General features: G+C 36.8%; 7 protein-coding genes across 9 annotated transcripts; 3 read left to right on the top strand and 4 right to left on the bottom strand.

The window, feature by feature from the left end:
* Positions 1–47972: 47972 nt before the first annotated feature.
* Positions 47973–90566, bottom strand: LOC101746787 (delta-1-pyrroline-5-carboxylate synthase). 2 transcript variants are annotated; one of them, XM_004921658.4, is made up of 10 exons: positions 90316–90566; positions 75458–75634; positions 71624–71767; positions 70985–71092; positions 62595–62765; positions 61052–61240; positions 58581–58773; positions 57378–58382; positions 56195–56332; positions 47973–54253 (listed from the first exon to the last, which is right to left on the bottom strand). In XM_004921658.4, exons 1-10 carry the CDS (start codon positions 90424–90426, stop codon positions 54132–54134), a joined length of 2358 nt encoding a protein of 785 aa, XP_004921715.2. In that variant the 5' UTR covers positions 90427–90566; the 3' UTR covers positions 47973–54131. The 2 variants fall into 2 exon arrangements, with proteins under 2 accessions (XP_004921715.2, XP_004921714.2); XM_004921657.5 differs by lacking the exon at positions 90316–90566 and adding an exon at positions 85071–85255.
* A 6709-nt stretch (positions 90567–97275) lies between these two features.
* On the top strand, positions 97276–100802 carry LOC101746648 (uncharacterized). Its single transcript, XM_004921656.2, has 3 exons — positions 97276–97711; positions 98927–99283; positions 100589–100802. The coding sequence occupies exons 1-3, from the start codon at positions 97659–97661 to the stop codon at positions 100707–100709; spliced, it is 531 nt and encodes a 176-aa protein (XP_004921713.1). The 5' UTR covers positions 97276–97658; the 3' UTR covers positions 100710–100802.
* A 457-nt stretch (positions 100803–101259) lies between these two features.
* On the bottom strand, positions 101260–113044 carry LOC101746504 (rho GTPase-activating protein 19). Of its 2 annotated transcripts, XR_009976235.1 has the most exons (11): positions 112119–113044; positions 111861–112048; positions 110872–111081; positions 109939–110147; positions 108363–108550; positions 107228–107400; positions 106305–106450; positions 105002–105568; positions 104378–104586; positions 103091–103178; positions 102769–102983 (listed from the first exon to the last, which is right to left on the bottom strand). XR_009976235.1 is itself a non-coding variant. In XM_004921655.5 (10 exons), exons 1-10 carry the CDS (start codon positions 112229–112231, stop codon positions 102392–102394), a joined length of 2595 nt encoding a protein of 864 aa, XP_004921712.1. In that variant the 5' UTR covers positions 112232–113031; the 3' UTR covers positions 101260–102391. The 2 variants fall into 2 exon arrangements, 1 of the variants encoding a protein (XP_004921712.1); XM_004921655.5 differs by lacking the exon at positions 103091–103178 and having other exon boundaries at positions 101260–102983; positions 112119–113031.
* Positions 113045–115227: 2183 nt separating this feature from the next.
* Positions 115228–116940, bottom strand: LOC100037420 (LSM1-like protein). Its single transcript, NM_001098357.2, is given in 3 exon segments — positions 115228–115472; positions 116547–116731; positions 116810–116940. Coding segments are annotated over 3 exon segments (417 nt in total). The 5' UTR covers positions 116868–116940; the 3' UTR covers positions 115228–115298.
* Positions 116941–118043: 1103 nt separating this feature from the next.
* LOC101746363 (uncharacterized) lies at positions 118044–120982 on the top strand. Its single transcript, XM_004921654.4, has 2 exons — positions 118044–118323; positions 118519–120982. The coding sequence occupies exons 1-2, from the start codon at positions 118240–118242 to the stop codon at positions 120070–120072; spliced, it is 1638 nt and encodes a 545-aa protein (XP_004921711.1). The 5' UTR covers positions 118044–118239; the 3' UTR covers positions 120073–120982.
* A 319-nt stretch (positions 120983–121301) lies between these two features.
* Positions 121302–122263, bottom strand: LOC101746225 (DNL-type zinc finger protein). The gene has a single exon (XM_004921653.5). The coding sequence runs from the start codon at positions 121917–121919 to the stop codon at positions 121392–121394; it is 528 nt and encodes a 175-aa protein (XP_004921710.2). The 5' UTR covers positions 121920–122263; the 3' UTR covers positions 121302–121391.
* A 1061-nt stretch (positions 122264–123324) lies between these two features.
* LOC101746081 (MMS19 nucleotide excision repair protein homolog) lies at positions 123325–132413 on the top strand. Its single transcript, XM_012688470.3, has 7 exons — positions 123325–123617; positions 124009–124392; positions 124752–125101; positions 125734–127185; positions 127951–128217; positions 130308–130475; positions 131816–132413. Exons 1-7 carry the CDS (start codon positions 123530–123532, stop codon positions 132017–132019), a joined length of 2913 nt encoding a protein of 970 aa, XP_012543924.1. The 5' UTR covers positions 123325–123529; the 3' UTR covers positions 132020–132413.
* Positions 132414–144179: the final 11766 nt, after the last annotated feature.

Here is a 144179-nt window from a genome sequence, read left to right as displayed (position 1 = left end):
TCGCCATAGAGTTCAGAAATGCCAGGGGCAGAGCCAAGCCGCTGTCTACCATTAAATACCCTCCACAAGCCTCCTTTGAAGCAGGACATATCATAGCACTCGGGAAACACCGTGGAGGGAAGCCCATTCCAAAGCAGCATGATACGTGGCAAGAAAATCTCTGGAAACGCATTGTGGATGACTGCAGTGGGTCCAGGTAGTATAGATGAACTCTACTCCGGTGGCAGACGGTGCGATGGTAAAAACGAGGTTATCGAATCATCCCAAACAATTCCTCAGAGCACTCACCATGGAACATACGGTACAAAATACAGAGAGAAGCGAAGTCCCTCCGCAGACCCAGAGGCTTCAAACGAACCGTGAGAACGGGATTATCGATAATCCGAACGGCCCTCTTGACCCTCTGTATGGAGTCAAATGAAAGTAGCTTGAAGGTAATCATCTTTTTCATATTAGGTTCTTTTCGATTCGAGATTTCTTTTCATAAATAAACATATTCATAAAATAAACAAATGTTTCCAGATGAAACAGACGCTCTTCATAAATTTTAATCGTAGCGAGATCACGTATAGTATTAAAACCGGTTCCAAATTATCATACAGCCCTGATTGCGGGTATCAAGTTTCGCCAACACAATTACGAATATATCTGTATAACACGGCGCGCTTGTCCTGAGCCAAATTCAAGATTAATTTTCCCATTTCAACCCTAATTCGAGGAACGAAGCCCGAAGTCCTACTACGCACATTAGTGCCTGAGGTAATCATTAGTAAAGGGAACGTTGCGTTGACGAGAAACACCCCTTCTGGATGATTATAGATTTATGTATTCGATTAAGAATGGTATTAATTCTTTCATACACTAATCATTTCGTACACTAGTGAAGGAAACAGCTAACCTGGAGTTAGTGGCTACCTTATTGCGAAACTGATATAAATGATGATGATGAAGTTAAGACATTACCGAAACTTATAGACTCATCCCGAACAAGATCGAAGATTCAATGTTTTTTTTTATGGCTTTTATGGGAGGACGAGCTCACAACCCACCTGATGTTAAGTGGTTACTAGAGCCCATATACATCTACAACGTAAATGCGCCACCCACCTTGAGATATAAGTTCTAAGGTCTCAGTATAGTTACAACGGCTGCCCCACCCTTCAAAAACGAAACGCATTACTGCTTCACAGCAAAAATAGGCAGGGCGGTGGTACCTACCCGTGCGGATTCAGAAGAGGTCCTACCACCAGTAAAAAGAAGTCCTACTACTCCGTTAAGAGCTCCTTTCTAAAGTATTTTAATACTTACCTTGCTTACATACATAATCGTACATATTAATTACATCAGGGATTAAACTAAATATTCATCCAAAAATATAAGACACGTTTCGGTTTATAAATAACCCAGACATTCGAAATTTATCTTAAAATAGTACAAATGTAATGAAGCAGTCGTCACATTTGAACTTCACATTTTTTTGGGTCTTACTTTTGATTTATCTCTTTGATGTACACATTTAGGGACTGAAAGAGCAGATGTTTATTTTAAGATAAAATTAAATTTACCTTTCTTCAAAATTAGATCTAATACTGTTTGTTTTACATTTTTTTATATACATCAATCATTTCATTACATGTTGTTATTGCGTTCCAATTGAAGCAATTTCAGCACATCGACTAACTTCGATCAAAGATCCAAAATACACAATCAAGGCGTAGCCTACTGGATTCTGAATGCAGATGGATATATTTTTTTATTGCTTAGATATGTGGACGAGCTCACAGCCCACCTGGTGTTAAGTGGTTACTGAAGCCCATAGACATCTACAACGTAAATGCACCACACATCTTGAGATATAAGTTCTAAGGCCTCAGTATAGTTACAACGGCTGCCCCACCCTTCAAACCGAAATGCACTACTGCTTCACGGCCGAAATAAGCACAGCGGTGGTACCTATCCGTGCGAACTCACAAGAGGTCCTACCACCAGTAATTACGCAAGTCATAATTTTGCGGGTTTGATATTTATTACACGATTGTATTCTTTCACCGTGGAAGTCAATCGTGAACATTTGTTAAGTACGTATTTCATTAGAAAAATTGGTACCCGCCTGCGGGATTCGAACACCGGTGCATCGCTACATACGAATGCACCGGACGTCTTATCCTTTGGGCCACGACGACTTCAAGTCGGATATGTCGTTTTGATGATAATAATAATTTTAAACTGGCACTGCCAAGGCGGAGCTGTTTTTGTATTCTCGTTAGTCGAATACAGCTCTATAGTGCCAGAGCTTACGGACACAGAAATATGAATTTCGTCAAACATCCTGAACCTTATTTGAAGCCACAATTATATTGCTATGAACCACCTATCTTAATAGAAAAATGCATGTAAGCTTCGCGACAGAAATAGCCAGAACATAACCCTTACATAGGCCCGCTGAGTTTCTCGCCGGATCTTCTCAGCGCGGCCCGATTTCGATCGTAGATTCATTCGCAAAGCAGTTATTAGAAAATCCCTTCCCCTCCTGGCTGAGCCTTCGCTCGCCCACCTTTCCAGATGAGACTGGAAAGGTCTCCGGGTCACCCGTATCCTTCATTAAAAAATATGGCCACAATAATATATGGCCCAAACACTGATAGCCGTATTAGTTAGTATCTTTGAGAAAAATACGCTAATTGATTTCTTAATTCAATTTATTACTCTACTACTCATTCACTCATCGTTTGACATGAATTGCAAAAATAGAATAACTCCAATGCCTTTTTAGCACGTACCTAAATGTCACCACAGAAAAGATATGAAACATTTTTCTCAAAAAAAAAACCGACAACTTTATAGAACGTCAAAGGACTTTATGATATGAAGGAACATCAAACGAGCTCCGCAGGTTTCACGGATTCAATTGTGCAGAACTAGACAGGAAATTGGTATTGGCGAGCGCATTTGTTGGATTTCGTTGTTACGACGACGTGTGAGGCGCAGGAAACTAGATGAAGCGATCGTATGGCACGGAAGGATGGCTCAAAAGAAGGTTCTAGATGATTGTTATGTTTTTAATTGAATTATAATTTCATAATTGCTTTGTAAATTGAAATTGGTCAGAGCATTACGATATTAGTATGGCTCGATTCTTCATCAGAGCATATGAATGTACACTGACCATTACTGCAGCAATCTCCTGACACATATTTTATAGCTATCCAAAATTACCTTTTACTCAATCGAAACAATTGATGACAACGTGATTACCATCATCGATTTAGTTTTTTAATTAAAAAACCAAGCCATTTGTGAATTTTAGTCTGATAGACACGAAAGATATAGAGCATAATTGAAACTTGAACTTAACAACATAATAGAGTGCGATGTACCACAACGTGTCACTCTGGAGACAAATTGAGTCAAAACTGTGAGTAATGCACGCATCACAAAGAATTGTCAATAGCAATAACATTAATTCATCACCTTAGAATTAGAAGTGTTGAAATTCAATAAATATGTTTTGCTTGATCATAATTACGACTGTAGTTCATAATTAAAGGACAAAAAGAGACAAAGAATGTAATTTTAAGAACGGGAAGTAAGCATTCCTGGCAGCCTATGTAGGTACTATACAATTTTGTAAAGCCTATATTATATTAATATATCCAGGGGTGAAAGGCATTTTTGCAACTTTACACCAGAGCCATTTAAAATTTAAAATTTGTAAAAATATAATAAAAAATATTTATCTGTTCTCTTCTGAATGGAGTACACTTAATTGAAGTTCAATTAAAAACATCGAACTGTTCATGTTAATACCAAATAAAACACAGTACTCTCAGTAAACAAAATTCGTAATGCGTATCTATTGAGATCAAAGTACGATACAATTTAGGCGAGCCTGCTTATACGGGAAGAGAAAAAAACATAAAAATTGAAAAAAAACCAAATGAACTCTCAAAGGAACAATAAGCCGAAAATACTATGGTATAAAATATACTTTTTGCGTGTTATAGCGAAATACATTCTGTCTCTAATAGTCGAGTAACTCCAAGAATAAGAGTCCCGAAAATGGGTATTCATCATAATAAAAGTGGTTTTTTTTCATTTGCCGACACGATATCGTTTCCGACATACTCTCCGAAATCGAAATATACATAGCTCTTAAAAATTTCAGAGTAGCGACACGATGCCGTTGTGTCGACACCGATTTATTATTGAATCTTGGTTGGTCGTTGAATCGTCTTATCTTTGTCTGTTGATCAAAATAATGCTTTGAGAATCCCACCGAAAGCCGCTTTTGAAGTTTTTCAGAGGCTAAAAGAAATGAAAAAAATAAAATAAATAAATATATAGTAAATTTTTTTTTACGAAATACGCTTTTATAGAAAATCCAACTAAAAAATAGAAAATAAATTTTAATAAATTTGAATTAAACCGTATTTTGTTAGTTTTTTTAAACTATTATTTATTTTTCATTTTTTAGTTGAATTTAAATTTTTTCAATAATTTTTTTAATTTTTTTTATGTTCTATTATCATCCGTCCTTAATAAGTATATGAAATTTCGAATTAATCCGACGTTTTGAGGGGGGTCAAAATCATGTTCAAAGATTCCGTTACAAACATACATTCGTCTGAAGCTTCGATCAATAATAGTTGATCGAAGGTAATAAAAGCGTATTAAAAAAATCAAAAGATTTCCCTTCGATTTCTGAATGGTTGGTTGCGATCACAAAATGAAAAAAATTACTGACGTCTCGAACCCATCTCCTCCAGCTCCATACTCGTCGATCGCAAACTCATTATATACTGGTACCATTAGATTTTTTCAGCCGAATGATTATGGATATTTGCAATGTCCAGTTGTCAGCGGGATCGTGTACCGTGTATCCAGCTCCATACTCGTCGATCGCAAACTCAGTCTGTACTGGTACCACTAGATTTTTTCAGCCGAACGATTATGGAAATTTGCAATGTCCAGTTACCAGCGGGATCGCATACTCGATTACACTGATGAATAATCTGACATTTATGTTTTTTTAATTACGTTTTTTTCTTTTTATGTTTATGTTTTACCATCGCACCGCCCGCCATCGAAGTAGAGATCATCCATACCACTGGAGCCACTGCGTTCATTCACAGTGCGCTTCCAGAGATATTTTTGCCATGTACCATCCGGCTTTGGAATTAGCTCCCCTTCACGGTGTTTCCCGAGCGCTATGACATATCCTTCTTCAAACGAGGCTTGTGGAGAGTATTTAACGGTAGGCAGCGGCTTGGCTCTGCTCCTGGTATTGCTGAAGTCCATGGGCGACAGTAACCACTAACCATCAGGTAGGCCGTATGCTCGTCTGCTTAAACAAGGGCAATAAAAAAATATATATCTGAAGAGGGTATCTAATGATTTTAAGATAGAAAACGATAATCCGCCCTCATTTTGTTGGAGCCGGTGAACACTTCTACAGCGGAAGAGCTCGGCGTTATTTCACTTTAATTGTTATTCAAGTGTTTCGTTCAGGGACGAACTAAGTTAAATAGCTCAATGATTTTTTTGTGATACCCGCGTTTACTAAAAAATATACAGATTCGCTTCCAGACACGCTTTTTGAAGCTGTCGTCATCAATTAACACGTTGACTACATGTTCATTTATCATAGTCACATGATAAAATATGAGGTTATTAATACCTCTATCTACCTTGAAACATGAAATCTGAGTCTCGAATGTGCTGTTTAACCACGGGTGTTTCAAACTAGAACGGTTTATTGGTTCGCGTCAAAAGTCGGCAAGATACGTCATAGGGTCTGACAAGATTCATCAGCCCATGTCTCAAAGTTTTTATTTCTTTGTCGATCCTTCACTAATGAAAATTGTAGGGACATAGCTTAATGTATGTATTTAAAAAAAGGGGGGCTTATGTAGGGACACAGTATAGTAGCGTATGCAGTTTTGTACATCGCTTGCAGTAGTCAGTCGTACATAGCCCACCCGACACGTCAGACACTTGTGAATATACGGAGTTAAATTGGAACCAACTTGTTTTATTAATAAAGGACAGTTTTACTCTTGCAGAAGCAACCGTACAAGAATTGTGACCATTTATGCTCCATTTATTTCTGTTCCGTCAGTTCAATAGATCGTGGTAGAGTTTCTCCTATTGTCTCCACAATACTTTTACACCAAAATGTTAGAATTCATCCCCCAGAGCGCTACCCTTGCGTCTGTTTCACGATGAACGGGTGGTGGCATTTGTGTTCTGAGGCTTACGGACTCAGATAACAATTTAACAATAGATGGTTTGTGAAAACCACTACATAGTCAAAACGAATAATCAAATTGATTAAATAATAGGTAACATACAATTTTCTTACGGATTCCGCGTGTCGTAGATATAACAACAATATTTAGGACTACAACTATATTTAGGATTTAATATAGACGAATCTCTGACCACTAAAACTGTTAAATATTCGGAACATCGAAAATAATATAAAGACCATTAAACCGTATACATTAACCGATATTAAACCGTAACAGTAGCTTTAATTATGTGTATAAAATACAAATCAATATTTTTTAAATAAGACATTTTTTTTTAAATGCCATATTTTTACTACCATTTTGAGCCATCAATAAAGAGCCTCTCTGAAACTCGCAAATCCTCTCCCTGTACAAAGCAAATAGAAACGGCGTTGTATTACTTATAAACACAGAATCCGAAACAAGATTTATTTTACAATTTAAATAACATTCCTTGAACGAAAAAAACAATCTCTAAAAGCTCTTCGCTTCTAAACGCTTTTCGCCTGTTCATTTAGACGGTAACGATATTAAGTTGTTTTTTTTTCCTACTTATACTGATAGCCTTGAGAGGCTATTTCAGCTTTACCCTAGCGTGTAGGTAAGCTCTTGGGGCCCAAACCGGAAGTGTTGCTAACACTGGCCATATCAAGAACAGTGCTTCACAGAATCTACCACTGGATCAGAAACGCGATCCACTGAGACGATCCGGCAAGAAACTTAGCGGGCTTGTTGTTAACAATTGACCTATTAAAATGGCATGGCTATTAAGTAGGCAGCGGCTTGGCTCTGCTCCTGGCATTGCTGAAGTACATGGGCGACGGTAACCACTTACTATCCGGTGGGCCGTACGGTCGTCTGCCGACAAAGGGAATTAAAAAAAATGGCCGGCGCATATAGTAACTACATAGTAGATGACGGTACTTTTTGTTGAACACACGATTTTATTGTAATTCTATGAACCTACAACTGTCCCAACCTTGGCAAATAGGAAATCAGGATGTACCCAAAAATAAGATAGAAATTGCTGAAAATAGTTCTCCTAGAAAAAATAGATGAAACAGTAGAAAGAGAAGATGTAGCAGATATTTTTTTATCACTTAAACGGATGAATGAACATGCGACCTTTTAAGTGGTAGCAGAGCCATAGACATCAACAACATGAATACTGACACATACCGCGAGAAATGAGCTTGAAGTGCCATTTAGTGTAAAAACTATCCCAATCTTCAAACAGGAAGGTTTCGCTGCAGAAACGGCCAGGGTACTGGAACCCGTCCGTGCGGGTTTACTACAAGTCCCCCAAAGGCAGTAGTTATAAAAGGCTTACCTCAACCCTCAGAAATAGCCCACCGAGTTTCTCGCCGGATCTTCTCAGTGGGTCGCGTATCCGATCCGGTGGTAGATTCTCCGAAGCACTGCTCTAGTTGGGGCTAGTTTCAGCAACTTCATCAGATTAGAGCCCCATAAGCTGACCTACTCGCTCGGTGAAGCTGACACATCTAAAAAATAAGTTGTTTGTTTTAAGGACAGAATCTCAGGTAAGGTCAGACAGAATTAAGGACAGAAATCCCCGACAATCGTTATGGAAATTTACGTCAAACCCCTGAACCGTAGATGTTTCAAAATTAAAGGCTTTCAAAACATTAAATTGTGACAAACGAATATTGATATTGCTTAATTAAAACATTCAGCGAACCGGTTAGAAACGCCGTCGGCAAACATCGCGATACAAAGATTCCATTACCAAAGCAAACAAATTAGAATATTTAGGTGCCTATACGGATGACAGACTACGCGGATTACATGAAACCTTTACAAATAAAGGATATCATGTAAATTTTATGTTTTATAGACGAAGAAGGAAGAGAGAACGTACTTTATTGCAAAGCAAAACCTGATTTACATTGAAAATATAAAACGGTCGATGTTTAATTTGTACAATAAGCGGTATTATAGCCAAAAGCGATTTCTTTCAAAGGAACGTTTTCACGTAGATACTGAATAAGACACGAAGTTCAGATTTATAGTATTTTTGAATTCAAAATTTGTGCTTTAATCTTTAAATTGAGGCAAAGAGCAATTTGTGTTAATAGTCAACGATTTTGAAACAGACGGCAAAGGTCTACAGAATTTTTTTAACAATCAAGCTAAGAGCTAACGATAGCTCTTTTCAACATATCTTGAATTTGGTATCTGCATACTGATGACGCCTTAAAACTTGCATGAAGACAAAAACTATCAAAACTCTTATGGTTCAAATGTTTCCATATCACATATCATTATGTTAAAAAAAAGATTTTCAGTTGAGGTCGTATGGTCACGGACGACCAGACGTATACTAAAAAAATAATATAATGAAAATAAAAAACGCAAGGATCAAACCGTAAAAATATTATTTATTTAGGTCCACGACTCACGAACACCGAACAAAATCCAAAAATTGTAGACATCATAACCGTACCTTATATTATTTGATCAGTACCATAACCTCGTCTAAAGAGAGGATTAAAATATTCATAAAATGGCCATGAAAAAATCCAACGTTTCAGAATCGAAATTGCTGATAATTCTGGGCTTCACTAAATCCATTTACAAAGGCTAATTACATGAAATCATCGACGGGGCAAGCAGAAAGTTTCAAGTCAAATTACTCGCGCTCGCAATTATACAGACTTGTGAATTTGCAATTTAGATGAATTACCTTGAAATTGGCAGGTGGTGTATTTCGGTAATTAACTAGTTAACGCTATACAGCCATTCAACTCTAGCTAGATTCGAAAGTTCACTAACTGCCTTTGGACTGGAGGAGATGTTCATTGGAATTAATACTGCGAACCCAAAGTCCATCCCCACCGTTCCGGACCACTTTAATGCCTAATTTTACTGCGAAATAATTCTGCGTACCAGAAGTTTGAATAATGCAGCATTGAAGCTAGTTAAATGAAGTCAAATTTAAAGTATACGTCCCGTTGATAATTTTTGTAAGGCGACGATGATAATTGGGACGCGTAAATATGTAGTTACACTATGGATGTAGTGAGAGGATGGCAAAATGAAACAAAGCGATGCGAAAGCGTTAGGATTATGTTTTGGGGTGCGATGAAATTATTTTTACCGGAGCCTATAGACATCTACAACGTAAATGCCGCCACCCACCTTGAGATACGAGTCCTTAGGTCTAAGTATAGTTACAAGGACTGCCCCACCCTTCAAACTGAAAGGCGTTACTGCTTCACGACTGAAATAGGGAGGGCGGTGGTACCTACACGTGTGGACTCACAAGAAGTCCTACCACCAGTTTTTACACAAAAAATTATTTCGCGGGTTTGATTTTTATTACACGATGTTATTCCTTCACCGTGGAAGTCCATCGAGAACATTTGTTAAGTACGTATTTTATTAGAAAAAAAAATAGGTACCCGCCTGCGGGATTCGAACACCGACGCATCGCTCGATACGAATGCACCGGACGTATTATCCTTTAGGCCACGACGACTTCAATAATAGGCAAAAAAACGTATAATTCAAACAGACACAAACCTGATACTCTCCAAAATCCCGTTCTCTGTGGCGGTGGGTAATTCAAGCTTTTCTTTAGCAGCGAATGGGAGGCGAGCGCTTTTGCTAATTTTGGTATCATGATGAAAGATAAAGCGAGTATTTGTCATAGAATTTTGATTTCATATTTTTGTATTAGGTTCGCGTGCTGCACGTATAAAAGCAGAAAATAAGAAAAATTTAACATCAAACAAGTAGGAAATTAAATATTACATTTTTAGATATCGATTTTGGAATTTTCGAAATTTTCAAATCGAAATTAATGGATTCCAAAAAAGCAAGCGTCATAAGTGTGTAAATTGTAAATACAAAACACCTTTTATGAAAAGAAAGCGCTCACCCCTACAGCATGAAATAGATAGATTCATACAAGAAAGGAACCAAATTTGTATTACATAAATATTATAATAATATAATCGCAAGGGAGACAGTCTAGTCTATGTATTATTATGACAACAATAACATATCGATCGTAACGCTTTGGTTTCAATATCAAAATACGATTTCGATAATTCTTGTTATTTTCCAAATGACACCGTCTACCAATACTGACGTGTCTTGTGTATTCGACTACGGTAGATTAGAGCTGTCCTTTTCCGATAATGTGTTTGTCGATAACAAAGAACATAACTATGAGAATATTAATAGGATATATTATTACGGCTATTGAACGTTCAAGAAAGTTCGGGAAAGACGATGTGATTATGTACGAAATTATGTTACGGAGTTTGTCGATACAAATATATTTTTTGTTTTTGTTTGTTTTATTTAATTGAAAAGAATAATAAACAAATAGTAAGTCAATATAATGCAAGTTATGTAATAAAAAAAGATGTGTGGTGATCGTGGGACACCGGATAGGAACGAAGTTCCTTATTATAAAAATATTAATTTTAAGTTCTATTCGAGGTATAAAGAAAATAAAACTGGAGGTTTCGCAACAACCCACGGTCGTTCGGTAACTTGCGAACTTATTGTGGTACACTTCATTCACGGTTGTTTGCATAAGATTTAGTGTATTGCGCAAACGAACGCTCTGAGATCGTGATCAATGAATGATAAAAAAATATGTAATTTTTTGTACATTATTACAAAGTTAAGTCGTACATTATGTGCATTACTAATAAAAATCTTATGTTACGGACGTTTTTTCCCGGTTAGGATACCCCTCCGCATCGTCCCATAAGGAACTTCGTTCCAAAAGACAACGTGCAGAATTTGTTCTAATTACAATTTAACTGTTGGAAATATTTTAGAGGTTTTTTTGCCATATTTCTTACAAGTCCTTTGAAGATATCGTGGCTTAGAGGATGTAATTTTATCGATAAATGCAACTATGCGGATATTCAAATTCAAAAGGCAGGTATCAATTTTTGTAAATAAATTCTTAGTGTATAACTAACTAGTGTATAACATCATATAATTAAAATCAAACTAATAAAAAATATGATTTAGGTATTGTGAGGCCGCACTGGTAGATATCTTCACCCCGCTTGTTTTTGCCATGAAGCAGTAATGGATTTCGGTATGAAGATTGAAGAGATTGGGAAGGTTTCGATCGTGAAGGTTTAGGACAACTGTGAAAGTCTACAGTTGAAGCTTGGCCCTTATGTCCCAAGATAGATGATGACGTTGTGATGGATGTCAATGGACAACCATTTCGTTCACTGATGAAGGGATGATGCAGGAAGGAAAACTTATGGGAGTACGGAAAGCTTAATAATTGTAAAGCGAAAGGAATTTGGCTATGGAATGAGCTCCCCTCCACGGTGTTTCCCGAGCGCTATGACATGTCCTTCTTCAAACGAGGCTTGTGGAGAGTATTAAGCGGTAGGCAGCGGCTTGGCTCTGCCCCTGGCATTGCTGAAGTCCATGGGCGACGGTAACCACTCACCATCAGGTGGGCCGTATGCTCGTCTGCCTACAAGGGCAATAAAAAAAAAAAAAAACATTTATGACATGGCGATATAGTACGGCCAAATCACCATCATTAAAATTAACAAATTTCAGAGAGTACGCTATATAAACACAACGTCACTGAAGAAATGTACGTTACATGTTCCCATTTTATCCGAAAAGATAACAGAACTAAATGCGCGGCAATTATAGCAAAACTCACGGTAGCTCTAGATTTTGTGAGGCCATGAAAAAAAAAGACCTTTTAATTTTGGAACGTTAAATGTTCAAAGAGCTTAGAAGGGCGAACGAAATTGACGAAGGTTATATGAGTTCCGTTACGGTCCCTCTCGGTGGGCTCGCCGTGTTGCGGTAAGGGATTTAGTGACCTCGACTAATCCAACGGCGAACCCGGCTTCGTGTTGTCTCATTATGTTTCATTTTTAGATTCATAGATAATTTACTTTGTTTTATTTACCTAGAGGGGGCGTCCCACAAAGACTTGGTTGGGCTCTGTGAAAGATGACGTATGCTATTCCTGAATTGAGAAAGAGGACATACTTCGTCGATCCCACATAGTGAGATAAAGGCAGATATAATCAAAAAAAAATTTACCTTGTCCGTATATTAGAAATGATTTTCCTCAATAATAAAATTATATCTGACTGCTAATCACTACATACGAACGAGTAACTCAGACCATCTTGATTTCCCTAGACTAATAGATAGTATGGCCCGTTGTCTCATATCGCGTGATGTGAATAATGCGTTAATTCAAAACTTTGAGAAAAACTTAAATCATGTTGTTATAATCAAAATAAGATCTTTTTATTTTTATTGCATAGGTGTGTGGACGAGCTCACCGCCCACCTGGTGTTAAGTGGTCACCGGAGCCCATAGACATCTATAATGTAAATGCCGCCACCCACCTTGAGATACGAGGGCGGCACTGAAAATTTCGGGAATTAACGAAGTGACACAACATTACTATTTAAAAATGTATTTATTGCTTTTCGAAGTATTCTCCGCGAAATTTGACACATTTTTCCATACGTTGGAACCAATCATTGAAGCAACCATTCCATTCGGAAGTTGGGGTCTCCAAAATGGCCGTTTTGTAGGCGTCCACAGCTTCTTCAGGTGATGAATCTCTGTCCACGCAATTTATTCTTTATTTTAGGGAAAGTATAGAAATCATTAGAGATTAGGTCGGGGCTGTACGGCGGATGGTCTAATAATTCTATGTTTTCTTGCTCTAAAAACTCTTTTGTTCTGTGTGCGGTGTGAGAACTCGCATTGTCGTGATGGAGGATGGTGCGGCGGTTGCAGTTCTCTTTACGGAGTTCAGAAACGACCTGTGGCAAACAAACGCTAGCATACCATTCTGCATTAACCGTTCTTTGTCCCTCAAGAGGAATAGTCGTAACATGGCCGGTTTTGGAGACAAACGTGGCCACCATTTTTTTTGCAAAACTCCGTGAACGAACAATTTTTGTTGGCTTTAACTCATTTTCGAACACCCAAACTCGTGACTGGTTTTTTGTTTCGGGTTCGTATGCGTATATCCAGGATTCGTCACCTGATACAATGTTGTATACAGCATTTGAGGATCCTGCGTGGAGTCTTTCGAGAGTTCTGACGCACCAAGTAACGCGAGCCGCTTTTTGCTCTTCACAGAGCGAATGCGGTATCCATCGGGAAAACAACTTTTTTACACCTAATTGTTCATGCAAGATTATTTGTATTTGACTCATGCCAATGTCTAAAGTTGCCTGAATATCGCGGTATGTCACATGTCGATCTTCCTCAATCAGCTTACGCACAGCATCAACGTTTTCTTGGGTGACTGCAATTTTTGGACGACCTTGACGGGGATCATCACTGAGCTTGACACGTCCACGTTGAAACTCAGCAAACCAGCGATAAATTGTGGTTTTGGATGGGGCTTCATCACCAAATGCAGAAATAATCCGGTCAACACACTGTTTTTGTGTTAAACCACTTCGAAAGTCATAATAAATCATCGCTCTTGAATTTTCTCGAGTCAATTCCATTTTCTCAACGACTAAACAAGTTTGACAAAACCTCGTGACAAGACCGAGAATCTTTTTTTAAATAAATAAATGGTATTCGATTTTTAAAACCAAGGAGTTTTCAATTAAAAAGATTTTAATATGACAGGAACAGTGGAAATATTCCATTCCCGATATTTTTAGTGCAGCCTAGTATGAGTTCTAAGGTCTCAGTATAGTTACACGGCTGCCCCACCCTTCAAACTGAAACGTATTACTGCTTCACGGCAGAAATAGGCAGGGTGGTGGTACCTACCCGTGCTGACTCATAAGAGGTCCTAGCACCAGTAAAGCATTCAGACTATTGACCCATTCTCTTTGAATTTGCTTACTACTTCTGTATCTATGTTAATGGTTCGGGCATCGTAATCTACACGACTTTACATTCATAACACAGAAGAATATATTAGCTTTAGAAAGAAGAGACGGGTAGTTGAAGAATCATGTCATCAGTTGAAGAATCACTTTTTGAAGTTATACTTCTTTGGGCGCGTTATGAAAAATTGATGAGAGTGAAATTTTACGATGCGCGCGCACCGTGACACAAAATTAACAGAATGAAGTTGCCCACTAAATCGCTCATTACAATACGACCGACGTAACTTGGCGAGTCTGAATATAGCCGCAGGTGAACTTTCGCGCATGTACACTCGTAAAATAGTGTTATTAGCATTAATTTTTTAGTAATATATATGACAAAATTATTATTTAATATAATTCATACTAAATATTATTAAATTATTAACGTTAAATATTTATTATTAATTATTTAATTTAAAAAAAAAATTATAATAAAAATAAAGTATAACTTCTTACGCGCGTACATAAGTACACGCACCCTTTTTTTTTTGTAGTACCTGTTGACTTTTAGTAAAATATTTTTAAAAACATTAATCGAATACGTTTTAAATGACCGAAAATCTAATCCAGGTGAGCTTAGCTCTAATGACCCAGTTGAGTTGTAAGCGAAGTTAGGTCACTAATCGCGTTCTCGGTTGCTTTGGTAAAGCTTAGAAGCTGGTCACCAGACATTTAGACATTTTAGTTCAAGAAACGTTTAGGATTTAATTCCAGGAGTCGACAAAAGATAATTCAGTTTGTCAGGGATTTGAACGCAACATTGGGACGATTTTGTTTCAAACGAAAATTAAATGAGTTTTACTGTTTTGTTTGGTATTAAATTTTGAGACTGCCTTTTCGTTTGCTAATCTTGCAGATAATCCAATTTCATACTCAGGTCCATACAACCTGCGGAACTACCTGTCGGATACGGTTACTTCAGTTCAGAAGATACTAGATACATGTGAGTAAAATACAATTGTTAGATTTTTTACTGGTGGTAGGACCTCTTGTGAGTTCGCGCGGGTGGGTACCATCGCCCTTCTTATTTCTGCCGTGAAGCAGTAATGCGTTTCGGTTTGAAGGGTGGGGCAGCCGCTATAACTATACTGAGATCTTAGAACTTATATCTCAAGGTGGGTGGCGCATTTACGTTGTAGATGTCCATGGGCTGCAGTAACCACTTAACACCAGGTGGGCTGTGAGCTCGTCCACCCATCTAAGCAATAAAAAAAAAAGAATGTCTCATGTTGGAGATGGATATCACGTTGTGGTATTTAAACAATACCGTAACCAGTTAATACGACATTTCTACGGTCAAGCCCGCAAATTTATAATTTGCATAATTACTGGTGGTAGGATCTCTTGTGAGTCCGCACGGGTAGATACCATCGCCCTGCCTATTTCTGCCATGAAGCAGTAATGCGTTTCGATTTGAAGGGTGGGGTAGCCGGTGTAACTATACTGAGACTTAGTACTTATATCTCAAGTCTTATAGTAGATGTCTATGGGCTCCAGTAACCACTTAACATCAGGTGGGCTGTGAGCTTGTCGACCCACTTAAGTAATAAAAAAAAATTCTAAATCCAAAAGAATTTTATTACAAAATTCTATTTCTGAATTCTATTTTCAAATGCAGTCGATCGTTGATTGATTAGTGTCTTGTTTTTAGTACATTACATTACCTTAAAACATGTCACTCGAAAACTAAAGTCGACTACGACTATAGTTTGTTTTTAATCGGACATTCGATCGCATTGTTTATTATACTCACTAAGCCAAACAACAATAAATCTAAATTTAGATCATCATTTAAATTCCTTGTGTTTTAAATCACGTGACCCATTAATCTGTTTGAACTTATGCTCGGTGAAACCGCGAGCCTTTCAACGTAATCTTGGTAATGTTAAGTAAATTACGTCTTGAAATGTTACTTAGTGAGATAAATTACTGTGAAATTACAGCGGTCTCCTTACTCTATTAGTTGGGCTGAAGAACAATCGTTGGAATTTTCTTACATTTAAATACTTTCCTGTTCTTTTGGGAGATGTTGCTGAGGGTTTTTTCAGTGCTAATTAGCTGCTAATTGGGTTCAAAATCTCAGTTATATTTAATACAGCCTTTCAAACCTGACCTTAAGACTGCTTTGCAGCAGAAAAAGGTGGAATGGTCGTACCTACTCATGCGAGCTCACTTGCCCTTGAAACAATAAAAAATGTACTTTTGTTGTATTTCTAAAGAGTTCTGAAAATTTCTAGGTATTGTGAGATGTCAAACTAAATATATTTGAGATTTTTGTGGATATTGTTTGTGGAAGTCTTTTTTCTTTAACACTTATTTATATTAGATGGGAATATTTGCTTAGAATAATTGAAGCCTGCACGAGGATTTGTAGTGGCATCTTAACGGGAACGTTATGTGTCACGCAAGAGCAATTTGTACTATGATGGCCGATTTAATAGTCACTAAAACACGCTTCAACATTTATAACCGAGAAAAAATTAGCAAACGAAATAGAGCTCTCGATTAAGCCAGCCAGATTTATACGAACCAAAAAATAATTTGACTTTCGATTTTACTGCAAACATCCGATAGATCAGGAAGTGTATGAAATAACTAAAACATACCGTTTTCTTATATCTTATAATATCATCCAAATCTCAAAATATTTTCCTTCAACTTGCAGATTTGTTATCTCTAATCTCATAAGTTACATCTAGAATTTCGAAAAAAAAATATACCTTAGTATCGAACAGTTCAACGTACAGACAGTTTTGTGCGTTAATTTTCTATTCACAGTAATTTTCTATTCATAAATAATTCACAGTTTAGTTCAGTTAGTTTATCGATGCGATGCGACTATATTTGAAGGGATATCATAGTTTTTTTTTATTGCTTAGGTGGGTGGACGAGCTCACAGCCCACCTGGTGTTAAGTGGTTACTGGAGCCCATAGACATCTACAACGTAAATGCGCCACCCTCCTTGAGATATCAGTTCTAAGGTCTCAAGTATAGTTACAAGCTCCGAGATATTCCATCCATTAACAAGTCCAGTGTACATAACCTTTGAAATAATCACTCTGGTCACACAAGACCATTATTTTTTTGCGATCTCTCACATTTAAATTAACTAGTTTTCGAAAAACTGTTGACTAATTTTGACTTTAGTTCGTAAAAAGTTAACCAAAAATAATTTACTAACTAGTATTTAAATGACCTTCTGAATTTCTTTTTAATTCTTCATCATAGATTCTGTGTCTTTAGCCTTAGTTGACTTGAAACTTCGAGAAGTTGCTTTGGACTTTTTAGACAAAGTATTTATCATACAACCATTAACGTTAGCTAGACGGCACTTGGATATTTTTCACAAACTTGTCCTTTCTCATCAGAGAGTTGAAATTTTCTCATACTTTTTTTTTTTTTTTTTAAATTTAATATAAATATTTTACTAACAATCACGCCACGTTAACTGGTCCCGTGATAAGTTCGTAAAGAACTTGTGTTACAGGTACCAGATAACGGATATAAATGTAAGATTTTTATTATACACATACGTATATTTAATATACATCCATAACCCTGGAAAAGACATTTATATTAATTTATCATACAAATATCTTCCCTTGGCGGGATTCGAACCCGCGACCCCCTAGTGTAGTGACCATGTCACTTACCACTACACCAGACGGACATTAGAGATAGTCAAAGAACTTCGGGTGTCAGTAGTCCTTAAATAAATACTTTTACTGCTTAGATAAACTCTGTTTTACTGCCGGCTCAGTAAAGAAGACGAACTACTTGTCTATGATTGGTCAAGTTTCGTGGATATTCGGTAAAGGTCGTTAAATGTTATCGCGCTAATATAGTTCTTCAAAAATACAATTCAGTCTGTTTATTTTTAGAATGATGAGATGAGATTATTTTGAGAGTTTTGTTTACTAAATATCTCATGGTAACAAAGCTAGCCGTTTGCTTCGACCCTTCTGTGATGTATTTTATTGCATCTCATTATAGCTTGTTTAATATAGCTCGACAGGTGGGACTCTTAGCAAAGAGAACCTCGGCTATAAATTCCTTTAAATATTGACAGGAAAAAAGGATCTAAGGTTATTATTGTTATAAGGCTGTTTGCTATTTTTTCATCGCACCTCCGAATCAGGGACTCGAGGAATTTAGCCAGAACTCTTGAAAATGTTTCCACGGTCTCAGTTCCGGAAACGGCAAAGAAATCCATGAACATAGTTTTTTTTTTTTGCTTAGATTGTTGGACGAGCTCACAACCCTCCTGGTGTTAAGTGGTTACTGGAGCCCATAAACATCCACAACGTAAATACCCTTTGAGCTATAAGTTCTAAGGTCTCAAGTATAGTTACAACGGCTGCCCCACGCTTCAAACCGAAACGCATTACTGCGTCACGGCAGAAATAAGTAGGGTGGTGGTACCTACCCGCGCAGACTCACAAGAGGTCCTACCACCAGTAATTACGCAAATTATAATTTTGCAACTTTCATTTTTATTACACGACGTTATTCCTTCACCGTGGAAGTCAATCGTGAACATTTGTTAAGTACGTATTTCATTAGATTTTTTTTTATTACTTTAAGTATTATACTTTAATTAATATAAATATTAAAAATTAATTACTTTACGCGTCATAATTAAGATAAAATAACCGAGCGGCGGACGGCTGCCTCCTCGACCTACGCTTACTGTGACCCATTTGCATTCTGACTCATGGGCATTCCGGGGATACATGTGGCTCAGTCTAATTGGGCTTGAAAGCGTCTACTAACCGAGAGCCGCCACTACAACGTCCCATGAGAGAGCGGAAGTATTTGCGCGAACCCATTACCCGCTCCATAAGTCATTTCGTATTTTTGTCTCGGCATGATAAGTAAATCGCCGAATGAAAAGCTAAGTATGGATTAATTCACTTGCAAATTACTAACAGCGCCAACACGCGGCTGACAGGCTATTCACGGAAATAACAGTCGTATATTAATATATTTAAGGGCATTAACTATAAGAGCTTCTGAAAGTTTTTTTTTATTGCTTAGATGGGTGGACGAACTCACAGCCCACCTGTTGTTACGTGGTTACTGGAGCCCATAGACATCTACAACGTAAATGCGTCACCAAGCTTGAGATATAAGTTCTAAGGACTCAGTATAGTTATAACGGCTGCCCCACCCTTCAAACCGAAACGCATTACTACTTCACGGCAGAAATAGGCAGGGCGGTGATACCTTCCCGTGCGGACTTACAAAAGGTCCTACCATCAGTAAAAAGTCTCTCTCTCTCTTCTTCTCTTCTCAATAGGTTGTTCTACATCAAATAGATTACGTTCATCAATACTGACTTTAGGCGTTCTAATCTGACTTAGTAAGTGAAAAACAAAAAAAAACCCTTGAAAGGGTGCAGCATTAACATTTAACACTCGTTCTAGTAGAGTTGTGATGGATCGAGGGTATAGTTCTCGAGGGATGCGGCTCATTACTCTCCCGCAAGAGTAACGCGTATCTCAACTCTTTTTGATGGTACGCACTTAAGATAAAGAACCTTCCAGATCTTAGGTATAATTTACCTATTTCGTTTCACTTCGGTATGGTAAACGCGTTTTTTGATGACCTCAAATGCTTGTAATTTCGTTCATTAATCAAGTATGATAAATACGAGATAGCGTACCCAAGAGGGTAATTCTCAATTGAAGAGCCATATCAGATGGAAAACAGTATGTATATCTCTAAATGTGTCGGTGAATCCTTTTGTGTTTGTATTCAAATAGTAAGCGATTGATTAATAAGTATAAATAACAGATTCACTGTCCACCTGCTTTCGAAAAATTATTTACGAACGACTCAAACAACAAAACAACATAATTTATTATTAGCCCTAGCATTAATAGTACATTGTGCATCTAGGGAGAAAAGTAGGACATTTCCTCTCGCGTGCAAAATTGCAAACGAGCGGGATGAGATGTCCTACTTTTATCCTGCGGTGCACATACTAATTTTTGCTCCTACCAGGGCCAAAATTTCGTGAAGTATCGAGCCAGGGTCGAGGCGAAGCCCCGGTGGGGTCCCGGGGGGCGAAGCCCTGGCGGGGGTTGGGGGAGGGGGCGGAGCCCCCCATAGTCACAAAAATACAATATAACTGTTTTTTAATTTTTAAATAAGCTACTACTAATTGAATAAGAACTGTCTGATGATCTCATCTTTGTTTTATACTTCACTATTAAATTTTGTTGCCTTTTGTTTATTTCACTTTTACACTAAACACAATATTGCAAATTACCGAAGCACAACAAAGGCGGAGAATTTTAGTTGCGTGAGAGCAGACGTAGACTCTAACACGCATGCGCATTTGTTATTCATTACCCAGGGAGGAAAAGTTACACTTTCTTCCCTGTACAGCGGGAGAAAAAGTTAGGTTTTCTTCCCTGTACAGCGGGAGGAAAACCGAACTTTCGGCGTAGGTAGGAGAAAAAATATATATCTACATTTTAGCTCTATATATCTAGTCCAGGATTTCTTATCTCTAAACGCGTGTTGGGTATGGGCTTGTTGGAAATACGGAATGGGACAGAGCAATGAAACAATGAACTGTCAGGCCGTTATTCTTCCAATAAATGAATTATGGCGGTGTTTCTTTGTGTATAATAGTGAAGTTTTTATATGTACAACACCTGCCCATCCTTGAAAGCGAAACGCATTACTGCTTCACGACTGAAATAGGCAGGGTAGCACCATTCAGTACCATGAGGGAGTAAATGCATTAATACTGGTCGTAGGAATTAAGTAATCACAGTGAATACATTTTTCAATGCACTTTCCGCGTGATATCGCTTTGATTAAGCCTTCTTTGGCACGTAATGAACAATCTGTATCTTCTAGGTCGAGATGATATTTTTAAATATTTGAACCACTTTTATCTCACAGAGATTTACGTCCGTGATAATTCTTCAAAAGATAATTTATTTCTCCGAATCCTTAATCGACCTTCACCAATACCCAAAGAGGTGGCGCTATTCTAGACCGACACTAAATAGTCCAATCTTAAAATCTTAAATTCTTTACTTAAATTTCAAGAATAAATTAATCAATGCCCAGCCTCCTCAATAAGTCGCTCCGGAGATTAGTTTTCAATTTGAACTCGCGTAATTAAGTTTTAAACATATTTTTTTATAGCTTAGGTGGTTGGACGAGCTCACAGCCCACCTGGTGTTAAGTGGTTACTGGAGCCCATAGACGGCTACAACGTAAATGCGCCACCCACCTTGATATATAGGTTCTAAGGTCTCAAGTATAGTTACAACAGCTGCCCCGCCCTTCAAACCAAAACGCATTAGTGCTTCACGGCAGAACTAGGCAAGGTGGTGGTACCTACCCGCGCGGACTCAAAAGAGGTCCTACCACCAGTAACAAAAGCGAGATAAAAATATCAGCTGAGTGACGTATCGCCAGTCGCGCGCCTTGAGATAAATTACTTAATCTCGACTCCTTTGGACCTTATCTAAAGGTAAAATTAACACACAAGGCTCCAATTTCGGGTCGCGAAATTACAATTGCCTCATGATACGGGAAGCCATTATATGTATATCTTGAAAACGACTTATTTTATGATTTTATCGCGTAAACTATGTACCCAACAGTAAATATGTAAAAAATATTAATTTGGCATGAAAATAATAAATGAGATTTCTTGTAAGGTTAAGACTAAGAACTAAGAGTTTGCAGAAGATACAAACTAGTAAAAGTCCAACATTTGTTTTCGTCCACAAAATATCTCTCCCTCTCTCTCTTCCTAGCTAATCACGTTAATTAGTTAAATATAATTATATCTACGATTAGCGTAATCCGAATAAAATGTTTCAAAAAATTTATTCATTTGGCTGATCTTCCTCATTCCTTGCCAATTTATTTAGTGAAATGTAATTATTTAAGATACACTAATTAATGTAACGTTTATATTTTTAATTTAATATTATTATTTTTATGATTGACGGATTACTGGTGGCCCGGAGGCCTTTCCAGTTTCACCAGGACAGGTGGGCGAGCAAAGGCTCAGCCAGGAGGGGACACTCAGCCAGGAGGGGATAGTAATTTATTGTCTGCCATCAGTCTCTATGTTAATGCATCATTTAAAGGGATGTTATAAAAAAAATTTAAAATAAGTTTTAAATCTACTTTTACGTTTAAATATCGCATCTTGATTCTCATTATTATTATAAATAATAACACTTTACAGTTTTCATGGTCGCAGACGACTAAGGTGACGTCGAATTTTGAATATTATGCAACCAAGAGAACACTATGAAGTAAGTGACTATTTCCCATAAAATATATTAATACAGCTACAGTTCCGAAACAGGTATGTATTAAGGTGAGTATTTTATTTGATTTAATATTTAAATATCTGAATTCAAACAAAAGGAAGCATGAGACTCGAAGAAAAAGTCAACAACAAACTAAACAATGTTTGTCTTTCAACAAAGATTAAGGCTGAAAACTATCTCGTACTTTGAGAATTTAATCAAGAAGTCTATATATACCTATATATACAGTATAAACAAAATAAAACTGGAGGTTTCGCAACAACCCACGGTCATTCGGTAACGTGCGAACTTATTGTGGTACACTTCATTCACGGTTGTTTGCATAAGAGTTAGTGTATTGCGCAAACGAACGCTCTGAGATCGTGGTCAATGAATGATAAAAAAATGTTATTTATTGTACGTTATTACAAAGTTAAGTCGTACACTGTGTGCATTACTAATAAAAAACTTACGTTACGGACGTTATTTCCCGGTTAGGGTACCTCTCCGCATCGTCCCATAAGGAACTTCGTTCCAATAAATTGTACATCAAAGTCTCAGTATCCTTAGCTGCGTAATAAATAAGACGTTGTTTTCATAAAACTAACTGATTTACAACACAGCAGAGAGCTTCCTTAAAATCTATCCTCGTAAATAATAGGAAAACGTTTCTCATTTTCGCTGTCGGCAAAACACTAAACTAAAAGCTGGCAAAGTTATTCTCTGGCTTCCTGTGGCGAAGGAACTTTCATAAAATTCGCGTGAAATCGTTTTGCTGTTAAGCGTATTTCTATAGAACTTTTAGATAGTGTAGAGAAGGCGGATCTTTAACTATTCGGACTTAAAATGTTCATAGACGAGATTGGTATGTAATTGGGATTGTAGATGTAGAAATTGTATTCAATAAGACTGTCCGAATCAGGTTCGATGCCAGCTCTACCAGCCAGGTCTTGTGATTAGAAAAACATCGCCACAGTTCATCATCACGCGGGTGTCTCAAGAAGCCACCGAGGAATTTCCAGTGCAATAAATAGCATTCTTTGCTGGTAGACTAATATTTAGTATACGACGGCCAACCGCAATTTACTTGTGGTTATACAGAATGTAAACTCATTTAAGTAGTTACCGGAGCCCATAGACATCTACAACGTAAATGCCGCCACCCACCTTGAGACATGATTTGTTAGGTCTCACTTTTAACAGTACAACGGCTGCCCCGCCCTTCAAACCGAAACGCATTACTGCTTCACGGCAGAAATAAGCAGGGTGGTGGTACCTACCCGAGTGGACTCACAAGACGTCCTACCATCAGTAAAAATGTCTCACGTCATTGACCACTTTTCATTCAAAATTTTCCGGTAGTGCAGGATATTATGAGCACACATGGGTAGGTAAAGCCTTCCTATACTTCGCCATTAAGTATCGATTCACTTGCGACATTCACGGTGCAATGTATATGGGATCATATAATCACTTTACATAAGATATGCCGTGATCTAATTCACCCGTCTACGTAATCTATATATATATATATATATATATATAAAAAAAATTGCTGTTCGTTAGTCTCGCTAAAACTAGAGAACGGCTGGACCGATTTGGCTAATTTTGGTCTTGAATTATTCGTGGAAGTCCAGGAAAGGTTTAAAAGGTGAGAAAATATAAAAAAGCTCGGCGTTATATAAAAACAAACAATTTTGTTTTTCCTTTGATGTGTCCACTTGATGTGTCTTTTATTTATCGATTGAGGCACTACGAAGTCTGCCGGGTCAGCTAGTAAGCAAATAAAAAATCAACTATAATAGTTGTTAATCAATTTAAATCGTTCGATATGCAATTTATAACAGAAATGCTGAGCTAATTAACGATCCTACCATTCCATTCGGAATAAGGTGGCTTTAATACCGTACATTTTATATACTATGTCGTAGCAGAGGCATTGCGTATTTAACTAACACTAAATTAGGAATACACGTAATCGTTCTTGAATTGAAATCATTTTTATCATGTGCTCTTTGAATACAATATTTTAAATTGATAATTATTATAGTTACTGTTATATTTTTGATAAAAAAAACCCTTCTTGTCCTATTTGTTAGTATGCGCCTATTTACATAATTTATGATAAGAATTTTTGGCGGGAACGCGAGGAGTGAAGTTGTATGATTTGTTTTATTTTGTCTATTTAGTGTTTCTTCAGGCTTAAATGTGTAATAACGGTACACAAATGTGAGAAAATGAAACAACGCCGCTGAACGTAACTTCTCGGGATCCTCCAAAAAGTCTACTGAAAAAGTGGTGTGTCAGTAAATGACCACAATTTTACTGAGATTATATCCCATATCATCTCATCCCATTTCATTTAATTTCATCCCAGTTGATTAATGTCTCAAATTAATCATCTTCATTTCATTTCACTCCATTTTTCATGAAAATAAGAATTAAAATTAAAATAAGACATGACTTAAAGGTCTTAGTTACCAGGTCATAAAATCCCTTAAATTTTTATTTATTAAATCTCTTTATATCTAAACTGTAACTACTTCTCATATATCTTCATAGATGTTCTTATCTCGCTCGTTTGTCTGGAATTTATCGATCACTCTTAGGAAAAAATAAATATATGTATAAAAAGCCCTTTAATGTCGAACGTTTTTAATGGTACGCAGCAATAAATGAATAAAGTTTTTTTTTATTTAACTTGGTTCAAAATAAAGCATACTCAATCGATCGATTGCATGTATAATTAATGAGCAACTTGCGTGATTAATTCAAAAAGCATTTACAGTTCATTACGATTATAAGACACCTGTGTATTCACAGTCAGAGGATTGTACCGTGGACAATTCTGTTCCTATTTCGCATAGTCCGGTATCATTTGAAATCTTCGAAGCAACCGTGCTTTAGAACAGGCTTTGTAGTAATAAAATATATAATATTATAAAGCTGAAGAGTTTGTTTGTCTGAACGCGCTAATCTCAGGAAGTACTGGTCCGATTTGAAAAATTCTTTCACTGTTAGATAGTCCATTTATTCAGAAAGGTCATAGGCTATATAACATTACGCCAAAAGTAAGATACTAATAAAGAATGTTTCAAAATCGTTTTTTTTTCCCTTTTGAGAGCTTCCGCTACGTGCGCTGCAGAAACGGTTAAAGTTTCACTAAAATAATGTATGACAGAATTGTTCCCCTTTAAAAGATCTAAAAAAAAGTCCGCGACAGCATATGTCTATATGTTAAGGTTGGCTCACTATAACGTTTTTTATGCTAACCAAATTTGTTCTAAAATAAAGCATTATTTGTGAACTATTCCACGCGGGCGAAGTCGCGGGCAAAAGTTAGTAAAATAGATACCTCAATCTGACGTTTCAAGGCCACTCAATGGACCATGGCTGTTCATTTTCAAAAATACAAACTAGTTCTGCGTGTTCCTGGTCTGCGTAGGTTAGAGCTAGTTTCCTCGTAACGTCGGAGAACTCTATGTACTGTTGACAGCGACACACCAACAGTCCTGGCTGTATCGTGCTGACCCCGGCCGGTTTCCAGCCCTGTGAAGATTCTGGTGCATTCCTCAGTTGTAAGCGACATGATTACAGGTTGAATAATAAATATTGAACACTATCAATCTTATACCTTTAAACGAGCAATTCTTGTACATTAATATATATGTATATAATCTGATTCTCGGAAACGGCTCCAACGATTTTCATAAAATTTAGTATACAGGGGATTTCGGGGGCGATAAATCGATCTAGCTACGATTTATTTTCAGAAAATGTTGTTTTATTCGTGTTTTCAATAATCGATAATCAACTTTATGACCCTTCCCGACAACTATTGGCGAATAATAATACTATTTTTCTTAATTGAGGACAACTAACCGCTTTAAAGACACAACAAGATGGAGTTATCAAAAAAAAACCGAGCGAAGCTCGTTCATCATCTAGTATAGTTTATATACCTACTTAAATGACAGATTAGAAACAAAAGCGAAATCAGCAGTAATTTCGGAGTTCCATCTTCGAAAGTCTTCATTTTTCAAAATTGATTTTTTGTATGAGTTACGTCAAAAGTAACTAAGAAGTTTTGCAGTAACTAAGAAGTTTTAATATCTTCATTTAAAGAATATGTAACTGTCGCTAAACACAAGTTAATTATATCAATAAACTATAATTCTTAGTTTCCGAGATTTATAGGTTTTTTTTAAATGACCCTGATTCATTACTCTCGAGTATATCTATACATATAAAAATGAATTGCTGTTCGTTAGTCTCGCTAAAAGTCGAGAACGGCTGGACCAATTTGACTAATTTTGGTCTTGTTATTTGTGGCGGTCCAGAGAAGGTTTAAAAGGTAGATAAATATGAAAGTTCTGGGAATTAAATAAAAATAACAATTTTGTTTTTCCTTTTTGTTTCATCATCATCGTCATCATCAGCCTTTATCTGCCCACTGCTGGACATAGGCCTTCCCCAATGCCTTCCACATAATGCGGACCTCCGCCTTCCGCATCCAACGACTTCCCGCCGTGCGCACTAAGTCGTCAGTCCACCTGGTTGGAGGACGCCCCACGCTCCTTATATTGTTTTAAGGATATTTTATATATATAACTTTATGTCTTTTATTTATCGATTGAGGCACTACGAAGTCTGACGGGTCAGCTAGTTAACCAATAAAATTTTCTCAAGGTGTTTCGTCACATTCACGCTAAGAAACCTAAGACAATTTCACCCTTCTAGGGCACTAAAACTACAGCTATATAAATAGATTATTTTGCATTACAATTCGTGTGTCCATGAACCAGGATTACGCGACCCTCCTTTACACGGATTTATTTAATTACCAACGTACAGGAACTTGCGGTACGGGTCGAACCGTTATTCCGCCGTATATTGTGCATTATTTAAGCCCAGCTTAGTCCTTAAGGCTTGGTCTATTCACAGAATGAACAAAACAGTCTTTTAGAGGGCCAACGTGATGAAATAAGATTTTTTTTTTATTTGCTTACTAATGATTAATACCTATATAACTGAACTTGTTCATGAAAATAAAAATGTATAGAAGTTTTAGAATTTTACTCATTTTTAAATATGGAGTGGACGCTTAAAGAAGACCGTGTTGTAGTTATTGCGTTGCATCGTTGCGGTTACGCGCCAATTCAAATTTTTAACATACTGAAAAATTTTAATATAACCGAAAGATTCATTTATTGTACCATCAAACGATACAATGAAGACTCTAGTGTAGATGACAGGTCAAGAAGTGGTCGCCCTCGGTCTGTTAGGACTCCACCAGTGATAAAAGCTGTGAAGGCGCGAATTCAAAGAAATCCCAAACGTAAGCAGAAACTGTTGGCCCTTCAGATGGGGTTAAGCAGAACCACAGTGAAAAGGGTGTTAAATGAAGACTTAGGGTTTCGGGCATATCGAAGAAAAACAGGACATCGTTTGAATGCTCGTCTAATGGACCTGAGACTGAAGAGATGCCGCGCTTTGTTGAAGCGGTACGCGGGAAAAAAATATCGGGAAATTCTTTTTTAGGATGAAAAATTTTTTACCGTAGAAGAGAGCTACAACAAACAAAATGATGAGGTGTACGCACACAGTAGTGAAGAAGCGAGCAACCGTATTCCGCGTGTCCAACGAGGTCATTTTCCATCCTCGCTCATGGTATGGTTGGGAGTTTCTTATTGGGGCTTAACAGAGGTACATTTTTGTGAGAAAGGTGTAAAAACGAATGCAGTTGTGTATCAAAATACAGTCCTGACGAACCTTGTGGAACCTGTTTCTCATACTATGTTCAATAACAGGCACTGGGTATTCCAACAAGATTCGGCGCCAGCTCATAGAGCGAAGAGCACACAAGACTGGCTGGCGGCGCGTGAAATCGACTTCATCCGGCACGAAGACTGGCCCTCCTCCAGTCCAGATTTGAATCCGTTAGATTACAAGATATGGCAACACTTGGAGGAAAAGGCGTGCTCAAAGCCTCATCCCAATTTGGAGTCACTCAAGACATCCTTGATTAAGGCAGCCGCCGATATTGACATGGACCTCGTTCGTGCTGCGATAGACGACTGGCCGCGCAGATTGAAGGCCTGTATTCAAAATCACGGAGGTCATTTTGAATAAACTTTAGTGTCATAAGAATCTATGTTTTGTTAAGTTCATTTTGGTATATGAATGGTTACATAAGGAATAAACTTGTTTCAATTATTTTACATTAAACATGTGACAGAATTTATGACTTGACTAGGTACACTATGGTCTACCAATGATAATGGCCGAAATATCGGAATCTAATTTAATGTGAACATCATGATAAAATATATCATTCTCGTGCCCTTCTCTCAGTTATCTGGGGTCGGCGCAACATGTTTTCTCCTTCCATACTCCTCTGTCATATACCATTTCTTCGATCACTCCCCTCTTACACATATCGTCTTTCACGCAATCCATCCATTTTTTCTTAGGTCTTACTCTTCTTCTAAAGCCTTCCACATTCACAGTTAAAACTGTCTTGATATCTTGATCTTGATGTGAAAATCATGCTAATAATTAAATAATAGTGTGTGTTATGTACAAGGCCAAATTTTGAAAATCTTAAAAGCATACAAAAAATGTCGTATGGGTACTAAGTCTTCGTGGGCATTAGCCACTATTCACCTATCTACTACCTGTCGCAAAATTTTGAGTTCTGATTTCAAGCGTGTAGTTATAAAATACGTACATTAATTTAATACTTCGAAGTCTTGTTTTAATGTAGGCAGCGGCATTAACTTTAGAATATCTGTGTAGATTACGACGTAGAGTTCGACGAGCGAACTAGCCCATAGACATGTAACTATAATGAGATCTTAGAACTTATATCTCAAGGTAAGTGGCGCATTTACGTTGTAGATGTCCATGGGCTCCAGTAACCACTTTACACCAGGTGGGCTGTGAGCTCGTCCACCGACCTAAGCAATAAAAAAAAAAAAGAAAAAAAAAAGACAGTCCACTGAGTTCATGTCATTCAAAAAAATATTTTGCTCAAAATTTAACTAATTTAACTTAGCCTTACATTTAAATATTCAATTTCATTCCTGAACTGTAATCAGTTTAATTTATGCTTTAATATACGAAAATGCGTTTTAACTTTCATAAAATAATATCGTAACGAATATCAGATAATTGATCCAATTTACGAACTACAAACGAATGAAATGGAATTACATAAATCGAGTGATTGGTAAATTAATGAGAACTTACTTAACGAATATTGACGTTGAACATAATATGATTCACTTATCTTCAATCTAATGAAATATAACATATTAAAGTGCTTATGTTGATAACAATTTTCATAAAGTCGGTTCTTGAGTTGCAACTTCAATTTAGTACAAAGAATTGAAAAATGCAAAAAAAAACTATGGATTAAGATCATTAATACAAAGAAAGGTTATGTTTGAAATATCTCGGTCACTTTCTGTTGGACTTTTTGGTTTTGGCAGGAACGCAAGGAGTGAAGTTGTGTGATTTGTTTTATTTTGTCTATTTAGTGTTTTGTTTCAGGTTTAAATGTGTAATAACGACGGTTTATTAACTGTTTAGTAGTATCTGTGAAAGTGCACAAATGTGGGAAAACGAAAAAAAGCCGCTGAACATAACTTCTCGGGATCCTGCAAAAGCTCCACTGAAAAAGTCTCAGGAAATGACCACCATTTTACTGAGATTATATTTCATACCATATCACCTCATCTCATTTCATTTCATTTCACTTCATTTCATTTCACTTCATATAATCATTTTTTATAAAAATAAGAATTTAAAATAAAATCAGACTTGACTAAAGCTCTTAGTTACCAGGTAATAAAATCCCTTTAAAAAATCACTTTGTTTACACGAAACCACCCAAACTCATAAAATATACTCTTTATCACCGAAAAATTTCATTTATGGTGTGCCATACTAGAAACTATTTTTGTGTTCTACCGTCACTATCAGAAATCAGACCCCCTTCAAGGTGTTTCCTAAATGTCACTTCTTTCTTAAAACGAGGCTCCAAATTAAACCTTAATAATCAACAGCCATGGCTGTAAACCTGCTTTGGTCCATTAATGAAACAGTTAAAATGTAACTATCAGGGGCGATTTAGGCTAGTGTGCTTTCGATCGCAATAACATATGAATTTACATCGCGTCTAATCCTAGCTCTTAATAGTGTATTCACCGGCACAATCACTAGTCCAACCCTATAATTTAGAAATACTTTTACGGTTTTATGACGTATTTTTGATTATTTATTCGTTTATGTGGTCATTGTTAACCAAAAAAAATATAAAAATAATCAAAATACCGGAAATAATTTAGTATAATGACAATAAAAAAAAGCTCAATCCAACCGTAACAGTAGTTTTCAATTATATCTAAGAATTGCGAAGATCTAAGAAAATACCTGTTAAATATATCGTGAGCCTCCCTCCCTGGTAAGGGTTTAGCTATCCACAGCATCCTAAAGAGAGTTAGTTTCTGATAAATCCCCGACGTTCGCCACAGAGTATTCGTAGGGATATTCATTTAAGTCCTTAAATAAAATAAAATAAAAACAATGCTTAACGAAAACATTTTAGTCAAACGCTGTAAGCAGGCCAACTTCTAAAGCACAGAGAAATGAAACAAGCTCGAGCGAAATTAATTTACTCTGTGGTCAAACCAAAAACACGGCTCCAGAAACATTGTTTATGTTTGTTCTCGTGGTTGTAAACTGTATCTCATTCGATTGTACTGGGTAAACTTTGCTTTAGTGCGGAATGACGAAAAAGAAATATCAAAGTAACTACATAAAATAAAATTCATTATTTTTATTAGTAGCCCGGACCTCTTGAGTCCGCACGGGTAGGCACCACCGCCACGCCTATTTCTGCCGTGAAGCAGTAATGCGTTTCGGTTTGAAGTGCGGAGCAGCCGTTGTAACTGTACTGAGACCTTAGAACTTATATCTCAAGGTGGGTGGCGCATTTACGTTGCAGATGTCTATGGGCTCCAGTAACCACTTAACACCAGATGGGCTGTGAGCTCGTCCACACATTTAAGCAAAAAAAAAAATACGACCGCTTTTAAGTGGTATTTAGGCGCCTAAGCAAAACGGTCAAACAGAATAATAATTTGTTCGGTAATAGCAAGTCCCAGAAATAATCAAATTACTTTTATGCTCAATCCTTCCGAAGTTTCAAATAGTTTACAATTTTCATGGCTACGGAGATAAAACAGTTAACATAGTTTTAATTAAATATAAATCTTGCGCTGAACTAAGCATTAGAAGAAATTAATTTCATTATAATAAGAAAAAGAACTTTGATAATCTATATATTAATACGTGAAGCAAAAACTTTGTATCCCTTTTTACGAAAATTGCGCGGACGGAGGAGTATGAAATTTTCCACACTTATAGAGAGTATAGAGAAGAAGTGCACAATGCCAATATTTTTTTAAAATAATGCATAAAAGATACATTAAATCAATAAAGAAAACATTACACACACTACATACCGTGTATTTGACGCACACACGCATGTATACTATTTATTGTCAAACTTTTGTTCTTGACATCTGTTGTCAAATTGAGAATAGAATATGGTTTGTCTTTGTTAATATTTTTTATAGTGTAGTCTTGGCGAAATTTGTGATTATAGAAGTATAAAATACAATCATAATAGTGTACAAACTTACAATTCCAATTAATGATAGTCGAATTTCGACTAATGCGGGACCTCTAGTTCCATTTAACGTGTGATGTCGATAAATATATTTGATTACAAATTTCAAGTTCACTAAATAAGATTCAGTAATATCCGGTGCCACCACATCAGTTTCCATCGAACGTCCTTCATGGTAATTAACCTAAAACAGAACGTTACCTAAACCCTTCAATATTACAACAGTTCATGTAAACTCGTGATAAGGGTTTTACATTACGAACTTGAATGGCAGTTTGAGGCACTAACATCTAAGACTCTTGAGCTAAATTAGTTTATGTAAGATCTAAGGTTGCTTGATTGTTATGAGGTTCAGCAATGCACTTAGCAAAAGTCACTGCCCAAAAACTGAAGAATTAAAGCCTTCAACCTAAGCACGAGTAGTGGCTGGTAATGATCGATAAGCGCTTAAGAGCATTTAAGTTCTGGGTATTTATCTAACAAAATAAAAATAAACATGTATTGCTGTTCGTTACTCTCGCTAAAACTCGAGAACGCCTAGACCGATTTGGCTAATTTTGGTCTTGAATTATTTGTGGAAGTCCAGAAAAGGTTTAAAAGGTAGATAAATATGAAAATGCTCGGAATTAAATAAAAATAACACTTTTGTTTTTACTTTGATGTGTCCCCCGTCGGACAGATTCCTTTTGTTTGTTTTAAGTTTATTTTATAGAAATCTTTAGGTCTTTTATTTATCGATTGAGGCACTACGAAGTCTGCCGGGTCAGCTAGTCTAGCAATAAAAACAATTCAAAATATATCTAGCTCTTCAATGGTTACGTTCGTTCTCTATTTCGTTCTTTCGTATTAAAATTTTTGTCACGTCATTACTATCTGAAAGACCACTTTAAGAACAATTTAAAGCGTTTAAAACTTCAACCAGAAACGCCTCAATTAAGAGGACACACTTACCGAACTTAAAAACTTGCCGTTCAGATAATAAAATGCACTGAGTTAGGACAAGTTTCGCGAGATACTGGAAGTTTCCTGTTAATAAAACCTCGATTTAACTGTCCGACCTCAGGGTAAAATATATTCAGCGATAAAAACGGCCTTTGGGACTATAATATAAAAATGTTTATGCAATTTAAACAATCAGTGAGTATAATTCGTTCGTGTTAACATTCAAGCATAAGTGAACGCTAATTATTTTATTTGTCTTTATTGAACATTTATCATAGCAAGATACGCTATCAACATTTAGCAGTGCTAACTTATTGGTCGCATACTCGTCATCATCATCATCATCAGCCTTTATCTGCCCACTGCTCGACATAGGCCTTCCCCAATGCCTTCCACATAATGCGGTCCTCCGCCTTCCGCATCCAACGACTTCCCGCCTTGCGCACTAAGTCGTCAGTCCACCTGGTTGGAGGATGCCCCACGCTCCTTGTACCCATCCGTGCCCTCCATTCGAATACTTTCCTCCCCCACCTGGCGTACTCGTACCTACTTTTTTTTATGATGGGAGGATTACTTGTGTCCCGGAGGCCTTTCTAGTTTCACCAGGACAGGATTTGCTAACAGCTGCCCGAGTACCTCCGATGGAGACCTAACAGCTCAAGAGCAGTTACTTCGCGAATGAATCTACTACCGGATCTGAATCGCGACTCGCTGAGAAGATCCGGCGAGAAACTCACCGAGCTGATTCATGGAGCGTACCTACGTATGACATCACAAATACTATTTGAGCCGGAACTTAAAAATATAGGAATAATTTAAAGATTTTGAAAAATGCATTGAATGCGTTCATTTTAATTTAAAATTGCATTCGGCGTTATTCCACACTTTTAAAAAGGGCTTACGTTATATATAATACGGCGAGTAGTTATTTTGTATATTTACAATTTTTTATCAAAAAGATTCGAATTAAAATTCCATAAAACAGACGAGTATATATTTTGAAATAGTAAACATATTTACAATTTGTTTACGGCTATTGGTTACTCGACCTATTAGCAAAATTATTTTTATTAAAATGTTCATTAATTATTTGGATTAAAAAACACAATTTACTGAAACTTCAACGAGAATTAAAACAAAACACTAATCATTGAATAGGTGTCAATAATACATTGATAGAACCGAAAAAAAATAATGGCAAAAAATATTATTATACACTCTACACGTCAACCAATAACTTGGCGCACATTGGTATAAATGAATGTTCTTATAAAATAATTTCGCAAGTCGCCGATGTAATGTTGGCTAGATGTGGAATTGGAATTTGAATAAAGTTGATACATTATGTCAGATGAGGATCGACGTACAGACGTCGAAAGCCAAGTATCCATGTCTCTGTAATTTCCTGAATTTACCCTTGGATATTAGTATTCATTCCTTGTACTCGCTCGGATATTAAGGGTTTTCCTCAAGGCGTAGCACTGAGTTACAGACGTAAATTCTTTTCATTTTTTATATCTATAATGCTTCTGAGCCTCCTCACTGAGCCTCCATGGTTAGATCAGGATTTTGTCTTATTAAATCAGTTTCAAACTTAGTAAGCGATATTAATTCAAGTGAGACCTCCATCCCACACGTTTTTTTTTTTTTTTTGTCTATTCTGATAACCTTGAAAGGCTATTTCACCTTCACCCTAACGTTTGTAGGTGAGCTCACGGGGCTCAACCGGAGAGTTGCTAACACTGACCCTAGCAAGAGCAGTGCTTCGCAGAATCTACCACCGGATCGGAAACGCGACCCACTGAGAAGATCCGGCGAGAAACTCAGTGGGCTAACTCACATGTCAAGACGATAACGGCATTTAAGGCGTGATTTTTATGGAATTCAGTAAGCTCTAACATGAGAGAGAGAGAGAATACACTTTATTGCACACCAAAACTCAATTTACATTCAAAAAACTATCAAAAAAGCAGATACATTTGTACAATAGGCGGTCTTATCGCTAAAAGCGATCTCTTCCAGACAACCGTTTAATTTACAGAAATTCTGGAAAATATAAAAATATAGCAGGTATGTTGCAGTGTACTATAGATAATACATTATTAGGAGATCGATCGCAAAGTCGTTCACTCATCTAGTTCAACAAAAAAATGCATAAAGTAAACTTTATCTTTATTCAAAATAGTACATAGTTTTCTGTTTCACTTTATATCCCACTATCACGATGACTATGAATATTAATGTCATCAGAAAATAATTTTAATACATACGAATTAATTTATTATAAAATTCTTTTTTGCGTTTAAATTTTCCAATAAAATTTCCCAATTTGCAAATTTTCATGATGGCAACTTTTTTTTTTACATTTCCGAACATTTTAAAGCTGCAATTTTAAATTGATGGGATTCTTTAAATTAATTAACAGAAACTAGTAAGGTATTATTTTTCGATGAATAGGACTTTATTTAATGTTTTAATTTATTTATTTTTTTGGTTTTCGCGTATCATAGACATAACTAAAATTAAATTTAATAACACGTTTCTTCATATAACTTGCAGTTTTCGTGCCTAATAGCGGAAAAATTACTGGTGCCTAGTTTTATTGAGTCCCGACACGAGGTCGTATTATTCGCAGATGATACATCTTTATTATTTAAAATTAAACGACAATTACAAGTCTATAAGTGAATGATGCGATTTCGTGTGTGGTTCATTGGTTCCGTATCAATAACCTATTATTGAATAGTAAGAAAACTAAATGTATTAAATTTACTTTAAAATGTATTAAATCATCTTTAAATGTGAGACAAGTAGATAGTAATGTAATTGTTTCTGAGGAATCATTGGAGCTTGTTGAGTCAACCGTATTTCTTGGTATAACAGTGGACTCCAAACTGCAGTGGGGACCTCATATTCATAAATTGGCGAGTAAGCTCAGCTCTGCAGCATACGCAGTAAAAAAAATTAGAATGTTAACAAATACGGACACGGCTCGTTTAGTTTACTTTAGTTACTTCCACAGTGTCATGTCCTATGGCATTTTGCTATGGGGCAATGCGGCCAATGTAGAAATGATATTTATTCTGCAGAAAAGAGCTATACGTGCTATTTATAACATGCACTCAAGGAAATCCCTGAGGAAAAAATTTAAAGAAATTAAAGTTCTCACTATACCATCCCAGTATATCTTTGAAAATTTGATGTATGTTCGTAAACATATTGAGGAGTTTCCTAAAATGTCGGACATACATAATAGAAATATTAGGAACAAACACAAGGTTCTTGTGCCGATGAGTAGGTTACATAAGATACGAAATTCATTCGGGTGTTTGTCTGTGCGCCTGTACATCAAAATCCCACAAGATGTTCAGAACCTACATATACATAAGTTTAAGAAAACTATTAAAGAACATCTGTGCAATAAAGCTTACTATAAAGTTAATGCACAAAGTGGGAATGAGTTGCTCGCTCCGGGCATTTCAATATTGTAAAATTGTTATGTTATAATTACTTATTGTAAAAATGAATATTTAAAAAATTCTAATGTTAATTTTTTTTATCTAATATTTAAAAAAAAAAAGACATGCCCGCTGAGTTTCTTGCAAATTCTTCTCAGGACGGAGGCTAATTCTTGTGAATTGGCGGTAGTTCTTTTAACGTTCAACAAGTATGTACTTTCATTTATGTTGAATAAAACTTTTTTGATTTGATTTGATTTGGTAGGACCTCTCGTGTGTCCGCACGGGTAGGTACCACCACTCCGTCTATTTCTGCCGTAAAGCAGTGATGCGTTTCGGTTTGAAGGGTGGGGCAGCCGTTGTAACTATACTGAGACCTTGGAACTTATATCTCAAGGTGTGTGGCGCATTTACGTTGTAGATGTCTATGGGCTCCGGTAACCGCTTAACACCAGGTGGGCTGTGAGCTCGTCCAACCATCTAAGCAATAAAAAAAAAAAAAAATCATGATTTTCACATTAAATTAGATTCCGATATTTCGGCCATGATCATTGGTAGAGTTAAACAATAAGTGTGTATTATTAGTAAGCTTATTAGTAAGCAATTAAAAAAAAAAGTGTTATTTCGTCACGTTGGCCCTCTAAAAGACTGTTTTGTTCATTCTGTGAATAGACTAATTGTTGTGGGTGTCTATGGGTTCCAGTAACCACTTAACACCAGGTGGGCTGTGAGCTCGTCCATGCATCTAGGCAATAAAAAAAATTAAAAAAAATCTGAACGTCAAAATATCAGCGAGCGACGTCCGCCATGACACTCTTTCTCTTTCAAATTCAGCCGCCAAAAGCAGCGCATAAATTTTATATTTATCTTAAATGAAGTCTTTAATTTGACATATAAGGGTAAAATCTCAAAACAATAAATACAGTCCACGCTCAATTACCACAGCGCAACAGATAACGATCTCATAATCCATCTGTTAGTCTGAGTCTATATACATCATCATCAGGTTGTTCCATATTTCAAATCGGAACGCTTATGAACTTACAATACCCTTAAAACCCAGTAAGGATGGCAGTCTGAGAAATAGTCTGCAGATAGAAGTCTCTAATGTCCTTTGGGATCAAGATGTACCTAATAAAAATAAATATTTAATTTTATATTCCGCTGTAAGTAGTTTCATCTTGTCGTGAAATACGTGCATCGGTTTACCGGCTCACGTCCGTGGTTTCCCATTAGGTTCCTTGCTGTTATTGTACGTTTGCGGTTGAAACTAATCTAGAACGTGTTGTATATAGTTTCTTTTTTTGTTTTTTATTACCTAGATGAGTATTTTTATTTTTTTATTGCTTAAATGGGTCGACGAGCTCACAGCCCATCTGCTGTTAAGTGGTTACTGGAGCCCATAGACATCTACATCGTAAATGCGCCACCCACCTTGAGATATAAGTTATAAGGTCTCAGTATAGTTACAGCGGCTGGCCCACCCTTCAAACCGAAACGCATTACTGTTTTACGGCAGAAATAGGAGGGGCGGTGGTATCTATCCTTGCGGACTCACAAGAGGTCCTACCACCAGTAGGATTTGAGGTACAAATGTCAATAAATTGTCGATAATCCTACTCACATGATCCATTTAGATTCTCTGGGTCAGCGGAGGGACTACGGTCCTCTCTGTATTTTATACCGTATGTTCCATGAGGTTTCTGAAGAATTGTTCGAGTGATACCTCCATTTTTACTACCGGACCACCCGCCACTGTTTATCCAAACTATGTGAAACTGTGTTCATAAGTTGCCAGAGATATTTTATGCCACATACCATCTGTTCTGGAATTAACTCGTTTCCACGGTGTTTTCTGAGCGCTATGACATATCCTTTCCCAAATGAGCGTAGTCAGCGGTAGGCAGCGATATGGCTATAACTCGGCATTGCTAACGTTCCTGAGCAACGGTGAGCACTCATCATCAGGTGAGCTCTAAGCTAGTTCACTTTCAAAGGCAATAAAATATACGCCATAAACACCGAAGTCTTCCCTAAAAAATATTGAAAATCTCAATTACAGCAGTGCAACTTCGGTTCGACCAATGAGAAACGCGCGGCTCATTTAAAACCTTAAACTTTTAATTCACTTTGCACTGGTCTTACAATTAATTATACCGAGAGTCAAATTAAACTGTTGCTGTCAAGTTTGCATCTCCACAGAAAACTGCTGCAAACAATGTTACAGTTTACATCTTTGTTTATCCTCGGGATCAAAGTTACAAACTAATTGCATATTTTCCTTAAGAATAAACGGTAAGTTTCTTGTAGCTCGGCGGCTAGTAGTAGCTTATAAGTTTAAGTGATTTACAAAACTTCAACAAAAAACAAAGAAGAGGGGAAAAAAATCATGAAAATTTATTATTTGAGTCAATGTTATGAAGCAACAAGTCTATTAGTTCGCTAGGAGTGAAAATTGTTTTTCCATTACGCAAGCGAATCAGACAACTTGTCATAAATTTACAAATTACTCTCCCAAATTACTCTTACATCTCCCAAATTACTGTTACTTGAAAATTATAAACAACTACACATCACCCTGTTCTTTTCTAGAGCTATAACACAATTTTACTTTAAAAATAAAAAAAGGTAAAACGAACGTAAATTTAAACACAAAACCTATTTTCATCCTTCTAAGTCCCTTTAAACAGGTCCTAGGGACCAAAGAATAAGCCGAAAAAACCTTTTTTGTGTTCTCAAAAAAATAAAGCAGAACAGTGAGGCAGTTTAAGTTGTTTAGTGAGCTACGCTAAGACTTGCCTATTCAAAGAGTTATTCAATTACAGCCGAAGTACAGAGAACTTTCCTTACTGTCAGTTTATTATATTTGGTTTATTATTTGTTGTCTGTTCCGTGTATAGCACTGAGTTTTGTTTACTGTATTTGATTAGTTTATTTATTTAGTTATAAAGTTTGTGTGTATTTTTATAACTTGAATAAGTACTTATGTAATATTGAATCAGAATTTCTCATGTTCTAGATTAATTCATTTTTGTTATAATAATAATAATATAATAATATTTACTAACAATCACGCCACGTTAACTGGTCCCGTGATAAGTTCGTAAAGAACTTGTGTTACAGGTACCAGATAACGGATATAAATGTAAAATTTTTATTATACACATACATATATTTAATAGACATCCATAACCCTGGAAAAGACATTTATATTTACCATACAAATATCTTCCCTTGGCGGGATTCGAACCCGCGACCCCCTTGTGTAGTGACCATGTCACTTACCACTACACCAGACGGCCGTTAAATAATATAAATTATTAAGAAATAACATATAAACTAATCGTAACTCAATAGAATAGAATCTGCAAGCAAAACCAACTTTCATCATAGAATTTGATTTTAATGTAGCATTCCTATTTTTTTCGCGTTTTTAATGAAATCATACTAAACTATGTCCTCTTTGATATAAATTAAACTAAGAGATTTCCTCTGTCTTGATATGCAAAAGCTCTATAATTGAGTAGACACGAAAATAGTGTACAATACCGTAACTATTTATTAATCTGTGACAATACTTTTTAGCACTGAACGCCTAAAACGACTTCAATAAACATCACAAAACAGCACATAAATATAGAAACCGGACAGTAAATATACAGCAAAATGACCGTCTAATCTGGCTAATAAGATTTAGTTTCACTATCACACACTACACCTTCACAATAACCTTTAAAGCCATCGAATAAGGTTTTGTATTCGTTAAATGTTCGTAACGATGGAGCTGCTAGACTAATCGCGGCTAATAAAGAAGCTAAGTTGACTGGTACGAAATTGCTAACTAGAACTAATGTCAAATTATGTTATGTACCACCATATTATAGGTACGCCATAATAACCAATTTATTTTTCTGAAAGTTTGATTGTATATTCTGATTTATAACAGTACTAATCACCCAACCTGGGTTCGCTTCGGGAACATGAAATTTATTATTGATCTTATTGTCCAAATGATGTAATAATATAATAGACAAAGTAAGGCGATAAAGGTATTGATTTTAATATAAGGATGAATTTGTTACTACCAAACGTTCTTTACAAATAATTTATCAGTGGCTAGTGCTACACATAAAAGATAGATATATGCTGTCGCGGACTTTTTTGTAGGACTATTTAAGATAAACATTTCCATTGTATATTTTATACGTGTAACTCCAACGGTTTTTGCGACGCACGCCAGATTAGCTCGCAGATGACAGATTTTTTTTCCTACTTACTTGATACTTATCGTTATATTTGGGTTATACACACTACATCATTATAAAATATAGCCTGTGTTATTCTGATATGTAAGCTATATTATTGTAAAGTTTCATCAAAATGCATTTGGTAGTTTTTACTCGTACGTGAAAGAGTAACAAACATACATCCATACATTCTTACAAACTTTCGCATTTATAGTATTAATAGGATTTAATGAAAAATAAATGAAATAGAAACTAAGCTGTTTCCCAATTTGTCTTCTTAACCAAAATACCAGGTAGATGTTCGAGGTAGAATATGACTTTATTGCAAACGAATGTTGTACTGGTACACAATCCGACCCAGGTTGGTTTTGATACTGCTGCAACAAACGTATAAACGGAAGCTTGACAATTTATTTCTGGATCAATATATACACGCAAAGATTCAAGTGTATAGAACAACAATGACTCCCAACAACTACATGAGTTAAAACAAACGTGATAAGGTTTTGAAAGCTGCATTTAATGCTGATTTTATAATAGCTCAGTGAAAAAAGTCACACTTCATTTCACTCGCAAAATATTGATACTATATAAATCAAATTCTAAAGGTAGGTGTAAAATATAAGCCGGAATGTGGTCCATCGAAACTAAAGACAATACAATAACATAAATAAAATAAATACATAAAGCACGTCCTTACGGATCCATCGGATCCAATAACCTTTGCATTAGACGCCTTCAGCTCTAACACTAGGAACAGGCTTAGAGACCCTGGTAACCGTACTCGTCGAACTCGATAAAGAGTTCGACGTGCGACCTAATCCATACATTAGCCCGCTAAGTTTCTTGCCGGATCTTCTCAGCGCGTCGCGATTCCGATCCGGTAGTAGATTCGTTCGCGAAGCAACTGCTCCTGAGTTGTTAGGTCTCCTTCGGAGGCGCTCGGACAGCTGTTAGCAAATCCCACCCCTCCTGGCTGAGCCTTTGCTCGCCCACCTGTCCTGGTGAAACTGTAAAGGCCTCAGGGTCACCAGTAATTATTAAATCACAAAAAAAAAGAATACGGAAAGACGACATTCCGCACTTGTAACTGAGTAATGTAACTAAAATCAATCAAGGTTTCTAAAAGACTTGTTTTTGTACATAAAAGTTATAGTGTCTATGCTCCCTCCAAACTCCGAAAAGGTTGAACTGATATCGTTGATATTTCCACAAAATAATTTCTTCTTCATTTAAAAGTCATATTTCTTTGTAAAAAAATATATTTCCTCTAACAAAAAATGTTAATCTTACATATTATCAAATTATTCGCATCTTCTTCTTTTCACATCGAACAAAAAATCCCAAAACATCCACATCTGTGTAATTTGTATGTGTTATACAAATTCTATTGAAAGGAAGTATGATAGTATGACATATTAACGTATAGCTAGCTAGCTAACTAAATTGTATTCAACAAAGTTTCGAATGATACAACACGCAACACGTGTACCATTTAGAAGCCACTGAGCGGATAAAACACAGAGTAACAAAACCGGCTCTTCTCTAATATTTTAAAAGGCATTTTTGTAAACCACGGATCTGTTGATCAACAAATAGCGTTACATAATCCGTCAATGATTCGCGCTAGAAATAGGTAGAAAGATGTTACTGACACAGACAGACTCATGACTATTTTCAATTGAGAATTTGAAAGCTTGTCATGGCGTTCAGGAATCAGTTAAAGGTGTGAAGTGGATGTAACGCTAGAAAAATTGAAATTGTTTTTTTGTTTTTAAATTAACGCCCTCTAGCGTATACGTGGCGCAGTGTGGGGAAATGTATAATTATGAAACACTGCGTAGTGCACTTCGTGACTATACTATCTTGTCTGTGGTTCGAGGGTGAGATTGATACAGCACTATAGGCGGAACATTCGAGAACCGTAAGACTATTAGTATAAAAGGACAAGTCACTTTGTCCGAAGCTTTTTCAATCAACATCTCTTGAGATGCAGTGCAAGTTGTATTACGTATTTACCATAGTCAATTTAACAGTTCCTTGGTGTATTTTTATTCAACCAGGGTCCTAATAACTGGTACATTACATGTACATCAGTTAGGGTGCGGAGTGTGAACTTATTATCGCCTTCGAGATCCCGCAGTACTTTTCTGCGCGGACGCTGCCGGAAGCGAGGTGCTCTGTGTTGGCGATTCAAGAAAGTACTTGACTACAGTAGAACGAGAAACACACCTGCATACACAACCTGGCTCGGATCCAGCAACCCAGTTGCGGGGAAGCAATCCAGTAAACGTTTATCGTCATTTTGTGAACCAAACTGGTGATACCGTCTTTATTTATAATATTGTTATTTTAATCTCACTTTCTTAAATACTTACTCGTGTGTTCGGTATACTTACCGACACACATTTAATCAAGGATACCTTACCACTAATTTATTCTGTGTAAACAATTATAATCATCGAATCTGTATTCATGTGTAGTGAATAAACTCTAGTATAATATATATTGTAATTGTTTCATTTATTGGCGTGAGTCTCCCAGAGCGGTAAGTGGTGGCGCCCTGAGATCCTCCTGTTCACCGGTTGTCTACCGGTGGTGACGTGTCTAGAAGTGGTGCGACTCGGCCCCGTGTCTCTCGACCCATAGACCACCTTTTGGGGAGTGACGCGACGGGGCCTCATGTAACATCGGCATACCAGGGACACTCTTAGACACAGACACGTTATATGGAGAGGAGTCCATTCCAGAGCCTATGTAGCAAATTTATTTCTCCAAAAACATGTACGGATCTTCTAGTTGATTCCAAGTAGTAGGAATGTAGACGAACTATACCCTGGTGTTACAGTAAATGGAAACGGAACAACTTTCATGTTCCTCGGAGCAATCCCCTCTGAAAATAAGATACAAACTCTGGGAGAATCAAAGTATACTTAATACGTGTCTATTAATCAAGAGTCTACGTGACGTGAATCTACTAGGGACCAAAGGTTACAAACATTGCCAGTTTTAATTCCAAAACAAAATAATTCCGCTTATGCTTTTAATACCATAAATAACAAGAAAGCGAAAAACAAATGCTATTCTATAAAATTTCATCTCTGTTTTCTGAACTATAAAGCCATTATTGTTCCAAGTATTTGAAGTCTAAACTAGCAATGTAGATAGCAGTTACAGCTTACAACTTCCCCTGATACCATTTGTGTTAAATGAAACATATTTGCGCACGATAATTTGTTCTCGGTCTTTACATTTAAGGTCTAAATTAGCTCGACATTTTTTTATGAGAATTGCTATAATAGTTTTATTTGAATAACTTTATAATCCGTACTTAAAATAAACTTATCTGTGGTACTGTACAAATTGTAATGGAATTCATAATAAAAAAGCAAAAAGGTTAGTCGACATCACAGGTCACCGAAAAGTTGGCAATTACCTTGGACAAAGAATTAGTCTTGCTATTCAAAGGGTGCACGCTGCCAATGTCTTCGGAACCTTGCCTAAAGAGACTGCTTTTAATAATACTAGTGATCCCCGGGTAGTCGAAATTCGACTATAATTAATTGTACTTATAAGTTTGAACACTATTAAGATTCTATTTTCAAAGACTTCTATAATCACAAATTTCGCCAAGACTACACTATAGAAAAATATTAATAAAGCCAAACAATATTTAATCTATTCTCAATTTGACAACAGACGTCAAGAACAAAAGTTTGACAATAAATAAATAGCATGCGTGCGTGTGTGCGTCAAATACATGGTAGTGTCTGTAATGTTTTTTTTATTGATTTAATGTAAATAAAAAATAGTCTAAAAAATAGGCATAATTAAAAAAAAATTAGCAATCTGCACTCCTCTATATTCTCTATAAGTGTGGGAACATGCTCCTCCGTCCGCGCATTTTTCATAAAAAGGGGTACAAAGTTTTTCCTTCGCGTATTAATATATAGATATTTTAGGTATTATAGTAATAGTAATAATCTTTTTTAAATATTTTTGGGTTTATGTACGTTGTTAGAGTTGATTGTCTCATATATAATTATAATATGCGTATTAATACTATATATTATGCAATTCATTGTCATCATTACATCAATAGTGATGATGTAAGCAATAATAGTAATGTTAACATAAATTACTAATTCCGGGATGTTATAATATATGTTATCCTCAGTAGTATTGATAGGCAAACGAACTTATCTGAAGTTAAATTGCCTAATGTTACGGATGCCATAATAATAACGGCACCATCAGACTTATGATTGAAGTTTCAGTTACATTGGAACGTGGTCGCTTTCGCCAGGATATAATAATATGTGAAGGATCCGCAGTATAAGAATTACGAAGAATAAATTAGATATTTTTGAATATTTTTATTGTTACGATGGACGGCAGCATTTACATTGTAGATGTCTATGGGCTCCGGTAACCACTTAACACCAGGCGGGCCCACAGCTCGTCCACCCATAAGCAATAAAAAAAAAAATGTGTGATGTCGTGGGACACCGGATAGGAACGAAGTTCCTTATTATAAAAAAATTTAATTTTAAGTTCTATTCGAGGTATAAACAAAATAAAACTGGAGGTTTCGCAACAACCCACGGTCATTCGGTAACGTGCGAACTTATTGTGGTACACTTCATTCACGGTTGTTTGCATAAGAGTTAGTGTATTGCGCAAACGAACGCTCTGAGGTCGTGGTCAATGAATGATAAGAAAATATGTTATTTTTTGTACGTATGCATTACTAATAAAAATCTTACGTTACGGACGTTTTTTCCCGGTTAGGGTACCCCTCCGCATCGTCCCATAAGGAACTTTGTTCCAAAATTAAGCTTGCAGTGGTGATAAGGGGTCACCGGAGCCCATAGACATCAAAGACACCTTGAGACATGAGTTCTAAGATCTCAGTATTTACAGTACAACGGCTTCTCCAACCGTCGAACCGAAACGCATTACTGTTTCACGGCAGAAATAAGCAACGCGGAGTAACGTTTCCGTGCAGGCTCACAAGACGCCCTACCACCAGTAAAATGATAGATAGATCAATGAGAAATTGAAATAATGATGCAAGGTAATCTGTAACTGGAATTCAGCATTTTTTATCACCATTACCAAATCAGAACCGGTTTTTTTTTAATTGCTTAGATGGGTGGACGAGCTCACAGCCCACCTGGTGTTAAGTGGTTACTGGAGCCCATAGACATCTACAATGTAAATGCGCCACCCACCTTGAGATATAAGTTCTAAGGTCTCAGTATAGCTACAACGGCTGCCCTTCAAACCGAAACGTATAACTACTGCTTCACGGCAGAAATAGGCAGGGTGTTGGTACATACCCGTGCGGACTCACAAGAGGTCCTACCAACAGTGATTACGCAAATGATAACTTTGCGGGTTTGATTTTTATTACACCATGTTATTCCTTCACCGTGGAAGTCAATCGTGAACATTTGTTAAGTACGTATTTCATTAGAAAAATTGGTACCCGCCTGCGGAATTCGAATACCGTTGCATTGATACGGTAGATACGAATGCACCGGACGTCTTATCCTTTAAGCCACGACGACTCTTACGAATAAGCTGATCATTTCATCATTACGTCTCTTAAATATTGAGTGTATTATCTATGATTACGTCTTTGGTAATTATTGATAATAATAATAAACAGCTATAATAATACCTGAAGCCACGGAAAGTATTTAGTTGAACTATTTTATGAATCACAGAACAAAGAAAGAATTTAATGCGTTTCAGAAATAAGATTTCAATCAAGCACCGCCAGTTTGTTTGCGAGAACAAAAAATAAACCTCAATAAATCAGTCCCCCTTTCGTCGAAATCTCATCAAACTTTGCAAAAGTGCTTTCGGAATTTACATAAAACAAAGCGAAGCTATGTCTTATCATGAATACTTAGAACCGTTCACATTGTTTAGAACAATATGCTAAAATTTATACAGTAGCTGTCTGAATTCTTGAATGTTCAAGTTTTTGTCGAATCAAAATATCTCGGATACAAAAAAATAAAGTTGGAATTTTCAGTATAAAAGACGGCTAAAAAATGCACAGTGATACAGCAGTAAAACTAGAGTTTTATATCGGCGCACTGCGATCACCTACTGCATTTTCTGTTACGATATTTTAAACTATTTTATCTATTACTGCCGCATGACCCCCCACAGATACAACCAACAGAGTTTTTCGACGGATTTTCTCAATGCGTGGCCATTCCGATCCGGTGATAGACTCTGCGAAGCACTGCTCTGCTACGACTAGTGTTAGCAAATTCTCTCAGGTTGAGCCCGTGAGCTCACCTACCCCTCCGTGGGAAACTGCAATAGCCTAAGAGGCTACCAGTGAATAGGTAGTAAAAAAGAAAGCCGCATGTTACCTTTAGATTTGAAAAGTGGGACATCTGTAATACAATACAGCTGTGACTTAGACTTTAATTCTTAGGGTTGACTCTTCTAACAAGTGCGCCGCAAACTCGCATCCATTTCTATATCATAAATGAAGCTAGGTTTTTTTTAAATTTGGAAGAAAGCCTATGGAGGTATTATAATTGCCTACATTTAGTATGTATCAATTGTAGCGTATATCTATGTGTTTTGTGCTCATATTTAGTGTCCTGTAATGTGTGTGAGTATCTGCGTTTTTTTTAAATTTATTACTTAGATAGTTGGACGAGCTCATGGCTCACCTGGTGTTAAGTGGATACCGGGGCCCATAGACGTTTACAACGTAAATGCCGCCATCAACCTTGAGACGTGAGTGTAAATTGGCATTAAGTCCGCCAATGTAAATTTTACATGAAGTGTAATAAATAAATAAATAAATAAATAAAGTCCTTCAAACCGAAGCGTATTACTGCTTCACGGCAGAAATAGGCAGGGTAGTGGTACCTACCCGTGCAGACTCACAAGGCGTCCTACCACCAGCACGTCCTGCGTGTGTGTATTTTGATATGTGTTCAATTTATTTTGACTAGCTGTAACTTTTTGCCTATCTTACCTTTAAATTTGACTATCATAGAGAATGCCTAAGGCATTAAGTCTTCTAATGCACTAGAATAATTACATTAAGGACACATATCCGCACGAGGTGATTCCTCATCGAAAAACAAGTAATAAAATTAAATGAAAACACTATACACACTAAAATTAACCGTTTTATTACATTTTTATTTATTTTTCAAAAAATTTAGTTGAAATAATACGTTTCTTTGATACCAATGATTTGGCACAACAATTGCTTTAACACAATGCATACGTAAACACTAAAGTTATCTTGCATATTGTCATAAATCGTAGCAAGGAACATAAGAATTGTACAGTACCAGGCAATAAATATTGCACATCGATATTTGGAAAGAGACAGTCTTCTAATTTGGTTTTTGTTGTAGGGCGTTACCTGTGTGCGACGAAACACTAACAATCCGGTATCTCAGGAGACTAATAAATGTCAATTAGGTAATGTGCGACAGGTATAACGCTCTACGAAGCAACAATTAACCTTCTCTTTCGCACGGCCGATGTGCAATATTTAACGCCGGGTACTGTAATTGATAGTTTAGATATAGGTAACAACTTGGCTGTGTCCCTGATATTGCTGACATCCATGAGCCACTCTAACCACTCACTATTAGATAGGCCTCGTCTGGCAATACCGGTAGTAAAATAACTAGTCAGGTCATAAGTATTGTCACACAGTAAAAACTTTTCTTTTAGAATGCTGGCCACAAAAAAGTTTATTGAATTCGAATTTCGAATTGTTCATGAAAATAAAAATGTATACTTTTAGAATTTTACTCATTTTTAAATATGGAGTGGACGCTTAAAGAAGACCGTGTTGCAGTTATTGCGTTGCATCGTTGCGGTTACGCGCCAATTCAAATTTTTAACATACTGAAAAATTTGAATATAACCAAAAGATTCGTTTATCGTACCATCAAACGATACAATGAAGACTCTAGTGTAGATGACAGGTCAAGAAGTGGTCGGCCTCGGTCTGTTAGGACTCCAGCAGTGATAAAAGCTGTGAAGGCGCGAATTCAAAGAAATCCCAAAGGTAAGCAGAAACTGTTGGCCCTTCAGATGGGGTTAAGCAGAACCACGGTGAAAAGGGTTTTAAATGAAGACTTAGGGCTTCGGGCATATCGAAGAAAAACAGGACATCGTTTGAATGCTCGTCTAATGGACCTGAGACTGAAGAGATGCCGCGCTTTGTTGAAGCGGTACGCGGGAAAAAAATATCGGGAAATTCTTTTTTCGGATGAAAAAATTTTTACCGTAGAAGAGAGCTACAACAAACAAAATGATAAGGTGTACGCACGCAGTAGTGAAGAAGCGAGCAACCGTATTCCGCGTGTCCAACGAGGTCATTTTCCATCCTCGCTCATGATATGGTTGGGAGTTTCTTATTGGGGCTTAACAGAGGTACATTTTTGTGAGAAAGGTGTAAAAACGAATGCAGTTGTGTATCAAAATACAGTCCTGTCGAACCTTGTGGAACCTGTTTCTCATACCATGTTCAATAACAGGCACTGGGTATTCCAACAAGATTCGGTGCCAGCTCATAGAGCGAAGAGCACACAAGACTGGCTGGCAGCGCGTGAAATCGACTTCATCCGGCACGAAGACTGGCCCTCCTCCAGTCCAGATTTGAATCCGTTAGATTACAAGATATGGCAACACTTGGAGGAAAAGGCGTGCTCAAAGCCTCATCCCAATTTGGAGTCACTCAAGACACCTTGATTAAGGCAGCCGCCGATATTGACATGGACCTCGTTCGTGCTGCGATAAGACGACTGGCCGCGCAGATTGAAGGCCTGTATTTAAAATCACGGAGGTCATTTTGAATAAACTTTAGTGTCATAAGAATCTATGTTTTATTAAGTTCATTTTGGTATATGAATGGTTAAATAATGAATAAACTTGTTTCAATTATTTTACATTAAACATGTGACAGAATTTATGACCTGACTAGGTATATAATTTACAAAAACCTTCAACTACTTATTTTGAAAGAAACGCACATATAGGTATATTAAGTTAGTATATTGTCCCTTTCATGCGTAACTGGAACAGCCCCTTAGGCTACCGGCAAATAAGTGGGAAAAAAGTATATTGTGGGGCATTTAAAACCTTCCAGTTTGACAACCATTGTCCAACACGACTGACGCTGTATCATGTTTGTAGAGCTGAGGTACTTTATGTCTCTGGTGTCCAATAACCATATCTTAATTTCCCCTACGAATTTATAATATGTATTATAATATGTATATATAATAATGGTATATAATATATATCAATATGATATATATAATATCTAAAAGACACTATAATATACCTAGTCAGGTCATAAGTATTGTCACACAGTAAAAACTTTTCTTTTAGAATGCTGGCCACAAAAAAGTTTATTGAATTCGAATTTCGAATTGTTCATGAAAATAAAAATGTATACTTTTAGAATTTTACTCATTTTTAAATATGGAGTGGACACTTAAAGAAGACCGTGTTGCAGTTATTGCGTTGCATCGTTGCGGTTACGCGCCAATTCAAATTTTTAACATACTGAAAAATTTTAATATAACCAAAAGATTCATTTATCGTACCATCAAACGATACAATGAAGACTCTAGTGTAGATGACAGGTCAAGAAGTGGTCGCCCTCGGTCTGTTAGGACTCCAGCAGTGATAAAAGATGTGAAGGCGCGAATTCAAAGAAATTCCAAACGTAAGCAGAAACTGTTGGCCCTTCAGATGTGGTTAAGCAGAACCACGGTGAAAAGGGTGTTAAATGAAGACTTAGGGCTTCGGGCATATCGAAGAAAAACAGGACATCGTTTGAATGCTCGTCTAATGGACCTGAGACTGAAGAGATGCCGCGCTTTGTTGAAGCGGTACGCGGGAAAAAAATATCGGGAAATTATTTTTTCGGATGAAAAATTTTTTACCGTAGAAGAGAGTTACAACAAACAAAATGATAAGGTGTACGCACACAGTAGTGAAGAAGCGAGCAACCGTATTCCGCGTATCCAACGAGGTCATTTTCCATCCTCGCTCATGGTATGGTTGGGAGTTTCGTATTGGGGCTTAACAGAGGTACATTTTTGTGAGAAAGGTGTAAAAACGAATGCAGTTGTGTGTCAAAATACAGTCCTGACGAACCTTGTGGAACCTGTTTCTCATACCATGTTCAATAACAGGCACTGGGTATTCCAACAAGATTCGGCGCCAGCTCATAGAGCGAAGAGCACACAAGACTGGCTGGCGGCGCGTGAAATCGACTTCATGCGGCACGAAGACTGGCCCTCCTCCAGTCCAGATTTGAATCCGTTAGATTACAAGATATGGCAACACTTGGAGGAAAAAGCGTGCTCAAAGCCTCATCCCAATTTGGAGTCACTCAAGACATCCTTGATTAAAGCAGCCGCCGATATTGACATGGACCTCGTTCGTGCTGCGATAGACGACTGGCCGCGCAGATTGAAGGCCTGTATTCATAATCACGGAGGTCATTTTTAATAAACTTTAGTGTCATAAGAATCTATGTTTTGTTAAGTTAATTTTGGTATATGAATGGTTACATAGTGAATAAACTTGTTTCAATTGTTTTACATTAAACATGTGACAGAATTTATAACCTGACTAGGTAGTATTTTGGTTAGTTGTCGCGAGTCGTAGATAGCTGAGAATAACTGGAAACAAATCACTCACTGTGATCCGGCCCCAAATTAGGATTCCCTGTGCTATGGGTACCAGAGACTGACATACATACTTTTATAGGTTTACTTTAAATAAATATCTAGATAATAGACACCCAGACAAAGAGAAAACAAAACTGTTCATCACACGAATGTTTTCCCGATGGGGGGAATCGAACCCACGACCCTCGGCGCAAAACTCAACTCAACTAACTACTGCACTTTTTAGAAGTTGTCGTGGCCTAACGGATAAGACGTCCGGTGCATTCGTGTTGAAGCGATGCACCGGTGTTCGAATCCCGCAGGCGGGTACCGATTTTTCTAATGAAATACGTACTCAACAAATGTTCACGATTGACTTCCACGGTGAAGGAATAACATCGTGTAATAAAAATGAAACCCGCAAAATTATATTTGCGTAATTACTGGTGGTAGGACCTCTTGTGAGTCCGCACGGGTAGGTACCACCGCCCCGCCTATTTCTGCCGTGAAGCAGTAATGCGTTTCGGTTTGAAGGGTGGTGCAGCCGTTGTGACTATACTGAGACCTTAGAACTATATCTCAAGGTGTGTGGCGCATTTACGTTGTAGATGTCTATGGGCTCCAGTAACCACTTAACATCAGGTGGGCTGTGAGCTCGTCCACACATCTAAGCAATAAAAAAAATAAAAAAAAACCACCGTGTCAGTCGAGTAGATATAATAGAAAATACTTTTACGGCTTAATTTCGCGCTTATTATACTCATTGTCTCTCACATTTCGTCGTCCATGAGTGAACACGAAACAATATTATTAATTCGCCATAAAAAATGAGAAATTAAATCGTAATAGTACTTTTTAATTATATTACTTTACGAAATGTTCTTTCATTTTTATATACGAAGCGCTAAATATTGTCAGAGCTGGAGTACCATAATATACAAAGCTATAACAGTTTTGGCCCATTGAATCGTAGCTTGAAGGCATCAAGCTGAATCCACTTGAATTCACAAGAAGTGGGTAGTTTAGATCATTGTTGTCGTCACCTGCTCAATCGCTTGGCGGCTCAAGGTCAGATAGACAATTGTTCTTTTTGTTTTGTACCATATAAAGTACTCTAGGAAGTTGAATTCCTTCACAGTTCATTTCTAAAAATCACTGCTCCGCATACAGTCTGGCTCTGAAATGATCTCGTATCCATTGTGTTTCCACACACTGACACGATCTTCTTTACACGAGGTTCAAAACTATACCTCAGTGATGGACCTTAGTCCTGACCTGACCTGACCAGACCTGATGTCCTTAAGCGCCGATGATCACTTAACATTAAACGGGTGGTCAGCTCGTCTTATATTTGGTTACTTTGTAGATGGACGATAGAGATCAAGGCTGAACTTGGGTTTAGTGATCATCGAAGCTCATAAAAAGCACAATGTAAATGTCGCCTAGCTTGAAACAACAGGCTAAGTTTCAATTATGTAGTGTAAATACTCGGGGCACGCATGAATGTTTCCCCATAGAATTAGGCTGGATGGTTTTTTATTTTATTTTTATTGCATAGATGGATGGACGAAGTCACAGCCCGCCTGATGCTAAGTGGTTACTGGAGCACATAGACATCTACAACGTAAATGCGCCACCCACCTTGAGATATGAGTTCTAAGGTTTCAGTATAGTTACAACGGCTGCCTCACACTTCAAACCGAAATGCATTACTGCTTCACGGCAGAAATAGGCAGGGTGGTGGTACCTACCCGCGCGGACTCACTAGAGGTCCTACCACCAGTAAACATACCGTTGTAGTAGTAAGAGCATTGTAGATATACAATACACATAAAAATTTATTGGATTTGATTTTATTTACATGTCGTTCTTCAATATTCATTAAGTTCGTATTGCATTAGAACCATTGGTAGGTACTTCTACCTGCGAGATTGAAACATCGGCATAGTAGCATCTATACAAGTACATCGGGCCTCATATGCGTTAGGCCACGACTATTATTAGAGCTAGATTTCGAAAAGAGCAATAAAAAATCTCTTAAAAAAAAACAGTATTTACACAAAAAAAATTACAATGAAAAATTTGCGCGAATCAAAATCTCAATCAAATCTATAAGAGATCTATATGAAAAATAATATTCCAAAATGCATAATTTAAAAAACGTTTTTTTCTTCTTTTATGCACTAAATACAAAAATAAATAAAATCATCGAAACAAAACAAAAAAATATATAAACATACTAAATCCTCCTCCTTCAGTCGATCGCTCATTGCTGAGCATCGTGATGCGCCCGCCTGTGACCTTTTTTTGTAATTTGTAGCCACTTATGTCGGTCTGTGGCACAGTGAAGTGCGTGGCTCAGTCTCATGTCCAGACACTCAGACACTTGGTCACTCCATCTTTTTCGGCTACGACCTCTGGATCGTCTTCCATCCACTTTACCTTAAACATACTAAATAATACCTACAAAAATGAGTTTCGTTTACAAAATACTCCCTCATTCACTTCCGCACCTAATATCCATCTTTGGTTAGACTTAATCTAAATTATTCTAATCTCCATATTTCTCGACAATATTCTATTGAAGTAATACAGTTTCATCCAAACGTTGCTTCGGAAGGTTCATGCGACTGGCATTTTCTCGTGTATCCAGTTTCGTTTGCCCTCATTGAACTCGGCTGCAGTGTGATCAGTTCCCTCCAATATCCATTTCGTTGTTAACAGACCTTCTACACCGACTGGACCTGATCGGGAGTACGGTTTGCCATTAGTTTTTGCTTACTTATACCTTATGGTTATCGATGTACTTATGACGTGAAGGGGTTTTGTGATATCGCACATTTAGAAATAAAGTGGCTTAATCCAAAATTCTGGTGTTTTTGGTAAACACCAAAAATATATATTTCGTTTTTATGTAATACTTTGAGCTGTTATGAGCCTTAAATAAATACATTACCTTAAATAAATAAGTCAAAAGTATGCGCTTGATTTAAAAGAAACAAAAAGTGTACTTTGACTTTTCTACCTAAAATTTAAATATATACATTTATTTATTTATTTTATGATTGAAGGATTACCGGTGGTCCAGAGATCTTTCCAGCTTCACCAGGACAGGTGGGCGTGCAAAGGCTCAGCCAAGAGGGGTGAGATTTGCTAACAACTGCCCGAGCGCCTCCGGAGGAGACCTAACAACTCAAGAGCAGCTGCTTCGCGAATGAATCTACTGCCGGATCGGAATCGCAACTCACTACCAAAATCCGGCAAAAAACCCAGAGGGTTGATGTTAAGTTAGGTCGTTTTTTTAATTTTATAAACTGATAGAACACATCTTTATAAGTACAAAGCCTTCAAAGTATAAAAGTATTTTATTAGTTAAGCCCCTTCAATTCTAAGCTTTCGATATTACCCGGTAATCATTGGCAGCATATATAGAATAAAATAATATATTTTATAAAGCCGTTCTATACAGCTGTTTTATACAGCAACGACAAAGAAAATTGTATTTGAAAAGTCGGAAACAATATAAAAGCGATAAAAAAAATCGAGATTAAGCCATGAAGGTTGTTTTAATTTCGTCTAACGCTTCATCAAATCTTTTCTCAAATACATATGAGGCAGTCCGCGCAATAGTGGCCTAAGCTTACTGTGGTTATTATGGAGCAATGAGGTTTAAGTTTTCATGAATCTGAATTTGAGTAGTTAAAAAAACAATACGCGCAAAAATAATGCTTACAAAGCCATCTGTTATCTATGGGTGAAATTATGGATAGGTCGGTTTTGCATTAAAATTTATTATATTTTAAATAAATTGCAATATACATAATTATAACCATGATTATGAACAAATATGGGTTAGGCCACTTTTGCGCTGACGGCCTCATAATATATGAAATTAAATCCGTTGTGTTCCTAGTGTCGACTTCAGCTAAGCCTCGTGAATAGTTGGTAGCGTTCAGTTTGTGACGTCTATAAGCTTCGGTTACAACTTAATAGCAGACGGGCCATGAGCTCGACAATCCGAATACAGGAATAACAAAATGATAAACCAGGCTCAAGTGAAACCATTCGATAATCATCTATTGTGCAAAATATATCATTCGATATAAAGTTACATTCCAAAAGCTTAATGAAACGGCAAGTGATTGATTATTGTCTAGATAATCTAGATATTTCTCTTAATTCAAGAAATCGCCTACATAGCGTAAAACGCTAGTTTCTGAAGCCTCAACAAATGACACGTGAAAGGCAAAAGAAATCAGGAGTGTACTATTTTCAACGCGGTGACAATTCTATCGCCAAACAACAATTAAAAAAACAAGAGTATCAATCTTAAGCATCAAGTTAATTTATTCCTGTTAATAGACAGACGAGCTCACGCCCCATCTGATGTTAAGTTGTTATCGGAACGCTTAAAAATAACATTGTAAGCCATCACCAGTCTTGGGACATGAGTTTGAAGCTTCAATCATTTACAACAGCTGTCTCACCCTTCAAACTGGAATGCTAGATTGAAATACATATCCAGTAAATGCAATCGGAGTGCATTAATAGAATACTCAGAAAACGCTGCTATCTATACTCCTGTCCAGAATCCCTCAGTCGGCTTTTACGACACCCGCGGGTAGAGAGGACAGTGTGGTTCTATGCCTATGTAAATATAAAAATGATAATGTGTAATCTCTCACCTCTTGCGTGTATCCTTGCAGTCGATATTCCGACTTCCGCCCCTAAACCAAATCTGAAGCCATCAGCGAATCTAGACGACACGTTGTGGAAAACACAGGCGCTATCCACTGCCGTCAAGAACCGTTTTGCTGCGTTTTCTAAAAATATATATAACAGAAATATAAAAATGTATTTTACTGTAATTTTTTTGAGTAGTATCGCATGCTATATTCTGAATTATGGAAAGATTTTTTTGTATTAAATATATCGAAATTTATCTAATGAACGAGTCGAGATATCATGTCGATTATTCCATAATAAGTCCTATTGGACTGAACATTTTGTGAAATACTAATTTAGTTTGACTGATGTTCCAATTCGTAGTCTGTTATATAAAACCCTTCAGAAAACCATTCATTTTTTTTACTATTGCAAACTAAACGTGTCACACACGCCCTTGACTTAAAATGTACGTTGCTTAATGAATATAATTATCAACCTTTAGTTTTTCATCAACTTTACTAGTGATTAAGGTTAAAAACAATATCTTAACTTAGATTTTTTTCTCGAACAGTACTCAGATCTCTCAAACTAATATAAGTATTTTTTTCTCTGAAAACATTATTTAATCAGTTTCTCCAAGCTAAGATCCACAAGCTATGGGCTATATCACATGAACAACCCGATTAACAATGCAAAAAGAAAAACCTACTTGTTTCCGCCTATTCAAATCACTAACAACGTCACAGACAACAAAAATAAATTATATATCTTGTTCATTTGTTTGTATCCGTATCGTTAGCTTATCTCAACTTCCTTGTTCGAAACATATCGAATTGTTATGAACACAAAATTATTCATAAATTTCTATTTTAATCAGTCATAGTTCAACACAGACGGTCAATATTGAAATAGTTTATTGGAACACAAAAGTATACATATTATTTTAGGTACTTTATTTTTTTTAATTAACTATTGTTCTCTCATTAATAACCATTAACAAATGAAAATTGATGTCATTCCTCAAGGTGATGGCAATCATGTTTTTATGTTATGACTATGGATTCCGGTAACCATCTCCAAGCGCACTAGATTACGTATCTTAATCAAACCAAAAAATTAATCACTCTGCGAATAAAATCTTAAAAACTTCATCAATCCATGAAACTCTATGTTAACGGCAAGCGATTTGGAATTTCTTACCGTTTTCCGTGACAATAACGTCAGTGTGCGAGCTGCCGAATTTGTGGACATGATCAACAGCTTCATCCAGATCCTTGACGACTTCAATACAACACTCCAAGGCTCCGTACTCATGACGCATGGTCCTCGCCGGCGCAGGACCGAAGGTTAACTGTCTCGCTAGTTTTGGACCGGCGTGGATTATCACACCTTCGTTCTTCAACATATTACAAACGTCAGTGAACAATGATCCTGAGATGTGGTCCTCGTGCACAAGTAAGGTTTCCATAGCATTACAAGCGGCCGGATAATCGCATTTCGCATCGCGTACTATCTTCAAAGCTTTAGTTGTGTCGGCGTCTTTATCTAAATACACATGACATATTCCTTCAGCGTGTCCCAATACGGGAATGTGCTGCGACTGTTTCTGTATACTTTGAACAAGTTCCGACGATCCTCTCGGTATTATCAAATCAATGTGTTTGTCCATAGCTAACAAATCACTTATTTCTTCCCGTGTCGAAATCAAAGAAATAGCATCTTCGGCTCCGACCGTTTTAAGAGATTCCTTAACTAGCCCCATTAATGCTTTATTCGAGTACGCTGCTTCCTTTCCGCCTTTGAGTAAAAGACCGTTAGCTGATGCCATAGCTAAGGCCGCGACTTGTGGTAGCGAATCAGGCCTAGATTCAAATATAACTAGCAATACACCTATAGGTACAGTAACTTGTCTTAGAATGAGATTTTCAGCCAATTTGGTCTTCCTAAGCACCCTGCCGACGTTTTCGTAACTTGAATCAGCTATTTGTTTCAATCCTACCGATAAAGTTTTTAATTTACTTTGGCTGAGCGACAGCCTGTTTAGCAATGGTTTCGCTACACCATTTTTGGTAGCTTCCTCCAAATCTTTGTTGTTTGCTTCTAATATCTGATCTTGTCTGCTCAATAGTAAATCTGCTAACGAGTGAATAGCAGACGCTCTGTCTAGAGGAGTCAGTTGCTGAAGAGCTCGACCACCAGTACGAGCTATAAAAAGAAATCATTGTTAATTCAATTTTTAAAAAAATTAAAAATTATGTTCTGTTTAACTATAAGTCTTGGTAGTATCCAAATTATGATCAAAATGATTAAAGCCTAGTCAAAACTAAAAAGAAAAATAAAAGTTATTCATTAATGATTTAATTGAAATAGTTATGCTGAATAATTCTGAAACAACAAACTTACCATTCTCAGCCAATTCATCGACAGAAGTGGTGGAGCTAGTAACATAGTCCGTAAAAAATGTTCCCACTTTTCTACCGCTAATAATGGTTTTTATCGCCTTCTCTTGCATACCGTTACAGATGACCACACTGACTCCACGCGCCATGGCCCAAGTGGCGGCATTGACTTTGGAATCCATACCACCTGTTCCCACCTGTATTCAAGCAATGTTTTTTTGTTGTTTTATTAATTGAGCAGGATAAAAAACTTCGAGAAAAATGCTTAAATAAAGTTATTGATAAAAAAAGTGAGTAAATTTTCTATTAGTTTGGTGTAATTGAGCTATAGAGAAAGAAAATATTACATTATTGGTGGCGTATGGAGATGAAAACCATCGAAAACACTGATTCATAGACTTAATTTGATAAAGTGCATCGGGAAGTTTCATTGTTTCAACAACAATCAAAGAGAAGTGTAGAGTATGCAGCATCGTGACTAATAAAAAAAAATATAAATAAAAAATCAATAAATCAAAATCAGTATATGTATATTGAGGAATGAGGGTTCAATGGCTAGAGTTAGCCGTTGAACCCTCACCGCAGACGCGCTCACGGTAACCGAACAACAAATTTGAATATCAAATTTGATCACGAAAATACTTGAAATTTGAAATTTGAATACAATTGTCTTTTAATAGAAATGTCTTTCATTAAATTGAATATTTTCGTTTCGTCTAAATTACTTTTACATGAAGCTTTTTTATTCGAATAGGGCTGCCATCGCCTATTTGACGTGGAACTAAAAGTTCACGTGGAAACCAATTAAACAAATAACAGTACTCATTTTGCTAATTGGCGACTCACTGAAATTCGAAAAAATATCTAGTAGCTTTTCCGTCATCAAAGGGAACGTTTTGAGCATTGCTTTCTGCACGGAAAACTTTGAACGAGCTTAAAGCCACTTTAAGTTTACTTAAACGTGACTGCCTCCCGTGCTATTTATTAACTATGGTAATAGATTGTGTTAAAGAGCCTATTGTGAGTCCATTGTCATGTCCAATTTTGATACCTATTCTTACAATACAAATACAAAACAATCGTCCATGAGCGACGATAACCACTTACCATCAGTTGGGCCGTATGCTATATGGCATACAAAGGCAATAAAAAAAAATTTAATGGACCTCTGAAAGTCAGCAGTAATCACTTAAGGCGGTGACCACATCTAAACATACACAGTAATAAAAATACAAAGATTGGTAATCTCAAAGCGAGACTTGTTCAACCCTATTTTGAATAAATACAGATTACATTCGAGTCTTGATTTCGTTTCGTCTGATATTTGTATAGTTTTATTAAATTTTATTATCTTGAAGCTATTTCTACAATTGATTTCGATCTGATAACAATGAAAATGTATTTCACAGCTTTTTGATACAATATTACCATCCTACTTGAATTACTTATTCAAATTCAAACTGTTTTTCTTTTTTCTAATTACCATATTAAAATGTTTTACAAAGTTTTTGTATAAAATAAATGCGGTGTAAACAAATTAATGTGCTTTAGAGAATTCAATTTATCAGCACGATTTTACATTTTACATACTTTTTTTTATTGCTTAGTAGGATGGACGAGCTCACAGCCCACCTGGTGTTAAGTGGTAACTGGAGCCCATAGACATCTACAACGTAAATGTGCTACCCACCTTGAGATATAAGTTCTAAGGTCTCAAGTATAGTTACAACGGCTGCCCCACCCTTCAGACCGAAACGCATTACAGCTTCACGGCAGAAATAGGCAGGGTGGTGTTACCTACCCGTGCGGACTCGCAAGAGGTCCTACCATCACAAATTAAATATTAAATTAAATCAAATTAAATTTTCACGGCTACTTACATTACACACACTAATTATAACATATAACAGATTCTTACCACGGCTTTCACATTTCATGAGATTACGATTTTTCGGCGCTTTTACAGGAGGGTAGTGTACCAGTGTAAATCGTGGTAATAACTCGTTACATTATAGTGTTTATATGCTGATGCAGTGTCCATTCGCATAGTAAAACGTTCTACGGTTCAGACATTGGGTCATTTCTTTTTTAATGACCCTTGTAGGCAGACGAACATACGGCCCACCTGATAGTGAGTGGTTACCGTCGCTCGTGGACGTCACCAGTGCCAGGGGGAGAGTCAAACCGCTGCCTACCGTTTAATACACTCCACAAGCCTCGTTTGAAGAAGGACATGTCATAGCGCTCGGGAAACACCGTGGAGGGGAGCTCATTCCAAAGCCGGATTGTACGTGGCAAAAAAGACCTCTGGAAACGCACTGTGGATGACCGCAGTGGCTACAAGTAGTATGGATGAACTCTACTACGATGGCGGGCGGTGCGATGGTAAAAACAAGATGGTGGTATCATCTCAAATAATACTCTAACTGAAATGATTATGTCAATAATCGAAGTTCGATTTCATTAAATGGCTACCTTAGATTTCTTCCCAAACTGAACCTGGTCCATCTCGTTGGAAGTGAATGTGTGCATCATCCGCGCGCCGTCTTCCCAGGGCGGTTTGTTGTAAATACCATCGACATCCGACATCATGATGAGAAGATCTGATTGGATTTCTGCAGCCAGAAGCGCCGAGAGGCTGTCGTTGTCTTTAATACCGATACCCTATTTACAACAGAAATTTATTAAAAACTAGCGACCCGCCCTCGCTTCGCTTCGGAAACTGTAATTCATTATTGATTTCTCCACTATTTAATGGACGTTATTATACACATAAACCTTCTTCTTCAATCACTCTATCTACTAAAAAAAACCGCATCAAAATCCGTTGCGTAGTTTTAAAGATTTAAGCATACATAGGGACAGACAGATATAGGGACAGAGAAAGCGACTTTGTTTTATATTATGTAGTGATGCCAAAGTTCATTTATAAGTTACATCGCGATAATAACAACAGGGCTCAAATTTCATTGCCAGTCAGAGTCAATATCCTTTCAAAATATATTTGGTATTCGAGATTTTATTCTTTACTCATAACAAAAGAGAAAATTCTAAGTGGCACCCGTAAAAAGACCGGCTCTATATTTAAACGTTTTAAATTTACGTATTTTATGTTAACTCAATAGTCCCGACTGTTGGATTACTTGCTTATCGACACACGATTATTTTCATACATGTCGATGTCGGACGAAAATCACAGAAAATACTACCATAATTATCATTTATATGGCATTAATGTTTTCTGATTTAAATGGTGTATAGTTAAGGATTGATATAGGCTTAGATATAGTTGAGCCTTATGAGAAGACCCAAAGGATGAAAAGGTTTAAGCTCCCAGTTTCCTTTCGGAATCTAATCAGGAATGAGAACATTTGCAGAAGAATCCTGATAGCCCATATAACCCAAAAATTACGAAGATTACGTGACGGTGGTTAGGGTATATAGGTTGAAGTACACATGGGCGATGGGGCCAAAAAGCTTTAGAGTAGCAATGCGGATAGCACATGACCAGATGATGATAGTTGAGACCTAGACCTTATGCTTGGAGGTGATGGTGTATTCTTGAATGTCAATAGGCCTCGATAATCAATAAGAGAAGTCTCAGCTCCCGAAGCAAAATTAACAAATAAAGTTAAACATTTAAAATTACATACTGGAATTTAGCACTGTCACTTAATGGCGAAATTATAGAGGGTTATTTCGAAATTACTATTTATTTATTTATTTGGGAAACCAACAGTACAATGCAAACGTGTAATATTTAAAAAAATTGCTTAAACAATAACCAAACATGTTTCCATCATCAAAATCACATATAAGTAGAAAGTGAAGAAAGGAAGAAAAAAAATAATTAGAAAATTAGGTTTACAAAAAAACAAAAGTAACACAATACGCACATATTATTATGTACATCAACTTACACTATAAAACTAATTAATACTCATCAGACTAAATCACCTCATAAATATTCCAAAATAGCATTTCATTCATATAAATAAATAAATCATTCTAGACATACCTTTTTTCCAGTCCCAGGTACAACGGTGTCGTCGTGAATGTACATAGGAGGGCTGACGGCATCATTGGTATTCACGATCGGTACAATGTTAAGAGAGATCAGCTCCGATAGCGTGCAGAAGAGATTTTTCCTAGTCTCCTCATTGTAGAAGTCTGGTTTCGTCACTAATACCTTCAGGGATTTCGACAATTATCATTTTATTATTATTATTAAGAGGCGAGTTTATGTTTCGTTGAAATCCATTAGTTTTAATAAAATTTTCATTATTAATTTAAGTTTTAATTAAATTTTAAGTTTGAATATTTAAAAATAGAACAGATGACGGAATTCGCTGAAAAAATAGGCGGAATAATAGTATCGATCCGTGTGAGCTTTTAAAATTCCCTATTTTCAAAGCTACTTTCGTAAAGTGCCTAATTAATTAATCCAAACTTTGATATCCGTCTCTAGCTACTCGTAAATCAAAGCTAACTTAGGTAAACAAGCATTCATTCGCATAATTAATTACATGGGTCTATCACAAATTACGGAACTACATATACTTAAATATACATATGTAGGTTAATGCAAATCACGAACTTTATTGTAATTTTTAATATTAAAATAATACATAAAATACCCCATTTATTTCGACTGATTTCTGATGAAAGATATTTATCGATAATTGTTATAGAGGAACTGTTGCTGCTAGGATTTCGAAATTCAAGCGAACCGAGAATGCAGGATGAGGCAGCACCTAATCTGCAATTAATCCTTTAGTCACAGCGCCCACCGGAAGAAGACGCGGTGATACTATGCTATTTCAGACCACACAGCTACAATCTTATATTTTTTTAAGAAAAAGATTAAGAATTACTATTGGCCCGGAGGCCTTTCCAGTTTCACCAGGATAGATGAACGAATAGAGGCTCTGCCAAGAGGGAAGGAATTTGCTAACAGCTACCCGAGCGCCTCCGGAAGAGACCTAACAACTCAAGGGCAAATCATATAATATTAACTGCTATTGTAGCGAAATTGAGACTTCTAACCGCATAATATACTCCTGCTGTAATTACAGAGAAAGGTTTTTTTCCTAAATTCAATCTTTATACATAAATCAGTTCAGATTTAGTGAACAGTTTTGGAAGTGAGGGACATTTTCTGCAATACAGACACTTTTGTGTCTTCAAAATAGAATGTAAGCTTCAATTCTATTGTTGTTATGCGATACGATTCACCACCTCTGGCGCCTGCTCCGATAATCTTAAAATGTCTTTGTGGTTTCGGCTACAGTCTAATCCAAGCTCCCCACAACTTTAATTAACGAAAATTTCTTTGAAGACATTGTTCTAAAATTTAAGTTCGAATCACGAAACACCTTATTCAGAAGTTTCAATTAACATTTTTTTTTTTTTAAATAATCCTTGTCGAAATTTATTGTTTTACTTTTTGCAATAATGAAAATGAAATTCATGCTTAACGGGCAAAGTGTTGAAATTTTTTGAAACACTAATTTGAAATTTAAAGTTCAACCAAGTCATCTAATCAGAAAATTTCTCATTAAATGACTTTTAGGTACTGAATTTTTTTTAAATTCAAATTCTTGTTCGACATGTGACTGTGTTTTACAACAAAGGTAACCTGAAGATATATATTTAGTTCAATTAATCTTCCGAAACTAACATTGCTTACAAATGAAAGTTATACGAAAATATAAACTATATTATCTACGATTGGATGGATAAGTGACTATTCGAGTCTGATATGCTATTAGCTAGGGTAGTAAAGAACAGTGAACTGTTCGATACATATGACCCAGTAGTGAATTTAGGTTTTCACTTACTTTATATTCAACTTAGCTAAATTTGATAACAGATTCAGCTACAGATATAATTTGTAGAAAAGAACTAATTTGTTCTTGATTGATCAAGATATTTTGTCAAATTTAAATTTTTGATAAATGATTGCCAGAAATTTAACCGGTACAGTTCACTGCATTTTTTACTATAAAAAATCCTGGTCATCTCGAACTAATTCGTCTCAACCCTATTTGGCAGCAATGGTTATGCCAATTCAAAGCAAAGTTGACACAATATAGATTCTCAATCAACATCATGAATATGTCATATGCTTTAAATTATTATAGGCATTAAGAAAAATCATGCATGTAATTTTTTTCCTCCCAAAAATACTATTACGTAGTTTGTTGTTCATTTTATTTCAAAAATACAGACGGAATCAAATTAAATCTTGCGGAAAATTATGTCCATGGTGTTTCCTGAGCGCTATGACATGTCCTTCTTTAAAAGAGGCTTGTGGAGAGTATTAAGCGGTAGGCAGCGGCTTGGCTCTGCCCCTGGCATTGCTGAAATCCATGGGCGACGATAACCACTCACCATCAGGTGGACCGTATGCTCGTCTGCCTACAAGGGCAATAAAAATAATCTGTTATAGATTAACAAAAAATTTTTGAAATGGTTATACACGTATTTGTATCAAGCCAATTCACTTGTAAAAATACGGGGTCGAACGATCGTATAAAAAAAATAATGATATAAAAATTATAAATACACCGTATACCGTATTACAAATATGTGTATATGTACCCACCCATATGCACAGAGAAATTTATATAGAAATGAGAAAATTTTCACATCAAAATATGGTTAACTCATAAATTAAATTTGAAATGCAAATTTTTCATGGGATTAACATAACAGCGACGTGTTTTTAAATTAAACGTGTAACATTCTACATGTTATGCATATGTTTCGATTATGCAGATTACGATTTCGGAAAAGCCCTGTGATCTGTGTGCTTAGTGCGAGTTTTTTAACGTTCTCGAAATTTTTTTTTTTTTTTTTTTTTTTTATGATTGAATGTTTACTGGTGGCCCGGAGGCCTTTCCAGTTTCACCAGGACAGGTGGGCGAGCAAAGGCTCAGCCAGGAGGGGTGGGATTTGCTAACAGCTGCCCGAGCGCCTCCGAAGGAGACCTAACAGCTCAAGAGCAGCTGCTTCGCGAATGAATCTACTACCGGATCGGAATCACGACCCGCTGAGAAGATCCGGCGAGAAACTCAGCGAGCTGATTCATGGGTTAGGTTGCACGGCGAACTCTTTGTCGAGTTCGACGAGTACGGTTACCGAGGTCCCTAAGCCTGCTCCTAGAGCTGAAGGCGTCTAGTGCAAAGGTTATTGGATCTGATGGATCCGTAAGGACGTGTCTAGGGCGTCGACGGTGACTGGCTCCTGCATGATCAGGATTCGGGGAGTAGTCAGCGGCGGCTACGATAAGGCGATTATCATGACGCATAGCCTTATCGAAGTACCGTTCCGACGCTGACTTCATGTATTTCTGTATAGATTCGAGGCCCAGGTCGTCGTGTAGGTCAACGTTCCTCACGAACCACGGAGCTCTGACGGCTAACCTGCAAAAGCGGGATTGTAGAGATTGAAGGGTGTCTATGTGTGTGCGGGCCGCGTGAGCGAACACCACACTCGCGTAAGTCATGACGGGCCTTATGCAAGTTTTGTAAAGTGTCACCTTGTTCCGAAGGGACATTTTACTCCGCTTACAGATCATGGGGTAGAGTCTACCGAGAATAAACGCGGCACGGTCACGGACTGATTTTATATGCGGGCGGAATGTCATCGATGCATCCAGGGTAACGCCCAGGTACTTGACCTTCCTGGCCCAGGGTATGGATTGACTAAAGAGAGTGATCGGGGGTGTGAGATTCCTCCTCCTAATACGGGAGGAAATCCGTGTGGAGCTTCCCCTCTGAAATAGCACCGCAGTACTTTTCGCTGGGTTGATGTCTATGCGCCATTTTCGGAACCACTGTCCTAGGGCTAGGGCTGCGCTCTGAAGCTTCTTCGCGATTAGGGACTTGTTTCTACTGGAATAGTAAACAGTCGTGTCGTCGGCGAATAAAGCTAAATGGGTCGGCGGCGACCGGGGAATATCGTTAACGAATAAGCTAAATAGGAGGGGTGAAAGGACAGAGCCTTGCGGGACTCCAGCTGTGAGAGGTCGTGGTGAGGAGCGGGTTCCCTCGACTCGATATCGAAAAGAGCGGTTCGACAAGAAGTCCCGTATGATGAGCACGAGACTATCCGGCACACCCATGTTGAATAGTTTGAAAATCAAACCGTTGTGCCAGACTTTGTCGAACGCTTTTGCGACGTCGAAGAAGAGAGCTCCCGTGTATAACGGTTTAGGTCGATTAAGCCCCACAAGAATGTGCTCCGTGAGGCGGTGCACCTGTTGAACGCATGAGTGATTTGTACGGAATCCGAATTGTTCATCGATGAGAATGCCCTTGGATGAGACGAAGTCTCTGAGGCGTTTGTAGAGCAGACGCTCATACAGTTTGCCTAGAGACATGAGGAGGCTAATCGGGCGGTAGCTCGTCGGATGATTTTTTGGTTTACCGGGTTTATGTATGCCGATAACGTCCGCTTCTTTCCACACCGCAGGAAAGATACAGTTCGCCATAGCGGCATTGAAAATAGATGCCAACATCACTATGAGTTGGACGGGTAGAAGTTTAATAACGCGGTTAGATATAACGTCGGAACCGGGAGCCTTGCGAGGACGTAGGTCTTTGATCAAGTCTTTAACTTCCATCGGGGTGACGGGTGGTAACGCATCCGAGGGTGGCAAGGAGACTCTGCGTTCTACCTCACTGTCTACTAATTCTACATGAACAGGGTCCACGGATTGAGTGCTGGGCGTGCACTGGGTTTGCAATGTATCGGCCAGCAACTCTGCTTTTTCGTCATCATCGAACGCCGCGAGTCGGCCTGAGGGGCCTACGAGGGGGGGCATAGTTACTACCGTATCCGATTTGAGAGTACGAGCTAAGCGGTAGTAAGACCTTTGGGAGGGCGCGAGTCCTTCTAAGAAATCAGACCATCTGGCATCTCGGACTTCGGCGATGCGAGACTTTACATCGCGTTGTAGGGCACGCATTCGAATACGATTTCCCGCGGTAGGATACCTGTCGTAGGCGCGTATTGAGGCGTTCTTAGCTCTAAGGAGTTCCCTAATATCATCGGACAATTTGAAGCGGTGAAGGAAGTCCTCCGCTACAACTTGTTTCGATGATCTATCTAATGTTGAGGTGATGTGTGACGTTAAGATGTCTATGGCTTCAGCGGTATCCTGAGGAGACGGGGTAGAGTCCGGGTTAAACGGGAGCGATGGTGGATCAGATTCAGCCAGGCTGATGCCCAGCGTGTGCCAATCCACCACAGTCCTCGTGACGGGAACGGAGTCGGGAGCGCGACCGAGCTTCATAACGACGGGACGGTGGTCTGAATCTAACTCTGAAACTACTTCGATCGAGTGTAAGCTCAGAGTTACGTTTTTTAATAACGCTATGTCGAGTATATCCGGGCGATGCGCGATATTTAGCGGGTAGTGAGTCGGGGTTAGCGGAGCGACGATATCGAAGGCGAGATCATCAACTAACGCGTCAAGTCGCCTGCCATTCGGGGTTGTGGTGTGTGAGTTCCACCTGATGTGTTTACAATTTAGGTCGCCCGCCAGAATGACAGAGCTTCCCATGCCGAGCAGCGTCTCGATATCACTGCTTAGAACGATCTTATCCGGTGGAAGATAAACGGACGCGATAACGATCGGCGCGTGTCCCGTCAGTGAGATTCGGCACACTGATGCTTCGATATTAGCGAGCGCGGGAGGATCGAGCGGGACGCAATGCAGGGCTCTTCTATAGTAAATGACGGTACCACCACCACGAGCAGAGAGCCTGTCGTTCCTGACCATGTTATAGTTCGCGATTTTAGGGTCACGGCGCGCGGGCTTAAGTAGGGTCTCCTGCACTAAAAAGATATCAATTTGATGGTCACGCAAAAAGTCAGAAACCTGATCACGTTGATTTGCGAGACCGTAAGCGTTAAAAAATCCTATCGTTACGGATAGGGGCTTTATTCTACTTATATACGCCATTGATTACCGGCGGAGTGATGGGAGGACGTACGTATTTAATGACGCGTATACGTCGGCGTATTCTTGCACAACGGCGATAAAGTGTTGTGCAGTGGAGGCAGCGCGAATGGCGTCGCCCAAAGCGTTAACGCGCTCAAAGTTGATCGACTGAAAGAAGTCGATCGCTAAAGCGAGATTGTCGGACGCGGTCGGAGGGCAAGTCGCGGGAGAGGGACGAGTTGCGGGGGCGGGACGAATCGCGGAGGAGGGAGTTGTGACCGTGTTCATGTACGGCAGCGGTTTCGCCCAAGCCGAGACACTGGGCACCGGCGCCGGAACGAACGCTGGCTTAGCCTGCGACACAGAGGGTGCCGAGGCTTTGATGTCTGGGCCGGAAGCTCGGAGGCGGTTTTGGCGGGCGACGCGGCGATTTATTTTCGGAGCTCGGGGGCATCCGCGGTAATTTGCGGGGTGACCCTGTGTACGACACAGGACGCAGCTAGGCGGTTCCGTCGCGGTTTTTTGATCGCGAGTGCAGAGGGCCGTGGCGTGATCTCCTAAACACTTGACGCATCGGGGGCGCGCGTGACAGTTACGGGAAGAATGCCCGTATAATTGGCAGTTATGGCACTGGCTAGGTGTGCCTTTTTTGTGTGGGGTTTCGACGGCGATTCCGGAAAGGCTACAGACCGTTCGGATGTTGAATATTTGCTTACCCTCGGGGGTAGGCTGGAGGGCGACGAGAACCATGTTATATGGCTCCCTTCCGCGACCTGTGTGCATGCGGTGTACGGAGTTAACCGGTAGGCCTTGTTCGAGAAGGTCGGCCTTGACTAGCTCGGCATCCAACTCTTTAGGGATGCCACGTATGACGGCACGGAGTTCGCGCTCCTCCTGGAGCGTATACGTGTGGAAACTTATACGCTCCTTACGGAGGTAAGAAGAGAGGGCCCTATGGTCGTCGGGTGTTTGAACCTTAATTTGAATGCCGTTCGCGAGGTTACGGGCATTCGTGAAATTTATATTTTTGGCCTTAAGGGCCAGGCAAACTCGATCCCAAGCTGCCTTCTCCTGAAGGATAACCGGGGGAGGGGTCTGGGTTTTATTTTATTTTGTGCCACCGGACGCGGCGACGGAGTGGCACGGGCTGGAGGCGCAACGGGAGTCTGAGGGCGGGGGCGCGACGCGTTCGCGGCTTTGCTAATTTTAGCGGCCGCGGGAGCTCGAGACTCCGCGGCACGCTTCTTACCCTTTTGTACCAGGGTGAATCCATCCGTCGATGAGGCGGGAGCGAGGTCGACCTCCATATCCGAGTCAGAGTCGGAGGACGAGGAGGCGGGCGCAGGTGACCTACGAGCAGATGTTTTGGAGGGCACGACGGAGGCTGCGGATGATCGCGCTGCTGGAACGGTGGCCACGGCGGACGACGCAGCAGTTTTACTCGCCAGTATAGGCGACGCGGGAACGGCAGGCACGACGGAGGCTGCGGTGCTCGATGCAGAAGCTTTGCACGCAGGTACAGGCGACGCAGGAGCAGCGAGCTCGGCGGAGTCCACGAGAGGGCTCGCGGTGTGATCGGCCTTGAAGGCCAGAAACTCTGAGGCGAGCTGTGGGTGGCGAAGTCGGAGGAATTCCGCGAATACAGCGTCCATGATCGCTGAGTGCCCAGGTGGGGCGGCCCCGGGTCTTGAAAATACTCGCCTTGCGGCGAGGCCCCAACTTCTCGGACCTGAGCGGTTCTATTGAACACAGGTGGCGATGCGGCACGATTACTACAGGACAAAGAAAAAAAACACAACAAAACGGAAATAACAAAAAGAAACAGAACAATTAAACACTTCCAAGAAAACAGTTTGTCGGCAGATGTATCACGAACACAGAAACAACAAAAGGAAACAAAACAAATAAAAACTTCCAGGAAGAGCACTTAGTCGGCAGATGTACTACGAACACAGGCCGCGCGAACAATGGCCGGGCTAACAAAAGCCGGGCGAACAAAGACCGGGCGATCGAGTGGTCGATGAGCACGTCCGCACGTGACGGGTGCCTCTATCGGAATCACGTTCTCGATAGCGTAAACGTTAACTCAAATTTGTATGGAGTTGAAACGGTTACCTACGATTGCCGCAAAAAAAATAATTGCTTAGATGGGTGGACGAGCTCACAGCCCACCTGGTGTTAAGTGGTTACTGGAGCCCATAGACATCTACAACGTAAATGCCGCCACCCACCTTGAGATATGAGTTCTAAGGTCTCAGTATAGTTAAAACGGCTGCCCCACCCTTCAAACCGAAACTAATTACTGCTTGGCGGCAGAAATATGCAGTCGAACTGTTCCAACTGCATACAAATTTGAGTTAACTTTTACGGTATCGAGAACGTTAACTCTCTCGCACAAAGCATACTGAACGTGTTTCTGAATGATATGAAGAGAATATCTATGAAGGTCACATTACCTGTGCAATTTTGACATTGTACTGAGAGAACATGGCATCATACATCGACATGAGCTCCGACTGACCGACCGCCGCAGCGGCCCTCGGATCCAAAATGCTGCCTGCGTCCTACAAAAAAAAAACAAACAAATTCTAACTATTCCAAGATTAAATAAATAATAGCTTAAAAAAACTAACAAAATACGCTTTTATAGAAAATCCAACTAAAAAATAGAAAATAAATTTTAATAAATTTGAATTAAAAATAGTGTAAGAAAAAATGATTGTATTGTAAAAAAGCGTGGGGTGCTTTTCAGGATATTATCAAAATAACCCTTCTACTCATATCTGTTCCTAAAATATTTATAACTATTTATAACTATATTTGTTCCTAAAATATTGATACCATGCACCCCATTTATATTTATTTTTCATTTTTTAGTTGAATTTCAATTTTTTCAACTATTTTTTTTTCAATTTTTTTTTAATATTGAATTGTCATCCATCTTTAATAAGTATACACAAATTTCGAGTTACTCCGACGTTTTGAAGGGAGTAAAAATCATGTTCAAAGATTCCGTTACAAATATACGTCTGAAGCTAATAAAAGCGTATTAAAATATTAGTTGTGAACACTAAAGTTAGATGAGTTAGACGAACCTCTCTAGTGTGATCGCTTGGTGACAAAGTCTCCCGCATGGATAAAGACATGAGCAGCTCCTGCGTCAGTTTCTGCCGCCCGAACGCTACGGCGCCGCTCGTCACCATTATGCATTCGCGTCCTTCGTGATGACATTCGGCGACCTGAAAAATTCTCACTGTGATCACGTAATCGGAAAGCGTATAAATTTTTTATTTCCAACTTTTTCATTTATTATATATATGTATGTTATATATATGTATTTATTAAATATATGTATGTGTATAATAAAAATCTTACATTTATTTCCGTTATCTGGTACCTGTAACACAAGTTCTTTACGAACTTATCACGAGATCAGTTACCGTGGCGTAATTGTTTGTAAATATTTATTTATTTCATAACAATTTTTTTTAAATTTATTGATGCACATAACAAATTACAATCTTTACGGTACATATTACCTAAATCGTAAAAGTAGTACCTAGATCTAATCTGGATTGTAATCTAAATAGTATGTGCACTCAGCAAAACCATATTAATGTGCATAGCTTTGGCTATTGAAAACGCAATTGAAATTACAAATATTGATAACTAGCCATTGTTAAATAGGATATCCTTCACACATCTGACAAATCCTCTGAGTCAAAGATATCAAGATTACCGTGACATTACATAATGCAAAAACCGTGACCTAATCCTATTGATTCTAATCTTATTGACTGACTCGGTGGTGCGGTGGTCAGCGTCTCTGACTATTGCGCGGAGGGTCGTGGGTTCGAATCCCACACCGGGCAAACATTCGTGATGAGCTGGTATGTTTTCTTTTTGTCTGGGTGTATGCTATCTATATACATAAACTTATATAAGTATATGAGTCTCTAGTACCCATAATCCTAAATTAACGTCGAATGACCGTGTGTGAGTTGTTCCCGATTTATTTATTATTATTTTTGAACGCGATTACTTTGTATTGCTTACAAAAAATCAATGTTTTGTAGATAATGGCAAAATCAGTGCTTCTATTAATACGGAATGATGTACAGAGTCGGACGCTTCCCTAGAAAAATATACTTTTTTTTTGTTTTTAGTTTAAATGACTTTAAAGATTCGCTTCTCGGAGGACAGAATCATTATTTATGAACTCAATTTTAAGCCTGCTACCGAAGTTTGTCATTTGAATTACGAATTATAAATTTAATAAGGTCCGATATAAGAATTTGGAATAAAGCCATAATGAAGTTTATTCGCTTACGTAATAAGGTTGTTTTGGTGAGGAAATGAATGCATTTTACGACCTTATGAGTTTAAGTGAACAGAATTATAAAGCCGCTAATCGCCAACCCCTGCGCTGAATTATTCTTAGATTAAAATAAGCAGGCTATCGTATACTTTTCTTCGTTATTTTTTAACAGACGCGAGCTAATAACAATTGAATATGCAATTTCGAAAAGGGCACATCTCTGAAAACATAAAATGTTCAGGAAATGAAAAAAAAAACTGATTATTTTCTAAAGCAGTGTAAAATTTAAAATATTAACTTTTGAGATATATTTTAGTGTTAATTAGCAATTGAAAATTACTAGAATTATTATAAAATGGGTGTAGGTAAGCCTCAAAACTACATGTATATGAAAAAACGTATTTGACAAAATATGATACTAGTGGTAGGACCTCTTGTGAGTCCGCGTGGGTAGGTACCACCGCCCTGCCTATTTTTGCCGTGAAACAGTAATGCGTTTCGGTTTGAAGGGTGGGGCAGCCGTTTTAACTATACTGAGATCTTAGAACTTATATCTCAAGGTGGGTGGCGCATTTACGTTGTAGATGTCCATGGCCTCCAGTAACCACTTAACACCAGGTGGGCTGTGAGTTCGTCCACCCATCTAAGCAATAAAAAAAAAATTGCGACATGTGTTCAATTAGTTTTAAGGTACCCATTTTAAGTAGTTGTTCAATCTTCGTCATAATTGAAGAATTATACAAACGGTTTTCAAACGCCTTTTACAACAATACAGTACAAACGTAAGTTGACATTAAAAATATAGATTGCAAATTAATCGAGCACCTAACACAATAACTATTAAAAAAGTCTCTCTCTTTTAAAGAACAAAGAACAGTTTTCGTCGTCCAGTTCGAACATTAAGCTGCGAACTAAGATAATTACAGACAGATGCGCTTTGAATATAAAACGAAACGCTTAACCCCTTTTCCAGAGTTCATAGCTAACTTAAAAAGAGCATAGAGCTTTAAAAATTCCGGATTAATGGTACCCATTTTTGTACCCATGTTTGTCGAACTTTCTACAAGGTCCCCGCACCTAAAGGGCGCGCGGGGTATGTGGGACTGACCGGCCTACAGATGTTGGGACCAGACTGCAGGCCCAAGGATGGTACTTAGAGACCTACCTACTAAACGACTCCCTTGTACCCTCACCCGATACCCCAGTCAGAACCCGGACGGAGTATGGGTGGTTACCGCAATCAACACCGTAACTAGACGCAGTGTCACTCCAAGGACGTCCATCTGACGGAGCCTCCAGGACGCGACCAATGGTACCTTATGTTCTTTTCGGTACCCCTTTTTTTGTACGCAATATATTACGATGATCAGTTGAGTAATTAAATTAAAGAGTGGACGGTTAGCGTGGTATGGACATGCGACGCGTAGAGAGAAGATGCATGTGACTAGGAGATGTATGGAAATGGTAGTGCAACGTAGAGGGGGAAGAGGTCGACCGAAGACGACATGGATGGAGTGTGTGAATGACGATATGAGAGAGAGAGAGGAGTGAGTGTTGAAATGACGGCTGACAGAAGAGAATGGAAAAGAAAAATTAGCTGTGCCGACCCCACCTAGTGGGATAAAGGTGGAGAAAAAGAAGAAGAGTTAAGTAATTAAAATTTTTGATTGTAACAAACAAACTCATTTTCTTATTTATAATGTCAGTCGGTATTATAAATTAGAAATAGGATAATACGAAACATCGTAAAAGGATACCAATTATTTGAAGGCCGAGACAGCGTTTATCATTTCGTAGCTGTTTTCAAGTTTTAGGGATATAACTTCAACATAAGTTTAATCTATTGTATTTTTTTTTCCACACGAAAAAATCGCCGGATCCCCACCCGCGCGGCAGGTGGGGTATGTGGGAGTTGAACCTCACTAAAAACTCCTGCTGCTCACAGCCGGCGCCTGACCCCGGATCGGGCCGGAGCCCAGTCGGGGCTATTGAGACGGCGGGACAGGGTTGACGCAGAGCACATTACATCCATCTATTAGATAAATTAGCTCATTTACCAATCGTGTATTGGTAAAATTATTATATAACTAGCAGACCCGGCCACACGTTGCCGTGGCTAAGGTTTTTGTTTCTAAATAACACGTGGCCGGCTATGCTAATACCAAATATTGACAAAGTAAGAACAATTGGATTTCACTGTATTGCGTTTACTACGAAATAAATTTCACTGATACTTTAGCCTCAGCAACACGTGGTGTTTATGCCATTAACTTGTAGCTTGTGAAACGTTGGTATTTTTAACACAGCGCCATCTATGAGATATTAATGTCAGACAGCATTACAACTGTCTGTAAAAACTGATTTACGGCGTCATCTGTTTTAGACTTATGAAACTTACAATTAATAACAAAAATCAACATAAGAAATCATTTTATTGTTAATTAATAAATATTATGACCATTAGTCGAAACAAAAACCATCCTATCTTTCAAGTTGGATCAAACTGCACACGGTGTGCAAATTTAATTTAAAATCGGTTAAGTAGTTTAGGAGTCCATCGCGGACAAACAACGTGACACGTGATTTATATACATTAAGATAGTAATTTTACCTGTTCTATAATAGAAGCGAGTCGACCGAGAGCTAGTCCGTTTCCATCTTCTCTCGTAATCACAGCACTACCTAACTTCACAACCAATCTTCTGGCGTACTTTAGCTGCGATCTGTCAGTGAAGGTTCTCTGCTTCCTTTCAGCGCTAGCCAATGCTCTCTTGTCTACGCTCAAGCCCTGCGAACAATGAAACATCGTTAAGGTTTACACGGTTCCAAATAAAGTTCATTGGATCTTTATTTTTTAGTGTTCTGTCTAACCAGATCCGCACAACCCTAGATTCCACCGTCTACAATGCTCTCAGAGTACATACAGAGAGCTGAAAACAGGACGAGTTGGCACAATCGCGATCACAAAAGTCATGGATATTGTTGATCACGACCCTAAAACATGAAATGCACGACTGGATGAGGAGAAAATCCTTCATCACTCGAACCTCAAACACATCTATGTGTTCGAAGTCCATGCACTTATGCAGCGGCCTGTACATATATTTGGATATTAACACCTGTCCTTATGAAACTGGAAAGGCCTCCGGGCCACCAGTAAGACCTCAATCATAAAAAATAAAATAAAAAAACCTTCATAATTCAAAAAAAAAAATTTATTTAATAAAATTTTAAAGTCAACGATGCGCATCTAAAACTTTAACATCCAGGTTATTCCGATAAAGTCACGTACTTACAACGCCGCAGCATAGTTAATCCCAGAGCTTAATTCCTGCAGCGCTTGCAGTATACGAAAACTGCTATGAGATATTTTCTAGTACACAATTTTGGCTTAATTAAAAACACAACTTAGCCAGTTGCAGTCGTGATATAAGCACCGTTATTTAATTATATCTGATGTGAGTTTGAAATATGAGCCGAATGAATAGGTTGGTCATTTTAAGGGATTTTTAACCTTTTCTGCTTAGGTAACAATCACTATCGTGATGCGTATGAGCTCAAGTTAAGCTTGATAAACAGAATATTGACCTCGTCGTCTGCGTGTAATTTCACAATTTGGACTTTGATTACTACCATGTTCGAAAAACCCGAAATTTTCAAAAACAGTGTCAATCAAAAATCAAAATTGCATTCATATTTTGTTAGGAGGACTTTTTTTATTGCTTTGATGGGTGGACGAGCTCACAGTCCACCTGGTGTTAAGTGATTATTGGAGCCTATAGACAACTACAACGTAAATGCGCCACCTTAAGATATGAGTTCTAAGGTCTCAGTATAGTAACAACGGCTGCCCCACCTTTCAAGCTGAAACGCGTTACTGCTTCACGGCAGAAATAGACGGGGTGGTGGTACCTACCCGTGCAGACTCACAAGAGGTCCTACCATCAGTAATTACGCAAATTATAGTATAATTTTTGCGGCTTTGATTTTTATTACACGATGTTATTCCTTCACCGTGGAAGTCAATCGTGAACATTTGTTAAATACGTATTTGATTAGAAAAATTGATACCCGCCTGCGGGATTCGAACAAAGGTGCATCGCTAAATACGAATGCACCGTACGTCTTATCCTTTAGGCCACGACGATTTAAAACCACCTTACTCTTAGTAAAATTAAAATAATAAACACTAAATTAAATAGCAAAAGTATTTTTATGTTTGCGATTTTTAGGTTCTAGTAAATTTCATATTAAAAAAAAAATCTCACCACGTGAGAAAAATATGACACCCGAACAAGCGTAACTCTAATATAAATATTAAAACTAGTTATATAATCTGACAAGAATCAAAATCCATTAAAAACATTACATACTCCGCATTAGACTTTCGGCCCGTCTAAAAATAAAACCTAGATTTGTCATTATAATAATTGACATATCATTGAAGTCAATTTAAAGGGTAGACAATGAAACGTCGTCGCTCTATTATCATTATCATTATGACCTCGTTGCAATAAAACCGAGTTCAAATCAATTGCCTGCCTTTGATTTGTTGGACTTCAGCATCGCATTGTTGCCGAAGCTATCAACTATTTGGACACAAACACGCAGAGCATGTTATAAACATAACAATAACCTTATAAGATAGGACGCAATAGAATGTATAGTTTTTTCGTTGTTGTTACATTGGACATTATCAATGGCTATCTTAACTTATATCTTATAGTAATTCATTACGTAGTTTTCGCAAATAATGACGTTTTTGATAATCCACCAGTTTAAAGTTTTCTTTGGTTTTCTATTTCGGCTAATTAAAACTATATTTACGGTTTAATCGCGTATTTTCATTGTCATTGTATTATTTCTAACGTAAGCTGTAAGCTATTCGAAAAGTCGAAAATATCATGTCTAATGATAATTAAAAAAAAACGGGAGATTGTTTCGAAGCTCAGATACTATGTACATTAAAATTTGTAGTGTAATTCTTTCACGAAATACGTTTCCAAGTCCCCAATTCCTATTTTCATCATTCGACTATAGAGACCCTAAACTTTAAAAAATTTAATTAGTTTCAGTTGTTTACTGATACTAGGGATTTGGAGAATAATAAATTTGACTACTATATTGCCTATTTCTGTCGTGCGTTCCATTCAACTTAGACTTCACATCGCCGTGAACCCCAACAAACTCTCATAACAGTGTAATAAAACTTCAGTAAGTACATTACTAATAATGAAGTGCAATGTAAAAGATAAAAGAGCTATCGAACATAATCAAACATTTACATAATTAAATATCGAACAGCAACCGCGGGACACAGGACACCTGACGTTATCCTTAACTTGATAAAACTAATGCTTGCTACTAATATGTTACTATTTATTAGCAACATGTATTTCATTTAACAAATATGTCCAGTAATTATAATCGAAGTGAATTTCTAAATCACATTTATTCAATTAAAGCTGTAACACAGGCTACGAGTATACTACTCTGGAGGTGATAATCAAAGGTTTTTAAATTTCAATTTGGAAAATCGAATTTGATTATGTTCGATTCGCGAGATTTTGGCGGGAAACATAGATAGTTTTCTTCAATTTCGATTTGTTTGAAAACGACTTGTATTTTAGTTGTAAATAAATTTTGATTATTAATATTTTACAGCAGATTCCAAAAAGTCATAGAAATAGCTACAAGCGATGCCTTCGCAATATTTGAGAGCGCAATTCTATTATAGGCCTACGTCTCAGACTAGAATAAGGATTGACAGAATAGAACAATTAACGAATTAAAAAAAAAACAGTTTGTTGTAAAGAAAATTATCCACCAACATAAACAGATAACCTTAACAATTGTAACAAATAAAAAAAAAGCGCAAAGAATGAAAATATATGTAAAATTACGCAAATTTTCACCCACAATGCCCGAGAATTCAAAAATGGCATTTTAGATTTTGTAATTTTTTGCCTCTTTTTGTCTCTTTTCTCCAAAGGTTACATAAAAACGAAATAAACTAATACATGACAACACATTGTAAAGTGAAATTATCCAGTGGACGAGAAATTGTTCAGAAAGAACTAACATTGTAGAACTTTTAATTGAATGGTTCGCAAGTGCATTGCTTTTACTGAAGTGAAAAGAAAATACAAGGAACTTCCTTTGCTTTTAATGTTAAAGTTAAACTGATTCTGTTTATTATGAAATCGCAACGAATGTAAACTTTGTGTTTCTAAAATAATATCCAGAGCTACATAAATGGTATTTATGTTTTAGTTTAGTTTACAAACTTGGAAATATACATTTTTTTTAGAAATATCGTAATCAAATGAGGACATCCCTGTAAATAAAGAAAAATATGTCGCTAGTGATTGCTCGGGGTCATTAACCTATACGTAGATCGGGAAGTTGCTAACGGCCCGATCAAATCTGTTGAACGCCTCTGTATAAAACGTCTGATATCAAAACGCATTGTAACCTCAAATTCTGGCTATTTCTGGCGTAAAATGTCGATTTGTTCTACATTAAAAGGCAAGGCAACAATTAAATTTAAGCTAGGTGGACTATTATCTCACTACCTACCAGTTGAATCGTGGACTATACCCATGCAAAAAGAAATGGTACGTGAAATCATCCCTTTTTTGGGCCGAGGACCATGCCTCGAGGAGTTGCGCGTGCCGAGAGCGCTTACAGAATATGAGACCCACCTTCCACCTGCCACCCACCTCGAGATATAAGTTCTAAAGTCTCAAGTATAATTACAACGGCTGCCCCACCTTTCAAACCGAAACGCATTACTGCTTCACGGCAGAAATAGGCAGGGTGATCCGGACGTCTTGTCCTTTAGGCCACAACGACTAGAATCATTACATAGATATAAAATTCACAGTTTGTACTGTAAAAAAACAAACAAAACCGAAACACTAAAAACTGTATTGGAATTTATCAGTTTATGGACCCTTCCGAATAGGAATAGACCGCTGTTGAAATTCAACTAATATATTATTAGCATCCATCACATGATGCATAATCTACAATCGTGTTTCAAGGATGGAGAGCTATGCAATTGTGTGTCAATTAAACATTTCATTATCATAATTAAAAGTACTTGTACGGTTTATTTTCAGGGTTTATAGTACTGTCATTATATCATTTCCGACGATTCATATACTTCACAGTTTTCGTGGACGACTAAGGTGTCATACATCGATATTTTAATATTTTATTTATTTATTTCTTTATTTATTTATTTGGGAAACAAACAGTACAATACAAACATATAATATTTTAAAAAAATATAGCTAAAACAATAACCAAATATGTTTCCACAATCAAAATCACATATAAATAGAAAGTGAACAAGAAGAGAAATTTACAAAATTTAAATTACAAAAAAAACAAAAGCAACACAATACGTACATATTATTTTATACATCAACTTACACTATAAAACTATAATACTTATCGGGCTAAATCACCTTATAAATATTTTAAAATAGCTTTTCTATTAGGTCTCTACGTACAAAATCGCCATTGTACGGAATACGGTAATTTTCCGTACATAGTGTACGGAAAATTAAAGAAATTTATTTATAAATGTTTCTTATTACCATCAATCACAATATGCACCAATGGTATAAATGAATCTCTATCGGTTCATGGTAATTTTTCAAAGGCCTTCTTGAAGAAGCCAGTTGTGTGTGAGCCAACAAACTTTTAAAGGCATTTTGTACTGCCTCCCGAGTATTAAATTTTCAAAGAAGTCATCCAAACTTTGGTATAAGTAGAAGTATGTCGACGCAAGATCTGATGAGTACGGTGGATGACGCAAAACTTCGTTTGTACGGCATTGATGGAAAACAGACACCGATATAATGAAAACAAAAAACTAATAAATAAATAAATGAAAATCAAAATAGAAATTCATATTTTAAAATCCATCCCATCTTTTTCTTTTCTACAGTTTGTTTCCAATATTATAGATAACTAACTTTTGGCTGACTTTCATGTATATTTCATATATTTCAAATACCTTTTGATGTGCTAAAATTTTTCGTAGGTCACTCAGGTATATAAGTTATCTAAAAATAGTTATAAATTGGCATCTACGCATATAATTTAAAGAAGATTCGACAACTTTCTCCAAATATTGTAGATGTCTTATTAAATATGAATTTTATTAACTTATTTGTTTGTTAATTATAGTATTATATTTTGATTTGCAATTTTTTTCTATCAATGTAACTTGTAATCTTATGTTTTTCGAGTAATTAAAGTGTAAATTTTAATATAAAAATTTGTATATAATAATTAAAAAAATATATTCGAATTCGAGTTTTTTTTCGATTTTTTGCATTTTCTGAGAAGATTTACTATAGTAACATATATATTTTTTTTCACCATCGGAAAAAAGAGATTTCAACGAACAGAAACCATACCAAATACCAAAAAAGCTGATATTTTGACGGGTGAATTTTCGATTGAAAATTAGGGTCCTTTTTCGATATTAATTCAAAATAAGGTGAAAAAATAAATATTTCTAATCAAATAAATTACAGCGTATTTGGGACATAAAAAGGTAAGTTTTCAGCAAATCTCGTGAAAAAAGATTTTTTTTTTGAAAAAGATAAAAATAAAAAACCAAAAACTTGGTTTTTTTAATTTTTCACTTAAATTTTGAGGTTATGTGAAAAAAGTGTAAATACAAAAGTTTTAGATCTTTTTATTACCTACAACTTTGCCAATTGACTTTTTTCCATAGGACTTTTAGTTTTGCCGGAAATCGAGAAAAACCGTTTTTTACCCAAAACCTACCCCCCCCCAACCCCTTCCCGACTTCAGATCGCCCGTAAATTATTTTTCCTTTCATTTTTATAATATTCCCCTCCTTTTGTAATGGGTTTCATCCTACTATTATTTTTTTTGGTTTTAAAAATTATCGACACTGGTCTATTTAATCGGCTTCGCTTATGTGTAGAAAATTAAATCATATCCTTTCTTCAGAACGTGAATATGAAAATTACATGCAGATCGGATGAAAATTAAAATGTGAAAGCGTACCAACCAAACAAGCTCACATTCGCATTACCAATATTAGCAACTATTTAGTTACCATAGCAACCGTACACGGGAAAATAACAAATAATTACATTCAATTGACATTGTTGGGTACGCATACGACCATACGACGTATTGGAAGTATTTTCCTCATTGGTTAATATATTGTGATTCGTTCAATTGACACTCAAGGTGTTCATTTAAAATTCGTTTTAGTAAAAGCGATTTTGGTCGATTTTACGAGGATTCGAGTGAGGGGAATAATTACGATATTCAAACCAACGCGTTTCGTATAAGAATAATATTCATTCAAAACGAATGCAATAGAGCTATTTTTCTAAATGATTTTTTTTTTATTGCTTAAATGGGTGGACGAGCTCACAGCTCACCTGGTGTTAAGTGGTTACTGGAGCCCATAGACACCCACAACGTAAATGCGCCACCCACCTTGAGATATAAGTTCTAAGGTCTCTAGTATAGTTACAACGGCTGCCCCACCCTTCAAACCGAAACGCATTACTGCTTAACGGCAGAAATAGGCAGGGTGGTGGTACCCACCCGCACGGACTCACAAGAGGTCCTACCACCAGTAATTACGCAAATTATAATTTTGCGGGTTTGATTTCAATAAAATGAAATTGTTGTTATTTTTTTAAATTATTACATTGTATATGCGTGATACTTTGTTAAATCAAATTATATAGTACTAGCCGTACTCACCCGCTTCGCTGAGCATTTAAAATTAACATTATTATTTATTCTCATTATTATTAGGGAGTCCAACACTCATATAAAAAATATTGGCCTATCCATTAAGTACATGTATTTTCTACATGGATACCAAGTTTTAAGTCAATCGGATGCATGGTTCAGTAGTTATAACGGAATACCCATAAAAAGCACTGTAGATTTATATACCTATATTAGTATAGATGACTGTTTTGCGGCATAAATACGCATGTGTGATTTATATAAAACGCGAACACCGAGAATCGAGAAACTGTATACAACTGTATATCACTGATGGTAGGACCTCTTGGGAGTCCGCACGGGTAGGTACCACCACCCCGCCTATTTCCGCCGTGAAGCAGTAATGCGTTTCGGTTCGAAGGGTGGGGTAGCCGTTGTAACTATAGTGAGACCTTAGAACTTATATCTCGAGGTGGGTGGCGCATTTACGTTGTAGATGTCTATGGGCTCCAGTGACCACTTAACATCAGGTGGGCTGTGAGCTCGTCCATCCATCTAAGCAATAAAAAAAAAATAAAAAAAAATTGTTTCAGTTCTTTAATTCCTTACAGGAAGTACCGTGCGAGGAAAATTATATCTGCAACGTTTACGTGTTGATAACGAAAGACTGCGGGCGACGCCGCGGGGTGGAAAGCTATTTAGAAATAAATTGAATTTTTTTTTCCTTCTATACACTCTGCTATTTAACAATCTTTGCGGCGAACGCGTAAAGACTTGTGATGCTGTGAGATGTTCATACATATATATCTGCGGATCGTGTTATGTAAACGAAAGTTCGACGGATTTTGTAGAAAATAAAACGATTCACGTCTATTTTGAATGTCGAGAGATTCTTAGAATAACATGTGCGGATAACAAAAAAAAATCATAATCGCCAGCCTACTTTTTACTAGTGCGAAGAAAGATGCCGTCTGCTTCAGAAGCTAGTGCTGCAGATTTCGATTTTTTTTATTGCTTAGATGAGTGGACGATCTCACAGCCCACCTGGTGTTAAGTGGTACTGGAGCCCATAGACATCTACAACGTAAATGCGTCACCCACCTTGAGATATAAGTTCTAAGGTCTCAATTATAGTTACAACGGCTAAAGATATCGATTCAAACATCAAAACAAACGCATTTATGTCACAGTATCGATTCCGATATCTGAAAAAGGTAGGACATAACCTCGTCTCATTAACGTTAAGCTCCATATCAATAGGCACATAATACTATAACATGATCGTAACAAAATACCAAAGCAGTAAACACATAGTTCTGTGATATCTCTCCTACACCTGCGTCATCACTTCGCATCGTGAGAAGCGACTTAAAATTACTGTTTACAAACAAACCAAAAATACTTATTATCGCAAAAAACGTAATAACAATATTTTTTTTATTGCTTAGATGGTTGGACGAGCTCACAGCCCACCTGGTGTTAAGTGGTTACTGGAGCCCATGGACATCTACAACGTAAATGCGCCACCCACCTTGAGATATAAGTTGTAAGGTCTCAGTATAGTTACAACGGCTGCCCCACCCTTCAAACCGAAACGCATTACTGCTTCACGGCAGAAATAGGCAGGGCAATTATACGAAATCAAATTTAATAAGGTCTAAACGTGAAATAAATACTGTCTTTCTTTCGAAATTTCAAAACAACAATTCACACTTTTTCACCCAAATCAAGTTACACATATTCGATATTCGCGTGTGAAAATGTGTTCCGAATTGGAATTTATTTGGTGAATAAATCTATGCTGTTAGGCGACGATTGCGAAGGGGAAGATCTTCCACCGAGCTGGCATCCAATATTGTCCAAAGTTCAAATCATCAAATGTGTTAGGCGATTCGGTTCTGATGCATTAGCAAGCTTATCATGTAAGCATCGTTAGTGCATTTTGGGTTTTTGACAAATACGTATCTTCTATTACTAGAGGTCCCGCAGTAGTCGAAATTCGACTAAAATCAATAGGAATTGTAAGTTTGTATACTATTATGATTGTATTTTCTACTTCTATAATCACAAATTTCGCCAAGTCTACACTATAAAAAATATTAACAAAGACAAACAATATTTAATCTCAATTTGACAGCAGACGTCAAGAACAAAAGTTTGACAATAAATAGTATGCATGCGTGTGTGCGTCAAATACACGGTATGTAGTGTGTGTAATGTTTTTCTTTATTGATTTAATGTATTTTTTATGCATTATATAAAAAAAAATTATTAGCATTGTGCACTTCTTCTCTATATTCTCTATAAGTGTGGAAAATTTCATACTCCTCCGTCCGCGCAATTTTCGTAAAAAGGGATACAAAGTTTTTGCTACACGTATTAATATATAGATATTACAGCTACCGCTAAAATACGTTTTTTTAATGTACACAAAAGAAACAAACCCTATTTGTTTGAACATAATTAACATTGTTACTCACTTCGCCGGGCGCATATCTTCCGGTCGTCGGCAGTTTATCCGATCCAATAACGCTGTAAAAACGCTTTCTGATAGCATTTCTAGAGAAACGTAGCATTGTTTTGACACTATTCAAATACATACAACACTTTTTTTTTCTTCTCGTGTACACGACTCGCGCGCCCCGTAACTTGACGATTAATACACATGTAATGAGGACATTGTAAAAAGTATATAAATAAATTATTATCGCTATGCTTGACATCGCGCGGTTTTGTTTTGTTTTGAACTCTATTACTATTATTATTTATGATCGAACAAATACCTATATTGGCGTTTACTGCCTTTTTTAAAGATAGGCAACATTCGTGTCATCAATTTATTCAAATAGGCTAACATTTTAATTTAATTTCAATATTTTCACGACATAGTTAAAATATAAATTGTTTTAAATTAGAAAGAGCACAAATTAATAATACTACTCACTACTTGACACCTGATAATGATAATTAATTATTTATTTCTTTCGTATTTTAGTCATATTCAAAAACAAAAAACACAAACTTCCCAAAGATTAGTTTTGCCGCTTCAGAGAACGGTAATATCAAAATTCCAAAATTAAAATTTTAAATAATTCTCCTGTTTTATTTTTAACGTAGTTTTTGAACGAATCACCTACGTGTAAAAAATGCAATTTAATATTCAATGTTCAAAATATCAATTGAATAATATTTTTAAAAGTATCAAATATGTGTTTTACGGTAGCTGATAAACTATGTTCATTGTTAGTCGTTTATCAGTCGCTGTTGCCAGACATATGTTCATTGCCCCTTGACCTTTGCCACATTCTTTTATGCAGAAGTCGATAAGGACTTTTTTTCTGTATCAAAATACAAAAAAAACGTTTTTGATATTTCAATGATTCGTATACCTGAAGCGATAAATGTCAAATTGATAATCCAGTTGACATTTGTTAATTTAAATAATTCTTTATGCATTATGAAAGAATTATGGGGAAGAGTTTATTTATGGTAAAAAAAAATTAGTGTTTAAATTGAAAGAATGTTTCCAAAATTACTTTTAAACTAGCTTAGCTTGCATCGACATTAGAAATTCCGAATTTTATAATAAAATACATTTTTCAAAAAAGAAATACTAATTTTTACACAATCTACATATTTTGAAAAATAGAATGCGTTTCATGCATCACGAAAAACCTTTCTATTGATATTGATTAATCGCCTATTTTAGTCCACTGTTGGACATAGGCCTCTCCTAAGGTACGCCATGCGACCTGTGTGTTGTGCAAAAATATACTCTAATGAGACCACTGATAGCTTTATCTATATAGGTAAAAAGAAATACGTGGTTTTATGTTGACACGCCATGAAATGGGAACATATTTCAGTTGGCCTTATTGTTTTTCTTCAATTGTTACTATATAGAAAACAGCCTAGCAGCAAACGTAGGAAAACGTTCCAACTCCATACAAATTTGAGTTAACTCTTACGCTATCGAGAACGTTAAAAACTTTGCACTAAGCACACTGGTCCTAAGCCTTTCGTGTCCATCCACTGTAGAACAGCGGACAGTGGATGGATATATTAGTTTTCATTAATTACACATGGATATATTAGTTTTCATTAATTACATTTAGTTATCATTAATTACACATGGATATATTAGTTTTCATTAATTACATTTAGTTATCATTAATTACACATGGATATGTTCCGGCACATTGCTAGCCGTCCCTCAGTGGAGAGGCGCGGGGAGGGAGGTTTCGGCTCGCGGCTGGGAGCGCGGCCGCCGGTCACTTCTCCAAGGACAAGATAAGCGCACGCGCATAAATTGGCAATTCAAAAACAATTTTGGCCACGGCAATTTGTAATAATCATTATAGTCATTATAGTAATTTCATTAAGAGAACCAGTAATTTCATTAAAAGAATCTACATACAAAACAGATATATTAGTTTTCATTAATTACACTTTTCAAAGCATAATACGCAAATTAAATAGTCTTACTGACCTATTTAAATATGAAATATTTCCGATTTATATAGTAACAATTGAAGAAAAACAAAAGGCCAACTGAAATATGTTCCCATTATATCGCGTGTCAACATAAAACCACGTATTTCTTTTTACCTATATAGATAAAGCTATCAGTGGTCTCATTAGAGTATAATTTTGCAGAAAAAACTGGTAAATTAAATTTCGAATGATTTAAACCTAAGGTAGTGGTGTACGTAAGTTTACTGGTGGTAGGACCTCTTGTGAGTCCGCGCGGGTAGGTACCACCGCCCTGCCTATTTCTGCCGTGAAGCAGTAATGCGTTTCGGTTTGAAGGGTGGGGCAGCCGTTGTAACTATACTGCGATCTTAGAACTTATATCTCAAGGTGGGTGGCGCATTTACGTTGTAGATGTCCATGGGCTCCAGTAACCACTTAACATCACGTGGGCTATGAGCTCGTCCACCCATTTAAGCAATAAAAAAAAAAAAAGTACTTACACAAAATGTTATTCTGTGAAGTCCTTATTCTAATCACATACTGTTTAGTATTTGTTGTGTTAAAAATAAAGATTTGCCTAACTCATTAGCAAAGATAGGCCTTGTACTATTTATTTGTTGTGTTGTTCAATCAACACAACACAAATGTTTGCTCGTTATATTTAAATAATAAGGAGAAACGACATTCTCGACTGTGACGTACGTTAAGTTGACCGCTTATATTAATCATTCGAAGTGTCTATATTAAGAAGAAGACTGCAGTTCTTTGTGCGAAAAAAAAAAACTAAATATATAATATGTATAAAGGAGTAATATAAAATCGATGCCTCCAATGAACACTACGCTAACTCCAAATTCGTAGATTTACAGGAGGAGCGTTTAAACGAAAAAAGTTTAAAAATCTTTATTATTGCATATATATTTATGATTTTTTTGTGTAACTAGCTGATTTACTCTTGCTTCAAACCCCATCAATAATGATTAATTGTAATACTTTTAAAATAGTGAAGCGAAGCTTTTTGTTTCAAGTCATTCACCTAGTCTCGTCTGTATTGATAAAAACAATTTCACGGTAAAATTTTTTTATTGCCCTTGTAGGCAGACGAGCATACGGCCCACCTGATGGTGAGTGGTCACCGTCGCCCAAGGACTTCAGCAATGCCAGGGGCAGAGCCAAGCCGCTGCCTACCTTTAATACTCTCCACAAGCCTCGTTTGAAGAAGGACATTTTTACTTTTATCAATCACTAATGACATATTCTGAATTCCTATAATTTTACTGAGAGTCAATTTCATTTTTCCAATTCAACAAATATTTAATGAAATCCAGGCTGTTTAAACACAGATAAAAGTTCTTTTTAATTTTAGCTATTTTTAATCCGAAACAAAAATAGGTATTATTAGACCAATATATTTAAAATTTTGTTTTAAATTTATCTAGTTATACATTTACCTACATTACACATTTAATATTATCCTTTTTTAATAATTTAAACACAACGCAAAACTCATTTCAACATATATGTAGCCACTATAAGACTCAACAGAATAAAAATACATTACAAATAACATAGACATTAATTAAGGCACTATTACGTAAAAATATAAAATCTAAATACAGTTTATTATGACAATGACTCTTTAACTTCTTAACTCGAAATATATTATGCCATAGGTTTTCACCAAAAAAAAACAGTAGTGCGTTTCGGTTTGAAGAGTAAGACTGCCGTTGTATTGTAAGACTGAGATTTTGAACTCATGTCTCAAGGTGGGTGGCGGTATTTACGTAGCCAAGTCTATGGGCTCCGGCACTTAGCACCAGGTGGGATGTGAGCTCATCAACCTGTTATAGCAATAAAAAAGATACTTGTCCCGTTCATCACTCGTCTAACATGTCTCATGTCCAATAGTGACTGATTGATTTTGTACTTATACGATCGTCGGCAAAGGCTTTGTCTCCAAGATAATGGTGTAAGATGAACTAGTATACCTCAGGATGAGGTCTTATTTTCAGCTTTTATCAATCTCGATTAATTATATATCTCTCTCTCGCTTCATCATACCATCTCTACGCAGAAGAAGCAAAACTTTATCGACAAGCGTCTTTAAATCAAGCAAAAACGTTTGCTATTGACAATGTTATTGTCATTGGTGACGCTTGTACTCAAACTCAAAGCAGCAAAAGCTTATCAGTACATAGTATAAAACAAAGTCGCTTTCTCTGTCCCTATATCTGTCCCTTTGTATGCTTAAATCTTTAAAACTACGCAACGGATTTTGATGTGGCTTTTTTTAATTGATAGAGTGATTGAAGAGGAAGGTTTATATGTATAATAACATCCATTAAATAGTGGAAAAATCAATAATAAATTACAGTTTCTGAAGCGAAGCGAAGGCGGGTCGTTAGTACAATATAACGAACGATCGTGTACCGCACTGATGACTTACAATTAGACGGGTCAATTGATTACACTTGCACGGTTTTGTACAGTTAGTAAAACAAAAACAAACTAATTTAATACTAAAATTATTAATAATAAGTGAATGTTTTTTTTAAATGCTTAGATGGGTAGACGAGCTCACGGCCCATCTGGTGTTAAGTGGTTAGCAGAGCCCATAGACATTTACAACGTAAAGGCCGCTACTCACCTTAGAACATTAGTTCTAAGATCTCAGTTTTTACAGTACAACGGATGTATTCCGTTTTTTTATTTTGTAAAAATTGTGCTGTTATATATGCATATCACAGCAGTCTATCGCTAACCACATAAAGATTATTCATTTATGTTCTTAAATAGCATTAAAAATTAAACACAAAAGGAAAAATTGGTATATTGTTAATAACGTCCGTCATACTATTATTATTACTATTTGAAGTTGTCGTGGCCTATAGGATAAGACGTCCCGTGCATTCGTGTTGAGCGATGCACCAGTGTTCGAAGCTCAGGCGGGTACCGATTTTTCACGAAATGTTCACGATTGACTTCAACGGTGAAGGAATAACATCGTGTAATAAAAATGAAACCCGCATAATTATAATTTGCGTAATTACTGGTAGTAGGACGTATTGTGAGTACGCACGGGTAGGTACTACTTAGAACTAATATCTCAAGGTGGGTGGCGCATTTACGTTGTAAATGTCTATGGGCTCTAATAACCACTTGACACCAGGTAGGCTGTGAGCTCGTCCACGCATCTAAGCAATAAAAAATAAATATTATATTATTCTAAGTTACAAAAATAATAATACTCACATTCAAAGATATCCCGTGAACTGAGAAACTTCTCTTTTGAGAAACGAACGAATTCAATAAATTATTACAACGGACACCGGCTCTCAAATAAAACATGAATTTGTAACACATTCTCGATCAATTAATTCAAGAAGGCAAAAATAAATAATAAAAATATTTTGTTATTTTAATTTTAAATAACGTACATCGATCGTCCAGTCGGCGTCTAGGATATAAATGCGATGCGACAGTACGAAGCGCTTTTGTTTCAATAAATGTATTCGTGACATCAGCGTTGTGATTGCGAAGCGTTGGTTTACATACGAGATACAAAAACGTAAAAGAAATTCCTTAGAAACTATTGATGCACTAGCCGACCCGGCAGACTTCATCATCATCATCATCAGCCTGCGGCAGTCCACTGCTGGACATAGGCCTCCCCAAAGCTCGCCACTGAACCCGATCTTCGGTTCTACGCATCCAGTTACTGCCAGCTGCCTTGCGCAGGTCGTCGCTCCATCTAGCAGGAGGGCGTCCTACACTACGTTTGCCGGTTCGCGGTCTCCACTCCAGAACACGTCTACCCCAACGGTTATCGGCTCTGCGACATATGTGACCAGCCCACTGCCACTTCAGCTTACTAACTCCGCGAGCTATGTCGATCACTTTGGTTTTTGCCCGAATAACCTCATTGCGTATTCGGTCTCGCAATGACAAACCAAGCATAGCTCGCTCCATAGCTCGCTGAGTAACTTTTAGTTGGTGGACTAGTCGCACAGTCAGTGTCCACGTTTTGGCTCCGTAGGTAAGCACGGGTAGGAAGCACTTCGTAGTGCCTAAATCGATAAATAAAAGACCTAAACTTTTGTACAAAATAAACTTAAAACTAACAAAGGGAATCCGTCCGACGGGGGATACAACAAAGGAAAAACAAAATTGTTATTTTTATTGAAATCCGAGTATTTTCATACTTATCTACCTTTTAAACCTTCTCTGGACTTCCACAAATAATTCAAGACCAAAATTAGCCAAATCGGTCAAGCCGTTCTCGAGTTTTAGCGAGACTAACGAACGGCAATTCATTTTTATTTAAACGAGTATTTGATACATTATTTTGATTGCATTGCCAGTGTTTTCTCGACTAGCCATGACCAGGGTAGCTTATGAACCACTCATTATTAAACTGATACAGACGCCTATATCGTAACAGCAGCAAAGAGACCATAGACCGTCGATCTTGAAGTCTTTTTATTCGTAGAACCGATTTAAAACACGCTCATGGCCCGTTCTTAAGTGGTAACCGTTTCATAGCGTATTAAGCATAGGAGTATTAAGCAGTAGGCAGCGGCTTGGCTCTGCTCCTGGCATTGCTGAAGTCCATAGGCGACGGTAACCATTCACCATCAGGTGGGCCGTATGCTCATCTACCTACTAGGACAATAAAAAATAAAAAAAATCATCGATATCGCAACGTAAATACCACCATCCAGCTTAGAGCATGAGGTCGAATTCTCAATAGTGTGGTATAATGGCGGTATCATCTATCAAACCGGAACTGATGACATTACAGAAACAATTGCCATATTTAATGGAGCCGTCAGTAAAGTATTTTGCTGAAGAAGACCTAATGAACAATTAGAGTCGATTCTTTAAAAACGAACCAGAAAAAATTTACTTATCATTTTTCTACTTGAAAATACTTGAAATGGTACACCGCGCGTAGTTTGTTTCCAAATGAGTCTTGTTCCAAATGATGGTTGTCTGGAAGAGATCGCTCTTAGCGATAAGACCGCCAATTGTACTTTTTTGTGTTTAATGTATCGCACTGTTTATTTGTTTTTTGGTGTACAATAAAGAATACTCTCTCTCTCTCTCTATCTCTCTACTTACTTCTAATAACGAGGGTTGATACTAGATCCACCGAGAGCGTGAACGAGCTCACGTAGTTCAGCTTGGGAGACTTTGTTAACATCTGCCCTAGCGATAGTAATGCTTCGCTGAATCTACCTGCCGATCGGAAACGCGACCCACTGAGAAGATCCAACGAAAAACTCATTGGGCTGTGTCCGTGGGGAATCATTTACGGCATTCGAGTAAAACACCTGTGGTTTAATTTTAAGGCAGCTACTTAATCAGAGGCAGATGTTAATTACATCGTACATACATTATGACTGTCGTCTGAGGTGAAATTGCATTCATCGTTCAAACAAAGCCTTGTCTTTGTACCGTCCGAAGACAAACGACGGGTATCTTGAGCGCTGTGTGTTTTTGTAGCTCCTTTTTTATCGTGTCCTCTCATTATCTCACTTTCGGAAGCTAAATCGTTGAGAAATAATCCGATGTTACTTTGCGGAGGACATTTACAGCTGCAACAAAGACTTCAATTTTATTTACCTCAATCCGACGGAGTGCAGCTTATATTTTTTTTTATTGCCTAGATGGATGTAAAAGCTCACAGCCCACCTGGTGTTAAGTGGTTACTAGAGCCCATAGACATTTACAAACGTAAATGCGCCACCAACCTTGAGAGGTAAGTTCTAGGGTCTCAGTATAGTTACAACGGCTGCCCCACCCTTTAAACCGAAACGCATTACTGCTTCACGCCAGAAATAGGCAGGGTGGTGGTACCTACCTGCGCGGGCTCACAAGAGGTCTTACCAACAGTAATTACGCAAATCATAATTTTGCAGGTTTGATTTTTATTACACGATGCTATTCCTTCACCGTGGAAGTCAATTGTGAACATTTGTCAAGTACGTATCTATTTAGATTAATTGGTACCCGCCTGCGGGATTCGAACACCGTTGCATCACTAGATACGAATGCACCGGACGTTTTATCCTTTAAGCCACGACTACTTCAATCTTACAGCCCACAGCGTCCACTGCTGGACTTAGGCGTAACCTAAGGTATTATAGACCTAACGTATTACTTAACAACTATTTAAGGCAACACAGTGAATTCACTATAGTAAGACAACATTATAACAATGCCGCGGCTTATATTGATTCGGATTCACAAGCCACATTCCGGTTCGTAGTCCGCATTGAAATGCCCACAAACGTTACTACGATGCAACTATAAACCGATAATGAAATCCGATCTCGTAATTACCAATCGGTTATGGATGTGGTAAATGCGGTTGCAATTAATAGATTCTGTTGTTTCATTCGTTTAAGCGCGCAAGTATGAGCTCTCTGTTAGATTATGTATATGGTAACTTTGAACGACTACTCACGTCTTTACGGATCCTCCCGATCCATTAACGGTGCTTTTAGGTACCACAAGCACCGGTCACCGTCCTCGTCGAACCAGTCGCTTGCGACGAAGGGCTCGACGAGCGAATTAACCCATAGACACAGCCCACTGAGTTTCTCGCCGGATCTTCTCAGTGGGTCCCGTTTCCGATTCGGTGGTAGACTCTGCGAAGCACTGCTCTTGCTAGGGCCAGTGTTAGCATCACTCCGGTTTGAACCTCGTGAGCTCACCTACAACTTAAGGTTACGCTGAAATAGCCTCGAAAGGTTATCAGATTAGGTGGGAAAAAAAACGACTACTTATTAAGTGTCAGGGGCTTAATAGATTAATGACCTGATGTAGAGGTATCAAATGATGCGACTATGCATCTAGTTCAGATAAGGAGGAAGATAGAAAAAATCCAAGAGTGTTACAAAATCAAACCAGTCAAAATTACCGGGGACGTAGTTGAAACGGGTCAGTATTTGTTACAGTTTTCGGAGAAAACATTATTCCAATTCAAAAAGAATTCGTCTTGTTTCATTTAACCCCAAGCTCTGGTGACCGGAGATATTTATATTGTACTAGCCGTACTCGCCCGCTTCGCTGGGCATTTAAAATTAACATTATTATTTATTGTCATTATTATTAAGGAGTCCAATACTCATATAAATATTAGCCTATCCATTAAGTACCTACATGTATTTTCTATATGGGTACTAAGTTTCAAGTCAATCGGATGCGTGGTTCAGTAGTTATAACGGAATATCTGTAAAAACCACTGTAGATTTATATATTAGTATAGATTCTTAACGTGTTGAGCTGATGAATATTAGATAAATCTTGAACAGGTCTACCCTACTAAGCGTATGAGAAAAAATGACAAAAATACATATATTCAGAACATCATGATTGCCAGTTTCCACTCTACTCGATAAACAGATTTCCTAAGCTCATCCGTTTTTTCGGTGCTCCTAAAGCGAATATTGGAATACCCGGCTTACTCGATCTATGTTGCAAATTAAATCGCCTCAAACAACAGTTTGCTCTCTCGGTGTCATGAAACAAACCGACAAACCTAGTTTATCTAAACACCGACATGAATCCGGTATTGCTTCGTTTGCTATGGAAATGTTCAGGATTAGACTTGCATTTACAATGGGTATTATAGTTCGGTTTCGCTGGAAACTACGGCAAGTTGCAGATTTGTTGGATAAGCAGTTGCATGTATTTCTAAGTTGGTACTCGGTGTTTCTAAGTAGTATATAGATACTACAATTAAACTCCGGTCTAAGTTTGTTGGTGTTGCGTTGTATACTAATTGAGCATGAACTGTATTTATTGTTTTGAGATATTTATTGAACCTTCTTAATTTAATTTAAAGACTCAGTATAAGAGAAATATAAAACTGATGCATTGCTCTCTAATTTGAAAGAGTTGGTGTCATGGCGGACGTCGCTCGCTGACACTTTGACGTTCAGAAGTTAAGCAGTTGGTCATAGATAATATGTCCTGGTTATAGATAATGTGAAACCTAAATACACTTAATATTTAAGTTGTTGGTTATCACTACATAGTATAAAACAAAGTCGCTTTCTCTGTCCCTATATCCCTATGTATGCTCAAATCTTTAAAACTACGCAACGGATTTTGATGCGGTTTTTTAATAGATAGAGTGATTGAAGAGGAAGGTTTATATACATAATAATATCCATTAAATAGTGGAGAAATACTGTTATTTTTGAGGTTTCTAATGTGATGTGGTAAATAATTACATTTTTTCCGGTTACATTGCAAACGCATGCTGAACTCTACGAGATATCTCTGGAACGGCTGGACCGATTTTGACGAGACTTTCACTGATAGGTAGCTGATGATAATATGGCTACTTGTAGGCTACTTTTTTTAGACTAGCTTCACCCCGCGGTGTCATCCGCGATATGACAATAACCGCGGGTAACATCGCCGGACTCGGCTATCAATAATAAAATTTAATGTTTCCAAAGCGAAGCGAGGGCGGGTCGCTAGTCATTAAATAAATGCATGGTAAGGTGATATTGGTCAAAATCATAAATTTGAAGATCACGCAATTATGATTAGATTTTTTAATGTTGGATTTTTGGAGCTTGGGTGTCGAATATACTACTACCCTTATTCTTGACATGAATGCGTTTTCATAACATCTCAGCTTGGGAACGATAGGTAAATGCAGTATGTTGAACTTCTATTATTATCGTCCGTGACCATGCTATCATAAAACAGAAGACATTTTACAGCTTCCTGAATCGCCCTAACGAAATTTTCAAAAAAAGCTTACATAAATCAAGTTCTGAACAACAACATTAGGCGTGTCGGTCTGATAAATCTCATGATGCCACAATCTTCCCTTTGAGGATTTTTAAAAATCGATCGATCAATTGTATCACCTGTCTTCACATCGTGTCATCGTGGCCCAGCACCGTGCACCAGCGTTCGAATCCCGCAGGCGGGTACCAATTTTTCTAATGAAATACGTACTTAACAAATGATCACGATTGAGTTCCACGGTGAAAGAATAACATCGTAACAACTTTTCGAATAGCTTACAGCTTACGTTAGAAATAATACAATGACAATGAAAATACGCGATTAAACCGTAAATGTGGTTTTAATTAATCGAAATAAATTAATCGTTGTAACTATACTTGAGACCTTAGAACTTGTATCTCAAGGTGGGTGGCGCATTTACGTTGTAGATGTCTTGGGTTCCAGTAACCACTTAACACCAGGTGGAGTATGAGCTCGTCCAAACATCTAAGCAATTTAAAAAAAACGCATTAGCGTGTCTTATACTGGAAATTGAGTTAATTAAAAACATCCGTAAATTTAATTCTGTATAAAACAACCATTGCGTCTAAAGTATCCACAAAACTAAATTTATCGTGCGATCAGCTAAGCGAAAAGCGATCAGTGGTACCAAACACTGCCTATCCAATTAATATCCTAAAATTTGGGACCATTAATTAAGTCCATGACAGGAAGTCCGTTGTGTAACTACGGAATTCACTAACGAAATCACCAGGCAGTTAATTTATTCATAATATTCTCCAGTTTGATCTAGCAGGACTGTTACCTCTAAGCTTCTAGACTTATGACTTTAGGAACGAGAATAGTATTTTTTGTTTCAAAATATTTGTTTATTTGGCGACTAAAATTTGATGTAAAAAATATGTATGTAGTTTAAAAATAAAAACACTATGAAAATAGGTAGGTTGCCTATTTTCATAGTGTTTTTATTTTTATGTTGATACGTATAGCTTGTTATTTTTTCTAAAACAATATAAATTATCCCTGTATATACATAAAATTTACTGTGTGATATTTTTTCAGTGTGATTCTTCCTCATGTCCGAAATGTTATGATTCAATCCTTTATTGAATACTAGCGGCCCGCCCCGGCTCCGCTCGGGTGTTTAACAAAAATTTCAACGATATTTGTCGCAGTTTTATATTTTTTAATAAAAGAACACTTATTGCGGCATAACTATAAGAGTTAGACATATGCTGCCGTGACACTTTTTGTAAATAATAATGTGTTCTACAAAGTCGTAGTACATTATTTTATTCTATCATCAATAGATTTTGCAGGGCACGCTATGTAAAGAATATTTTAGGTAATTTTTTTACACCTTGGGTTACATTATTGGAGTATTAGTAAGGATCCCTATTTTTTTTCAAAAAAGATTAGGTATAGCCTATGTCACTCGGGAATAGTATAGCTTCCAAATAGTGAAAGAATTTTTCAAATCAGTTCAGTAGTTTCGGAGCCTATTTAATACAAACAAACAAATCTTTCCTCTTTATAATATTAGTCTAGAAGTATAGATAAAAATATTTATTTTATTGCGCACTAAGATTGGTAGAAAACACGAAAGAAACTGATAGAAAAAATGACTTATTTATGACTGAATGTATGTGTCAAACGCGTAAGATGACGGCAGGGATTTTAAATCATTTTACTGCGAAATCTATTGTAAAAATCAACAGTCGTTATCATCAATGTAGTCTAAATGACGCAACAGTTTATGCAGAACAAAAAAATTATAACAATCTTATACAATATACGAAACAAAAAATTGTTTTATCATAATGAAATCTTCGAGAGGAAAAATACATTTGTTTGTAGTCCCTAAATACAAAAGGTCAGTTGGAATGTCCGTTTCTGGCGAAAGCCAGTAAGTAGGTACTCCACGTGATTTAATCAAACAGTATGTATATACCGTAATGTTTTCTTACTAGAAAAATATTTTTGCAAGCCTTGCCTACAAATTATGAGTTTAATACAATTACAACACGTTTCTCACATATCTACCTAATGATTTTTTCTCCGCAATACGGGATAGTAGGCTATTATCAAACCTAAGATATTTTTTTATGGACCTTGTAGGCAGACGAGTAAACGGCCCGTCTGATTGTGAATGGTTACCGTTGCCCGTGGACCCCAGCAAGCCGCTGCCTGCTGCTACTCTCCACAAGCCTCGTTTGAAGAATAGAACCACCAAATCTCTTCCTGTGGTTATCATGAAAGGCCACTAAAGGACTCACTAGAGAATGAACAACAACGTTCTTCGAGTAATTTACCAGCATAAAACGATAGCTAACTGTCATTTGCCGGTATGAAGGCGTATTATAAGCCCGAACGAGTAGATACCGACTTATTTGTGCCGTGAAGCAGTCGTGCATTCAGGTTTGAAGGATACCGTTATACAAGAAAATAGGCACTTCAATCTCATGTTTCATGGTGAGCGATGGCATGGCATGCATGTTGTGGTGTGAGTGCCGATCACTAGTTTAAACCAAGTACGTCGTTTTTCCCTCACTAACGTTGTAAGTTGAACGTAAGAAAATGTATTCGAAACACCGGAAATTGTATTTTGGAAAGAAGTTCCTTATGGGACGATGCGGAGGGGTACCCTAACCAGTAAAAAGCGTCCGTAACGTAAACGTTTTTTTTATCAATAAAAAACATATATATCAAATAATAAAAAATGTATACCCGAATAATTATTTTCTTTATACCTCGAATAAAACTTAAAATTAATATTTTTATAATAAGGAACTCCGTTCCTATCCGGTGTCCCGCACCACACATTTTTTTTTCTCAGAATTTGCAACATTTACCGCTTGCTTAAGTACGCGCGTGCTCAAAGGATAAACTATTTTAAACACGCAGAATTTATTTCAACGCTATGCAAATATTTATTTCAATATGCAAATATTCTTGCCAATAAAAATCCATAGAAAGCTATTACGGGTCACTTGACTTTAATAGGTCTTAGCATCTTCGATTTGAACAAGAGTCGATCGATGCCTTTGTGCCAATGGTAATTAAAAATCTATCCATATTTATTTTACAGACCACAAATTTTCATTGAACAACAAAGGAGAGGCTCTTTGCCGATGACTCTAAAGAACTATTCAGAGAAACCGACAATAGTACAGGTATGCAATAGAAGAACGAGATTCAAAGATCATGGGGCAATTCGGAATTTTGAAACGCGCACACATAGATATAGGAAACCTTACAGAAAAGAACAATGCGATGAAAAATACATTACACGCAGCAAAAAAAGAGGTTATAAAAGAAAATATGTTTTGGAAAAAAAGTCGGAGTCATTACCACCTCCTCGATCAGAAAGGAAAATGAAATTAAAGGGACGCTCTGTAAGTGCCAAGCCGCGATACGAAACAAGATATGTCAGCGTTAGCAGAAGGTAAGTACATAAATGTGACACAAAAGATCGCAAGGTTTGAAATGTCCGACAATAGTTTGGCCATCCCCTTAAAATTTAGTAGGTTACCTACCTACATATTTTTAGGCAAAAAATACTTAGACACAGTATATGGCGTATGTGAATTTCTTCTTATACTGGGCATAATTTTGATGAATTTCCTAATATCAAGAGAATTACATTCAAACCTCGGCTAACTTCAACAAAACGTGTTTAGGCATTTTACGATTCACCTTGTTTTAATAAAACTCGTAAAAGCGTACAGCTTTCCGTTTTTTTTTTCTTCGAAAAAGCAAGTCATTAAGTACGCTACGCAGAATGAAGTGGTTGCATTGTGCCTATTTCTTTAATTCTCGTTGCTTTTATCGGATTAATCGACGTAAGCTCCGTTTTTTTTACTTCTCTAAATGTAAAATCGCTATTATTATATTGATTACCGGAGCCCATTGGCATCACAAAGTGAGCGCATGAACCGCTAGATGGGTTGAATGATTAATTCCTACTTGTTGAAACTCACGTTACCAAGTGTTTTAAGCGCGGAGAGGCTGATAGCGACATTCGCGATGTCTATGGACTCCGAGTTAGTCCAAGGGAAGCCATGAGTGTTTAGTAAGCTGAAGTGGCAACGGGTTGTCCATATTAGCCGGAGAACCGATAATTGCTGGGGTAAACGTGACCGCGAATTGGTAAACGTAGTGCAAGACGCCATCACTCTTCTTTTTTTTATTCCCACCTAAGCTGATGGTCTTGAGAGACCATTTCAGCGTAACCTTAACAAGTGAGCTCACGGGTTCAAACATGACGTCGTTGCTAAAACTAACCCTAGCAAGAGCAGTGCTTTCCAGATTCTACCATCGTATCGGAAACGCGACTCAATGAGAAGATCTGGCGGTGGAGTGACGATCTATGTGGGGTGGCTGGCAAGACCTGGATGAAAGAAGCCAAGGGTCGTGCCGAGTGGCGTGCAATTGGAGAGGCTTATGTCCAACAGTGGACTGCTGTAGTCTAATGATGATGATAATTAGGATGAAGATGAGACGGTGAACTCATCGACCCACCTATAAAAACAAAAAATAAAATCTTATCTTACTAGCGGCCAGATTTATACTCGCAATCAATATCAATCAAAGTGAAACTCTGGAATGCACTAATATTAGATAGACACTGAGTTAGCTAGCCATGTTAGTTTATTCTTGAGACAGTAAGCCTTAAGGGAAATAAGCTTAGATAATATTAAACCGAGAACATTTTAAGCATTTAATGAGAAAACATTTTTATATTTTTCAGCCCCCCCAAAGAGCCACTAGGTCGGAGATGCGCAAACTGTTTCTATAGAGTTTGCTGTCAATTCTATTGCTATCTCACTTGTATAGCGATGTTCACTTTTTGCATTATTTATGTTTTGTAATATTCAAACAATAAAACTGGAATAGTGTGTTTAAAACGTATGTGCATAAATAAAATTTACAAAATAAATTAAACTCCAATGTGTTTAAGGGTTTTCAACTGTTTTTTTTAATTCGTTCCCTCATCGCTTAAAAATTACTGATCCGATTTTAATGAAACTGTGCTTAATACCTCATAGATTAGACTTCAAAATCGTGTAAAGCTGGCTTTATCTCGCTATGACAACGGAAGCCGAGAAGTTCAGCTTTCATTTGCGGGTAATAAGATCGAATTGCATTATAAAATTGAATTTAATATACATAAGTACTATAAGACCGCGCGGGAGGCCACCAATGCGGTGGACCGACCAAAACTGCAGTGGGAGGTCCCCTAAATGAGTGCAGTAGAATGGCCTCGAGCAGGGAGAGATGGCGCGACATCATGAGACGCATCAAGTCTACCCCTTCCAACACTACATGACGATCACGACCACTCTGTCAAGAGTGACACGACTGAGAAGAAGAAGAAGAAGAAGTACTATATCTGTATGTAAAGTATTAAAATAAAGCGTATTTTGTTTTCTTTTAATTTATTTATTTAAAAAATTCAAGACGAACATAAACGAGACCCAATCGATTTGTTAACTTCGAGCGATCCACGCTGATTTGCTAAAATCAAACGTATCGCCAATCGTAATACGGATCAAAATTGACGACACGCTTGAATTTTACAAATGTTCCAAATGATCTCGAGTCGATACGTTCGTCAATTACATTATAAATATCGTCGGATGTTTTCATAAGACAAAATACTGGAGCGTACCTATTTGTGGTCGCTATAGACAAGGAGAGGTCCGGTGTTACGCCATAGACAATCTTAAGCCACTGTCAACAACAACCATTTTGAGACGCAAAAACATTTTAATCTATGTACATAATAGAAAAAATATATTCTTTAACAAGTTTCTTCACAACCCTATTTTTTAGATGAATCTCAAAATTTTAATTGTCGTTCTCATTTCTGTGCATTTCAATTTACAATGAAACTTTCTCGTGGAATAGTTTTTGCGTGGGAGTTGTACAAAGATACGATGATAACATTTATTATCGATAATTTTAATTTATCAAACAATATCGATAAAAATAATAACGGTTGATTACGCGCAAAAACTAAAACGCAAGAAACGTTTAAAACAATACGATGGCTCTAACAATACCCTTAAAACGAAGAACATTTTTAACAGCTTAGTAAGAGATAGAAGATTGAAACGTAGTATATAGACAAGTAAGACAGAAATAACATTTTAATTACCTCAATATTTCTTCCATAATCATCGATAGTAACAAAAGTTACAATTACTAAGTATTAGTATTATAAAATATATAAACAGCATTTTGAACTTTATCATTATCGTATAGAGTTCAAATTGGATTATTAATAACAATAATATTTTAATACATACATTGAAAATAGTGATACATAAAGTATTCGTTTAGGCACTGGGGTACAATGATCAAGTAACAATTTTGGTTTAACAGCCAAGCAACTGCGAACTGTGAGTATCTGTGAGTATAGTACACCATTATCTTGTGATACGAGCAAGCGATTTCAATGCAACTATAGGCCATTGATACTTTAATATAACCGATTTCAAACATTACTGTGTTACCACTTGGTAATAAGCGATTCATTATCTATTAATACTTATAATTCGGTCTCTCGTAAGCCGTGTGCTTTAATATTCTCTTTTTCGACATTCAACTTCTTAATTCCTTTCTTTGCATCAGCCGAAGTATTAGAATCACAACGTTTCCTTTTCGGACTTATATCGATATTAGTATCGATATTCATCATAGGTAATCGATCATCTTTATCGACCGCCAAATTGCTAATGGACAGCGTGAGATCACTAGGGACGTTTCCGTCTAAGCAGTACATGAGCGAATCAGAGAGTTTCTCATCATTGTCATTCGATTTGTTTATTATCGATAAGTCAATAGGTGTGGCGGTTAGAACGGATCTACTGAGTAAATACTCTCTGAATGGATCGGTTAGTGACTTAGTGATGTGATCTGTTGTTATTTCGTGTGATATTTTGAACTTCGGTAGCGGAGCCCCGTCGCTGCAAAGTGTTGTGTCAAGAGATTTATCGATATGCCTTGTGGGTTCTTGGCTTATTACGAATCTTGTATTTTCGCATCTTAAAGGGCTTATGTCGCCCAGAGATATAGATCGGCTATCGTGATGAGTTTTCTTTCTCGGTCGTGTCCCGTTTATCGACTGCATTGACCTGGAACTAATTATAAAAAAAATAGAATAAATTTATTCTTGAACACACACTAGAGTTTTGACTGTAGTCCAGTCGCGGAGCAGGAAGAATTTTGTACGTAAACCTGTTATTACCTGTCTTTGTCACTCCCGCGTAAATATTAATGAGTCTCGCTCGCGCAGATGCAAAGACCGCCGTCGTCATGGAATGTAAACCTTTTTCCTGAGACCGTAAGGTTTATTTTTGTTTGCATATTGGCCCTTTAGTAAGGGAAGCAGTAACTTTGATACAGAGGAATAGGATTCTTATTTTTGAATTTACATTTTTTTATTTCTGCCGAGTCAGTAATTGTAACTCGATTTTTTGTAACTGTTATAATGTAAAATCTAACTAAGTAATTGATTATAATAACAATAATTTATTTAATAAGTTAGATTTTTTTCTACTTCAAACGTTTTACGTAAACCGCTTAATACAAAAACGTTTCTGACCACTGTTAGTAGGTAAAGAGGTCTGAGTCAGGTGCAGACTCACAAGAGGTCCTACCACCAGTAAAAAACATTACATACATGAACATTTAGAATTTATCGGTATATAATAATTAAAAAAAAAAATGTTTGCCCTTGTTGACGAACATACGGCCCACATGACGGTGAGTGGTTACCGCCGCCCATGGACTTCACCAATGCCAGGGACAGAGCCAAGCCAATTATTACTATATTATAGTTTTAATACTTAATAATACATTTATTAATACAGTCAAAATCTGTTATAACAACATCGAAGGGACTGCTCATATTCAGTCGTAAAAACCGATAGTCGTAACAACCGGTGATGCTTAATGTGTATCGTGCAAGTACAAACAAATCGATAGGGTATTATTGGAAAAATATATTTACATAATACGCGATTTTTCTTCAATATTAATTTGTTTTCTTTTTCTTTGCGAGATTTTGAAAGTTTCACGAATAACTCCACAAAGTTTTGGTGCGTCTTGTGTATAGATAAGTAACAAACTAACTGAAGAAATATGAAGAAGCGGGCTTTGACTACCGCATGCACGTGTTTTGTTTCTAAGAATTAGAAAAGACCCTACACTAAACTAAATCCTATTGTTTTCTTTCCTGATTTTAAAAGCCATTGAAGACAAATGTGGATACCTATTCAAATTGTTTACAATACAGCTTAGCCGGTCGTTCTAACAGATCTAATTCTCCGAAATATTAGTTAAATGTGGTCGTTTTATGAGGTATGTCGTTATTAGCAATGTCGTAGAAAGCAATATTTTTAATAAGGCGGTCATATGGCATTCAGCCGGGACCTTTGTTCTTGGTTATTATAACCGGCATGTTGTATTAAACGATGTCGCAATAAACGGTTTTGACTGTACTTTCATTAATACTTTCATATAAAAGACTCACCGCTCACAAGAAAAACTAGAACTAGACATTTCGTTGTCGTCGTCGGAAGAGACAAAATCACTATCGTTCTTGGGCGATATATCGTTTTCTATAGTACGATATATTTCAACGGATTTATCCGTGAGTTTGTTCTCGTTTGTATCGGGCATGTCACGTTGCTCCGACGTTATTATCAGCGGCTTGCGAGACCTGGGTGTCATTATCGATTCCTGCAACAATATTACCCTTAGGACTTTAATCTCAACATTTAAAACAGACCTGTTAAAAAAATTGAACGAATATAATTTACTAATTTTAATAACATAAAAAAAAAAAATTGGCTGTAACAGACTTTGGAGATCAGGAACGCGACCCACTGAGAAGATCCGGCGAGAAACTCAGTGGGCTGTGTCTATGGGCTAATTTACTCGTCGAGCCCTTCGTCGTAAGCGACGGGTTCGATGAGAACGATAACCGATGCTTGAGGTACCTAAAAGCACCGTTAGTGGATCGTAAGGATCGGAAATGACGTGTCTGAATTATAATGAAACTATGAATATAAAATCGATGATCGTTATTGACATTGACAATGACAAACAGGAAGCGAAAGATAAAAGAAGCGACACATGCAAAGAGTGAACCGACCTGCATGGCTTTAGACAATTTCTGGGTCGATTTAGTTATGGGCGACATTGAAGCCCTCCTAAAGTTTATCGTGTAAGGAGTTGAACATTCTCCGTCGAACGCCGTCTCTGTCATCCCCGGAGTGCTAGTCAAATAGTGCTTTATCTCCTCGTCGCAGAGTCGTGATTTCTTTGGCGTGTCTGTGCACGATAAATCGGAGCCGGTATCTTGGTCGTCGAAGCAGGAGACGCAGGTGGGCGTGCCGCGGACGGGCCCGTTCCGCTTCTGGTACTTCTTGTTCTGTGACGTCACAATTTTCGAACGGAACAATCGCTTTTTGGCGGTTTTCGGCGTCTCGTCCGCGTCGAGAACGCTCAGATTCGGTTCGGAAACGAATTTCGGACTGAGCTTTTTCGATTTGCTCAAAGCTCCCTCGGACAACGTGCTGTCGTTGCTCACGTCCGATTGGTAGTCGTCATCCAATGACTCGGAACTAGCGATTTTATTGGCTAAGTTCTTTAAAACGATGTTCTTGTGTGAGACGTCGACTTTGTCATCGGCGAATCGCATTTTCCCTTTCGCCGTTTTCTGTAATGCATGCGTTTGAGTTTTGAAAGGGTTACAGACAGAAGAGAGACACAATAGTAATAGCAGATGATATGATGATGAATGATTAATCAATGATTAGTACCGAGCAGGCAACTGGCGAGATGTGTAGCAACTGGTGAGATGCAGTAATCTATCATTATACCAAGGATAGCATCAATAAAGGATATAAAAAGTTCAAGACACTCATATAAATGTTATCGTTGATATTTTTTTATTTTCTCTTATAAATATATAGTGTATAAATTACCTCAAATCTAAGCTCAAAGCTGCAAATTTCTAATGTACACACACACCTTTCTACGTCATGCAGTGACTCTCCAAATGTGACAGAAAGAGAAACTATACACTTCGTAATGTCGTCACTTGTTACATTAGGAAGCAACACTATTTCGTAATTATTAACTTTGCTATTAACTTTCCATTCAAACAAATCCATCGAGACAAACATAATAGAAGAAAGGGAACAAAACAAATAGAATATTTTAAAGTTTTATCATCATTTTCCTGCCCTTCTCCCAGTCACCTCGGGTTGGTACAACATGTTTTCTCCTTCCATACTAAATATTTAAAATTTTTATAAACTAAGAAAATATATTCTATTTAAAAAACACTACCACATCTCTGACCTTGTTGCTACACAATTAGAGAGAACGCGTAACACAGAATGCACAAACAGAAAAGCATTAAAAACTTTAAGCATCATAAACGCACTGACCTCTTCTATGGTATCAATGTTGGCGGTGGAGCATTTCTTTGGCGTTTTATTCAAGAGACCCTTATTGAATATGTGTCTTTTGATCGAATCACCAAAACTTCTGGAGCCTGCCACTTTACCGGTACGCTGTATTTGAATAGGTGTGCCTGCAAATTATGTTACCAATGCAACGTTATGCACTCACAGCCTGCCTAATGTTGATGTGACTATATGTCTGACTAGTGGTATATGATTCTGTTGATCAGACATAAGCCTCCACGGATAGGTACTAACATACCTTCTATATCCAGAGGGTTATTATTACTATACAATTGAGATTTCTACGTGATATCTCACAGTGAACGTCATACATTCTGAGACTCGTCGACTTGAAGTCGTCGTGGCCTAAAGGACAAGACGTCCGGTGCATTCGTGTTGAGCGATGCACCAGTGTTCGAATCTTAGGCGGGTACCAATTTTTCTAATGAAATACGTACTCGACAAATGTTCACGATTGACTTCCACGGTGAAGGAATAACATCGTGTAATAAAAATCAAACCCGCAAAATTATAATTTGCGTAATTACTAGTGGTAGGACCTCTTGTGAAAACGCACGGATAGATATCACCGCCCTGCCTATTTCTGCCGTGAAGCAGTAATGCGTTTCGGTTCGAAAGGTGGGGCAGCCGTTGTAACTATACTTGAGACCTTAGAACTTATATCTCAAGGTGAGTGGCGCATTTACGTTGTAGATGTCTATGGGCTCCAGTAACCACTTAACACTAGGTGGGCTGTGAGCTCGTCCACCCATAAAAGCAATAAAAAAAAAATTCTTCATAGCTTCAAGAGACTGTAAGGACAGTCATAAAACATGACCAGATTTGATCGTGCAATATCTTAATGCTCCCAGCAAGGAGATATCCAGTTGCATTTCCAAACGTACCGTATCCGTTTTGCCTGTTGAAATGCTTGATCAGTCGTCTCTTTTGATGCGAATCTGGCAATGCTTGTATGTGCGCATAAAGCTGAGCTAGGGCCGTGTCTGTCGGATTAGTTTCATTTTCGGCTTTCGTCCTGTTCCTGTCCACAAATGTGTACACTGTGTTTGCTGCTGTTCTGTCGACAGATGATAGAAAACAAATCAATTTTGACTTCAAAGAGGTTTTAGTATATAAGTTATTCACGAAATATTATTAAAAAAAAGGTATTGGATAATATAAATTAGCTGTATCAACCGTTTGAATAATTATATTAGGTACTGACCTGAGATCCTCATCCGCGAGTGAGAATATCAGAAAATAATATTCTTATCTAATGTATCCATAAGTTATAAGTTATGCAGACCAATAAATTCGAATATAAATAATTATGTGACAGTTAAAAACGATAAACCTAGTATATCATTGTTTGATTATCTAGAAAAGCACCGTTCGTATTTGAAAGGATGGGATACCTATTAACGACTTGGACTTTGAGTCTCTTGACTCTCTCTTGAGGTGGTGTCTCGGAGGTGTTGTCAATCACTTTGTTATGTCTATGGGCTCTACCGAACCCTTAATAAAAAGGCAGGCTCTGATATTCTTTGCTCACCTAAAAACAAAACTTCAACAAATCACAAAATCTTATATTCCAAGACCTTCGCTTAAGCGTGGTAGGACCTCTTGTGAGTCCGCACGGGTAGGTACCACCACCCTGCCTATTTCTGCCGTGAATCGTGAAGCGTTCCGGTTTGAAGGGCAGGGCAGTCGTAACTATACTGAGACCTTAGACATATCTCAAGGTGGGTGGCGCATTTACGTTGTAGATGTCTATGGGCTCCAGTAACCACTTAACACCGGGTGGGCTGTGAGCTCGTCTACTAATCTAAGCAATAAAAAAAATCGGTTGTCTGTAAAGTCGGTTTACTGACGATAGTTGAACGTGACTACGTGAACGAAAATACGACTCAGAGCGAGATAACGCCGTATGAGTCATGTTTTTCATGCGTGCAGCCGGCTCCATCGAATTATAAGACGTTGTCACGTAAAAAAATATATGGTAATTTTGAAATGTGATTTTTATGAGTCTCTGTAACGTACTTATCAGTGATGCTGTCGTCTAAGTTGATATCGGGCGACATGGCGCGCCGTCTCCGCAGCGTGAAGTAGGCGGCCGCGTCCGTCGCCAGCCGCCGCGGCGCCTCGAACACGCGCCGGGACTCGCGGATCATGAAGCTGATCACCGGAGACAGAGCTATCGCGTCCGCGTGAAAGTTCTCCGGCGAAAGCTGCAAGTCATCTATATATTAACACTTGAAGCAAAAACTTTGTAGCCCTTTTTACGGAAATTGCGCGGACGGAGGAGTATCAAAATTTCCCACACTTTATAGGCAATACAATAAACCAATAAAAAATAAAAAAACACACTACTATGTATTTGAGATTAATATTATTTGTCTATAAATATAATAAAATAAAATAAAAATAAAATAAAATAAAATAGCAGGGGTCGGCAACGCGGCGCCCTCGATCGATTTTTAATGCGCCCTCGCTGGACTAATGTAAATGTATGACAGCCAGAGCGATTTCCTTACTCTTGTCAAACGGCGATATACAGCAAGTAGTCAGTTGAGTTTAGGATTGTGCATAGAATAGCCTTTTTTGCTGACCTTGAGCGTATCTAATAACACGCACTTATTTTTTGTTAGTGTATGATCGTATTTCGAATAGACCACGCGTAAACCGTGCATTTAAAACTACCAAGTAATCCGAAATAATTATTTTCTTTCAATAACGAACAAAGCTTCATGACTCATATTTAGATAATTGTTTAAGGACCGGGAACTCTAAATATATCCCCAATAATAAGAAATGAGCTGAAAATATGGACACCCAAGTTTCACACTTCAATTATATGTATCATTATGTATGACACCAACAAAATAAGGTATTAAAAAATCTGTTTTTTTTAATGCCTATTGATACCTGTTCATTATCTGCATAATATGCGCCCTTGGTGATTTTCAAATTTAGTATTACGCCCTTAAGGACAAACAGGTTGCCGACCTCTGGTCTATAGTATAGTCTTGGCGAAATCTGTGATTATAGTTTTTTTTTTCCTACCTATGCTGATAGCCTTGAAAGGCTATTTTAGCTTCTCCTTGACGTGTAAGTGAACTCACGGAGCTCAAACCGGAGTGCTGCTAACACTGGCCCTAGCAAGAACAGTGCTTCACAGAATCTACCACCGCATCGGAAACGCGACCCACTGAGAAAGATCCGCCGAGAAACTCAGTGTGATGTGTCGGTGGATTAATTTACTCGTCAAGCCCTTCGTCGCAAGCGACGTGTTCGGCGAGGACGGTGACCGGTGCTTGAGGTACCTAAAAGCACCGTTAATGGACCGGGAGGATTCGTAATGACATGTTTAGGGCGACGTCGACTGTTTACCATTCGGTCCACAGGATCGGGTATGGAAGTTTATTAGTCTTTGACAATAGAACCATAGTAATATTCAAACTTATAATTTCAATTAATTATAGTCGAATTTAGACTACTGGGAGATCACTAGTTTATAATTATTTTGTGTCTTCATTGTAACTTTCGCGGATTGTCTGAAACACATTTACTTCATGAAACTACTTTCTTGACATGATTTTAAAATATTTTAATTTACCTTTCTAGGACACAAAAGATGAGGTGTAAACATTGTGGCCAATGTGTCTGGGGACATCCGATTTGCTGCCTCGTTGTCAGCAACCAGACGTAGTAGCCTCAGTAGTCTTTGTAAGAAACTTCGGTGCGTAGGACTCAGTAGGAGAAGTAGTAACTGTAGAGCTGTCAATAGTTTCGTTTCCGATGTCTCAGCATTTGGGGGGTATTGTACTGTGAACGTAAAAAGTATTTTTATTTATATGTGACATATTTATCCTCTAATTATTTTTAATTAATCTAGCGTTTTGCGGTTATCAGAAACAACACAGTAGACGGTAAAAGAACAATTCTCTGCAAATCAATTAACTAACAAGGTATGAGGGATTCTACAAGTACTGTCCCAAGACCTTTGGGAAGTCAATTAAGCAGTGCAAGTTATTTATTGCCTCAAAAAGCTTGACCTGAGGTATAAAATAATACAGATGAGAAGCTGTCTTATATGATTTCCATGCAGACCCAGCACAGAACAGGAGACTTGAACCAAAAAATATATCTTTATGTATATATTTCTATCCACCTTTTAAAATAAGGTTGAGGTCATAATTGAACTGTTAATTATAACAACTCAATTCCTAAATAGTGTAATTTTGCCCCCGACATTGCTTAAGTCCATAGGCGACGTAACCACTCACCATCAGGTGGGCCAATGCTCGTCTCCTACAAGATCAATTAAAAAAAATTCAGTAGCTTGGTACGTTTCCTTAGTGACATAAAACAATGGAAATCAATTTGAGACACATATTAATGTAATTCTTTATTGATTTTATTAGCCAGAAATTTTTGATATCTTAACCTACCTCTTACCTACATGGTAGGAAGTAGTTAACACTCATGCCAATACTAATACAAAAAGCGGAACACTAACCATAGCATTTAAAAACATGTTGATTATTACCTGCTAATGTACAGTAAGTTTGATAATACTGATCCATCAATAATGGTTGTGGAAGTTCAGCAAGGAATCCTTTGAGTACAGATGCACAATCATGTACTGAAAACTTTCCAGCATCAAGGCCAAGGTTGGAACCAGTTAGTAATAGCTGTTTGAGCTCCTGCTGACGGCTTAGGGACCCAGTTCTTCGAAATATTCCTTCTTGCTGGACATCTATAATTGAAACAATATCCTAGATTATTGATAAATATGATAAAGTTTATTACTGAAATTATTATTGAAGATATTACTGAAAATTGGTAGTCACTACTTTAAACTAAAGTTAATTATACCAAATCGGATTAACTACATTTCATACAAATGTATAATAATCAAAGACATTTTCTCTAAATCTTAATATCTAAATAAATTACAAATAAAAAAATTAAAAAATTAAAACCACAACAATCCTGAAAATTTGTATTGATGTTGAATTCTTTTGTTTTCACAGCACTGGTAAATTGTAGCATAGAAGTTTAAGAAAGGCCATTAGTATCCATTTTTTGTCAAGTCTTAGTTTTTCAGTATTTTAAAGAGATTTTCATTTCTCGACTAAGCTTTGTAGATCAATCAATAAAATAAAAATTCTTTGGTGCTTTTGAAAAAATGGTAAGTGGAAATGTTGAATTGGGAAAATAAGAAAAACTGTTTATAAGACCTACAATCTGCATCTGAGGCAATGTTAGTAATCTCTGAACTAAAAGAATGTATTTGTAATCAAATGGATAATGCAGGTGCATTAATTATTTTTGTTTAGTAACCTTCCCAACACTTCCCTACACAAAATTAACCACTGTCAACTTAAATGAAATGTTACCATTTTGTACAAAGTTTAGACCTTCTCTAGGTATCAAGACTAGATTGATTATATTATTCCATCTATTGAAGTATTATAACTACATTTCAACAATATTTGCTCTTTATTCATGTCTAACTGTATAAATATAACTTACTTTCTGGCTTCGATAGAAAATCTATCAGCTCATTCAGTCTTGCGATACCATCTTCTGTGATAGATTTAATTTCTGTACTACATTTTACATTATTTGTATTATTTTGACTAGAACTCGTAGTAGAGGATTTATTTTTCTTATGAAAATTCCATCGGAACTGCTTTGGTTTGTCTGTTGAACAATCAACACTGAAAATAAAGTTTTTTTTTTGTTATTTTATATCCTTCAAATAAGTCGCATACGATTTGAATTACTTACTCGTCAGTGTTTATATCTACAACAAATGATAGATGCATCCGAACTAAAGTAAAATATTGTTCTAAATTCTCATTTCGGAGCCTTTCTATCAAGGTGATGTCGGAAGGAGACATTTTAATCGAACACGATAATGATCACAGAAAATTTATTAAAAATACTTTATTTATATTTGAACACATAATTACAGTTGGTAATATTATTCTTAATACATCTAGCTGATTACAGAATAACAGTTTTATTCTACATTTTTCTCAAAAATAATCGGTAATCTAAATAATTGAACATAAATATCTCACACACAGTTACACGACAGATTGTTTTTAAATGTTTTGTAAAATCAAACGTCACTTGCCCACAACGGTTAAACGCTTTCGTTCAGAAATCATTCGAACATTTCTACCGTTAACATTAAGTGTATGGCAACGGCAAACGGATATTTTTAAAATGAGGTGCAGTAAGCAGTAAAATATAGTGTACACCTGCCGCAATCTTTCAGTTTTTTAAGATTCTGCAGTAAAATAACAAAAAAGGGAACTTTATAATACCAATAAATCATTGTTAATTTTCTTTAGAAAAATTATTAAAGAAGATTTATAATGGCAAATTCCGTATTAAATTATTTCTTCTGAATCCAATTCTATTTTTTTCTGCAAAGTAGTAGACACGCAAATTTCAAGTTTTGTCTGCCACGATTCGACGCTTTCGGCTATCGTACCCGCTTGGGTACTTAATTTGCCTTTGGGAGCAAACTGGTATGCCGTGTCCACGTCGCAATCATAGACCTCCTATTCCCTCATCGATTTCCCAAGCAATTGAGGCTGGTAAGCGTCAATTACGCCTTCCAAATTGCAATTTTAACATTGCGAAATCTTTTTAATTTTTTTGGAAACAAAACTTTTCAGTCCAGTTATGACTTATGAGATCGGTACAAGTACAGGTGAAAGTACAATTCGTCTAACAGCTCAAAGTGGTTCAGCAAACTTAGAATAGACCCACGCTGGAATCTCGACAGAGCTAAAGTTATCGACGTAAAGAGCTCAGAGTCGGCCAGCAGATGTGGCAGTCAGTTGGATATATCTTAGTAGGAGAGCTGGCACCAATTTTTGAGTAGGTATTTGAGGCAAGCTGAAAACTTGTCACGTACCTCTCCTATTATATTCCAACACGGAATTGCAGACCTGGCTGGTGAGTAGCTAAATCAACCCCTACATTTTTAAAAATTTTTTTTTTTTCCCCAAAAATATATTTGAGGCAATACGCAATTTATATATGTTGCAGTGTAATACTTAATAAATACGAAAAAAAAATACGCCAGACAATTTAATCGGGGTTGTAACATTACCAGACGCGTGCAAAAAATTTTTGCAAAAAATTATAAAGAATGTTTTTGAGGCAGCTTGAAATTTTAATGGAGTGTTATTTATAGCTAAAAAATAAGATTCCCAAAAAAAATCATTTCGGTAGGGCTTTCTACCTGCCAGGTGATCAAACAAATAATGGATGGGTACGGGCCTGTACTGCTATAGACAAGCTGTAGTGTGTGAGAGAGCGCATATCGACAGCTTTCTTCGTTCTTGCTTGCCGCGTTACTATTGGCTCTAGCGAGGCCACGTGACTTACAATAACCCATGAGGTTTCTAGTTAGAATTTCGGAGTAAAAAATATAAAATTTTCTGAATTTGTACTAAATACATTTTGCATAAAAGTGATTGTATTGATTTTGGGACATATTTTTGTGATTTCTTTTTTATCTTAAAAAATTAGTTATTTTGCCAATTTTAATGCGAATTTAAACGTACTGAATTGTTTAAATATTTGATATTTCCGTAAAAATATTTATTTTTTGAAGAGAATTTAAAAAAAAAAAATTTTTTCAACAATTTTTGCTCCAAAAATTTTCGTACAGAATTCATACTGTTGCCCCTACATTCAAAACTAAAAATTGTTTTTTTTTTCTCTGACAGTATTCCAAGTCAAAATTTATACGGAAATTTAAAACTTTTTCATCTTAAAATTAATAAGGGTTACGTATTAAAAAAACCAATGATTAAAATATAAAATCGCAAAACTAGATTTATAAAAATATAATATTTCTTCAGTGGCACACTAGTACTACAGCTTGTCTATAGCAGTACAGGCCCGTACCCATCCATTATTTGTTTGATCACCTGGCAGGTAGAAAGCCCTACCGAAATTATCTGTCTTTTTAGGAATCTTATTTTTTAGTTATAAATAACACTCCATTAAAATTTCAAGCTGCCTCAAAAACATTTTTTATAATTTTTTGCAAAAAATTTTTGCACGCGTCTGGTAATGTTACAACCCCGATTAAATTGTCTGGCATATTTTTTTTCGTATTTATTAAGTATTACACTGCAACATATATGAATTGCGTATTGCCTCAAATATATTTTTGGCGAAAAAAAATTTATATTTTTAAAAATGTAGGGGTTGATTTAGCCCCGCTACTCACCAGCCAGGTCTGCAATTCCGTGTTGGAATATAATAGGAGAGGTATGTGACAAGTTTTCAGCTTGCCTCAAATACCTACCCAAAAATTGGTACCAGCTCTCGGACTATCTGCTGTAAATCCTTTGATTCGAATCTATTGAGTGAAGTCTGTCTCCCAGCAAAAGTAGTAGTGCACGCACTAGTCAGGTAGGGTGACAATAAAAAAGTAGATGAGAAAAGAAGGAAACCAGGGTTTGTGTCGTAAATTCAGAACATTCACTAGGGGACATGTTTCTACGAAAAAGCGGTAAGACACGATAGCCCTCTTATTGTGACTGCCTCTAACATACAATCCACTCAGTCCACTAAAATTATAGTGTGATTTTTGTGACATGATTGTATATTTTGGCAAGGAATCAGTCATGCTTTCCTGCCAGAGGGCATTATACAAAATAATTGACACTTCGTTCTCAACATTCAACCAGGTAAAGGACTATGTTACAAAAATTCCTATCTTTTTGCAAAATATCATTTAAATTCGCTAAGATTTGCAGATTGTGTAACCAAAACAGTTTTTTTTTTATACTAACATAAAATTAATTTATGTATTTAGTAAAATTACAAATAAATAAAAGCCACAGAAAAGAAAAAAAATCAATATTATAATAATTTTAGTTCACATTATTACAGCCTTTTAACAAATATAAATTTTAATATATTTCCGAAAACTTAAAACATATCATCGTGTCCAAGATCTGCTAGTAAATTAAGCCCTCTTTCTTTTAAAGCTTTTGATAACAATTTTTGTTGATCAATCTTCGCATCTTGTTCTCTTCTTTGAGCATCTAGTATTTCATCTACTGATACTTCCGTTAGAGGGAGATTTTCTTCTTTGTCTTTGTCCTAAAAAAGAAATATGTTAATTCAATAGTATTTTTAATGTTATCTATTTTACTTTTGATATGCAATTAAAGTTCAAAATGAAACCATATTTTAATATTATGTTTAATAAATTCTTAGACATTGGTTATCAACAAGTGGTTATGTCTTTATTGATTTTAAATTGTTCTATTATTGTTGTACTTATTTCACAAAAACTTTACCAGTTTTACTTTAATACAGTAAATAGTGGCACTAACTTCATTGTTACCATCAATAAATATTACAAGTACTTATTGTTTCCATATCACCCTGTTCTTTTGGTATCTATAACTATTCTATTTTTTATTGATATGCAAATAAACTCAGCTCACTTCGTAATAGGTGGTTACTATGTTACACAAATATCTCTATGACTGCCAGTTACTGGGCTTGAGACAAGAGGTCACATATTGGTCTCATTGAAAAAACAACTGTAATTTAAAAATTAAACTAAAAACATGCTTATATTGCAAACCCAACTAACTATTTAGTCAGACTAAGTAAAAATTTAAGAGCAAAGTTATGAAATTATTGTATTCTTATCAGTCCATAATGCATGTGCACATTTTTTAATTAATCAGACATCTTAAAGTCAGTGAAAATTATGTTCAAAGATTAAATTACATATTAACCAATATACATACAACCCCAACATTGCAAGTTAATAAAAGCATGATAATAGGTAATAACTCTATTGCATTGCAATTACAGTTATTGCTAAAACATAGTAACATTTCAAATATTCACACAACTCTGAGTTTAGAGCTAGCAATACAGAAATAAATATTTTTCCATAATAAATATTTTAGAATATGTTTCAATGTAGTTAAGTTTACAATTCACTTTTGCCTCCGTAAGCTGTCCATTCATTGTGCTGATAAGGTTGGCAGCAAGACAGGTTAAAAAATTTGTTTGGACTAAATTGGGTATAAGTGGAAGGTAAGACTGCTAAGGACAGAAAAAATAAGCTGTAGTAATAGTCCCAAATGGCTAGTCTTATGAATAAAAGTATTACAACTTTAATAACATTTTAAAAATCAAAATAGCTATACATACTATTTCACCAAGTAGAACAACATTCTCTCCTCTAACAATGAAAATGCCTCTCGGAATATCACCGTATTCTTTGCCAACGTGTATTCGTTCTATTGTCTTGTGGAGCACTAGATTAGCGAATTGATCCACGCAGCGTAAATACCCGATAAGCGTCCTTCCGTCACGCAGCAACACCATTAGTTTCTCTTTACAAAATAATAATCGGTTACATTGTATTCAAATAAACAGTCAAGGAAGCACAGGTTCGAATAGTGGGCACCTACTGTCTAATTCGTCGAGAAGATGCGCCGTCCCAGCTAAAGGGTTTGTATTACTAGACATTTTAATTGATAGTATTTATTCAATTTTATTCATAAAATAAAGTAAAATTTATAATTTTAGCGAAATTTCGAAAGTTTGCTAATTTTGATGTCAATTCTGTCAATCTTTTATTCGTTCATTAGACAAGCAGAGGGAACTATTTCATACAAGCATGTGCTTTAAAAGACAGACCCGAAGCAAATTATTATTCTATTGCTTTGCGCGAGAACTGAATAGAAATATATTTAAAAAAAGATGTTAATAACGACATGGAGTTGTATGAGAAGATATGAACTAAAGGAGATAATAAAATGAGTTAATAAAAATTGTTGGATATATGATAAAAGTAATTTAAAATCTCAATAAAATGGTAAAGAATTATTGATAGTTCTATAGAATTTATAATCGAAGTCATGCCCAACGTTTATGTTCCATTTTCTCACATTTGTTGCAGATACTAATTGTTTAAGCCTGAGGTACCACTAAATCAACAAAATAAATCGATTCACACAACTTAACACTTAGCTTTATCGGCAAAAAGTTTCATAATTGCAACTTTCATTGTGCTACACGCCACATTTATTCATGCCGCACAAATATTTTAACTGTACATAAAGTGGTGAAATTTATTTTCAATGGCCATCAATACCCTTTTAAAGCTTTAGTTTGACAGTTTATATGTTTTTGTTTCCAATGTCACAACATGTAGGTAGTTTAGAGAAGCCATGGAGTTAATAAGTACCAGAATAGTAACTCTATGAGAGAAGCTTTGCCATCAGAAACTTGTCACTGTCTTATTAGACTTTTTGGCGGAAACGCGAGGAGCGAAGTTGTGTGAATTGTTTTATTTTGTCTATTTCGTATTTCGTTTGTTCGTATGTTTAAATGTGTAACAACGGTGATTTATTAACTGTTTAATATCGGTGAAAGTGCACAAAAGTTGTAAAATGAAACAAAGGCGCTGGACGTAGGTTCTCGGGATCCTCCAAAAAGTTTATTGAAAAAGTCTCAGTAAATAACCACCATTTTACTGAGTTTATATTTCATCCTATATCATTTTATTTGATTAATATTCGATGTTCCCAATTAATCAACTCCATTTCATTTCACTTTTAAAATTTAAAAAAAAAAAAAAAGAATAGGCTGTATGGTATGATACATCTGCCTTTCCAGTTGGAAAAATAGTACTACAACTACTGTTCTGTCACTGTCAATCAATCAAACTAACTCGGGCTTTCACGTACGATATTAATTTTATTTTATTTTTTTGAAATATTATTTATTGCCGAGGATAAAATCAAGCGAAGTGATATGGTACGCTGACTGTTAGAGTGTGTGTGGTATTTAAATGCTTTTTATATAGTTATTGTCTGTATTTGTAATAAGTCGTAAAATGGAACAAGACGATGAGATCAAATCCGGTTGTTTACTATTTCCCCCTGCAGGTGGAAATGTGTTTAGCAAATTTCCAAAAAAGGTAATACAATAATTGATTCATTAATAATCTTATTAACTTAACAATGTGAACTAAACACGTAATTTTTCATAGCACGCGGTCATAAAAACTGATTATGACTCACAATGAAAGTATTTGCCTTTTTTTTTCAAATACGAATAATTGTTTTTAAACCAAGATTTCTTTATGTAATAATGAATTTTATGTGGCTTACAGAAAACTTGGCAACAAAAATATTGCATACTTTTCAATGCCAGCAAACAGGGTATTGAAAGGCTCGAAATATACGATAGTAAGGACGAAGTCCCCACTGGTGCCATACCGAAAATAATAACGCTCGAGAATTGCATAAAAATAACTCATTCTAGTCCAAATACTATAACAATACTTACAAAATCTGCTACACAACAAGTATGTGCGCCATCTGAACCTGAAACATTGGAGTGGGTTACAGCATTGCAATCGGTGGCTTTTAGAGGTAGAGATTCCAATCCTATAAGTTGTGATGAAGACAATGATCTCTACTGTTCCTCTGGCGAGGGTATATTCTCAGTAAAAATGTGTACATCAGATGCATCAACAAGATGTGGTTTTGAGCCCATTAGATATCTACTTCTTCTTACATCCATTGCCATAGAGTTGAGAGACGTAAATGATAACAAGTTGTATGCTACGTGGCCATACCGATATATAAGGAGATATGGATATAGACAGGGTAAATTTACTTTTGAAGCTGGAAGGAAATGTGATACTGGTGAGGGCATCTTTCACTTGGAGCATCCTAATCAATCAGAAATATATAAATGTTTATCATTAAAAATGAAAACGATGAAACAGATGATTGGTAGTGAAAATTTGAATAGCCCAGAACACAGTGAATTTAATATTCAATCCAGTGCAAATCTATTTCCTGGTTCGAGAAGTCCATTGGTGGCTGCAAGACCAGATGATTTAAATTTGAGTTCTCTGTCTTTTAAAACAACATCAGTATCAAGTCAGCAGAGTATTTGCACTGAGAGAGATATAGTGCCTTTATTAATGCCGAAACCAGCTCTTAAACCCAAACCACAGAAACCGCCGCGTAAGATTATCAACCTTCTTAAACCAGTAAATAAGGAAGTAAACAGTAATGATGAATGTACAGATTTTGGTAGATATAAGAAACTTGACAACTACGAGCCTATCGATCAAGTGAAACGAGATCTTAGCCCCACAGTGCCATATGACAAAGTAGAAGTACGCAGTGAAGCATGGAGAACATTTGGAATTGAAGATCCAGATCACCAAGAATTTGCACCTAACCTGAGTGATAGTTCACAATGCTTAAAACTAATATCAAGATCACAGGACAACTTGAACAGTACTGGAGCAGAATCTTCAAGAATCATCCTCCTACCTAGTCCTGCTGTAGATCCTGAAGATGAAAACTACGATAGATTGCAATACTTTGGTTCTACAAGTAAGTTGAATAAGTCTTCAGGCTATAAAAAAATCGAAGCCCGTCCCACTACGTTGACTTTGAGTGAGGCCAAACATAAAGATACGTGGAATGATTATGACGAAGTTGAAAATGTGATGCAAACAGCAAGATTGGCTGATGATTCTCACTTAGGGTATGGCATGATCAGAAAGCCTAATACTCCTGGTCCGCAAGTGCCAACTGCAGCTCAGGTACAAGTCTTACAGAACCAAGTAGGTTTGGATGAAGTAAACCACAACAATTGTAATGGAACAGACTATGCTATTGTGAGCCGTTCAAAACGAGTATGACACAGTTAAACAAGACTGATTTCTAGATGTTTATACATTTAATCACCTTTCTATGTTAGAAAATTACTTTGATAAGTGACATAATTATTTAGGCCAATTGTAATCGAAATTATTGTGAGACTGTAATCCGTATTGCATTCCATTTATACATTCTATTAATTTAATTAAGGATCTGATATATTAATCGTGCAGTGTGTTTTAATTTTTAGATTTAAAGGCAACTACGAGCTTGAAAGCTTACTGCAAATCTATGATTAAGAAGTGAGTTAACTGTTAATAAACCGAAAACGTACTGTATTCATAATGCAATTACGATTGCTTAAAGTATGGTTTCTTTAAAAGTCATGCTTGTTAATTCTGTCGGCATTTTTTATTACAGATTATTGTTAAGCAATTCTTGTGCCTTGTATATGTAGAATTTATACAATATTATGGGAAAGACATGTTTTTAGTAAAAGAACAATTATTATTTTTTTTAAATAATATAGTACATAAATTTTGAAGAAGAATGATGCTGGGTTATTGAAAGTGCTAACCGATTGTTAACCTTAATTTGGCCTGACCAAAAAAATACATAACCTTTTTCTTTTCTCAACTCAAGAACCATCTTTTAAATTGTCAGAAAGGCTAATTATGATCTATGTAGTCTGTTTTAAACTTACTGAAAGCACTTCTTTCTCTTAAATAAGTGATTACCATATGGTGCCAATATACATTTGAGAATTTTTTATCTATTTAAGGTAATATTAAAGTATTAAGTACATTCAGTAAGATTTTACTAAAATATTTTTTATAAATTTTCATGTATTAAAGGAATTTTTGAAATACATTTTCTATTTCTATTTTTAAGCCATATTTTTGTGATCTTCTAAACTTAAGAGACTAAGACAATAAAATAGATTTGTTAAAATTTGTTTATTTTTTTCAAAAATGGAAGTTGTGATTATACAAGTTTTTTATTAATATTGTAGAAGGACAGACTTGTCACCACTATGCTGGTATTAAGTCATTACAAGAGTCGAAAGATATAATAATATCAATGCCAAAATTGAGACATGAGATGGGTTAAAAATGTATATTTTATGGTTTTCTCTATTCTCGAAACTTGTGTTCATGGCTATTTCATAGTAGAATGCATGCTAATAAACATGCCTTTTTTTCAATTAATGTTACTTACAACTTATGATTAAAACAAATTAAGTTCATTAGAAGAAATAAAAAAATAATAATAACATAACAAATATTTAATTGAATATCACATCAAAATTACACAAGAAAAATACCAATTTCAAAAGATAATAGCAATGAAAAACAAAATGTTATTTTAGAAATAAGGCCTTTTCAGGAGTATCTGCTTCTTTGACTAATTCTGTAGCAATGAATTCTAGGTCCGTTGACATTATTTTCTGTACTGTTTCACCTTTTTCAGCCATGATGTCTTCAATGTTTTTTTTACCTTCCATATCCGAAAACCAATTAAGGTTATCTGCTATCAAATGTTTATTTTCGCATCCGTGACATATCACTATAACAACACCCTTGTAATATGCCAGTTTCGTAATAATTTTACTATTTCTTGTGTTACATTTCTTACAAGTAAACATTAGTTGGAATTTTCCTTCAGTTTTCTTCTGTTCTGCTGATAAAACTTCATTTAACTTTGTTGTTGTCGTGCTGAAAAGCCTCGGAGACTGTATTTTTGGAGTTGAAGTTGATAGGGGAGCCGCCGATATTATTAAACGCCTTCCGAAGAATGAATTGCCACTGCTAGGGAAATAAACAATGTTGTTGAGTAAACGTGGTTTGTGGAATTTCACAACGAAATCTATTAAAGTTCTAGTAGTCATCTTAATTTTCCCTTTTAAACTCAAAGTAAAAATTATTACAAGTTTCACAATATTATTATTAAAGTGTAATTATTTATCATGCTCTAAATTCTAAATTAATATTTGTTCGTTCAAGTTTCAGTGTTACAGCTGGTTTTTTTTTTTATAATTTTTTACTGGCTTGAAAACAAAGTCCTTTAAGCCAAATCAGTTTTTTCTGTTTCTTCATCACTTCATTTCACAATAATTATATTGATTTATCACTGTGTTTTTAATGAATTCCTATAAAGTTACGAAGCACTTTGGGTTGTTTAATAGTTCGTCCAAGCGGGTGGAGACATTAGATAAAATATCGCACATATCACTCCATATTGAATTGGGAACACTTATACATTAAATGGCTTAAATCACAAATGTCATTCGAGTTGCAGTATGTAGGTACATCTGTCATTTCCTATAATATTCAATTTTGCTAAAAGGCTTATTACACTTGGCTAAATTTATTGCCTTGAATTCAAAGAAGCAAGTTAGAAGCTTCTGATTACACTGTTCTAAATTCAGCTACTAAATCAATTGCCAGTTTAAGCGCGACGAAGTTGGACGTGTCAGGTGTGTAAGAGGATGGCCCCAGTATTGTCACACAGCCGCTAAGTTTGCGAATGAATGTATGACGGCCCTTCACCCTTCATATTCGTACATTGTACGAATGTTTGCGCGCATGTGAGTGACCGGCATTAGTGTTGTTCGAATCCATGATTAAGGTACGCTACACAGTAGACGTCACGAATTATGAAAATGGCCAAACATCGAATGTGTGGGAGACTACACGAATAATCGCGGTTCGCGTGCTTTGATGTCCGTTGAAAAACCGACACAGCTTGGAAAACCACGAATGCAGCGAAAACTTTGCATAATCATTTGCAAATGTCATCCTACACTTGCGGGTTTGCGTATTCGTGCGAATGTGAGTGACCGGTATAAGGTGATGGAGTTCATTGAACTCCTGCAAAATGAATCGACCATATGGGACCCTCAAAAGAAATCCCATTAAAACAGAATGGCTAACGGCCAAGGGACGCCTGGGAAAGAATTAAAAACTCCCTTTCTCTTCAATGTTCTATTGGTGAATTAAAAAAGAAGAGAAATTCGTGAGACATTCGTAAACAAGTGTGGGAGGAAGCGCAAACGGGTTCGCAAATTGAGTACCGAACCCATTTAGACAGCCGCTAAGTTTGCGAATGAATATATGACGGCCCTTTACATGCGCGCAAACATTCGTACAATGTACGAATATTTGCGCGCATGTGAGTGATCGGCATTAAAGTAATAATTTTACGTATTTGGAGTAGGGCTTTAAGTAAGAACCCAATAGTCTGTTGGCAAAAATAAATAAAAAAGTATAATATGACGTATGTCAAGTGGAATATAACCTTAAATTTCATTCAAGAATCATCTGATTGGAAACATTACACACTGACCTAGGAACGTACCAATAAATTTGAAACTAAAATTTTAGTGTTCACTCTTCAATCTATACATAAGTCAAAAGATCACTGATTAAATTTTAGGTTGTATGACCAGTAAAAGCTATTTGCATGTAATTTTAAACTGATTCTATTTGTAAATCAACCATGAATTCGATTTGGTTCAAGCCTGAACTTGCGGAGGAAATAATAAATAACAATGAAATATTTGATCAAACGCAAAATGTAGTTACTGGTATGTGAAATTTGTTTTCTAAAGATTTCTTTTCCATTTGATTAGTGAAACAGTCAAATTATACCTACATTTTAACCATTAAATCACAATGTATTTACAATACAAATGATTATTTACACAGCTTTTCTTGTTCATTTCCTGTCTGCATAATTATCACATAAGTCGAAAATAAGACTAATTTGATTGGAAAATCTCCTTTTGCTTTGTTTACTAATATAAATTGAAAATAAAATGGAAATTTTATTATGTTTTGTAAAAAATGTATTAGGGCCATATATGTAACATCCACTCGCTTCTATAGCTCTACCAATCTTTCATTAAAATATTGTTAAACAAAAATAAAAAAACAAGCTTTTAAATGGAGTACATGATATCATGAATTATTTTTCAGATATAATAACTCAACATATAGACCTAATAACTTTAGTTGAAAACATGGAGGGTATTTTAACCAATAAAGAACCAGAAAGTCGTGAAAAAGGAATGAGATTCTTCACAAAAATCCTCACAGAGCTACCGAGAGACTATTTAACTGTGTCACAAGTTAAATTCATATCAAAATTTTATATTGACCGGTTAAAAGATAATCATAGAGTAATACCGGCAGTCTTACAAGGTTTTTCAGCTATTATTGAAATGAAGAATTATGATATGGAAACTAGTGGAGAGTTTTTTTCGTTGCTTTTCAGAGAGGTTAATTGTCAGTCCCAAACAAGACAGGATCGGTATAATATTTATTTTATTGTTAAGAAGTTGATGGAAAAAGATATAAAATGTAAGTAAGTTCTAAAAGTACCGATATACAATTCATGTTATGAAAGTGTTAATATTGAAATATCAATTATTTAATTATTGATGATGATGATGTATAGATAAAAAATATACTATGGAACATAAGTTGTAGTAGTAAATTGTAATAGACTTGGCTCAGTCAATATAGTGTAGCAGCATGCTTCATTTTTATGAGCTGCAATCTTATATGTCTTCTGATTTGAAGAAGTTATCAGAGTGTAAGAATACACAACTTCAATCATGCTACTTACATTGAGTACATATGAGTAGGATGTATTTCAGCTGTTTTATACTTGAAAATGAATGTAATTAATTATAAAATATTTTTATCTAATGTTACAGATATGAAATCTCTTGGTCCAGATTTCGTATATGGTTTCATAGCATCAATGGATGGAGAGAGAGATCCGAGTAACCTGATCTTTCTCTTTAATTTCCTACCAGAATTCATACGTGAAATACCATTGGGGCATTTAGTCGAGGAAATGTTTGAAGTTATTTCATGTTATTACCCTATTGATTTTCATCCTGCTCCTGATGACCCAGCACCGGTTACAAGGCAGGATTTGGCTACAGCTTTAAGTCCTTGTTTGTGTGCAATACCAGAATTTGCGGAACATTGCTTGGTCTTATTGGTTGAGAAGTTAGATTCAAGTTTAAGGTTGGCCAAACTTGATTCATTGAGACTATTGGTTAGTTTCACTCTAAATTGTGTTTTTAATGGTCTATTAGTCTAATATCATGTTTAGGACCAACTAAATTAGGAATGTCTAGATATTTTGTTTGATTGTATATAGAAGTAGTAGTAATGAGTAATTGACAGAGAACCAACACATCACCAATTTTTTTATTTTATCGTTTAGATTGGTGAACGAGCTCACGACTCACCTGGGGCTAAGTAGTTACCGGAGCCCATAGACACGTAAATGCCGCCACCTACCTTGAAATATACGTTCTAAGGTTCCAGTTTCTACAGTGTAACGGCTGCCCCACCCTTCAAACCAAAACGCGTTACTGTTTCAAGATAGAAATAGGCAAGGTGGTGGTACCTACCCATGCGACTCACAAGACGTCCTACCACCAGTAAACATCATGACAATCGCAGTGTATTGATGCCACAATTTAAATAATATATAATATGACTTTAGATTAGTGACTGTTTCATTATAGTTTGTATTTAATAGATTTGTTTTCATTGAAATACCAGTTAACATATTATAGCTTTAAATAATAAATATTTAACAGTAATGAAATATCGACGTTATTAAAATCATCATTTTATTTTGCATTTATGTCTAATTAGTATTATATTTTTCAATTCCAGACGGATAGTTGTAAAATTTTCAAACCTGAATCATACACTCCATTTCTGAAAACATTATGGTCATCAATCCAAAGGGAAATATCACACAAAGCCGACGAAGAACTGAAATTTGCGGCACACGAGGCCTTATCCGCTTTAGTGTCAATACTATCAAGGACTGCTAACACAGACCAAGCATTCGAAAATTTCGTCAAAGGAATCCTTATATCCATGCAAACAGCTGTTGCGGAAGCCACCACTGTAGCCCAATTTGTACATGCAACCAAAGTTCTACTAACAGCTGCGAATGGTTCCAAAGAATCATGTGCTATAATAACCAAAAGCATGATACCGGCAATATTAGCTTATTACGATTTTAAAACGTCTCCAAAATTGCAGATCGCTAGTCTGGACTTTTTAGGGGATCTGTATGATTTGGCCAAACATTGGGATGTATTGGAACAAACAGCGGTTCAAGTCAATGAATTACCGCAGTTGTGTTTGACGGTTGTCAGTCAACCGATTAAAGATTTCCAAGTTGCCGGCTTTAGAACATTAATTAGAGTTATGAATGTTTTACAAACAGACCTTGTAGTGCCTTTTGTTGAGGTCTTAATGTATAATGTTCAACATTCTCAAGACGATGAACTCTTGAAAGTCAGCATTGAGACTATTCACGCAATAGCGAAAAAATATCCAGAAATAATAATGCAGCTGCTTGTCACAGGAAGATGTGATATAGAAAATTTGACGCAAGACAAAACTGCTTTGATCAAAAGACTGAATTTGCTCTCCAATTTAGCCAGTATCGATGAATTCACTAAAGTAATCATAGAGGAAATGTTAAAGGTGGTGTCAGCGCATGACGAAGAGGCTCCTAAAGTGATTGAAGCTTTGAGCGAATCAATGTCAGATATAAGTTTGTTTACAGAGAAAAAAATAACTGAAATTGATAGTGATCATGGCTTGGTGGACTCAGTTGTTGAATGGATATTAAGAGAGATAAATAATTCGGTGGATGTGTCAAATGGTTTTGTTTTAATTGCTAATACAATTGCAAGCTTACCAGCTGATAAACAAAGAAATTTACTAGCAAAACATACAGATAATATATTAGACAAATGTAAATATAATGATAAATATTATTTAATTTTAGAAAGTTTGTACATATCTGTTCATCAGACCGTATATGAATCGAGTTTTGATGATATAATGAAGCTATCTCTAAAGTTAGCTTTGAATAGTGAATTGGACAGCGTCAGAACGAAAGCTTGTATTTTAGTGGCACATTTTCTTAACAAAGCTGAATTTGGTCAGAAGTTTGAGCTTTTTTATGAATTATTAAAGAATTATTTGACGAATTGTAGTAAAGATGATGAGGAGTTGTGTCCTAAGTTGATTCTGTTATATGGATGGATTACAAAAGCTTTGATTTTAAGAGGCAGCGATACATTTCTGTTTTGGCTCCAAAAGGTAAGATTTTTTATTGCATAGATGGGTGGACGAGCACACAGCCCACCTAGTGTTAAGTGGTTACGGGAGCCTATAGACATCTACAACGTAAATGCACCTCCAACCTTGAGATATAAGTTCTAAGGTCTCAGTATAGTTACAACGGCTGCCCCACCTTTCAAACTGAAACGCATGCTTCACAGCAGAAACAGGCAGGGTGGTGGTACCTACCCGTGCGGACTCACACGAGGTCCTACCACCAGAAAAATATATTTGTTTGAGTTGTAAGGTTGACCGTGTTATTAAGAAAAACTGACTATGTAACTTATTTTTATGGCAGATTTTGAGGTTACATTATTCCGAGAAGTAACCTGAGCTCTCATAAATATAGATTTTTACTTATTTATCGACGGATGGGTGAGCATGCATCCGCCCCCTGGCACTTACATTGAGATTTGGTTGTAAATTACTTATTTCTCTATCGTTGAAGTCATTACTAAATATATATGGCGGTAGTTCTTTTTGACGTTCAACAAGACGTGTGTACTTTCATTTATGTTGAATAAAAAAATAATATATTTGATTGATTTCATTATGTTGAGTATGTATACCTTAAAAAATAATAGGTACCACCCCCCAGCATAGTATATACACCACCTGTCTCATATTTTAAGCCACGACGACTTCCGGATATTGGAATAATGGCGAAATTTATATGATTTTTATTAATCTTCACCAATGTCCAATTTTGCTAATTGAAACTATTGTGAAATCTTTATTTTTCAGATTGTAAATACATTATCCAATACACAATACAGTAAACAAGGATCTGAAGCTATCAAACTGATAATGTCTGACAGCCCTAATTATTTATCGAGCAGGCAACACTGCCGGACCAGTTTATTGTACAGGCAAAGAATGTTCCAGAATTTCGCGAAGCTAACCCACAAGTTACCGCCTCTAGAAGGTGCAGCGAATGAATCGTATCTTCTTAGTTGGGCCTATGTATTTGAGAAGACTCCGAAAAGTGTACTTAATAATGAGACTACAAAGGTATGTTTTTATTATTACGTGCATACCTGACATTCGAAAGGTGTATAATAGTCCTTACTGGTGGTAGGACCTCTTGTGAGTCCGCACGGGTAGGTACCACCGCTCCGCCTATTTCTGCCGTGAAGCAGTAATGCGTTTCGGTTTGAAGGGTGGGGCAGCCGTTGTGACTATACTGAGACCTTAGAACTATATCTCAAGGTGTGTGGCGCATTTACGTTGTAGATGTCTATGTCTATGGGCTCCAGTAACCACTTAACATCAGGTGGGCTGTGAGCTCGTCCACACATCTAAGCAATAAAAAAAAAAAAAAAAAAAGTCACTTGTAGTTATTGTTTTGATAATATTGTAGACATCCTCCCGATCCACTAACGGTGCTTTTAGGTACCCCAAGCACTGGTCATAATAATTAAATTAAAAGTAAATTAACCTTCTGTTTGCCTGTTTCTCGCCGGATCTTCTCAGTGGGTCGCGTTTCCGATCCGGTGGTAGATTCTGCGAAGCACGGCTCTTGCTGGGGTTCGTGTTAGCATCGTCATCAGGTTTGAGCCCCGTGAGCTCACCTAGTAATTCGACGTAATCTAGAATAACCTCACGAGGCTACTAGAATAGGTAGGAAACAAAAAAAAAATATTGTAGACAGACAGACAAAATGAAGTACTAAGTTAATACTCGATGCATATTTATTTTATGACTCAAGGATTATTTAAATTTAAAACTAGTATCGCCTACCTGATGGTGAGTGTTTAACGTGGCCCATGGACATCAATAATGCCAGGAGCACAACTAAGTCGCTGCCTACTAAATGATCATCGTAACATAATTTACCTAAGCATCGCGTATGAAGGAAGGATATGAAGTGTTTGTTGGTGAGCGCTCAACACCCTTTGCCCTTGAGTAAGGGTAACTACTTACCACCAGATGGACCGTATGATCATCTGCCATCAATCGCAAAAGTAAACCCCCAAAGTATTCGTCCCTATGAGACCATGGGACACCGCGACTCAGCTGTTTTGATTGCGTTAAATTGCTTGCATTTAAAAAAATCTATCGCGATTTTTCAATGTTATTGATTAGTATTGCCTAGCTGTCTCAGAAACACTGAGCAATGTGAACATAACGGTAAGCAGCAGGTTGGCTCTGCCCTGGCATTGCTGACGTCCATGGGCGACAGTAACCACTTACCATCAGGTGGGCCGTATACTCATCTGCCTACAAGGGCAATAAAAAAATTTGATAATACTCGTGTCACGGCTTGTCTCTACTGTAAATTATTTATTTATTAACTTCCACTGCATTGTACGTATTAAACATAAAAACAAATTATTGTCTAGAATTTTGTAAGTAGGTATATTTATTGGAACGAAGTTCCTTATGGGACGATCGGAGGGGTATCCTAACCGGGAAAAAACGTCCGTAACATAAGATTTTTATTAGTAATGCACAGAGTGTACGATTTAATTTTGTAATAACGTACAAACAATAACATATTTTTTTATCATTCATTGACCACGATCTGAGAGCGTTCGTTTGCGCAATACACTAACCTTTATGCAAACAACCGTGAATGAAGTGTACCACAATAAGTTCGCACGTTACCGAATAACCGTGGGTTTTTTTTTTATAAAAACTAAGAGGCAAACGAGCAAGACGGGTCACCTGATGGTAAGTGATTCACCGCCGCCCACGGTCAGCAGCGTTTACGCCAGTGCGTTGCCTACCCTTCAGGTGAGAATATGCTCTTTTCTTGAATAACCCAATGTCGCAGTTGTTGGGGAAGACCGCTGATGGCAACGAATTCCAGAGATTTACTGTGCGTGGCAGAAAACTGTTTTTAAAACGCACAATTATTATTTTTTTTTTGTTGCGAAACCTCTAGTTTTTTTTTTATACCTCGAATAGAACTTAAGTTTAATATTTTTATAATAAGGAACTTCGTTCCTATCCTGTGTCCCACGACACCACACATTTTTTTATTTATTAGGCACACAATACACATCACAAGCTTAAAAGATACAAAAAAACACAAGTAAAAAGAAACAAAATCTGACTTGCAACATAATAATAGTAATATTTATTTTATTTCATTACAGATTACATCAATAGCGATAGATTCGTTAAATTATGAAAACAACGACTTACTCCTTGTGATGATCGATGTTTTATGTTATTTCGTGCAAGCGAAAAACGCCGTTATCTCTGGCAGCTTACAGACCATTTTACCGAGACTAGTGAAATTGTCTAGATACGTCAAATCAATGGTGAGTTCGCTGTACTTTGTCTCCACTGCATCTTCTTAAACCGCGGAAATTGAAAGATTTTTACTGGTGGTAGGACCTCTTGTGAGTCCGCACGGGTAGGTACCATCGCCCCGCCTATTTCTGCCGTGAAGCAGTAATGCGTTTCGGTTTGAAGGGTGGCCGTTGTAACTATACTGAGACCTTAGAACTGATGTCTCAAGGTGGGTGGCGCATTTACGTTGTAGATGTCTATGGGCTCCAGTAACCACTTAACACCAGGTGGGCTATAAGCTCGTCCACAAATCTAAGCAATAAAAAAAAAATATATATATATATATATAATATTAAAGATCAAAAAACGTTCTTATTGAAATGAAAATTGCGCGAAGTTGGAATAGCTACTAAAGATTTAGGATTTTGTCATAGATTTAGCCTTTAGGGTAACAAAGATTAAGAGTAGAGAAAAAAAATTAAAATCGATTATGTATAAGATACACAAACAATAACGAGTAAAAAAATACTAGCTTTCAACATAAGCCATGAGCGCATGACTAAACAAGACAAATGTGCTGAGTTTGTACACAATGTTATAAATAAAGCAAAAAAACATTAAAGAATTACACTACTTAATCTACTATTAACATGTAGGATTCCCTTGAACATTTTTATAAACGACACTAACCTACAAGTAAAAATATCCAACTCAGTTGACGACTTTGCCAGTTCGATATAGATACGAGACCTTCGGGTAATTGGATTATAATATGATATATTGTTTTTATAAATTAATAATGATAGGGATATAATGCGTCACTAGAGTTTCGTACCTTAAGCACCGGTCGCCGTCCTCGCCGAACCCGTCGCTTGCGACGAAGGGCTCGACGAGTAAATTAACCCACAGACACAGCCCACTGAGTTTCTCGCCGGATCTTCTCAGTGGGTCGCGTTTCCGATCCGGCGGTAGATTCAGCGAAGCACTGCTCTTGCTAGGGCCAGTGTTAGCAACTCTCCGGTTAGAGCCTCGTGAGCTCACCTACACACGTTAGGGTAAGCTGACATGGCCTCTCAAGGCTATCAGCATAGGTAGGTAAAAATTCATAATACTAGAAAAAAAATACTACAATAATAATGTACATGTACACCTACACAGTACCATTACATTATTAATCTTGCTAGGGCCAGTGTTAGCATCACTCCCGGTTTGAGCCCCGTGAGCTCGCCTACTAGTTCGGTGAATCTAGAATAACCCCTCGAGGTTATTCTCTCGCCGCGCTCGTCTGACTTCGAAGTTAAAAATAGAAACTGTTAACGTTATCCCCGTTTGCATCATCGTTAATTACCGAATTCATTTTCTTTTGCAGGATGTCAGAATTAAAAGTTTAGAATGCCTTTACGAGATTGCGAATTCGTATCGCACGTCAACGCTTTTGCCGCACAAACAGGACATTTTATTTGATTTAGCGCCATCTCTTGACGACAAAAAGAGGCTGGTACGCAACATGGCCGTCAAAGCAAGAACCCGCTGGTTCATGATTGGTGCCCCAGGCGAAGATAAACCTAATTAACCAATCAGGGTTGAGATAATGACAAAAATTATTGTTGTTTTAAAATAATGTTATGACTATTTGTTTTAATATCTAAAATTTGTGTAGTTTGTGATACTAGAAGATTAACAAATTTGTTAAAATCATACATATATACGTATATAATTTGTAACTTATGCTATGATAATTTATGGAAGATTAGAAAATGGAATTTTAAACAAAAAAAACTTGCAAGCAGATCTGAAAGAATATCTAAATAAATACAATATTTCTTCGAAAGACTCTGTGAATATTGTTTTTATTTGAATAAATTTAGTATGGATAAATCGAAATAAGAAAAATCATCGACCTAGAAACTATAGGAAGTGTGGTCACCAAAAAAATCTTAAAAAAGAAATATACTTTTTTATTAAAATGTCTTTTATTATTTTGAACTAATTAATACTCGCGTGAGACAATAACTGTCTGTGTTTTTAGTCAACTTTGAAAAAAAAACCTTTATTGCTGACTGCTATTCTGTTTGTGGAGAGCGTTTTTTAGTAATGGTCCAGTTATTTATTAATTGCACGATATCTCTTAACTATCCTTATGAACCCCATTATCCGTGTCATGAGTACATAGAGTATGAAGTATTGTGACCTCACCAGACGGTGATACGCATCCAGCGAAGTAACGTCCCCAGCTTAAAGGCGTTATTGTTATCTTTACTGGTGGTAGGACCTCTTGTGAGTCCGCAAGGGTAGGTCTGCCTATTTCTGCCGTGAAGCAGTAATGCGTTTCGGTTTGAAGGGTGGGGCAGCCGTTGTAACTATTCTGAGACCTTAGAACTGATGTCTCAAGGTGGGTGGCGCATTTACGTCGTAGATGTCTATGGGTTCCAGTAACCACTTAACACCAGGTGGGCTGTGAGCTCGTCCACCCATCTAAGCAAAAAAAAAGAACTTTCGCAGAGAATCTCTTCTTCATCTTCAGCCTGTGTCCATCTAATGATGAGTACAGGTCTACAGGCTACATATGCTCTCCATTATTTTCGGTCTCTTGCCTTTCGCGTCCTGTCCTTACCAACTATTGACAAGGGCGTTGGTCTACCTCAATGGCTGTCTGCCCACGGTACGATGTCCAGTACGAGGTCTCCGCTGAAGTACTTTTGTGCCCCACCGATTGTCAGTACAACGCTATATGGCCGGCCCACTTCCACTTTCTCCGAGTAATCACTTTGGCTATGTCAGTCAAATCAGTTCTTCTGCAAATTTCGGTATTACGCACCCCATCCCAAAGAGAAATTCCTAACATAGTCCTAACTCTCTTAAATTCTTATTAAAAGCCGAGCAGACTATATATAAGATACTCTTAGTTTTTTTTTCAGAAATTTCTGCATAATTTCTGCATTTCTGAATTTTTGCATAATTATGCAAAAATTCAAGTTTGTCTTCTTGTTATTCCGAGTCGGTATTTTAATTTTTGAAGGTCGCGCTTAGTTTGATTGTGTTTCAAGACCACTCTTTCGCTACATGTCTCGTATCTTAGGCGTTCTTTAGTGCTTCAGGTATAGGTATCCCGGACAGTGTTGCTAACACTTTTGTCCAACCAGTAGGAGATCGAACACGTGGTCTTTTCAAATCGACATTGTTACTATCAGTACTTCGAGATTGTCGGGATTTTTGAAAGTAGTGTGACCAAAGTAGCAAAGTTTGCGCCGCGAACAGATTGCAGACAGCCTAGCTGTTGTCCAGAGCTCATTGTCATTGGACAAGCTTCTTCAACGCGCGGTCCTTGCAATGCGTAACACATGTCCTTAATACCAGAACACCAAAAATGCCTCGATTTTCGATCTATCTGTCCTTAGTATCGTCCAATTTTTAGTATGTGGTTCATTAAAACCTTTTTGTGCGCGATAATCCGGTGACGAACATCAACGGAGGGCAATGTCTCAAGGTATGCCATATCAGCAGTTAATTGTTAGAATACGAATCCAATAAATCCTCAGCTATGCCGCTAATGCGAAACTACGGGATTAGTCCGACAAATCTCTGGCCACTAACAATTTGATTCAATTTGCATAATCTCTTATCGCGTTCGAAGCGTTTGGCGCACTTAAAATGGTAATGAAGGCGAGCCCTTCGCACCGGCTTTTTATGCCCAATGTAGGGCGCAGAATGGAAGAGTTAAGATAAATGTTTTGACAGGTTATAAATTAAATGCGATTGAAATGGAAGATTATGCAAATCGCCCGACAGTTCGTTAAATGGAATTTATAGTTTGAATTCTGTTTGGGTATAGGCATCGTCTTTGACGTTTAATAAAGGACCATTCGACTGTCGTTTTGACTATCGAAGTTGTACTGGTGTTAAGAATAAGGCGCCTGCTGTATTTGTGTAGAGCTATGTCGAAATTCCGCTGGTAGATAGGTACTATTTTTTCTAATTAAATACGCACTTAATTCTTTGAGTGCGAACCGACGATAGATCGACTCTCTATTAATGCATATAAAGTGCGGAGCGTCGAAACACCGACTATTGCTCTATAGCAATAAAAGTCTGATTATTTATGTATTTAGGCTTCAACCTGTACGGACGTACGTAAAATATATAAAAAACCATTTAATTTGATTTTGCTGTGAATTTAGCTTTGATTTTTGTATTTCTTTTAAGTTTCGAAAAATCTTTAGCAAGTTCTACAGAATATATGAAAACAGGCTCAGCAGTAAAAGAGTTAGCATTTGTTTTCGAACGACTTCCATGCTGAGGGAATAACGTCGCTTAATAATAAAAATTCAATCCGCATTATTTATAAATTTGTGTAATTTCTGATGGCCGGTACGCTCGCGCGAATATGTAACGCCATTGTCCTTTTTAATGCAGAACAAATAGGAAAAGTGACGTTACATTGTAGTTTACTGGTGGTAGGTACTATCACCCCGCCTATTTCTGCCGTGAAGCAGTAATGCGTTTCGGTTTGAAGGGTGGGGCAACCGTTGTAACTATACTGAGATCTTGGAACTCATATCTCAAGGTGGGTGGCGGTATTTACTTTGTAGATGTCTATTGGCTCCAGCAACCACTTAACACCAGGTGAGCTGTTAGCTCGTCCACCTATCTAAGCAATAAAAATAAATAAATAAAAACACGCGTCCCAGTTTGTGCTTTGGAACAGCCGATGCATCAATGCAATCAATCTTGTGTGGATCTGTGGTTCAAACTGGGTAGTTTCCATGTTGTTATGTCACATTTTTTTTTTTTTATTGCTTGTATTGTTTTTGATAGTCTTATCATAGGCTTCTAAATCGATAACTAATTTTGTATAAGACCGTACTCAAACAACGTCTAATGAAGGTACGTTATGATGTTTATGATATGATACATCAGTTAATATGTAGCAATAAACAGTCGTCGTTCGTGACGTTGGGACGTGAATTTAAATTGAATCATCAACGGGCGGATTCGTCCGTTTAATCCTGCGTGGTCCGAGGGGCGTTCGACGCGTAATTTTCACGATTATCCGACCGGGACCCATCCTCGGACCGACGTTAGGATACGCATTCAAACGGAGATCTCGTTTAGTTTCGCAAGTGGGCCGTATTTAGAAACGAATTCGCTTTATTTTCACATTCGTGTTTCGGAGAATAGGATTTTTTAACACTAAAAGTCCGACTGGCGGGGCTTTTGTGAGTTTTTGTGAGTTCGTTGTTCCGGGCTGTTGGCGAAGAAGATATTGAAATGATAGCATTGATTTGTCTGAGGTTTTAATATAAAAGCGAAACAATAACTAAAATAAAATACAAAATGAGCTGAGAACCGTACAGTTGAACTATGGACTCGCAATATTTTACTGGTCGTCGTCGCGCGCGCTGAGGGCGTGTTTTCGCGCTCCGAGAGCTCTGTCTCAGCGGGGGGTAAGGCGGCGGCGGGGCGGTATCGCACGTTCGGAAATTTCGTTCCGTTATAACTAGTCAGGTCATAAGTATTGTCACACAGTAAAAACTTTTCTTTTAGAATGCTGGCCACAAAAAAGTTTATTGAATTCGAATTTCGAATTGTTCATGAAAATAAAAATGTATACTTTTAGATATTTACTCATTTTTAAATATGGAGTGGACGCTTAAAGAAGACCGTGTTGCAGTTATTGCGTTGCATCGTTGCGGTTACGCGCCAATTAAATTTTTTTACATACTGAAAAATTTGAATATAACCAAAAGATTCGTTTATCGTACCATCAAACGATACAATGAAGACTCTAGTGTAGATGACAGGTCAAGAAGTGGTCGCCCTCGGTCTGTTAGGACTCCAGCAGTGATAAAAGCCGTGAAGGCGCGAATTCAAAGAAATCCCAAACGTAAGCAGAAACTGTTGGCCCTTCAGATGGGGTTAAGCAGAACCACGGTGAAAAGGGTGTTAAATGAAGGCTTAGGGCTTCGGGCATATCGAAGAAAAACAGGACATCGTTTGAATGCTCGTATAATGGACCTGAGACTGAAGAGATGCCGCGCTTTGTTGAAGCGGTACGCGGGAAAAATATATCGGGAAATTCTTTTTTCGGATGAAAAAATTTTTACCGTAGAAGAGAGCTACAACAAACAAAATGATAAGGTGTACGCACGCAGTAGTGAAGAAGCGAGCAACCGTATTCCGCGTGTCCAACGAGGTCATTTTCCATCCTCGCTCGTGGTATGGTTGGGAGTTTCTTATTGGGGCTTAACAGAGGTACATTTTTGTGAGAAAGGTGTAAAAACGAATGCAGTTGTGTATCAAAATACAGTCCTGACGAACCTTGTGGAACCTGTTTCTCATACCATGTTCAATAACAGGCACTGGGTATTCCAACAAGATTCGGCGCCAGCTCATAGAACGAAGAGCATACAAGACTGGCTGGCGGCGCGTGAAATCGACTTCATCCGGCACGAAGACTGGCCCTCCTCCAGTGCAGATTTGAATCCGTTAGATTACAAGATATGGCAACACTTGGAGGAAAAGGCGTGCTCAAAGCCTCATCCCAATTTGGAGTAACTCAAGACACCCTTGATTAAGGCAGCCGCCGATATTTACATGGACCTCGTTCGTGTTGCGATAGACGACTGGCCGCGCAGATTGAAGGCCTGTATTCAAAATCACGGAGGTCATTTTGAATAAACTTTAGTGTCATAAGAATCTATGTTTTGTTAAGTTCATTTTGGTATATGAATGGTTACATAATGAATAAACTTGTTTCAATTATTTTACATTAAACATGTGACAGAATTTATGACCTGACTAGGTAATTTGGCATTGTTTTTCACACGTGATCACGGTTCGGTTGTTATGTGATCATCTTGCTGAGCTAATGCACGTGAATGCCACAAACCAGTCTGTAGTTCAAAAGTCTGATATGATACAAGCCTTTAATGACTTTGAATTTTGTATGTATGTAACCACTTTAATCTTACGCAGTTGAATTTTTACTTACTGGTTTAGTTTGATTGAAATAACGTTTTTAACGTAAACATGACCTCAATCGATGTTCAGGATTAGCTCCAGATAGGAAAACTTTAAGAGTGTCAACAGCACGAATCCAAATGCGAATCTTGTGAACGCATTTTATGTTAAGATGATTTTAAATTTTGCCTGTTAAAGTTTAGCATGCTTACTGTTATCTGATTAAGCTACGGATTCGAGAATTATTCGATGGTCAATAGTACAAATGTGAAGTATTGTTGAATTCAGTTATAAACGCAATTACTTATACCTACCCATTCTAAGTGTTAGGTACCAATAAAAGGGTGATTTTTAAAAAGTTCTGGTTTTTTTTTTAACAAGCTATGTCTGTATCGTGACTAAACAATAATATGTGCTGTTTGTTGTTTTTTCTAACAGCCTGTTATTAATATATATAAACTTGATAGCACGCATTAAATACACCTCATGAGATGGACAGAGTTGCGTTAAAAAAGTTCGCGAAACAATCGCATTGTTTAAGATAACAGGTAAAAATGTTAATAAGACTTACTTATCTAATATTAGAAGGCAATCAAACATATGAACATCCTGATGGTTAATGTTAAGTGTATTTTACGAATATCCATATCCATTGAAGACGCAGTCATAGCACGTTGTAGTTGGAGATGCATCTTCTATTAACTAGCATGATAGAAAGGCTTCGATCGTGAACAAATAAGTCTGAAGTTAGCATTCTAGGACGAACATATAAACGATGCCAAAAGAATATATGGCATTAAAATATCCCCCCCCCCTAACCTCAAATAACAAATATTTAAAAAAAAAACTAATTACGGCGCTGCTGAACTGGATTGTTCTGAAAGAAATTAGGCTATCTCTGTGTGCAGATTAAGAGATTAGCGTCGGAATTGGATTTGTCTAGAAACGGCCGCTACAATGTTCTTTTGTTTCAGCTTTTAACTTGCAAAGAGAATTAAACACAATTATGTTATAGTACGTTTGTGTGTGTGTGTTATTTAATAAGTACTAACAAATTGAACAAGTCGTGGCCTAAACGATAAGCCGGGCGCTGTAACCGTACCAAGGGATGCAACAATATCGGTGTTCAAATTCCCTAGTCAGGTACTCATTTTTCTAATGAAAAACATACTTAATTCACGCTTATGAATGACTTCAACTACAGAGACAGCTTCAGCTCACAGCCCACCTGGTGTTAAGTGCTTACTGGAGCCCATAGACATCTACAACGTAAATGCACCACCCGACTTGAGATATAAATTCTAACGTCTCCAGTATAGTTACAACGGCAGCCCCACCCTTCAAACGGAAACACATTACTGCTTCACGGCAGAAATAGGCGGGGTGGTGGTACCTATCCGTGCGGACTCACGAGAGGTCCTACCACCAGTAAAAAAGGATGGGATTCAGTTCTTAAGGAGGGAGGCAGCATTCACGCTGTGACGTCATTGAGCCCTGGTAACTACTTTACACCATGTGGGCTGTCGTTCAGATGCCTACACAATAACAAAACAAAATCCGATTCTCTACGTCATCGGCCGCGGAAAATAACTCAATTAATATTATGTTCAGAAACGATTATATTGGTAACATGATGTCTCAATTAGCCAGGGTCCTTTTTAGAATATTTATGATGATGAAATTTGAATAGTGTAATCATATGCAAAGAAAAACCTTCATAATCTAAAACTCTTTAGTTTTCTAAAAAGGATTTTTCTTATATATCATGAAGTGAAGTTTGACATTCAGTAAAAAGAAAGTTTAGTTTGGTTAAAAATATAAATTTTATTAGATTAAGGGCTTTAAATGTTGTTTTCTCATTATAAATAATATAACAGAAAACGCAATTAAGCCTTTTATTGCTTATTTAATCTGGAGTACCCAATATCATTATACATATAAATAAAATTGGAGTGTCTGTTTGTAATATTTAAATAACCGCTTTTTACTACATGCATATGAATATATAATATACGGTACACCAAATATACCAAAATAATATTTTTTACAATTTTAGTCTTTGTTCTTCTGTCTGTTTGTTCCGGCTAATCTCTGGAACGACTGGACCGATTTTAACGAGACTTTCATTGATAGGTAGCTGATGATATAAGAAGTTACTTAGGCTACCTTTTTTAGACTAGCTTCGTCTCGCGGCGTCAATCGCGATTGATAAAATAAAAATATTTTTTTTTATGTTGTTAACGAGACTTATAAGCGAAGACTTTTATTTTCTTATTATATTTTGTTTTGTGAAAAATGATATAAAGCGAAATGAGATGAAGTTGATTAATTTGAGACATTAATCAATTGGAATGAAATAAAATGAAATGAGATGAAATATAGACTCAGTAAAACGGCAATTTATGGAGATTTTTTCAGAGGACTTTTTGGAAGAACCCGACATGCTACGTCCAGCGGCTTCACATTTCTGCACTTTCACAGGTGCTAAACAGTTAATAAGCCACCGTTATTACACTTTTAAATCTAATGAAACACTGAATAAACAAAATAAAACAGTGCACACCACTTTGCTCCACACGTTCTTGCCAAAAAGTCATTATTTGACTAACAGAGTATATAGACATCAGTGTGCTTAGTGCGAGTATTTTAACGTTCTCGATAGCGTAAAAGTTAGCTCATATTTGTATGGCGTTGGAGCGGTTGCCTACTTTTGCCGCTAGGGGCGCTGTCCCAACTGCATACAAATGTTAGTTAACTTTTACGCTGTCGAGAGCAAAAAAAACCTAGCACTAAGCAGAATGAACCTAAATGATATATGCTTAACAATTTGACATACGTACATTAAGATAAGCGGGACAAAATTATCCATTACTAGCGGCCCGCTCCGGCTCCGCTCGGGTCTTTAACAAAAATTTCAACGATATTTGACGTTGTTTTATTTAAAAAAATAAAAGAACACTTATTGCGGCATAACTATAATAGTTAGATATATGCTGTCCCGACACTTTTTGTAAATAATAATGTGTTCTACAAAGTCGTAGTACATTATTTTATTCTATCATCAATAGTTTTCGCAGGGCACGCGATTTAAAGAATGTTTTAGGTAAAATTTTTACACCTTGGGTTACATTATTGGAGTTTTAGTAAGGATCCCTAATTAAAAAAAAATATATTTAACCTATGTCACTCGGGAATAGTGTAGCTTCCAAACAGTGAAAGAATTTTTCCAATCGGTTCAATAGTTTCGGAGCCTATTCAATACAAACAAAGAAACAAATCTTTCCTCTTTATAATATTAAGTATAGATAAGCACGGCTAGAACACAAAAGTACAGTAGCGAAGTTTTCGCCAAAAGCAATCTTCTTTCGGTATTTCAGCGAATTTAAAATTAATCAAGTCAAATTCAAAATTTACTGAGAAACGTTCAATGGTATTAATTCAATTTATTTATGGTAGGCGATTTAAACTTTAATTTTTCAACGAATTTCAGATTAAGCCTCGATAAAATCCTAAAACAACGAAGCCATACTTTGCAAAATTAATTAAGCAAAGATCATACAGCCTCATGCTCTCGCGTAATTGCACTTTAATTAAGCAATCCACGTTGTAATCGAGCGTGTAATATTATTAATAACACGACAGCGTGAAGCCATGTTAGATCTCATTCGTCGCTAATTATTGTTTCGATGTAAATAACTTTATGACGTCATTAGATCGTATAATGTTTTTGTTAATGTTTGATTCGGTGGTGCAGTAGCCAGCGTCCCTGATTGAGGGTCGTGGGTTCGATTCCCACATCGAGCAAACATTCGTCTGATGAACAGGTTTGCTTATTCTTCGTCTTGATGCTTATGATCTATATATCTAGCGGTAGGCAGCGACTTGGCTCTGCCCCTGGAATTGTTGAAGTCCATGGGTGACGGTAACCACTCACCATCAGGTGGGCCGTATGCTCGTCTGCCTAAAAGGGCAATAAAATATATATATAGTGTAAACTCTATATAACGACATTGAAGAAACTCTGCATGCTATGAGTTAGTTTTTTATAAGTTCTAAGGTTTCAGTATAGTTACAACGGCTGCCCCACCCTTCAAACCGAAACGCATTACTGCTTCACGACAGAAATGGGCAGGGTGGTGGTACCTACCTGTGCGGACTCACAATACGTCCTACCATCAGTAATTATGCAAGTTATAGAGAGTTGTCGTTAAATTGATAGAAGAAAAAATCAGTATTATAAAAGAAAAAAATTATTTCGATCTACTTATGTAAATAACTACTTTCTGTATTTAAACACGACGTTTTTTGAACGTTATTTCGTATATTCTGTTATTTTTGTCTGACGTATTTTGCTACACCAATTTTATTGTATTTTTTTAATTACTTTAGTCATATCTTTTGATATTGAGGCATCTTGATGATAACGGAAGTGCTTTTCCAATAATTTTAATATTACGGGCTAGGATAATAAAGCGACAAAAGAACGCATGTACACAGCTGCGCAGTTTTTATTAATTTTGCAACTTTTTTACTGATCACAAATTAAAAAAAAAAAAATATTTTTTTATTAATATTTTTTATAATATTATATTATATTATTAATTAATAATTTATTTTATTTATTTATAATTAATTATTAATTTAATTTTTAAAAAATGGTTGCAATTTTTTTTTCTGGTGGTAAGACCTTTTGTGAGTCCGCGCGGATGGGTACCACCACCCTGCCTATTTCTACCGTGAAGCAGTAATGTGTTTCGGTTTGAAGGGTGGGGCAGCCGTTGTAACTATACTTAAGACCTTAGAACTTATATATCAAGGTGGGTTGCGCATTTACGTTGTAGATGTCTATGGGCTCCAGTAACCACTTAGCATCAGGTGGGCTGTGAGCTCGTCCACCCATCTAAATATTAAAATAAATAATAAATATAAAATAAAATATAATAAAATAAAATAAAACTTAAAAAGGTATTTTTATTACTTAGTTGTTGAGGTTATTTGGAGTGGGTGTAATTGCTATGTAGACTTGTATGGAAGACAAGTTAAACCGACCAAAGCCAAGTGATTTCGACGTTTTAGGGAGTTTGTCGTTAAATCGAGTGACGATACATGCATTGAAATATGGCGCGAAATGGGCCAATATCTTTTTTTTTGACACAGTCGGCATTTGGGGTTAGCCGTACAAACGCAGCACGAAACAACATGACGTATCCGAGACGCCTTCACTCTTCCTAAGTCGGGCAACGAATGTGCTTCGATTTAACCATAGACCTATATAGTAGGGACACGACATATTGTTCTATACGTACAATTGCTTATATAAATAGCACCCATTTTGAAGGCACACACATAAACATAGATCTATCTCGTTCTTACTCAGCACTTTAACTCGCAGGAAAACAATATAACAGTATTTCAGTGCGTACATAAAATGAAACATGAATATACGTAAATGTCTAATGAGGCCGAAAATCCGCCATGTTTAGCGCACCAGATTTCATTGTCACGTCAGTTCGGCCGTCTGTTTTAAATAAAATAAATAAATAAATATTTGGGTTTTGGGTTGTACATTATTTATTGACTTTGATATATTTAATATGATTGCTTATGTAAAATTTCTTATTTTATCATGCTTAAAAAATACAAAAATAATAATTAAAACATATTTTATAGGATCTCAAGAAAGTCGATGCCCCAAAACTATTATCTATATCTATATCTATATATATATATATATATATATATAGATATAGATATATATATATATATATTTAAATTCATTATGGAGCCTTCATCCGAAAAATCGGACACCATTTTTCGGTTGGAATCTATTGATCATGACACTAATCATAAATACCTCTTTAAAATATGTCATCAAAACATATTTAGACATTCTGTATAGATTCTGTATGTCTTATCTGTCTGTATTTCGGGAAAAAGGCTACCGACAAAATCTCTTCGGAACTATTTATATTTAAATAAACTAGTTTTATTCCGCAGTGAGTAAAACGTTATTGTAAATTCGTTAAATATTTAATAATTAAGTGATTTTAGAGAGGAAGTCACAAGGAATGACGTTTGTAATTAATGAATAAATGTTCTGTAGGTGTTTTGTTTTATCACGCGGTCCCTTGATAAGTTTAAAATTTGAGAGTGATTCAAATGGTGCGGCGCACCTACCTTGAGGTGCGCTGCGGTAGTGTGTTACGTGTTGTAACATTTAGCATGCTAGAAATGGGCTAACGACAACTTTATAAAATCAGTGTAGCAAATCGTCTTAGATTTCACATAATATCTAAATCACATCATCTTTGCACATAACAATATACTTACTTACTTCCTATTAAAGTATAAATTCTACAAATAATTCATACTCAACAATATTTAAAATAAAATGAGCCAAGAACGTTTATCGATAAAACCTACTAACATTAAAATCTTCTGGGCAGCACTAAAACCGCCATGTTTTGTGGCCAGATGACGTCACAGTGGCACGAATTTTTGGTTGACGTTTCATTTCCATAGGTTTCATACTTCAGTGGATTTAACCACGGTTCCGACGGTATATCCAACCGCGTTATTAAACTTCTACCCGTCCAACTCATCGTGATGTTGGCATCTATTTTCAATGCCGCTATGGCGAACTGTATCTTTCCCGCGGTGTGGAAAGAAGCGGACGTTATCGGCATACATAAACCCGGTAAACCAAAAAATCATCCGACGAGCTACCGCCCGATTAGCCTCCTTATGTCTCTAGGCAAACTGTATGAGCGTCT

Source organism: Bombyx mori, chromosome 23, assembly GCF_030269925.1.
Source record: "Bombyx mori chromosome 23, ASM3026992v2".
Lineage (NCBI taxonomy): Eukaryota > Metazoa > Arthropoda > Insecta > Lepidoptera > Bombycidae > Bombyx > Bombyx mori.
The sequence above is the reverse complement of the archived record's forward strand: the minus strand, read 5'-3'. Positions and strand labels throughout refer to the sequence as shown.

Coding starts and splice junctions, on each gene's coding strand:
- LOC101746787 (XM_004921657.5), bottom strand. CDS start 85,190: ATGTATTTGAATAGTGTCAAAACAATGCTACGTTTCTCTAGAAATGCT. Junction 75,635..85,070: donor GAAGATATGCGCCCGGCGAA/GTGAGTAACAAT, acceptor CATTGTTCGCAG/GGCTTGAGCGTAGACAAGAG. Junction 61,241..62,594: donor TACCTGGGACTGGAAAAAAG/GTATGTCTAGAA, acceptor TGTTGTAAATAG/GGTATCGGTATTAAAGACAA.
- LOC101746648 (XM_004921656.2), top strand. CDS start 97,659: ATGAAATCTTCGAGAGGAAAAATACATTTGTTTGTAGTCCCTAAATAC. Junction 97,712..98,926: donor GTAGTCCCTAAATACAAAAG/GTCAGTTGGAAT, acceptor TTTATTTTACAG/ACCACAAATTTTCATTGAAC. Junction 99,284..100,588: donor TATGTCAGCGTTAGCAGAAG/GTAAGTACATAA, acceptor TATATTTTTCAG/CCCCCCCAAAGAGCCACTAG.
- LOC101746504 (XM_004921655.5), bottom strand. CDS start 112,231: ATGTCTCCTTCCGACATCACCTTGATAGAAAGGCTCCGAAATGAGAAT. Junction 111,082..111,860: donor TTTTCTATCGAAGCCAGAAA/GTAAGTTATATT, acceptor TTTCAATTATAG/ATGTCCAGCAAGAAGGAATA. Junction 110,148..110,871: donor AACTTACTGTACATTAGCAG/GTAATAATCAAC, acceptor TTACGTTCACAG/TACAATACCCCCCAAATGCT.
- LOC101746363 (XM_004921654.4), top strand. CDS start 118,240: ATGGAACAAGACGATGAGATCAAATCCGGTTGTTTACTATTTCCCCCT. Junction 118,324..118,518: donor TTAGCAAATTTCCAAAAAAG/GTAATACAATAA, acceptor TGTGGCTTACAG/AAAACTTGGCAACAAAAATA.
- LOC101746225 (XM_004921653.5), bottom strand. CDS start 121,919: ATGACTACTAGAACTTTAATAGATTTCGTTGTGAAATTCCACAAACCA.
- LOC101746081 (XM_012688470.3), top strand. CDS start 123,530: ATGAATTCGATTTGGTTCAAGCCTGAACTTGCGGAGGAAATAATAAAT. Junction 128,218..130,307: donor TTAATAATGAGACTACAAAG/GTATGTTTTTAT, acceptor ATTTCATTACAG/ATTACATCAATAGCGATAGA. Junction 130,476..131,815: donor CTAGATACGTCAAATCAATG/GTGAGTTCGCTG, acceptor TTTCTTTTGCAG/GATGTCAGAATTAAAAGTTT.